Raw genomic sequence first — 114,536 nt, 5'->3', positions numbered from 1 at the left:
CTGTTATCCTGAAGTAATTGTATCATACTGGATAGTAATTCCCAAGGAACTAGCCTTTCTTTTCCTTAGTGTCTGTGTGTTCTAAAACTTCTACTGTTTATACAATTTAGAAAAGATGTTACATTATTCAGAATAGCAAGACTTATTCAAGTACTTACGTTTGTTTTCTTGTTAGTTTCTTTTTTCTATTTTTTTTAACAGTAGTAATTAAACCTATATTTTGTGATTGTTTCCTGGTCTGTGTTTTGAAATTCCTTCCCTTTTCCCTAAGTTCATTGGTGAAGATGTGTTTAGATACTGAATTTGTTTAGATACTGATTTCATTTAAGGCACAATTAATCACATTGGTTGTACTTTCAAGACAGACTTAAAAAAATAAACAGAATTGAAAACAATTAATGTGATTATAATTAATATAATATATAGACACCCTAAAGCTCAGTCACAAACATAACTCAAATCACAAATGTGCTTTTGACTAAAACATGACCTTTTTAATATTATCTAAGTAACTGCAAATAAATTTCTCTTTAAGGGCATCAGTGCAGCCTTTTTCTTTTTAAAACTATTTTACCTGGAATTACTTAAATTTTTACCACTCTAAAAATATAAATACACTACCCTAAGTTTAGAATACAGGAAATGCTAAAAGTATAAATATTTTGGTTGGTATTTTTTTCATGTATCTTGAGTAGAAAATACAGTTCCAAGTATATGGCATTATGTATGATGAGTGAGGGGGGAAATGTTTAAAATACTAATTCCCTGACTTACTATAGGAATAAGTTAAGGATTAATTAGAGGTAAAAAGTTTTATCTAAGTTCTTTTGAACTTTATAGTGTAGTATGCCTTCTCATATAAAGTATTTTCATTAAAATGCTGTGTTAATGCTACATTTCTTAGGATTAATAATCTACAGTGAGGAGGAGGAGACCTCAGGTAAGGTCTTAGATGTGACAAAAAGTTTCGTGGCCCATTCCTCACAGTTAAGTGTGCACAAACCTTTGATAAAATGTGTTTTCGACTGCACTGGCTTTTCTAATGATGACAGATCTACACTGCTTAGTACCACTTATTAATGCAGACACTGATGAAGTAGGATATTTCTATAATTGATTTTTTAATCATGCAATTTTATGAACATCTAAACGCTAAACAGACGCAAAAGCCCAATTTGTAAAACTAGGCCATTTTAATCTTTTTTAAACAATAGAATAAATAGTTTTCTCGATGACTGCAGACATGTAAGGCTGATTGGTAGTATTCAGAAATATCAGAGTAATGGTTTCCTGATTGGTGTGTAGTCTTCAATAATTATAAGGAGTTATTTGTATGTATCTGCTGTCAAACCAGTAAGACTGCATTTATGCATCCGTCATTTTCAGGATTGTTGGTAACCTGGGCATATTTTCCTAAGGAAAACAAAACAAAAAGGAGGGATGTTAGCTAATAAAAATTACCTTTGAAGAATACATATAATCTTTGCCCAAATTATTTACAATTACCACTTTTAAGAAAGAAAAAATGGATGACAGTAGTATAAATGAGATTTTATAAAATGAAATCACTCAAGACCAAGCTTGAGTTCTTCATACAATTTTTATATAAATATTGTTTTTATAAATGGTGGCTAGCTCCATTCTGTTACTATGTTATATTAACAAGCCTTTATGGATTGACCTGAGCATTGCTCCTTTTCCACAGAATCCTTACTGGAAAAAGCATCAAGTATTAACTAAGTTTCAAATCAATTTAACCTATTTTAAAACCGAGGTCAAGGGACTTACCTGATGGCGCAGTGGTTGAGATTCGCCTACCAATGCAGGGGACACGGGTTTGAGCCCTGGTCCAGGAAGATCCCACATGCCGCAGAGCAACTAAGCCTGTGCACTACAACTGCTGATCCCGCGTGCCCCAACTACTGAAGCCCGCGCGCCTGGAGCCCGTGCTCCGCAACAGGAGAAGCCACCACAGTGAGTAGCCCCGGCTAACCACAACTAGAGAAAGCCCGCCCACAGCATCAAAGACCCAACGCAGCCCAAAAATAAATAAATTTATTTTTTTAAAAAACTAACAATCGAGGTCAACTAACATGAAGTATGTGCCAATGACTCATTGAAGATTCAATCAAGAAACTATACAGTTTCAAACTGTTTCAAAGAACATTAAAGTTTAGAAATATCTGGGTACTGAAAGCAGAAAACTAAGAAAATGAAGAAAAGAATTTAAAATTGTTGCATGACATATTTCAGGTTTTAATTATTACTGAAATAGTGTGGCTACAATGTTTGCTGTCTGCCTCCCTTCCCCCATTTGTGGTCAATGTATTTTCTTCCAATATTTTTCAGTTACAATTACAATTTCCCATCTGCTTTTCTCATATCTTTTTAAATAAAAAGCATCAAAAATTATCTAGCGATGTAGTAAACCTTATGTAACTGAAACCAGTAAACTAAAGAAGAACTGCATTCATAACTCTCTACAGTGTTCTTCCTAAAGATTTAAATCTGATTCACATCAAGTTTAACTGCATTAAAATTTGCTCTGCATTTTATGTCAACTTAAAAACTTCTATCTTAGGATAACGTTAGCAGCCCCATATTCAAAACTGTACTTACCCCAAATGACCTTGCCTCCTTGTGTCACTAGGCCCAACTCGCTCACGTTCACCTCAATAACAGTACCTTTGGTAATAACACCCAAAGTTGTATATAGTGGGGATGAGGGATTCTTCTTCACACCAAGTATTGGCAGGCAGAAGGTGGCTTTCAGTTCAGGATGTGTTACGTGGGCCTTCTTAAAACGTAATCCCTAGTAAGTCAAACACAAGAATGTTTTGAGTCGAAAATGTTAGTGATGAATATTGATCCGTCTTGCTTATCTTTTCCAATTGTCTCCCCACCCCACCCCAAAAGGATTGAACGTCTAATCTTAAGGCATCGAAGAAAATACTTAGAATTAATTCTACAGACTAAAAACCTGATAGGTAACAAGAAAAGTATGTGGGGGAAAAACCCAAACACATACTTCTGAAAAGTTTTAACCACGGAACAGCTACCTAGCGTCATATTCAGATTTTCTCCTGTCCAGTTATCTATACTTCCTGAGGACTTGCTACATGCCAGGCACTATGCTAGAGCTCACAAACAGCACCATTTAAACATGATAGCCTTACAACTCTCCCTATTTTTTTTTAAACGATAAAAACAAGGATCAGCAGGTTAAATAACTTGTTCCCAGGCTACATAGTGTGAGGATGGAATAAAACTTAAGTATCTTGATTCCAAGTCTGTATACTTAAGCCACCTTCCATGATGAAAGATTGTCAGCTTTCTCTGAGTTAATGGATACTACTGGTCAAAAACTGGAGAGAGCCCAGAGAGATCTCTGTTACAGAGACCAGGTTCACCCAGTCACCTAGATACGGTCTTCTGGGGTGAAGGCACTTTAGAAGCCACAACACTTTTGCAATCTCTTAAATTTGATTTTTCCCTGTACGGGGGGAAGGGGGCAAATGACAGTAAATCAAATTCTTAGTAACAGACTCATTAGTCAAGCTTACATAACATTCAGAATGCCATATGATTAATTCACAATAAGAAATGTACCTGCCAAACTACAGAAAGCCTAGAACAGCCTGACTAGTATATTCTCTCCCTGTAGGACTTGTTAAGATTACCAAAATATATTTAGAAGATTATGAATATACAATCAAAATAAGGGGAGTCCATGATGGAATCCAGGGATGGGTGAACATTTTCTGTAAATAACCATATAGTGAAGCTCTTATTTTAGACTTTGCAGGCCACATGGTCTCTGTTACAAATACTGTACTCAAACTCTGTAGAAAAAAATAGCCATAGACAATATGTAAATGAACAGGCACAGCTGTGTTCCAGTAGAACTTTTTTTTTTTTAATAGAAGCAGGCTGTTTGACAACATTTTAATTCATTGAAAATTATTCAGGTTGAGAGCTAGAGTAACACTGCCAACTTTCCCCTCTTTGTTTTTGTAAGCAGGCTGGTATCCAGTGGGCAGATTAATTCATTCTGTTTAAAGGGATTCTGCAGAAATATATCTTCAATTGTATTTGGGGAGGTGGAGAGGAGACTGGTTTTGGCCATCACTGCTGGCAACAGAAATTAAAGTCCCATTTTAATATTCTCTTTTGTCAATGACTGCATACTAAGTATTTTCAAAAGCATTAAGATACTTCCCTTACTAAACTGGAATTAACTCTTGAAAAAAACAATTGTACTCATTTTCTAACTGTTCTCAAAGACAAGTGTCAGGCACACAGTAGATCACTTGCTCAATGAGTAAAATGACTGGAAAACGAAGATTCTAATATGTCATATTTAAAAGTCAAGATTCACTGACAATCCCTGTAATGAAAATTCTTTTTCATCTCAAATCTCCTATGAAGCTGAAGACAAGATTCTTGACAGTAGTGGAAGAGTGCTAACCAATTCCATCAATAACTTAAAATAACAAAAATAGCCTAAAAACATCTTTCAACCTGTTCTTTTCTATCAGTTTTAGGAATTTCAGGAAACTGTCAAGTACTTTATCCAGTTTAACATAGAAACTGATATTTAAGCCACTGCACTCTAGCAGGGTCTTACCATTGGCCTAATGAATCTTTCATATTTAGGTGGTTTTCGAGTAAAGCCATCTCCAACAAAGCAAACTTTAGTAACCATCCTCTTCCAGGCTTTCTTCTTTCTCTTTCCCGTTCGAATAACTTTTAATACTTCTGTTTCTCCCTGGGCACGAACTTTGGGCAGAGGGACTTCCCATTTTCCCTAAAACAGACCACAGTTAAAATTTATATTGTTAGTAAAAGACAATGAGAATAAAAAGTCAAATATTTTTTAGTTGTACAAAGTAGTAGATTCACTTTTTTGTTTAACCAACAACATTTTGGCTCAACTTTTTTCTAGAGATCTGCACTGTCTCCTCACAAGCCTGAAATTAATTGGAACTAGTTAAGTTTACTACTAAATAGTTAATAGGGTAAAACTGGAAGACTGTCTCCACCTTTTTCTTGTTTTTAACATCTTTATTGGAGTATAATTGCTCTACAGTGGTGCATTAGCTTCTGCTATATAACAAAGTGAATCAGCCATAGGTATATACACATATCCCCATATCCCCTCCCTGTTGCGTCTCCCTCCCTACCCTACCCCTCTAGGTGGTCACAAAGCACCGAGCTGATCTCCCTGTGCTATGCGGCTGCTTCCCACCAGCCAGCCATTCTACATTTGGTAGCGTATATATGTCCATGACACTCTCACTTCATCCCAGCTTACCCTTCCCCCATCCTGTGTCCTCAAGTCCACTCTCCACGTCTGCATCTTTATCCCTGTCCTGTCCCTAGGTTCTTCAGAGCCATTTTTTTTTTAGATTGCATATATATGTGTTAGCATACGGTATTTGTTTTTCTCCTTCTGACTTACTTCACTCTGTATGACAGTCTCTATGTCCATCCACCTCACTACAAATAACTCAATTTCATTTCTTTTTATGGCTGAGTAATATTCCATTGTATATATGTGCCACATCTTCTTTATCCATTCATTGGTCGATGGACACTTAGGTTGCTTCCATGTCCTGACTATTGTAAACTGTCTCCACCTCTTAACATATCTTTATATTTCTACCTTGAATGGATTTTTAGATTACTAGTAAGACAAAATCATCACCCCATATTTTGTACCTCCCTAGAATGCAGATTCTATGAAAAAATGGAAGCAGTGCAAGGCAGCAGAAAGAATTCTGGACCTATCACTAAGGGCACAGGTTCTAGAAGCAACTCTACCATTTCACAGATAAGCGCCTGTGAAGAGTGATTTACAACCTCCTAGATTCCAGTCTCTTCATCTGTAAAATGAAGAGGGGTTAAGTAGATAATCTCTAAAGTTTCTTTTGGTGCTAAAGTTCTACCATTCTAATTTTGATACTTACATATCAAAAAATAAGCAATAAGATTTTAAAAATCCAGTCTGGAGACTAAGTTCTTTAAATGCAGACACTGCATATTCTGCTGATACCCAGATTTCTGTCAATCTATCCACAGGTGTTTAAAAATAGTATCTATGTCTTTTTCTCTGCTTTTAGCAGAATTTAACTTAATTTGACACCAAGTGCAACGCAGAAGTATTTATTTTTTTTAATTGCTCAATTTTTATCTAAGTCAAATCACTTAGGATGCTTTCCACTATTCTACTTTTTAACCAGTTTTGGCACTGCAGGGCAGCAAAAACAAGAAGCAGTTGTATCCTTCTCCACAACTGCACAACATTAGGAGTTGTCAAGTATAAGAAGCTGTTTTAAATAATTTTTTAAAACTAAAGACGCATGGCATTCTAAAAAAAATTTTAAATCCTGTTGAATGTTCTCATGGTGAGAAAGCACATTTTTTATTACTTAAACATTTTATATAAAGTGAAATTTACAAAGACTTCAACATCTAAATAATGGGAATAGTTGGACTTCATTTTTCCATTTAACTGAAGAAACAAAACTAAGAACCTCAAATATGTATTTAAGTAATTCTCCTGAACAACGGCAACAAAAATAAAGACTTCAATTTTTATTGCTTACCGCTTTCTCTTTTCGTTTTTGTTTGATCATATTGGAAAGTACTTTAGCTCGAGACTGTCCCTCTCTGTCCAGTAGATATGCAGGTACTGCTCCTTGCGGAGTCTTTTCATCATTCTTCTGTTTGGTGTTTCTTTTTTCATGCATCTTAATACTACCAAAAATGAAAAAGATTCAGGATTATTGGTTTTAATAATTATTACTCAAAAGACTAACTTGGTACAACAAATAAATGATCACTTACGTCTTTTTCATTTGTATTTTCTCAGCATGGCGCTGTTTATGGTAGAGCTTAGCTTTCAGACCAATCATTTTTTTTGCCTTCTTTGAACGTTCATGAGCCTCTCGACCTTCCTTCTTTCTCTTTTTCTCATGGTAATCCAAACGATATCCATAGCGCTTACGGTGTAACTCGATGTATTCATTTTGTGGCTATAACGATGCAAGAAGTGTTACTTTAATTTAAAAAAAATCACTGACAGAATTATTCTAAAATGCTTTCTTTTGAGTAGCACATAAAGTATAGAAGGTCCTAGGTCATCCACTGCTCACTTGATTAAATAACTCTTGCACTATTAAGCCTAATCACATGATGTAAGTTAAATAAATTTTGATCCTGAATGATATGAGGCATCAGGATTTACATCTGTGATAAACTCAGTGAAAGTTACTGTTCATTGAAGCGAACTGTCCAAAATCCACTGGACCACAAAAGGGACGATCTGATTCTAGGATCTCTCTCTTCTGAACATCGATAATCTGGTCTTTCAATATCATCATCATACTTTTTAAAAATTTAACATTTTACTCAGTTTTATTGAAGTATAATTTACATACATACAATGAAATGTGCCCTTCTTAGGTGTAGATATAGAGTTGTAAGTTTTGACAAGCTACACAGCTCTGTAACCACAATCAAAACTGAGAATATTTCCAACACCCCAGAAAGTTCCCCTTTGAAGTCAATCCTCTTTTTCCATCTCCAATCTGGTATCTATTGTTCTACTTTTGCCTTTCCCAGAATGAAGTGTAAATGGAATCTACAGTATGTAGCCTTTTGCATTTAGCTTCTTTCACTTAGCATAAGGCTTTTGAGATTCTCCTATGTTGTTGCACGTATCCATACTTCATTTCTTTTGACAAGTAGTCATTTTATGGATATACCACCGTTTGTTTATTCGTTTACCAGTTGATGGATATTTGGGTTGTTTCCAGTTCTTAGTGAATAAACATTTGCATATAAGTCTTTGTGTGGACATATGCCCAACTGTTTTCAAGGTGGCTGTACTATTTTGCGTTTCATGAGCAATGTATGGGATCCCCTTTTGCTTTTTAAGTGCCTGTTTTATCTTACACGCCAGTATTGTTTTATTTTAAACACTCGGCCCCAGTCTATTTGTACTTTAAGACTACAAAAATAAAACAACGGTGTAAAGCCAACTCCAGCACGAAGAATAACGCTATGTAACAATCAACAAGGTACTAGGTATCATGTGTGGTGTTTTCAACTGCTATCACATACACCTGGCAGCAACCATGAAAAAGGTATGTGGAATGCCACTTTGCAGAGAAACAGAGATTAGACATGTAGTAGAAAGACAAAGGGTCTGGCAGTCAGATCTGGGCTATAAGCCCGGCTCTGCAATTCATTAGCTGCTTGGCCGGTGGCAGGGCATACCTTCGGTTTCCTCGGCAGAGATGAGGACTGATGCGGGATTAAAGCCTACGGTATGGAGTTATCACTAGGCTCTGGCACTGACAGTCACACAACTTTGGGCGAAGCCAGGAATTCAACAGAGTGAAACCTGTCTGGCTCCAAAAGCCTGTGCTCGGGCAAATACCCCACTCTATGGCCCAAGACTGAAGTTGTTTTCACTCCTCGAAGCGCACCCCACTCTCATTCCCTCAACTGCACCTCACTTCCGCCTACCACCCCTCACCGCTAACCCCAGCGCCCCTGGGCCCCCAGGCCCCGCCACCTCTGACGCCCTAAGTGGCGAGCTCCCGAGGCGACCTCCTCACCATGGTGACGGCCGCCGAGCCACCGGGTGCAGCCGCCGGGGCGTGAAGAAGCTCTCAATTTTCCGGTCTTAGAGACCCACGAGCCGACTCCGCGCCGCCAGCTACAGGAAAGGGACGCTTGTAACTCGACCGACTCCAGAGAAACCGCCACACAGCCGTTCCGAGCCTCCGTTCTCCACTTTCAGCTAGAAGGACGGAAGTTGCCGGCCGGCGGCTTTTGAGTGGGGCACCGCCGGAAGTGGTGAAAAGCGGCGTCGCCGGAGGCAGAGGGAAGAAAACGTAAGTTCCGCTCACGGGTAGGGCGTTCTCCGAGGTAGGGCGTCGCGACGTGAGGCCTTTGCACTGTAGGGTGCAGCCCGCACCTCGGCTCTCACCAGCCCGGCGGAGAAAAAGCCGGCCTCCGGAATGCGACCAAGTGCCAGGTGGGTACGGGGCTGCGCCGTGTGACTCCCGCGTGCCTAGGCCCACGATGGCCACTGGCGACCTTACAGGATGCTACAGCCAGGCAAGCGCGAGGAGTGCAGGGCCTCCCGCCCCCTCACCTCGGTGTCCGCCCACGTGTGGGCCTTTCTCTCTCGCCTTTGGCGAGAGCGACTGGTCTTGGTTCCTGTCACCGTGTGTTATGTGTGCACGACTGAGAAGGATGCAGAGGAATGAAAACTTACTATAGAGGAAAGTAAATTACTGGGCCTTCATAGCTGTCAGAAAAGAAAGACAACGTCCTGTTTTTCCGGACTAATTCCTGAAATTCCTGAGGCCTTTTGGTGCCCAGGACGGTGCCGAGTGGATTTGCATCTAGTGGTCCTCTAGTGGTACTGAGGAAAGCTGTCGGTTTTACATTTTAATGTACGGTCGTTGAAGTTCCCTTAATTACCCTCACGGTCTGGAACGTCATTGTTATTCGTCTCCCTAAGTCTTAGAGCTTGGATTTGAGGCAGTTTTTTTTGAAGGCTTCATCTTCTAACGGGACTTATTTCCTTTAAAACCCGAACTAATTCTAACTAGCGTTTGTATATTTTCAAGTACAGTAAATTATGTAATCTCTCTTCCTGGGATACACTTCCCCCTGGTATTGCCTTCCTCACCTGATTCAGGTCACTGTTTTATTGAGACCTTCCATGAGCTCCTTTTTTATAGTTACTACTGCCCCAGTTCCCCTTCCCTGCTTAATTCTTCTCTGTAGCACCTGTCACCATAGCAGATGCTATGTATTTTATTTAGTTATTTTGTTTATTGTTTGTATCCACTGATTAGGATAGGGACAGGATGAGGGAAGGGATTGTTGGATTGTTTTTTGTTCACTACTTTTAACCCCATTACTTAGAAGGTAGTGGTAGACACAAAAAATTCTTGTTGATGATTGAATTTACTTCTCATGTGGATCCTGTGATGTGATAGATGAAAAGACAGGCTCAGATTTGAAGTGACTTGTCAGAGATCACAGAAGACTTGGGGCTCCAGCAAGTCCTCTGACTGTAAAGCCTAGTCTGGCGTTTTCCACCACAAGTAAAGGGCCCACTTGACATTTCTGGTATAATTAAAAGTTTATGGAGAGTTTTAAAAAGACTTTATTGATGTGTTATAATTATGACAGGCAGACAAATGCATATTGTAGATGAACGTTCTTAGTGGATTCTTCAAAACCTGAATATACCTGTATAAGCAGCACCCAAATCAAGAAATTACCTGCACCTGAGAAGCCCTCCTCGTGCCTTTTTCTAGTAACTGTCATTCCCAAGGGTACACACTATCCTGACTTCTAACAGAATGGATTAGTTTTGCCTGTTTTAAGCTTGACATAATTGGAATCATATAGTATGAACTTTTTGTGTTGGTTTCTTTTGCTTAACATTGTGAGATTTACCCTGTTTCCTGTCAGTTTATAGAAAGTTTTAATAGGTTTGTTTAAATTGTGAACTCATGTTTTTTCATTTACAACTCTCAAAGCCATAACGCCCTTTTCCCTTCTGAATCAGAAATAGAAAATAAATGTTTTAGAGGTTAAGCAATAGTCACATTTTGATTTGTGTGAAATAGACGAGGCAAAGTCATCGCTATGTTGGTTATCATTTGTTCTTTCAGCTGTGATTGTGGGATAAAAATGGCCTAAACTGATCAATGTCAGCAAAAAGGTCTCTTAAAAAATTTCTTCCTATGTAACTGGCAGTAGCCAAGTTGGGTATCATCACTATTTTGGTACATCTACAAGTATATACTAGATACTCAGTCTTTGCATTTTGGCAGTCAGAATCATAAAAATGTATTCCTTTGATCTGTATGAAACTTTGACAGTATTTATTGGTATAGTTTAGAAGAATAAGCCAGGAGATGTGAGAGCTGCTTTATAAATTGCATGGTGTTAAAAAATTAAGCTTATTTGTGTTAAAGAGGAAGAACAGGTACAGTAGTAAGAGCCATGCAGAAAGTATTATGAATGAAATGTTTGTTATTGTGATATGCAGGATTGTTAAACCTAATGTTTTTCTTGAGGATAGGGATCATGTGTTACTCATTTTCATGTTTCCAATAATCAACTCCTTGTGTTGCTCCAATGAATGTTAGATGAACAGGGAATTGGAAGGGGCTTTTTCAGTCCAGTTGACCTCAATTTAAGAGTATCTTTACTGAGCATTTGTTTTTAGCAAGTAAAAGTTGATTTGCCAAGCTTTTCTCTTGAATGAAGTTAAAGGCTAGAACTAATTTTTAAAATTTAGATAAATAGCTTGTTTTAGAACTTGTGACATAAATTCTGTAGTGAAAATAAATGTTTACATAGATAGCTTGAGATGATCTATTCAATATAAAGAGAAAAAGAGCAAAGATGACATTAGGGATTGACATTAATCAATAATGAACATATTGGCTTAATTCATATTTGATACTTTTTTAAGAAACAGTGGGGCCTCCCTGGTGGCGCAAGTGGTTGAGAGTCCGCCTGCCGATGCAGGGGATACGGGTTCGTGCCCCGGTCTGGGAGGATCCCATATGCCGCGGAGCGGCTTGGCCCGTGAGCCATGGCCGCTGAGCCTGCGCGTCCGGAGCCTGCGCGTCCGGAGCCTGTGCTCCGCAACGGGGGAGGCCACAACAGTGAGAGGCCCGCATACCGAAAAAAAAAAAAAAAGAAAGAAACAGTGAATATGACACAAATCTAAGTTGAAGTTTCTAATTTAGGAAAAATTACTAAGTACGGTAACAAACACCATATGCAAACAGACTATTTTAACTTGATGCTTTAGAATCTCTTTTCCTACATTACTTTATCCTCAGCAACATCATCTTCATTTGTGCTTTTATGCTAATGTATGTTGTGATTGTACTTTAGTGTCCCATGATTCCTGTTTTTGTGTATTAAGCCTTACAGGCGTGATAGTCTACTGATTTTTTTTAAATAGTCCATGGATTCTTTTGTTTATTTGTTGTGTAACTTGTTGATAATGTAGAATGGGTATTTACCTGTTTTTTCTCATTACTTGCCATTTTTATACCATCAGGTGTCACAGTTTTTAGTGAGTACTTATGTTACCAAACCAGGCTTGGGTCCACTTGCCTGAGCGCAATAAAGCCAGTCTACTGACACCAGGTTGTGGTGAAGGAAACTGCAGTGCTTATTGCAGGGCACCAAGCAAGGAGCCTAGGTAGCTAGTGCTTAAAAGACCCAAACTCCCCAAAGGCTTTCAGGGAAAGGTTTTAAAGATAGGGAGAGGGAGGGGGATTGTGGGGTGTGTGATCATCTCATGGACACTCTTCTGACTGGTTGGTGGTGAGATAGTCGGGAGTCAACATCATCAACCTTTTGGTTCCAACGGTTCTGGGGTCTACATGCTTGCGGGCAGCATATAGTTAACTTCTTCCACCTGGTGGGGGTTTCAGTATCTGCAAAATAACTCAAAGGACATAGCTTAGAATATTATCTGTAGCCCTTTAGGAGGCACTAAAGGTCCTTGACTTTGTTTAATGGCTAAACTATTATTATTTTGTCTTGTTTGACTGTTTTATTTCTGCACTTTCTCACTTCTCTTATTAAATTTATTCTTTGGAACTTGGGGAAGCCCTAGGAGACTAAAGTTTTTCTACAGACAAGAGGCAAACAGAGGACATGGGAGAGGAGTCTGTTCTGGGAAGGGCCCATAGGGCCCTGCTTGGTTATGCTTATGTGTTGTCCAAGGCCTAAGGAGGTCTGGGCCTTGTAGAATAACTCACTTGATAGTACCAGTAGGAAACCATTTTTGTTGAAAATCATTGAGCCATGGGGAAGAAGAAAATCAGTGGTGGGCCCTAAATGACTTTATAGGTCAAAAGGATGTTTGAGGAATTGTGCTAGGCTGCTGGTAGAAAATCCCACCTTTTGGGGAGCTCCCAGTAGTGGAGATAATGTGGAAATACCATATTTGTCATGAGTAAATATAAGTTCCAAGTGTTATGAAAACACAGACAAGGTAGTGTTAAAACTTTGTAGGAGATTAGGAAAAGCTTCCAAGTTGGGGCTTGAATACGGAATAGAAATTTGCCAGGTGTATGGCTTTGGGAATTTGAGGACTGCTTTCAGACAGTGGCACCATCACATGCAAAGGTGTTAGAGCGCAGTGTTTTAGAGGAATTTTGGCTAGAGCTCCTGGAATAGAGTAGGGAGTAGGAGAGTACAAGGCTGTGAAGGTAGTTAGGGACAGAAATTGTTGTATTAAGAACTTTTACAGGTTTTTAAGTAGGGAATTGACAAGATGAGGTTGTTTACTTGAAAGGTATGTGTTAAGAATGGATTCAAGCAGTGTTTCCCACTTAAGTGATCTGAGTACTACTTTTTTAAGACTGACAACTGAATTACCTGAGCTATTAATTACTTAATATTTTTCCTTAAATTCACATTTTTATGTAAATAATTTCATCATAAGCAACACTACAAGATCACAGATTTTGTTGGCTATTGTTTCTAACATTTGTTTAGTTTTTGTTTTTTGTTTTTTGTTTTTTTACTTATAACGTAAAATAATCATGGGCAGTCACCTAAGAAACACAGTGCTGGAATAAGTTTAAAAATTTTTTGGTCTAGGGCTTCCCTGGTGGTGCAGTGGTTGAGAGTCCGCCTGCCGATGCAGGGGACACGGGTTCGTGCCCCAGTCCGGGAAGATCCCACATGCCGCGGAGCGGCTGGGTCCGTGAGCCATGGCCGCTGGGCCTGCGCATCCGGAGCCTGTGCTCCGCAACGGGAGAGGCCAGAACAGTGAGGGGCCGGCATACTGCAAAAAAAAAAAAAAAAAAAAAAAATTGTTTTGGTCTATAGGAACCCTTCACACTCTTAAAAACGAGTCAGAATGAGCAGTTTTGTTTGTATGGGTTGTAATTGATATTCAAATACCAGAAATGAAAACAAATCTTTAAAATGTTTTAATAATTCATTAAAAATAATAAACCATTAAATATCAAATGTAATTAATATACTTTTATGAAAAAAATCTATATTTTCAAAAACAAAAATGATTTTGTTTGAAGAGTGTTTTATATTTATAATTTTGCAAGTCTTTTTAATGCCTGGCTTAACAGAAAACAGTTTACATCTGCTTCTGTATTTATTATGTTACTGTATATATATTTGTAAAATGTTTGGTTGAAGTGTCTGAAGAATATCTAGCAGCATACATATATGTGGCTGGGAAAAGGAGGAGTATTTTAATAGTCTTTTCAGAAAATTGTGGACCGTCTTAGATGTTATACCAGGTTTTGACAAGTGATGGTTTCTCAAAGGTTAGTTGCAGTGTGGGATCAAACCATATTAGTGAGCTTTTTGTATTCTGTTATGGTAGAATCCATTGTTCTGTTTTAGAATGGATCTAACATGCATGATTTTGCAAACATTCTGAACTTTGGCATTGGAAATGAAGAAGGGGGAATGGATTCAAGATATATTTAGGAAATAAAATCAAAAGGACTTGGTGACTTCCTAAATAAGGGTAGTGAATGTTTCTGTCTTAAGATACAGAAAGGAGCAGATTTAGGAGGAATAATAATAAGTTTTGACATGCCTTCTTACATAACATGGTGCACAGTGGTTTAACCTTTTCTGTTTACTTGTTGCCCACCCCCCTGTCTCATATACCTCCATGCATTTCTCATAGCTTTGAGAGTGTCCTTGATGCATCGTGAATATTTAGTAAACGTTTTTAAACTAAAGATGCTTAGTTTCCGTGATTATAGAAGAAGAGGATTTACTTCTGTATATTTTTTACATGGTAGAAATACATATTTACGTATTTATGGTAAATCAATATACAAATATGGTAAATCAATATATTAGGAAAATCAATATACAAATAAACCAAAAACTTACACTATCAGTGAGAAATTACCAAGTTAACATGTAGATGCTTACCTTTCTATACTTAATTCTGTTTTTTATTTTTACATAAAAGTGCTTTTTGTTTGGTATGATATATTTTTGTAATTTCAGTGTATCTTTTTCTACAGTATCTTCATATCTTTCTTTTTTCTTTTTTTTTTTTTTTAAAGATTTTTTTGATGTGGACCTTTTTTTTTTCTTTTCTGGCGGTACGTGGCCTTTCCCGTTGCAGAGCACAGGCTCCGGACGCACAGGCTCAGGGGCCTAGCCGCTTTGCGGCATGTGGGATCTTCCCGGACCGGGGCACGAACCCGTGTCCCCTGCATCGGCAGGTGGACTCTCAACCACTGTGCCACCAGGGAAGCCCTGATGTGGACCATTTTTAAAGTCTTTATTGAATTTGTTAAGATGTTGCTTCTGTTTTATGTTTGGTTTTTTGGCCTCCAGGCATGTGGGATCTTAGCTCCCCCAACCAGGGATTGAACCTGCACCCCCTGCATTGGAAGGCGAAGTCTTAACCACTGGATTGCCAGAGCAGTCCCTCTTCATATCTTTCTTGAAGAGTTAAAGGATATTGAAAAAATAAGGGACCATATTCTCATGTTTAGTTTGAGCTTTCATTTTCTGAATTACGTATTTTCTTTTTGATAGCTACAAATATTATTCCTACTTTTTAAAAGTAATACATTTTTACCTAATATATTACATTTGCCTTACTTACATATGTCTTACAGTAATACGTAAATTTAGTTTTGTAATTTTGTATATTTCTTTTTCAGAGAATAACAGTTTGGAGGTCCAAGATGTCCAATCTGAGGATATTTGCAGTGAATCATAAGAAAATATCCAGCTTGCACATTAACGTAAGTTTTTCTTGTAAAATTAAATGTATTTCAACAACTTCAGTTACTTGACTTCCCCAAAGGTCTAGTGTATCTCATATACTAGTATATCAACAGTTTCTTAACAGGAGGTATGGGGGAACCTGTAATCAACAAGAAGTATGCCTTATCATTAGTCTATAAATTCATTTTGCTACTTTAAAACCACCTGTGCAGCATTTTGAGACTATCTGTATTCCATTTTTGAGGTCATTAGCAGCCCAAGGAGTTGCACAGTTTTTCTTCAGCGTTTTCATTTCTGATGCTTTCAGACTGTACACCCTGTGACAGGTGATGCTGTCTTACCCTGGCCATTATGAAGTAGAAATTTAAATAGTTTGAGTCTCTTCTCTACTTTTAATATATTTGCTTAGAATAATAGTGTTTTATTGCCAGAAACTTGTTAACTAATGTAGAAATAATACAGAAGGCCCAGGTATGCATTCCGTGACATCATGAAAGGCAGATTGTGGCAGCCCAAAATCACTACATACACTAACTACAATTCCAAATATATTGACAGCCATTAAATGTGTATTTAGCGGTCCAGGGATAAATCGATGGAGAACATTCAACCTCTATGTGGGAATATTAGGAGAAGATACCTGGGGAGCTTTTAAAAATGCTATAGTTCCTCCAACTTCCCTTCCTTTTTAAAAGCTCTCCAGGTGATTCTGATATGTAGCCGCTGTTATAAATCTAGGTGAAAACACCTAATGGTTTCAGAGTTCATGACTCCCACCAGCTCTTAATAGGCTTAAAGGAGAACCAAGGGGTATCCAGGGTTAGCAACCTTATTTAACCTTTCTGGCTCTCTGGAAACTTTAGGGTCGTTCTCAAACTGCAGCTATCAGAATCACCTGGAGGGCTTGTTAAAACACATTGTTGGACGCTATCCCTAGAGTTTCTGATTCTCTTCTCTGGAGTGGGTCCTGAGAACTTGTCTTTCAAATAAGATCCCTGTGATGCTAATGCTGCATGTCTAGGAGAGCCATCATCTAAGGTCAGCTCAAAAGAGCAAGCAGTATTAATTGTATCCTTATTTTTTATTGTAGTGTAATTTTGTGTTGTCACTTTTTAAAAGAATTGGAGTTAATAAATTGAGACTACTATATGGAGATTCAAAGCATAATTATGATGTTAAAACTACAGTAGTAAGTTATGCTAAAATAAAATTAACGTTGTTTCTTTTTCCCCTCACTAGAATATGTGTTCCTCAAAAATAAGAGCAAGTCTAAAAAGATTAAGGCTACATGTGCTTCTTGGAAGAAATTACAGTTCCCTACCAGGTACAAATGTTAGATTCTTCTCATTTTACTTAAACTGCTTGCTTGCTTTCTCCCTTTTCTCTCTGTCTCTCTCTCTCTTTCTCTCTGTCTCTCATTTGCAAGCTTCTCCCTTATTAGGGGTCTCCAACCATTTTGGAAACAGTGGCTCCCTTTTACTTCTTGGCTCTTTCCTTGAGATGATTAGGAGCTGGAGTGTTCTGATAGATGCTAGGAGGTAGTACCAGTAAGTAGACTTATGTTCCTCATCTGCTGTCCATCCTCATGAGCTGAGCAAAGGGAAGGGTCGGCTCAGAGGTTTAGCAGGTGAGTCTGCTTGTAGAGTGCTCTTGCTGTGAAATGTTGATTTTCCTAGTTCATTTCTGGTTTTTATACAAAAGTATTTTCTGTTAATAGAGGTTTAACAGGATAATTTATTTTGAGGGTTCTTAAGAGTAGTTTGGTTTAATATTTATCTGGGATAGATTAGGTTAGGTAATATGGCTATTAAAAGCCTGAAGGCTGAGGAACTGGCTACAGTTGCCCCTTGAACACAGATTTGAACTCCGATATAAGTTCAACCATGTAAGAGTCCACTTATATTTTTTCACTAAATGGGTACTGCAGTACTACATGATCCACGGTTGCTTGAATCTGCCCGTGTGGAACTGAGGATACAGAGGAACGATGTATGCACAGGGTAGGCTGTGAAGTTACACTTGGATTTTTGACTGCACAGGTGTTGGCACTTCTAACCTTCGGATTGTTCAAAGGTCAATTGTGCTGTAATTCTGAATGTGCTTCTTGTGTTTGAAGTAAGCAAGCATGTGGGAGACTTAGTGAAACTACAGTTGACCCTTGAACAATGAGGGGGTTACAGGTGCTGACCCCTCAGACAGTTGAAAATCACATATAACTGCAGTCAGCCCACCGCATCTGCAGTTCCATGTGCAGATTCAACCAGCTGCAAATCGTGTACTGTAGCATGCATGTATTGAAAAAGATCCTTGGATAAGTGGGCCCACACACTTCACACCTGTGTTGTTCAAGGGTCACCTGTAGCTTCATTCTGTAGCTGTTCTCATTACCATCTTTGTCATGTGAGAATAATGGAGTAAAAATACCAGTTGGCTGTGTGACTTGTAAAGGCATGTGAATTTAATGTTCTGCATTATTGGTGTATATCTGGGTTTCTATATTTTGCCTGTACAAATTTATCTATAGCAGTACAGATTATCTTTCAGTCTTCAAACTGCCATCAGGTTTTCAAAATGTAACAGAAGTCATCATAATTTATTATAGAAATTTGGGAGAACTGGTTTAAATAGCAGGAAGGTATAAATTAAATTTATAAATGTAACTTAATTGTTTCTTTAGTATTAATAGAATAAATGGTAAGCATGGAGTAAGTCATTATGCACTTTTTTTTTTTCCAGAAGTACTGTTAGTTTTTACAAGTTGGCCTTTTACAAGTATTAGATTATTATAGCTTCTATTCAGTGATACCTCCCAGGCTGTCTTTATAGGTATCATGTCCTTGGAATTGCTGAGGGAAGGTAGGTCTCAAGCTGTACAAAAACTCATTATCAGCTGATATGAGTATCACTCTTTGCTCTTCAAGCCTTGACAATGTAGGTTTACAGGACTGTGCTTTTTTTTTTTTTTTTTTTGATTCAAGATCTACTAGTGCCTGAAGATGATTGTTATGAACATTAATTGTACTTTTAAAATTCTATTTATTATAGAATTCTATTATAGAATTGTAGCAGGTGGCAGAGATTGGGGTAAATCTATATTTTTCTAAGGATATAATCTAGAAATTGATGTTTAAAAACTTTATCTTGTTTTATTGTCATCCACAGGTTTTTTTTAGAGATGGCAAGAAAATAAATTTTAGGTAAATGAGTGTTATATTTAGCTTGAATTTTACTTTAATTGGATTTACTTTAATAGTAATTTTACTATTTGCTTAAAATTCTTTTAATTTCTTTCATTTATAAATTAAAGGAAATTTTCTTTAAATTTAACAGTTCAATTTTAACACTCTTTCCATTAGGTTTAATAGGAAATGATATCAAGTCCCTTCATTCCATCATCAATCCTCCTATTGCTAAGTAAGTACTGTCATTGATATTGTCTTTTCCATAGGCTGCCATGAAAAGTTACAGGTTTTTCACACAGGCTTAATTCAGCATTTAGTGAATGCTCTAATTTCTGTAACTTCCTGCCCTAGCTAATTAACTATAAATAGATATTGGTATGTATCTTAAAAGCTATTTTCTTGTCTCAATTCAATGCTTAAAAATTTTAATGTAGCAACAGCACACTTTTCATAGAAATAAATATAAGATAGTCACAAAATTGTAGTTAGCTCTTCTGTTACTTAGCTGTTTTGTCAGAGTAATGTGATAGTGATATGTTTTCCATTTTTCTAGTTTTTACACCATTATATAAATTGTTGAAATACCAACCAGCTTTGAAATTTGTGCAGCATAGATATTTTGGTTTTACAATTTTAGTAATGTCCACCTTATAATACACGTCTTTTTTTTATTTTTCCCCTTTTAAACAGAATCCGTAATATTGGAATTATGGCTCATATTGATGCAGGAAAAACTACCACCACAGAAAGAATATTGTATTATTCTGGATACACAAGATCACTGGGAGGTTAGAATGGATTCCTCCTCTCACCCTGCCCCCCCCCATTAGAAAAAACAATGGAAAATATTTTGATTAAGAAGTCAACCTAGAGACCTTGAGTATGGCTTGGAGGCACTGCTGTCTAAACCACAGCATAAAGTTAAGGTAGTTACAGTACTCACCAAAGGGTCTTTTTAGGTTCAATTAAACAATCAGACTCACAAGACTATCTTGGGCTATAGTTGGCACTGGTCTACTCAGAAGGCTGTGAGACAGGAAACATAGCTTACCAGCAGACCAGCAATAGATGTGTCTTTCTATAGAAGTTCTTATAGCAGTCCACATAGCTATGTGGGAACTGTCTTCTTTGGCCACCCAAAGCGATAGCTTAGTTGCAAGGTAACAAGATTCACAGGAGCCACCCTAGCTTAGAAGGCTCATGCCCCGTAGGAACGAGCATCTCTTGTTACAGCTCCATGGGTCATCTTCCTGGTTTCCCACAAGGGGCATGCCATACCCCACTCAGGGAAGCCTAAAGCTATGTATCTTCAGTAGGTATTTATAATTCATTATTAATTCTTCCCAGGTCAGATGTAGTTTACCAGTCAGAAATTATTTTTTCTATAAGTGTGTTGCCTAGCAATGCAGTTGGCATACTTGTTTTCTGAGCTGTAGGAGAAGAGAGACAGAAAGTTAACCAGAAGTCAAATTCCCATGCAGAACAAGAAAGAATTTCATTAATCCTTAACCCCCAGTAATAGTATAATTTACCTAAGTTTTGAATTTACTTTTTTATTATAGCATGTCAAAAAGTGTGGTTCTTTTTTTTTTTTAATTTTATTTATTTTATTATTTATTTGGTTGTGCTGGGTCTTAGTTGCGGTAGGCGGGCTCTGTAGTTGAAGCTTGAGGGCTCCTTAGTTGCGGCTCACCGGCTCCTTTAGTTGTGGCATGCAAACTCTTAGTTGCAGCATGCATGTGGGATCTAGTTCCCTGACCAGGGTTTGAACCCGGGCCCCCTGCATTGGGAGCATGGAGTCTTAACCACTGCACCACCAGGGAAGTCCCAAAACTGTGGTTCTTGACCAGGCATGCACATTTAATGCCCATGTATCTTTTAAAGATTTTGTTTTGTTTTGTTTTGTTTTGTTTTTAAATAACAGTGCCCTAGCTCCACTCTGAAAATTAAGATTCAGCATGTCTGGGTATGGCCTGGATGTCTGTATTTTTGCATCACATATTTTGAAACTTGTATTTGACTCACACACACTTATGATTGTTATATTTCTCTGATGAATCAACCCTTTTATCATTATGAAGTGCCTTTCTTTATCTCTGGTGAAACAGTTTGTTTTGAAATGTGACATGGAGGTCATCAGGTCCATAATACCAGAAGTAGAAATTACTGTCTTTTTCAAAAGCTCCGCAGTGATTTTGAAATGCACTCTATCGAGACCCATTTCTCTAGACCCTTGGAATTGGCTGAGACTTAATATTTATAGAGGAGAAAACCACTCACGATTAGAATCTTCATGATGATAGTTTCCTAAATGTATACGCACATGAATTTCTCATAGAATTTATTGCTGTGTAAATGGGGAAATAACAGACAGCAAAACACTGAACATTGTTAGGCTTCCTCTTTTGTATCACGAATCTGATTAGAATCCTTCCCTCAAATCCCCTGAGTGTATCCTTGAGTCAAGGGTCCAGATGAGGTGGACGCAGGCAATTTTCAAGTAAACAGTTATTTTTTAATTGTGGTAAAAAAACACATAACATAAAATTTACCATCTTAACCGTCTCTAAGTGTACAGTTCAATAGTGTTGAGTATATTCACATTGTTTGCAACTATTCTACAGAACTTTTTCATCTTGCAAAGCCCAAACTATATGCCCATCGAACAATAACTCCCCATTGCCCCCTCTGCCCAGCCCCTGGAAACCACCCTCATACTTTCTTTTTCTATGAATCTGACTAGTCTAGGAATATATATATATATTAGATACATATATACACACACACACACACACACACACACATAAACTAGATATGTTTTGAGGTTCTTTTTCTGGTTCAGGCCAGAGGCCTAGAAACTATCCAAATTGTGGCAGAATTTGTTGATTCAAGGTTGATTTTATTAGCCATATGTGTAATCATAAAGAAATAATAGGACTTCCCTGGTGGCACAGTGGTTGGGAATCTGCCTGCCAATGCAGGGAACACGGGTTCGAGCCCTGGTCCGGGAAGATCCCACATGCCGCAGGGAACTATGCCTTTATGCTGCAACAACTGAGCCTGTGCTCTAGAGCCCGCAAGCCACAACTACTGAGCCCGCATGACCAGAGCCCATTCTCCGCAACAAAGAGAAGCCACTGCAGTGAGAAGCCCGTGCACCACAACGAAGAGTAGCCCCCGCTCACCGCAACTAGAGAAAGCCCGTGCGCAGCTACGAAGACCCAACACAGCCAATAAATAAATAAATAATTTATATTTTAAGATAATAGTAATAGGAAATAAAGTTCTTTATCTTTGTGCAAATTTTTATTTTTTGAGTGTCTTAGAAACTTACTGCCTTATGTAGAACCTCTGGTTAGTTATTTGGTCTTTGTCTTCTTAATGATGCTTGTTTTCTCGGTTAGTTATATTGTGAATAACTGGCAATACTGCTACAATTCTTTAACATTGATATTTGGAGTTGCTGACAGATACATTTTTCTTGCTATTTTACCCTCTGTTGGTGCATTTGTGTGTGTATGTATATTTATACACGTATACACACACAAAAATGATATGGAGTAACTAGTTAGCATTTTAGAGGTTTAATGCTGACATAAGCAGTGGTAGTATAAGGCCATGATAACTTGAATTTTGATTGGTAAAGATCAGCTCTTTGTCATTTCTTTTACTGAATGAGAGTAAGAGTAAAATGCATAATTCAAGAATTTTACTGCAGAGTAATTTGAGTGACCTTTTTGGTAGTCAGGATAAATTTTATCCATGACTTTATACTATAGAAGACTTTATATTTGTATAAATAAATCCTAAAAGGAAAATTTAGTAATGAGAAAAGTTTGTAAAAGATGATTTAACTTGGGAGGAATTTTTTCTCTACCTTATTCCATGTAGCTACCATTTACTGAGCTAGGTACTTTATATACATAGTCTCATTTCATTCTTATAACAATCCAGCAAGGTTGGCTTTATTAGCCATATTTTAAAAACTAGGTTACGTAACTTGCTCAAGATTGTAGGGAAGTGATAAAGTTGGGATTTAAATTTGGTCTGTCTGCTCTGACGGCATTACTCTGCCTCCTGTCAAGGGATCAGGTGTGAGGAACGTCAGATAAGGACGGGATAATGAAAGTTAAACTAGGAAAAAAATGGAAGAAGTATATGGTTCAGTAAAATTAAAATATTAAAAGAGTTTAATCTTAGTTATTACAGAAAAATTATTTTTATGGAAAAATTACTCATCTGCTGAAAAATCTTTTTCTAGAATGATGATTTATTTAGAGAATGATTACAGGCTCTAAATATTAAACCAAATATTTTATGAACAGTTTTTCTTAAAGCAAATTAAACTATGTCAGGTAGATATCAGAGACCTATAAAATATACTTTTAAGCCTAACTGTCATTTTTTTTCCTGGTTAGATGTTGATGATGGAGACACGGTGACAGATTTCATGGCTCAAGAGCGAGAACGAGGCATAACTATTCAATCAGCTGCTGTTACATTCGATTGGAAGGGGTATAGAATCAATCTGATTGATACACCAGGTATAGTGCTGTTTCAGCAATGCAGAGGTGCTGCATTATTTTGAGGCTTTTCTGTTTGTGTATGTGTGGGGTTTTTTTAATTGTGGTAAAAAATATATATATATCATAAAATTTACTGTCTTAACCATTTTTAAGTGTACTGTTCAGTAGTGTTAAGTATGTTCGCATTATTGTGAAATAGATCTCCAGAACTTTTTCATTTTGTTGAACTGAAACTCTACACCCATAAAACGACTTTTCTTCTTTGTCCTCTCCCCTAAATCCTGGTAACCACCATTCTACTTTGTAGATCTATGAGACTGACTACTTTAGATACCTCTTATAAGTAGAGTCGTACTCTATTTGTCCTTTTGTGACTGGCTTATTTCACTTAGCAGAATTTTTCAGGGTTCATCCATGTTGTAGCCTGTGACAGGATTTCCTTCCTTTTAAGGCTGCATAGTATTCCATTGCCCATAAGTAACACATTTTGTATATATACAAAATTTTATACACACACACACACACACACACACACACATTCATCCATTGATGGATATTTGGGTTGCTTCTGCCTCTTGGCTATTGTGAATAGTGCTGTTCTGAACATGGGGGCGTAAAGATCTCTTTGAGATTATCCTTTCATTTATTCTGGGTATGTACCCAAACTGGGATTGCTAGATCACATGGTGGTGGTGGTGGTGATGGTGGTGATGGTTTAAAGATTTTAGGTGTTACATTTCTCATCCTTTTCTTAGGTCATGTGGACTTTACCTTGGAAGTTGAGCGCTGCCTAAGAGTGTTAGATGGTGCAGTGGCTGTGTTTGATGCCTCTGCTGGTGTAGAGGTAAAAAATATTGTCAAAGTAAAGTGAAGATAGAACAGCATGATTTTTTTAAAAAAGTAGAATGCATCAGATTGATTTAACTATAACCCTTTATTTGGTAAGCTCATATAAATCCAATTATGGTTAAAGGAATTTGGAATTTAATATTGAGATGTGATTTATATATGATCTCATATACTTCATAGTAAAAGGGAAGGTAAAGTTTGCTTTTCTGTAGGAAATATGAAAGTTTTGAGAACTCTGAAGAGTCTGAGATTCTTACTTTAAAGCTAACAAGTTCGTCTGCCATAGTTTTATGGATTCTGGCAGAAGACACAAGGTTTCTGAGTCAGGGATGAAGGACTTTATTAATCACCAAAATAGCAATATCCAGAGTATCAGCATTTCCTTGTGTTGGTTCCTCAAGCCCTAATTCCCATAGGGTGACAAAGGGAAGTCAGGTGACAGCTGCAGTGGAACCCTGTGCTTAGAGAATGCAAGTATTTTATAATGGGCAGTAAACATGCCTGCTTCTTGTAAGCCAACCTACCTTTTGCTCTGAAGGGAGATACAATACCTTTCTAAACTGTTCGCTATACAAACATTTTTGAAAAGATAGTCCAGAATAAAGGCAGTCAGTGCCTCTCCTGACAAAACATGCAGAAATGTGAGCGACCCATGAAGGATTTTCTCCCAAAACTTAATATAAAACTCCTTGAATAAATCCTGCAAGTGGGTTTATAATAAAATTGTTGCTACTGGGGTCAGTTATGCTCTCTTTAGCTGGTACTCCATTTGTTTTATAATCTCAAGATTGGCTTTATCTTGAATATAGAACCCACATTAGTTCTTCTAATCTTAAAATTACTAAAAACGATACCTTAATTAAGGGATCAAAATCAATATCCCCCCAAATTTGACAGATTGATACCATGGGCCTCCTGATATGATGTACTAAGAAGGATACAACATTACCTATGTTGTATTCCTGGCAAAAATGTTTGGCCCAAATCATGAGAAAACAAACAAATCTAAATTGAAAGACATTGTGCAAAACAACTGGCCAAGACTTTTCAGAAATTCAAAAAAAATGTTTTAACATAAGGAAAATGAACAATTGGGGTTGGGGGGAAGCTGTGGAATTGTTCTAGATTAAAGGATTCTAAAGAGACAAGAAAACTAAATGTAATATATCCTCTTTGGCTGAATCCTGGATCAAAAAGAAAAAGTTACAAAGGACATCACTGGCAAAATCAGAAATTTGAATATGTAATATATAAAAGTATTGTGTCAACTTAAATTTTCCTGAATGTGGTCTTTGTAACTGATTATGTAGGAAAATGTCCTTATTCTTAGGAAATGCATGCTGAAGTATTTAGGATTAAAGTCTCATGGTGTCTGCAACTTGCTCTCATGGTTCAGCTCCCATCCACCCACACATACACACATGGTGTTAGTTTGGGTACTTTGATCAGTAGATGCCAAGATGGGATTAGATGTATAGGAGGTTTATCGGGGGGAAATGCCTGCGAAGAATAAGGGAGAAAAGAGGGAAGTGGGAGAGCGTGTTCAGACCACAGGGCAGGCTGACACCTGTGAAGGAGAGGGGGAAGGATGGGGGGTTAGGCAGGAAGAGTCTCAGGCTATAGTACAGTTCCAAAAGGGTTTGGCTACGCTCATGGGGAGTCCCCAAGCTAATGTTACCTGTTAGAGGAGCCCATGTCTTGTGGGAATAGGCCTCCATTAGTCCTCTGCTGAGCTCAGTCATTAGCTGGAAATAGCCCCCAAGAAGGTGCGCCTTGAGAATACGTGGTGGTAGATCTAGAAGGGTAACAGTTGGAACCATCAGTTAATCATGCTCTTTATAGTAGTTCCAAGTGGCACATTTTCCCAGCCACCAGACACATAATGTTTTATAGAGAGAGAAAAAAAGGCAAGTGTAACATGTTAATATTTGGTGAATCTAGGTGAAGAGTACATGGATACTTAATTGTACTAGTTCGAGGGGAAATAATACAGTTATTGAAAGCCCCACCTGAGGACCCCTGACAGACAGTTATATTTGCTGGATATAAAGCCTGACACTGATGTCTGAGGTTGATTATACACCTATTATTTCTATTTCTTTGAGTCATTTCATTTCCTAATGGTTGCATCCTTCCTGTCATTATAACTTCTTTACATAAATTTGACACTTAATCATTCAGATTGCATTATTTACAAGATTGAAATATGCTGTAATAGGAAGTTTCTGAATTTGTGATACAGGAGGCTGTTGTTTGCTAAAACAGTAGATGGACTTTTAGCTGGCAGGTGGGGTGATGGGAATTTTTGTTTTATTTTTTAATATGTTTAGTTCTTGGGAAATTTATAGTATATATCCCCCCACCCCCACATAAAAATTAGTTTGGAGTGGATCACAGTGTTAAGCTAAATCCGTACACCTTCTAGAGGGAAAATAAAGTATTATCTTAACAACTTTGGTGTGGGTGGAGGGGGTGGTAGGTAACAATTTCTTGGAGAAGACACAAGAAGCATAAAACAAAAACAAGTTGATTAATTGGACCTCTTCAAAATTATGTGCTTGAAACTTAAAAACAAAGAGGCAAGCCTTAGACTGTGGGAAAATTTATAATGTTAGATAAAATATTATATGAATGTTGAACTTCCAGAGTGCAATAACAGTTGATTATGTAGAGAATATTATTGTCTTAGGTAGTATGTACTGAAATTTTCACAGTACATGTGTATGACCAAAGACTTGTATCCAGAATATATGAAGAACTGCATATCAATAATAAAAACTAACAACCCAATTTAAAAAAAAGACAAAGGACTTGAATGGGTACTTTACCAAAGAAGACATGTGAATGACCAGTAAGCACATGAAAAGATGCTCAGTCTCATTGGTCGTTAGGGAAATGCAAATTAAAATTACAAAGAGACCATTTCATACCCACAAGAATGGCTACAATTAAAAAGAATGATAGCAAATCGTGGTTGAGGATGTGGAGTAACTGGAACTCTTATACATTGTTGGTGGGACTGTAAAATATTATAACCATTTTGGAAGACTATTTGGCAGTTTCTTATAAAGGTAAATATACACTTGTCCTATAACCCAGCAGTTTTACTCCTCCATCTTTATCCAAGGGAATGAAAACATTTGTTCACCAAAGATTTGTTCAGAATGTTTATAGCAGCTAAATTCATAATAGTCCCAAATTAGAAACAACACAAGTGCACATCCACATGTGGATAGAAAAACTGGTACATTTATACAAAGGAATTTAGCAGTAAAACTGAACCAGTGTGCCCAACAACATGAATGAATGTCAAAAACATTATGTTGGGTGAAAGAAGCCATGCTATTTATATGAGGTTCAATAATAGGCAGAATGAATCTATGGTGGCAGAAATCAGAACAGATTGCTATGGGGGGAGGGACATAAAAATCTCTAATGTTCTATATGTTCTTTCTCTTTATTGGGGTAATAGTTATACAAGTATATGCATTTATTAAAATTCATTGAACTATAAACTGAAAATCTATATTGACCCTCGAACAACATGGGTTTAAACTTCATGGGTTCACTTATATGTGGATTTTTTCCACTAAATACGGGCTTCAGAACTATATAATCCATGGTTGGTTGAATCCGCAGTTGCGGAACAGCACATAGGGAGGGCCAACTGTAAAGTTATAAGTGGTTTTTGACTTTGCAGAGGTTGGCGCCCCTAATCCCTATATTGTTCAAGGGTCAACTATTTTATTGTATATCAATTTTACCTAATAAAACAAATGACAAACTGGCTTCTGTTTTAACAGTGTCAGCACATTAGGCTTTCAATGCTCTGCTTCAGGGCTATTAGACTCTACTAGGCAAACTGTTTATATTTAACATGTACAGAAAGTGGAATTAAAAGAAGCCAAATATTAAAAATTACTTGTTTAACAACAACAAAAAAGCCGAGTAGAAAAGCATATGAGAATTGTAACTTAGAAATACAGGTATTGGCTTCCTTTTCCCCCCTTAAATCCTCTTCAGTTTATATGAACGTTCAAACATTCACAGTAAAAATACACGATTTTTATCATAGTAGTGTTTTATAGTACGTTCCTATTCTTTTTACATCACAACTGTCTGAATTAATTAAGGCAAAAGTCCATATTTCACAGATCAGAAAACTGATGAGTTCAGTATTGTGTGACGTTACTAAGTAAGGTGAAGGCAAACAAAAAGTAGGTCTTGTAATTCTTGGTTAAGTCCTCTTTCTGTGACTCCCAGTACTTCCCAGTTGTTAATTCCCTTTGTGTTGCAACCTAGTTCACCCGAAGTATTCTCAGTTTGAAGCATAATCTTCAGTCATGCTTGATCATTTTCTTAACTGTTTTAACCTGATAGCATAAGAGTGGGTCTAGAGGTATGTGTGCAACAGCGCTAATTCTACGCTAGAATAGGGCCCAATTCTATGTTATAATAGAGTCTTAGGTCTGCTTATTCCATGTGTAGTAACATAGTTATTTTTGTCAAATATGGGTTTTTTTTCTTATCTTTGCTCTAGGCACAAACTCTTACAGTATGGAGGCAAGCTGATAAACACAAGATACCTCGAATCTGTTTTTTAAACAAGATGGACAAAATTGGAGCAAGGTATTTCATGTGTGTTTCTTTGGCTTATCAAAGTAAGAATATGATTTGAGCTTTTAATGCACTATAACTTAAATTTATAAACAGCTGTTCCCTATAAAGTATAAATATTCCATGGAATCCCAATTCAATCCCATTTTTAAAAAATTTCAGAGCAGTTGATTCATAGGTAAAGTAACAATGTGGGATTAATAGAGAGCTGCTAGATGATGAATCGTTCTGATTCTAATTTAGAGAGGCTTTATCCTGTTTTCTAGGCTCCTGACAGAGTGATGTCTTGCTGATTCCATTGCTTCTATTTAGAGCTGTATGGTCAAGTCCTTGTATTGCTGAATGTTACGGTGCTCCGTCATTGCTAATGGGGGAGGGAAGAGAATTGTTTCTTGTAGTTGCTTCACAGAATGATGTTCTTCCTTGTCCCCAATTTTCTTTAATGGGTAAAATGCTCTCAATGAAAGGAAACTAGGAGAGGAGAATGTAGATGTTTTGAGACCTGCATATAGGGCAAAAGAGTTAATGCTGAGATGTAGTGGTAGTACGGCAGACTTACAGAGTGGTAATCCAAAATGGATACGTTGTTCTGAGAACAGAATTCAGACAATCAAGAATATATGAAGGATTTGGAGAAAATGTGAAAGGGCAAGAATTAAGAATCAAAGGATACTGGGGAAATGTGAAAGGGAGAGATCCTTATCTGTGGTATGAGAGTGGCAATAAGAAAACATAAACCGTGTCTCTCCTGATATCACACAGTATGCTTTGTATTTCTGTAACTCTACAGTAATTCTAAGGCTGCTGGTTTAGAGGACTTTTGTCTTGATTAGTAAAAGCACAGCAACCTTCAAAATGTGCTAGGCTTAGGTTCTGACCCTTTTCTGTTTGGAGTTCCTTGAGGCTGAGGGAAATACTGCCTATACTGACTGACAGCACCTGTGATGATGGGGAGGGAGATGACTGGATACTAGGCTGCTTCTTAAAGACATGGGGACCAGAATGATCTGCATGTATGAATCAGCCCACGTGCCAAAGATGTGTCATGTGTTCCATAGGTAGCCAACCCTAGTGTTAGCACAGAAATGAACAGCATAGCATATGATACGAACAATGCCTAAGATAAAAGTGTAGAAAAATTAGTCAGGCTGGCTCTTGGAAGAAAGTGGGTAGTTGTGTGATAACAAATATAGTTGTTAGAAGAAAGAATTTTTGACTTGTAATCACAAATCTTGCATTTGAATCTTAACTCCAGTTTATTATGTGTGACCTTGATCAAGTCACTTAACCTCAAACTTTAGTTAAATGAAGAAGCTCACAATAATAATAATACCCTAAATACGTGTGTGGCAGAATTATGGTAGATACTCAATCACTATTATCTGAAATTAATGTTAAAAGATTACAAGATGTTGTCCTGTGGAAAACTGTTAAATGGTAAACGTTAGGAACAATTCAGGGTTATAATTTGAGAGTACATTCTTAAATCCTGTTTTAAGTATCTTAACATTTTAAATGATTTTACTTTCTACAGTTTTAACTATGCTGTTGAAAGCATCAGAGAGAAGTTGAAGGCAAAGCCTTTGCTTTTACAGGTTGGTTGATTAGTATTTGGTTTATTAATATAAACAGATCCTTCTCAGTTTCCTCATCAGCATATCTTATTGTAGCATATTATATACATTTTTGAAGCTATCGCAAATCCTTTTGGAAGAAGTTAGGATATGAATAAAAATAGGTATAGATTATGGCAATAATGATAAGAGACATTTGGGGGGGAGTGGGGAGAGATAAATTCTGTCACCAGTGCAGTTCTAATTGAGTTCTAAGGATCATTTAATAAAATGTTAATCTCACTCTGACTTACAGTTACCAATTGGTGAAGGCAAAACTTTCAAAGGAGTGGTGGATGTAGTAAGTAAAGAAAAACTTCTTTGGAATCCCAATTCAGATGATGGAAAAGACTTTGAGAGAAAACCCCTCTTGGAAATGAGTGATCCTGAATTGCTGAAGGAGATAACGGAAGCAAGGAATGCCTTAATTGAACAAGTAAAATAAATACTTTGAGCTTAAAATTGTGTAAATATTTAGAAACTTTAAAAAATACTCATTGTGAAATTTCATCTAAAATTACATATGGAATATGTAAAGTATAATACAGTGCACACCCGTGTAACCACCACCCAGCTTAAGAAATAGAATATGAGCAATACTCTTGAATCTCCCTGTGCTACTCCCTGCTCTTCTCTCTCCCTTCCACTAATCATCTACCCCAGCCATCACCACTGTCTTGATTGCAGTGTTTATCTTTCATTTGCTTTACTTTATAGTTTACAGATATATGAAGTATTTAGAGTCCTCAACTTTATAGAGACAGGAAGTAGAATGGTAGTTACCAGGAGCTGTGGGGAGGGGAGAAGGAGGAAGGGTTGCTTCATGGGTACAGAGTTGTAGTTTTGTGACATGAAGAAGTTCTAGAGATTAGTTTTACAACAGTGTGGAATATACTTACCACTTCCTAACTATTCACTTAGAAATGGTTAAGGAGGTACTTTTATGTTTGTTATATTTTATCAAAGTTAAAAATTTTTTTTTCAATTAGAGAATAAGATTAGTGTGGGCTAGAATCGACTTCCTGTGTTCTAAAGGTGAACAGCGATGAAAACAATGCTTATTATATACTTACTATATGTTCTGGAAGCATAATTGGAATTGGTTATTTAAACTTCACAGTAGCACCATAGGATAAGTACTAGTATTATCTCCATGAGTAACCAAGACAAAGAGAGGTGATGTAACTTGACCAAAGTTTTTTTGAACAAGTTTGTAAGTAGTGGAGCCGTTTCCAGACAGTTTGATTCCAGAAGCTATGCTTAACCATCATATTTGCTGCTTTTTGGAAAGATGGTTGGGTACATTTCTGCTATAGGTAGCTGTTAAAAATATGTTTTTCTCACCAAGTTTGAATGTTTTGCTCCCTTTTACTATTATAAACTTTTGAAACTCTTTTGTCAATTTTATTGTCCGTTGAATTCTCCTGTCATATAAGCAGATGATTATGAAATGAACATGAATTAGATAATTACATTTTTATTATTGAAATTATACCACTTACCCCCTCAACTTAAATTTATTCCCTCAGTGAAGGATTATAAACAAGTTCAGTCATTTTACTTTGTCTTGGAGATCTGGTGAACATTCAAAATATTAGAGGATTACCAAATGAAACTTCTTTTTATGAACTAAGACCCCCCCCCCAAATCTATTTAAAAACAGCAATTCATTGTATATATTATCAATGGTTATCAGCTGTGGATTTTTTTTATTTCTTTTGAGCACTCTGAGTAGGTAGCACACTTTATTGAGGTGCTCTGTCTGGATCTGGCTTCCCATGAGTTTAGGAAACTCATGAGAGCGTATCTTCAATTTTCAATCTCCTTTCCTTTGAAAGAAAAACTCTTTCTCTTTAGAAGATGTGAAGAGTTCCTTGGCCTGGATAAGTTAGAAGCTGTCTTGAAATATTTGGGTAATGAATACTTACAGTGTATAGACTTAATAGTTGTGATGATGAATGCAAGTTACAGAACTAAAGCCTTTCTTTACAGGTTGCAGATTTGGATGATGAATTTGCTGACTTGGTTTTAGGAGAATTTAGTGAGAATTTTGATTTACTACCAGCTGAAAAGGTAAATTTTATTATTCATTTACTTTGACCAAGTTTTACTAATTGGATGTGGTTTGATTACTCTATTGTAGGTGGGTTTTTTTTCAACTTTGCATATCATTAGAAAATGCGGACTTAAAAATTAGTAGAACGCTGTTAAAAATTAGAAGACATTGTTCATTTACTGCAGCCTTTTCCCTTCATTGTGATCATTTCACTAAGTAGTATTAGGGAAATCACAGAATTTTTTTTTTGATCTACTGCTCTTTCGGACTACTGTAATGGTCATTTTTCTCAGAACATTTTTTCTGAATCTGTTTTAATTGTTAGTGGAAACTTATTCCAGGTCTTCCCCTTTTTTGGTTTTCTTTTTAAATATATTAAACCAGAGAATAGGCCAGTAAAATACTGGTAGTATTTGAATTATGACAGATTTATTCAAGGCATTTTTTATTTTTTCTGCCAGGAACCTTCCCCCATGAAAAGTGTTTTTAAGTGGTAGTGTTTTCAGTGGGCTCCAAGATGAGCCCAGCAAATTCACTTGGTTATTTTTCATGAAAAGAAGTAAAGAAAAACACAAGATCTGTAGATTAATTTTGAGCCATTTGAAGTTAGAGGTGGAAAAAATTACTTCTTTTCTTTTGAATGAAATGCTGTAAGTTTGAATTTTTTTCTTGTTTAGTATTCGAATGCTTAAATGTGATGTTTATTGTGCCCTGTAGTCACATAACATGGTTTCTGTTTTCAAAGAGCTTACAATCTAAAATTAAATTGACCCACCGTTTCTCTTATCAATAGCTTGCAAGCACACCTAAGCTTTTCTTGGTTTTTGAGGTCTTTTAAAAATTGTTTCTACTTTGATACCTCATTTTCCTTTGGATTTTATTTAATGTGGATTTAATTTATTTGAAGAAATTGTAACTCATTTATATTTCTAATTTCTAACCAATTCCTCTAGTAGACTATCGAGGTTAAATCACAAGTATATTAATACACTTATTCAAGAAATATTTTTATGCATCTACTTTATTTTAAGCACTTTTCCAGTTTCTTGTGATTTACAGTATCTTTAGGGGACTTACTATAATGCTTATATAGATTTTACATTCTAGTGACTGGGGGGACAGATAATAAAGTAATAAATATATATCTAAGATACCAGGTAGTGATTTATGTTATTTACAATGAAAAATAAAGAAGAATGAGGCCATAAAGAATGATGGAAGTGTGCTGAGGAGTGATATTTTACATGGTTGGTTAGGGAAGGCATCTAATTCTGGGATATTTTGGTCGAGACCAGAATACTACACATAAAACATTTATATCTCTGCTTTACAGCTACAAGCTGCGGTACACAGAGTAACACTGGCTCAGACAGCAGTGCCTGTGCTTTGTGGAAGTGCCCTGAAAAACAAAGGGGTCCAGCCCTTGTTAGATGCTATTACTATGTACTTGCCTTCACCTGAAGAACGCAACTATGAATTTCTGTAAGTATGCAAGTGCATAGATTAAAATCGTATAGCCTTGAAAAGACAGGTAGACAGATAGGTCATGTTTCACAGAGAGTAGTTGAATCACAGTTTTTGAATAACATTGGTGAAGAATATTATTCTAAATAATATAATATAGGGCTTCCCTGGTGGCGCAGTGGTTGAGAGTCCGCCTGCCGATGCAGGGGACATGGGTTCGTGCCCCGGTCCGGGAAGATCCCACATGTTGCCGAGCGGCTGGGTCCGTGAGCCATGGCCGCTGAGCCTGCGCGTCCGGAGCCTGTGCCCCGTCACGGGAGAGGCCACAACAGTGAGAGGCCTGCGTACCGCAAAAAAAATAAAAATAAAAATAAAAATAATAATATAATATAGAGCCATAGTAATTTTTACTTGAAAGGGATATTTGTCATCATCTCTTGTAACCTGCTGTGTTTACAGATGGAGCTAAATAAGAATTTATGGCTTTTTTGCTGTGTAAAAGTATAAGTTTTGACCCTGCCATCTTAGTTAAAAAAAAAAAACAAAGTAGTATACTGTAGGTGTTTGATAAACATTCTATAGATACATTTATATTTATTCTGGATTTCAAGATTTTTCATAATGTTTTGTGACTGTAAGGAAAGGTCCATTGTTTTATTCCTCTTGTCACTAACAGCTTTGTCCTTCGTAATAAATCCTCTAAAATCTGAGTGAGTTTTGTGCCAAATGGCAGACAGAGGTGAACTTTGATCCTGTTAACTAGGACCTGAGTCACTTTTCATATCTCTCAACTGGAGAGGCATTATGGTGATGTGATGATGAGCATAGACTGTGTACTGCCTGGATTTAAATCTCCGATCTTCCAAGTTGCTTTAACCTCTCATCTATAAGATGCAGAGAATAGGACTTATCTCATAGGATTGTTACAAGAATCAAATGAGCTAATATTTATAAAGCACATAAAACAGTGCCTAGTGTATGATCAACTCTCTATATAAGGATTTGTTAAATAAAATTAAAATTTGGAGGGAACAGGAATAAGATCAGAGAAATTCAATAATAGAAGTGTCTAACCTACTTTGAATCATGGACTCCTTTGAAACTAATGAAAATATGGAGAAATATTTCCATATTTCCTCAGAAAAATGTACCTATGTGCAAAGTTTGGCAATTTGAGAGGGATTCAAACTTTCTGAAACCTAGTAATGAACCCCAATTTAAGGACATCATTCTGTAAGTGTTCGCTGTGTAAACAAGTTCAAGTTTATAGTGTAGATTTATATGGCTGTGCAGCTGAAGACAAGTGGGAGGAGAGAGTGAAAGCAGTAATTGGAAAGTACCTATTTGTTTACCCTGTATGGGGTTTTAAGAAGTGGTATGATGTTCCTAGGTATATTTTTTGGGGAGGGAAATCTAGGCAAGAATTATTTGCTAATAGAGGTAATATTTGGAAGAGAATCCGTTGTTTTTGGTTTTGAGGAATTAATGGTAAGATCTCCAGTGAATAATTTAGTCCGGTGGAGGAAGAGAGGTACATAATACATTATTTAATTGGCCTTGGTAGCTAAACTAGAAGATATGAGGAATCTTTGGAGGACATCAGGGTTAGGCTTATGCAGTGATTCTGATCTGATCTGATCTGTATAGATATATAGGAAGTACATTTTAAAGTGGCTTTTCTGGAACTTCTCCTTAATTTTATAGGCAGTGGTATAAGGGTGACTTATGTGCCCTGGCATTTAAAGTTCTCCATGACAAGCAGCGAGGCCCACTGGTATTTTTGCGCATTTACTCAGGCATGATAAAACGCCAATTGGCCATCCATAATATTAATGGAAACTGCACGTAAGTAGAAGCCTAGGTTATTTTCTAAAACTTCACTCATTTCTTTAAATATACTTTTACTAATATAAATCATGGTTTTACAGGGAGAGAATAAGTCGTCTGCTTTTGCCATTTGCTGACCAGCATGTAGAAATCCCTTCACTGACTGCTGGTAACATTGCTTTGACTGTTGGGCTTAAACACGTAAGTGACCAAATCGTTTCTCTAGGAAATAACAGCTTAAATGTTTAATTAAAAGTAGGTATTTTGTAATAGCAAAAGCCCATAGACAATCCAAAAGCTATCAGTAGTGGAATAATGAATATTGTAGTATATTCATCAACGTGGTTGAATCTCAAACATTTAATAGAAAGAAAAGTAAATTACAGAAGACTATGAACAGTATGGATTGTATTCATATAAAGTTCAAATGCAAGTAAAATAAATACACTATGGATATATACTTATGTATTAAGTTTATGTAAAATAATGTTATTTGCATTGTTTTTTTCCTATCTTGATTATTGCAGACAATTAAATCTAACTTTATAACTGATCAGGTTAAAAAGTGAAGATATTTTGCCAATGAAGGCTCTGTAAGAGCAAGGATTTTTGTCTCTTTCGTTCTTTTGTCTCTTGTTCAAAGATAAATTTGTTTTACCAAATGAGTTTTAAATGTATTTTTTGTATGTATGAATGTTTTATTGTTAGAATTTATTACAGCAATATTTTGGACAGAATTCTTCTACAACTTAAATTAGCTTTACCGGGCCTCCCTGGTGGCGCAGTGGTTGAGAGTCCTCCTGCCGATGCGGGGGATACAGGTTCGTGCCCCGGTCTGGGAGGATCCCATATGCCGCGGAGCGGCTGGGCCCGTGAGCCATGGCCGCTGAGCCTGCGTGTCCGGAGCCTGTGCTCCGCAACGGGAGAGGCCACAACAGTGAGAGGCCTGCATACCGAAAAAAAAAAAAAAAAAATTAGCTTTACCAATGCAGAGTTATGATGAGCTTAATGAATTTGTCTCTCTTTTTTAAGTTCTGATGAAGAGGAAGTGCTACCTTAAAATTTTTCTTTGGTTTTCGTGGTCCTTGGTGGAAGCTGAGTGCTTGCCAATAGCCTGTTTTGTCCCAAGGCATCTTCTTTGCTCGCAGACTGCCACTGGGGACACCATTGTCTCATCCAAGTCCAGCGCATTAGCTGCATGTCGTCGAGCAGAAAGGGAGGGAGAAAAGAAGCACAGACAAAACAATGAAGCAGAGAGGCTTTTGTTGGCTGGGGTGGAGATTCCAGAACCTGTTTTCTTCTGTACCATAGAACCTCCATCAGTGGCTAAGCAGCCAGGTACATATAATCTTGGTGCATCAATTAATTAGTGCTCTGATAACTTAGATAAAATAGTTACATTTTAACCTCAGAAGGTTTCTTATGTCACTGAGTTCAATTTTATGAGCATTTATTGGTAAGTATTTCTTATGATTGGTCTAGTTTTTTAATTTGTTTTGATTTTTACAAACTCTTTTCATTTTTTTTCTTTCAGCTTTGCCATTTTTCTCTTACCATATTCTTCCTTATTCTTGTTCTTGTGGTGCTATCTATGGGATTCTAAGTAATGACCTCAGGACTGCCCTTCCAGTATATTAGATTAGATGGTAACCAATTCATAACCGATTCAGTTTCCCATCACCATTTATAAAAATCAACTTTTCCTTGTTTTCTGGCTTAACTTTTAGAACTCAGTGAAGATATTTATATACTATGTTTAATGTCATTTGACCTTTTTGAGTGATAAATAGTTTGTTCTTTAGCATATTGGCTTAGAATACTTCAGTGGCTTCTCATTACTTATAGCAGAAACCCAAACTCCTTAGTCAGTATATAGTAAACCTCATGGTTCCAGCTGTAACATTTCTTGTTAAATTTGGTTACATAGAGCATAAAACCCCCAAATAGCAGTTGCTTTAATGACAAAAGTTCACTTCTTTCTCTTGTAAAATATGCCTTGAATTGGTAGCCCAGGGGTTCAAGGATGACTCCACACGTCATCAGGCACCCAAGCTCCAGTCTTTCCATCCCGCTTCTTAAAATTTCCTTATAGCTACATTTAAAGAAAGTTAAAATGGCAAAATTAATTTAGTAATATATTTTACTTAACTCAGTATATCAAAATATTATCATTTCAACATAATCAATATAAAAATTATTGAGATACTTTACTTTCTTTTTTCTTTTCCATGTGAAATATTTGAAACCTGGTATGAATTTTACACTTACAGCTAACGTTAATTCAGACTAGTAATATCTTGTACAGATGGGTTGTGGCTACCATTTGGACAGTGCAGCTCTAAAGAGGGAGCATGTGCATATCAGTTAATTGATTGTATCAAAGTATCTCTTTACTTTAGATGGCATATTTAATGCAAATAACATACAGTTGACCCTTGAACAACAGGGGGGTTGGGGCCCCAGCCCTCCACACAGTTGAAAATCCCAGTATAACTTACAGTCAGCCCTCCCTATGCTTGGGTCCTCCGATTCTGCATCCGCGTGTAAGCAGACCTGCATCAGACTGATGTTGTGCAAGGGTCAGCTGTATTCTTACTTCCTCCTTGGTGTGATAATTCATCATAGAGTAATCACATTAGTATCTCTTTATTCATGATGTAATTTAGATTCCTTTTGCCAGTTTCTTATTGTATGTGTTTCTAAAGTCTTTTTTGCCAGTTCCTTAACCTTTGCAGAACATAATCAGATGATGTTACTGTCCCATTTAAACCCTTCAGTGGCTTCCCAGTGCACATCCAAACTCTTCACCATGGCCTTCAATACCTTACATGGTGTGCTCCCTGTCACACATCTCCCGCCTCATCTGATGCTACTCTTCCTTTTGTCCACCAATATCCAGCTACAGTAGCCTTCTTGTTTCTCCAATAGAAGCCATTCCTTGCACAGCCATTTCCTCTACCTGGAATTCTTTTTCTTTAGGATTCTACTTGCGATGTCATTCTTTTTGGTTTGTGTCTTTATCTGAATCATCCTGGACAGGTCTTCCCAGGTCACTCAATCTCAAGTAACCTCCCATCACTATCTCATCACCTTGTTTTATTCTCTACAGAACATTTCTGGCTGTTTGAAATTTTCTTTTTCAAAATTTGCTTGTTCATCTGTTTTCCCACTAGAATGTATAGTACCTTATCAAAAAAAATGAAACATAAAGATAACAGTTACTGTTTATCCTCTAGATTTGGATCATGCATTGAAATGCCTTCAGCGTGAAGATCCCAGTTTGAAAGTGAAGCTAGATCCTGACTCTGGACAAGTATGCATATTATTATTTAATCCCAAGAATCTTTCAATAAAAACATTTGTGTGTGTGAGAGAGAGTGTTTAAGTGCATATATCCAAAACATTGATTGGTCTATGCCCCTGAAAGAAAAAGCCTTCTTTTTTGGTTCTCTCATAATATAAATTTCTGATTATATTTTGACTGTCAAGCTAAATTCTCCTAATTCCTCAGTATGATTATACCTTACTTATATAAACTACTTTCCAACATTTCTACCTTCCAGAAGATAGCCTTTTCTGAAATTTTGAAATAAGGTTCAACCCCAAGACAAAACCTTGAGCCTCTTATGCTAAAACTTATAGAAGCAGCTTTCTAAAGGAAGGATGCATAGGTATACTTTTAATGATGATAACACACCTAAAATGGGTGAGAAGGAATAACCACTGTTGCTTTCTAAAAACAAAAACATGTTTTGATTGGTTTTGATGCAAATTTGACTGTTCTAACAAGGACCCAAAATAACATTGGTTCAAAGAAGATAAAAGTTTCTCTGTCACGTAAAGTTCCAAGCTACTTTGGAAGTTTCAGCTGCCCACAAGACTGTAAGGTGCCCAGGATGGTTGGAAATAGCCATGTGGTTGGGAGTGTTTGGGGGAGGGATTATTCCCCCCATTCACAAGATGTTGCCCTCGTTCACATGTCAAGATGGTTGTCTATATCTTCATTAAGAGAAGGGCTTTATTTACCCTTAAAGACGTAACCCAGAAGTTACCAACATCATTTATGCTTATATTTCACTGGCCAGAACTTACCTTTGTGGTTGGGAAGTATAGTTCTAATTAGATACCACTTACCCAACTGATAATTCAGCTATCAAAGAATAAGAGATTGGCCTAGTGATTCACTCTTAATTGATTTATTATTTCAATCAGAAAAGTTAAAGGCAGTGTTTTGATGTAAGAGCCAAAAAAAATTACAGAAGAAATTCATTTTGAAAAATAAAATATATTGATATACCTTTATTAGTATTTTGTGATAAACTTAATTTTTTCCTTGATCTTTGTTTTCTTCCTCTTTTAACCAGACTATCCTTTGTGGAATGGGGGAGTTACATATTGAGATAATTCATGACCGAATCAAGAGGGAATATGGACTGGAAACCTATCTAGGGCCCCTCCAGGTGGCATACCGAGAGACCATCCTAAATTCAGTTCGTGCCACAGGTAAAAAATACAACATTTCGAATTCACAACATTTAGAATTCGCTGGTTCTGTTGCTCTCTTTTTCTCCATGACCTGTTTTCTGAATCTCTTAGTTTAGTTGCATAAGGCAGGGTTCATAGTCACTAGTGTCTTCCATCAGTGGGGACAGGTTTTATGTGTGTGTGTTTTCTTGTTTTTTAGCATTTGTTTGTTTTAGACACAGCTCTATTTCATTACAACTCATTTATTACATATATTGGCTGAGCCACTCATCAAGCAAATGTGCAGTGGGATCAGCCATTGAAGTAGACAGCTCATCCCAGTCCTCACTACCAGAAGGAGTATAACAATTTGAAGTTGGTGTGTCAGTTTTACTCCCTAAATTGAGTGGAAATGGGGGGTGGGGAAGGTAGAATTAGATGAAGGTAGTCAAAGGGTACAAACTTCCAGTTATAAGATAAATATGTACTAGTGATATGATATATGACATGATAAAGATGATTAATACTGCTGTACGTTATAAATGGAAGTTAAGAGAGTAAATCCTAAGAGTTCTCATCACAAAGAAAAAATTTTTTTTCTATTTCTTTAATGTTGTGTCTATATGAGATGATGGATGTTCACTAAACTTTCTGTGGTAATCATTTCATGATCTGTGTAACTTAAATCATGTTGTATACCTTAAACTCCTGCAGTGCTGTATGTCAATTATATCTCAATAAAATAAGACATAAAATTTTAAAATTTAAAAAGAAAAAACAGGGCTTCCCTGGTGGTGCAGTGGTTGAAAGTCCGCCTGCCAATGCAGGGGACACGAGTTCGTGCCCTGGTCCGGGAAGATCCCACATGCCACTGAACGACTGGGCCCGTGAGCCATGGCCGCTGAGCCTGCGTGTCTGGAGTCTGTGCTCCACAATGGGAGAGGCCACAACAGTGAGAGGCCCACGTACTGCAAAAAAAAAAACCAAACAAACAAAAATAGAGTGGAAAATAATTTCCACTATTTAATAAGTATGGTAATCCTGTGCTGATGGTATTCTTAAGAAAGTGCACTTTTTATATTTCTGTCCCAAAATGTAAGAATTCATGATTTTTCTACATGTGATAATTTCAATTTGGTTCCCTTAAACAAAAGAACATGACAATCATTCCTGTCCCCCCCGCAAGGAGAAAACATGGGCAGGTTTGTGAAAAAATACAGAAGAGGTATCTTTAGGATAACTAGGAACTTTTAAGCAACTCAGTGATTTGTAAAAAGGCCAGGTGGTTATTTTTCATTGAAACTTGAAAAATTAAGCAGGATATAGGGGCAAATGACATGATGATTTCTCTTTCTGGACTTTATATCTGGAAAACCCAAAAATTCTGGGAAAATATAAATAACATCTTTTAAATTGATGTCTGAGATGGTTAGAATGTAATGGAAATTTCCAGAGGCCAAAAAGGAAACCAGAGCAGGAATCTTGGAAAATAAGCCAGCACCTAAGCCACTAGCTACCCTGGAGAAATCTGTGGTCATGTCTAACCTAGAACTTGAGGGCCACATCCTCATGGAAGTAATGAGGAAAATCTTCTCCATAAAAGAAGAGGACAGGGCTTCCCTGGTGGCGCAGTGGTTGAGAATCTGCCTGCTAATGCAGGGGACACGGGTTCAAGCCCTGGTCTGGGAGGATCCCACATGCCACGGAGCAACTGGGCCCATGAGCCACAACTACTGAGCCTGCGCGTCTGGAGCCTGTGCTCTGCAACAAGAGAGGCTGTGATAGTGAGAGGCCTGTGCACCGCAATGAAGAGTGGCCCCCGCTTGCCACAACTAGAGAAAGCCCTTGCACAGAAACGAAGACCCAACACAGCAATAATTAATTAATTAATTAACTCCTACCCCCAACATCTAAAAAAAAAGAAGAGGACAAGGAAACTTGTCTAACTGACTGGGGGGCAAAAAGGAAAAATTTCTGAGAATTTGTAACTGTAGGCTTCTGATAGCATTTTCAGCCTAAATTCATAGAACCAGTGTGACCTGAAAAACTCCAAACAGTAGAATTTAGTGTAAAGTGCTCATGGATTGGTAATATACCAAGGAACCTGGAGAAAACAAATGTAGGGCTTCTTTAGATAAATGTATCCTCAATCCAGGCCTCAAAGAAAATCCCACAAAGGAATATGAACTCACAATTTAAAAAAACTTTTTTAAATAAATTTACCTATGTATTTATTTATTTATTTTTGGCTCTGTTGGGTCTTCGTTGCTGCACGCGGGCTTTCTCTAGTTGCGGCGAGTGGGGGCTACTCTTCGTTGTGGTGCGCGGGCTTCTCATTGCTGTGGCTTCTCTTTGTTGCAGAGCACGGGCTCTAGGTGCATGAGCTTCAGTAGTTGTGGCATGCGGGCTCAGTAGTTGTGGCTCGAGTGCTCAGTAGTTGTGGCACACGGGCATAGTTGCTCCGCAGCATGTGGGATCTTCCCTGACCAGGGCTCGAACCCGTGTCCCCTGCATTGGCAAGCGGATTCTTAACCACTGTGCCACCCGGGAAGCCCCCCCCCCCAAAAAAAAATTTTTTTTAATCATAAAACCTTGAGCAAAGGCACAGGGAGCAAAAAAGGCAGCAGAAACAATAAACATCACAGGCAGACCAGCAAAGGCTTCTGATACTAGAATTATCATATGCTGAGTATAAAATAAGTATTATTTTTGAAGAAATAAGAAAGGGGATAGAAAGTATTAGTAAGAAATAGGAGACTATCAAAAATAAGCAAGCAACAGGACATCATGTTTTCTGAGAAAGAAAGGAAATGCTCAAAAAAATGATGGGGATGCGTCATAAGGACACAGGAACCAACCCGAAGAGGCTCCACTGGCTAAATCTGGGTTGATTTGAACTCCAAAATAATTACGAACAATAATCACAGACCACTGAGAAAAAGTTGGAATTCATGAGTCCATACTGATGATAGATCAACCAGAAGAAGAGACTCTTCTTCCTTACACTGAAGTGCCAAATGCTGACTGTTAGATGTTGAGGAGGAGGGCTGGAATAAGAAATCGTCATCTGTAATATGGTGAATGCTTAATATTGAGTACGTTGTTGAGCAGCATATTTGCGTGGTCTCCAAGCGTCTCGCTCTAGATTGCTTATTAGTTACAAGGTGAAAACTAGTAACCAGATGCTGCAGCAATCAGACCACACCCTGACTGGACAGTCAGATCACTAATGATCACATCACTGATGAGGAGCAGATTACATTTGTGTACATCTAGAAAATTATCAAAATGTACAGACATTAAAGAAGACCTAAGTTAAATGGAAAACCATACTATTCATAGATAAGAAGACTAAATATCATGAAGATACCAGTTCTACCCAAAGAAGTGTATCAGACATTAATACTTATTATAAAGCCATAGTCATTATGACACAAATCAAGCTAAGAATAGACAAATATACCAGTGGAACAAACCAGAAAGCCTAGAAACAGACTCATATCTATGTGGAAATTGGATTTACATCAGTGATATTGCAGCTCAGTGAGAAAGGGTGGACTGATATTCAATAAAGGGGCCTGGGATAATTATTCATATGGAAAAAGGTTTAGATTCCCACCTCATACTGTATACAAAAGTCAATTCCAGGTGAATTTAAAAGCCTAAATATGAAAGAAGAGTTGGAAATCTCCCTTTGAGCACAAAAGAATAAAGAGAATAAATGCTAATATATGCAAAAAAGAAAAAAAAGCAAGAAAACCCCAAAACTTTATGAAAGGAAAACCTTCGAATTTTTGGAAGACAATATAGGAGAATTGTTTTACTAACCAGATAAGGTTGAAACTATGAACTAAAAGATTACTAAAGTTGATATTATTGAAATTAAGAACTTATTCAAATACACTATAAAGAAAGCAAAAAGACAAGCCAAAAGCTGAGAGAAGATATTTGCCTCATATAAAACTGACAGCTTAGTATCCAGAATATATATAAAGAACTTCAAAAGATCATCAAAAACATGACAACCAACCAAGTAGAAAAGTGAGCAAAAAAGATTGAACAGACATTTCACAAAAGAGGATACCCCAAAGGCCCGTGAACATATTAAAAGATTCTCAATCTCAGTAATGATTAGGATCATGCAAGTTAAAAGGACAAGATGGCATTTTACACCAACAAAATTGGCAAGAATGCAAATCTGACAATGCCAAGTGTTGGTGAGATGTTGAGCAATGGAAAGTTATACAGAAACTTCTGGTGGGAGTGTAAATTATAACCACTGTGAAAACAGTTCGGCAACTTTCTTATGAAGTTGACTATGTGCAGACCTTACTACTCAGCAGTTCCACTAGTAGGTATATGCCCTAGAGAAAATCTTACACATGTACATTGAGAGACAGATACAAGAACCTTCATAATAGCATTGTAATAAAACTTTAGGTGAAAAAAATCCAAATATTTGTGGACATAGTGGATAAATTGTACTCTGTTCATGTAATAGAATACTGTATAACAGTGAAAAAGAATGTACTACATCACCAGGTGTCAGCCCAGATGACCCACAAATGTGAAGCAGAAGAAAGCAAGTTGCTGAATACATGCAGTATAATAACATATTCAAAACAAAGCAGAAGTAAACTATATTGTTTAGGGATACCTGCATCTGTGATACAACTCTAAAGAAAATCATATGAATGTTTTTTTTGTTTTTTTTTTGTTTTTTTTTTTTTTTGCTGTACGCGGGCCTCTCACTGCTGTGGCCTCTCCCGTTGCGGAGCACAGGCTCCGGACACACAGGCTCCGCGGCCATGGCTCGCGGGCCCAGCCGCTCCGCGGCATGTGGGATCTTCCGGGATCGGGGCACGAACCCGTGTCCCCTGCATCGGCAGGCGGACTCTCAACCACTGCGCCACCAGGGAAGCCCCATATGAATGTTTAAATACAACATCATGATAGTGGTTGTTTCTTCAGAAGGCTTCTAGGTTACTGGTAATGTTCTGTTTCTTTAGTAATATTAGGTTTCATGAATGTTCATTTTGTTTTTAGGTTATAAATGTTCATTTTGGTTTTAGGTTATGCATGTATTTTTAAGTATAAAATATTTCATAATATAAAAGTAAGTTTTATATTTCATAATATAAAAGGAATTATGAAGAGGAATTACCGAGCATAATTAGTTCTCAGTTTTGAATTTGGGCCATGAGTCACTGTGTTCCATGGTCACTCACATAAATACAGCATAGTTTTGTCTTAGTAAAATCTTGGAGATTGGTGATGTTGCCGAAAGCTCAACTTCTCTGTATACTGGTGCCAAATCAAATCTCAGAGACAAAATAGAAAAGGATAGCCTTATTACTTTGCCAGGCAAAGGGGGACACAGCAGGCTCCTGCCTCGAAAAACTATGTGTCCCAACCTGGGAGGATTTGATGAGGGTTTTATAACAGTGGTTCAAAGGTGGGGTCTCTGACAACATCAGGGTGTACACAGGGCTTTCACTCCCTTCATCTCGTCTCAGGTGGTCTCCTAATCTTGAGGAGCTTCCCTGGTCCCTTTAATTTTGCCTCAGGTGGTTTCTTGGCTGCTTCCTCCCTTGATTAGCAACTGTTCGAATCTGCCCTTTGGAACTCAGGGAAGGTCATGGAGGCTGGAGTCTTGCCTTCAAGAAATGGGGGACAAAAGGGTCTCCATGCCTCGGAGCCCCACAGGGCCTCACTCGGTTTCACTGAAAGCTATTGGTTGTTAGCTAATGAGGGAGTCTATTTTCATTTTTACAAATAGATCACTAGTTTTTGGGGAAGAATCATAAACATTAAATATTGGGTTGGCCAAAAAGTTCATTCGGGGGACTTCCCTGGTGGTGCAAGTGGATAAGACTCTGCACTCCCAATGCAGGGGATGCAGGTTTGATCCCTGGTCAGGAAGCTAGATCCCACATGCATTGCACAGCTAAGAGTTTGCATGCCACAACTAAGGAGCCGGTGAGCCACAGCTAAGGAGCCTGCCTGCCACAACTAAGGCCCAGTGCAACCAAATAAATAAATTTTTTTAAAAAGTTCGTTGGGTTTTTCCGTACCAGCTTATGGAAAAACCCAAACGAACTTTTTGGCCAAACCCAATACATAAAATATTGCTGGAAGAGTGTATGAAATTTAAGTTTGTTGGTTGGCAGGGTGAAGCCTTTTAATTTTCATTAGATAACGGTTTGTACTCTGTTTTACTTTTAAATAAAAATTTCGGGGCTTCCCTGGTGGCGCAGTGGTTGAGAGTCCGCCTGCCGATGCAGGGGACACGGGTTCGTGCCCCGGTCTGGGAGGATCCCACATGCCGCGGAGCGACTGGGCCCGTGAGCCATGGCCGCTGAGCCTGCGCGTCCGGAGCCTGTGCTCCGCAATGGGAGAGGCCACAACAGTGAGAGGCCCGCGTACTGCAAAAAAAAAAAAAAAAAAAAAAAAAAAAAAAATTGTATTTAGAAGAATATCAGTCACATAAGAAATGTTTAAAAGTGTAATCTGCATAACAAAATTTGTGCGATCACCTGCCTCAACACACCCTAACACTGAAGTAATTTTTTAAAAAAATTTTTTGGCTGCACTAGGTCTTTGTTGCTGCACGCAGGCTTTCCCTAGTTGTGGCGAGCAGGGGCTACTCTTCGTTGTGGTGCACGGGCTTCTCATTGCGGTGGCTTCTCTTGTTGTAGAGCACGGGCTCTAGGCATGCAGGCTTCAGTAGTTGCAGCACGTGGGCTCAGTAGTTGAGGCACATGGGCCCTAGAATGCAAGGGCTTCAGTAGTTGTGGAGCATGGGCTCAGTAGTTATGGCTCACGGGCTCTAGAGCACAGGCTCAGTAGTTGTGGCACACAGGCTTAGTTGCTCTGCGGCATGTGGGATCTTCCCAGACTGTGGATCGAACCCATGTCCCTTGTGTTGGCAGGTGGATTCTTTTTTTTTTTAACATCTTTATTGGAGTATAATTGCTTTACAATGGCATGTTAGTTTCTGCTTTAAAACAAAGTGAGTCAGCTATACATATACATATATCCCCATATCTCCTCCCTCTTGCATCTCCCTCCCACTCTCCCTATCCCACCCCTGTAGGCGGTCACAAAGCACCGAGCTGATCTCCCTGTGCTATGCGACTGCTTCCCACTAGCTAGCTGTTTTACATTTGGTAGTGTATATATGTCAGTGCTACTCTCTCCCTTTGTCCCACCTTATCCTTCCCCCTCACCATGTCCTCAAGTCCATTCTCTATGTCTGCGTCTTTATTCCCCTCCTACCCCTAGGTTCTTCAGAACCCTTTTTTTTGTTTAGATTCCATATATATGTTAGCATACGGTATTTGTTTTTCTTTCTGACTTACTTCACTTTGTATGACAGTCTCTAGGTCCATCCACCTCACTACAAATAACTCAATTTTGTTTCTTTTTATGGCTGAGTAATATTCCATTGTATATATGTGGGCAGGCAGATTCTTAACCACTGCACCACCAGGGAAGTCCTAAAGCAATATTAATAGGTGATTCAGAGCAGGTTTTTAATGTTGGTAAACACAGAAGCAGATGCTTTCTTTTTTTTTTTTTTTAATTACTTTTTGCTGCATCTGGTCTTAGTTGCGGCACACTGGGATATTTGTTGTGGCATACGGGCTCCAGAGTGCATGGGCTCTGTAGTTGCAGCACATGGGCTTGGGTTTTGTTGCCCCACCACATGTGGGATCTTGGTTCCCCGACCAAGGATCGAGCACGCATCCCCTGCATTGGAAGGTGGATTCTTAACCACTGGACAACCAGGAAAGTCCCAGCAGATGCTTTCTTGGTAGAACTGTTTACTCTGATATTTTTACACTGTATTTAGTGTCACTGTTGATATTTTCTTCCGCTTTACCTTCCATGAGACCTTGAACTTGCTGATTGTAATTTTGCCAGTTGTGGTACCTTGACATCTTTCTGGAACAAATCTTTGAGGTACTATATTCGATTTGTTTACAGATACCTTAGATAGAACTTTAGGAGACAGACGGCATCTTGTGACTGTAGAACTGGAAGCAAAATCACTGGAAACATCATCTCTTCTGCCAGTCATCGAGTATGCAGCAAGTGTTGCTGAAGACCTTTCTCAGGCCTCACGAGAGGCCATTGAAAATGGCCTTTACAGCGCGTGCCTCCAAGGTAAGGTACTCCAATCAGAGTGCACATTAGTATCACACTCAACCATTTAATCCCTCCTAATGTTAGAAACTGTTTCATTCTTCTCTTCTAACTTTGGTGGTGTTTTCTCCATATCTCTTCCCATCACGCATATGTCATACCTTTATAGTTGTCCCACAGCCTTGGATATTGTTTTGGGTTTTTTTCAGTCTTCTGTTCACTTTGCTTTTCAGTTTTGGAGGTTTCTACTGATATATTTTCTAACTCAGACTGTTTCCTCAGCTGTTTCCCATCTAAGACTATCAGTGGGCTTCTTCCTTTCTGTTACAGTGTTTTTCATCTGAAGCATTTCTTTTTGGTTCTTTCTTAGGACTTCTGTCTCTCTGCTCTCATGCCCATCTGTTCTTGCATGCCCTTTACTTTACCTATTAAGCCCTTAGCATATTAGTCATAGTTGTTTATATTCTCAGTCTGATCATTCAGCGTCCCTGCCACATCTGGTTCTGATGCTTGCTCTCTATTCAAATTCAAATTGTGCTCTTTGCCTTTCAATATGCCTTATAAGTTTTTCCTTTTTTTCTTTTATTTATTTTTTATATAGCATGTTCTTTTTTTTTTTTTTTTTTTTTGCGGTACGCGGGCCTCTCACTGTTGTGGCCTCTCCCGTTGCGGAGCACAGGCTCCGGACGCACAGGCTCCGGACGCACAGGCTCAGCAGCCATGGCTCACGGGCACAGCCGCTCCGCGGCATGTGAGATCTTCCCGGACCGGGGCACGAACCCGTGTCCCCTGCATCGGCAGGTGGACTCTCAACCACTGCGCCACCAGGGAAGCCCTATAGCAGGTTCTTATTAGTTGTCTATTTTATACATATTAGTGCATATATGTCAATCCCAATCTCCCAATTCATCCCATAATTTTTTCTTGATAGCCACATGTGATGTACTGGGTAAGGGACTGCTATAAACCGGCCTTTAGTAATGTGGTGGTGAAGTAAAGGGGAGGGGAAGCATCTGTAGTCCCAGGATTAGGTCTCAGTCTTCTAGTCAGCCTGTGCCTTTGGACTCTGAGCTACACAAGTGTTTCTCAGTTTTCTTCACCCCCCTTAGGTGGGACAGGATGGCTAGAGTAGATTGGAATTGGGTACTTCCCTCAAGTCAGTTAGTCTCTGATAATATCCCTGCAGGTTTTGCTCTAATTAAGTAGTTTCCCCTGAGGGCAGGCCTTGTTAAGAATGGAGTGCCTTGGAGTATTTCAGGATGGATTCTTTTCCCCTCCCCCTGAATCTCTGATATTTACTGTGAGAACCTGCTTGAGCTCACAAAATTATGCCCCTCTCCACCCCCAAGACTGGGTCCCCCTGGAGTTTTTTTTTTTTTTTTTTTTTTTTTTTTTGCGGCATGCGGGCCTCTCACTGTTGTGGCCTCCCCCGCTGCGGAGCACAGGCTCCGGACGCGCAGGCTCTGGACGCGCAGGCTCAGCGGCCATGGCCCACGGGCCCAGCCGCTCCGCGGCATATGGGATCCTCCCAGACCGGGGCACGAACCCGTATCCCCTGCATCGGCAGGCGGACTCTCAACCACTTGCGCCACCAGGGAGGCCCCCCCCTGGAGTTTTTAACTCTGACTTGGCCACACCGAGCCTCAAGCAGTTCAATTACAGTTCAGGTGTGACTGCCTGCACTCACCTGTCTCTCCAGTCTTGGGGACAGTGGTTTGCCCTTTGTCCTCCCATCTCTTGCCAATTCAAAAAGAATTGTTGCTTTTTACTTATTATTTACAACAAAGTGATGACTTCAGAGCTCCTTTACATGCAGAACTGGAAACTAGAAGTTCTCTGCCTATCTCTTTACACATTTCATTTACCTCTCACTGTATACTGAGTCCTAATAAAATCTTTTCCCCCTTACCTAGGACCACTGCTTGGATCGCCAATTCAAGATATAGCAATTACTTTACATTCATTGGTAATTCATCCCGGTACCTCCACAGCTATGATTTCTGCCTGTGCCTCAAGATGCCTACAAAAGGTATGGAAGTGTCCTAATCCTTTTTGCTTTAAGGTGACTCTCCGGACAGTAGTGAACCACTAGTCCACAGACAGCTGTGCTCACAGTGCCTGACCTTGTGTCTTTGTATCCTGAGCCTTATAGTCAAGAGTTTTTACCATGGAGAATCTTTGATTTCTTAATCACCAGGGTTTTATTCAAAAGAGGATCTAAGAAATTACTGTTTGACACAGATAGTTATTAAATATCCTCTGATTTTGGCAAAGAGGCAAGTTTTTTTAAGTGGTGTCTCTGCTTTCCCCATCCCAGATACACAGCCATAAGAGGCAAGCTTGGTAGATTTGAGTAAAAGACATATCTGGGGTCAGCTTGGCCCAAAATGGATTATAATCTAAAGGACATTGAAGGTCTAATATTGGTTCCAATGTTGGAGTTCATGTTTGTTCTAATAAAATTAATTAAGGATCACTGAAATCAGGTAAGTCCTGTTGAATAACAGATCAAATAAGCATTTTTCCTTCTCAGAGCATAAAGCAGTCTGGTCTTCTCTGGTTACCTGAGGGTATGTCCTTGAGTGTCTTGCCCCAGTAATCTACCAGAGCTGGATTAACCCCCAGGGCCTTAGTGTGCTGAATGCTGATTCCATGCATTCTTCTCAGTATGGGAATACTATAGTTTTGTTGGTGACTGATTTTGCATTAAAACGCTTGCTTTTATAATCATTTTCTAATGTTTTGGACTGTGGTTGAGACCTGATTTTCTGTAGTCTTATTTGAATCCATAATTATAAAGTTAAATACCCTAAGCCCCTGACTTAGGAAGGCTGAACTTTAACGGCTCTTTCATATAAGTTCAAATTCATACTTCTTAAAAAGTTTTTGGGAAAAAAAAAGTTTTTGATTACAAAGAAAAAACACTACACTTTCAAAAATAAAATTGTTTAAATATTGTTTGCCTAAGCATATAGTTAGAAATATTACCTGTAAAGTGGTCATGATTAAATTGTTGAGAACATTTACCTTCCAGTAATTCTTAGTTTTTCCTGACATTGGTTTTAGTTTTGAAATAATGGTAACCTGAAAGATACAATGTTTCTAAATTAACCCCAAGCCCCAGTATATAGGCCAGTCCTTCAAAATCTAATATGCCTTGGTTAGCCTTTTTATTAAGATCATAGTAGAGAATAAGAATTAACTTTATGGTGCTTACACTTAATCTTTTGTTTTAATTCATTACTTTAAATACTACTAATGGAAATACTCTGGCCCTTGTTAAACTTCATCTAGTGGGGAAGCTCCTCCTCTGCTATGAGAAGTTAATGACGCTTCATATATTTATTGAGCCATTGGTGGTGTGCTTATAGTATAGTGCACTGGGCACTGAGAGGGGCACAAATAGGATGCATACGTTTTTCTTGACCTAAAGGAGCTTATGATTTAAAAGGGAAATAAATAACCAAATAGCCAGAATATCAGATAGAATGGACTGAGATCCATAAAAGCTGAGACGTGGGGAATTGGGGCAGGGTTCTTGGAAAGAAGTTTATGTTGCCAAAACTCGGCCTCCACCAGTGCCGAACAGAAACGCGGAGACAGAGTTTTGGGTGAAGTAGAAAAGAGTAGCTTTTATTGCTTTGCCAGGCAAAGGGGGCCACAGAGGGCTAATGCCCTCAAGACTGTGTGATCCACCCTGGAGGGGTTATGAGGAGTTTTATAGTGTTCAAAGAGCAGGATGTGATCAGCTTGTGGACAATTCTGGGATTGGCTGGCATCAAGGTGAAGTTTCAAGCATCATCAATCAGCCTTCTGGTTTCAACCAGTCTAGGGTCTATGTGCTTGTGGTCAGCAGTTTTCCTCTGGCAGGCGGTCTGCTTCCTGTGCAAACAACTTAGGAGTGTGTGTCAGGCCTCTATACCTTTCAGGGAACTGGGAGTTCGGTGATTCTGCCATGTGGCAGCATTATAGTCTAAATTGTTACCAGTTCCCTAGCCCAACAGCTGTTCTTTGTTTCTGCATCTTCACATTTCCCAATCATTAACTCTGGAGTCAGCATTTTATTTCAAAACACAACAGGGGCTTGTACATGGTTTCATTAATTGTTGAGCTGTGATGTTTTGGAAGATTTGGGCACAGTGGGCAGCATTCCAGACAAGGGGAGATTAAAGAAGGCAGGGGAGTAGTGAAATTAGGGTTGGAAAAGTAAAATAGAGTCAGACTGTAGAGAAACCTTTAAAAACTACATCTAGAAGTTTGAGATTTGTTTTGAGAACAGTGGTGAATAATTTAAAGTTTTTTGAAGAGAGCAGTATAATCATTAGAATACAGAAGGGACTGGAGTAGGGAAAAGAGTCTAGGACAGGGAATGGACTAGGTCTGAACCAGGATACCAGCAACAGGAGTGGAAATCTTACAGCTTACTTGTGGAAAAAGGGAAATCAAAGATGCATGTCCCGGTGAACTGAAGAGTAGTGATGCCATCAACAGAAAGAGGAAAAAGCAGACAGGAGTGTTTGGAAAAGAAAATGATGAGTTCCGTTTGGGGCATATTGGGTTGCTATAAGATATTTAGACAGTATCCCAGAGCAGACCAGTGGAGTACAAGGCTGGAGCACTCAGAGACCGTGGCTTGGATAAAGTTTAGAATTTTTGAGGAAGCTAATGTAGAAGCTGTTCTTTTTTTTTTTTTTTTTTTTTTTTTTTTTTTTTGCGGTATGCGGGCCTCTCACTGCCGTGGCCTCTCCCGTTGCGGAGCACAGGCTCCGGACGCGCAGGCCCAGCGGCCATGGCTCACGGGCCCAGCCGCTCCGCGGCACACGGGATCCTCCCAGACCGGGGCACGAACCCGTATCCCCTGCATCGGCAGGCGGACTCTCAACCACTGCGCCACCAGGGAGGCCCTAGAAGCTGTTCTTGATGCTCTGTAACTATGTTGCCAAGGAAAAGGCTGTGAAAAGAAAAGAGGACTAAGGACAGACCCACAAGCACAGTACTTCCTGTTCAGTTACATAGAACTCAGTCCTTTCCTTAGTTGTAGCATTTTTTTCTCTTTAATTTTTAACCTTTTCCCACTCCATTATGTTGTTCTAAAAGACACTGCATGAAGTGGCACAAAGCTTTTGGTAAGAATTGCAAAAATACGGAGGATATATTTAGTTGTTGACTGTCATTATTTTTTAGTAATGTTTTCATTCAAAGACTATTACTTTTTCTATAGTTATTTCAGTTGATAGTGATTTTAAAGGCTTAATCTGCTGTGAAGAACTGAGATTATGTTTTTACTATATATGTGTGCTACGTTTTTTGAAATTTCTATGATATAGAGAATTATACTGCTGGCCATTTTTCATGGTCGTGAAAGTAGGAGGCGGGGGTGGGGGGAGGGAGTAGGTGGTGAGGTATCAGGGACAGAAGAGCATTACTTGACAATATAGGCGAAGATACTGCCTGGTCCTAAGTGAGTGGTGGCAGGTGAGCAAAGAGATGATCAGCCATAGCCAAATAAAGGTGAGGGGTACATTTCAGAGCCCTAGCTCTTTTATCTGGTTTCTGCTGCTAAGTCTAAGTTTATTACATCCCACCTGACAGCCAGAGGCTTAGAATTTATAGAAATTGTTTTGTTTTGTTTTGTTTTTAAACTCTGGCAGGCTGGAGAAGTAAGTTAGCTTTTAAAATCAAACCCATCAGTAGTTATGGTGCTCCTAAACGCCCTCCAAAATCCGTTTACCAATTTGCCTGATGAATGATGCTCTAAAGACAGCGTCTGACTAGGACCCCAGTAAGTCTTTATACCTCTGCTTTCGTCCACTTCCTATTTGCCCTATGCTGTTTTAGCTTTTTATAGTTTCCATGCTCTTTTCTTTCCATGTGCTTGTTCTTCTTGGCCTTTGTTATCTGTTCAGAATTTTAGATTTCAGTCTGTTTCAAATAGAGAATGTGTTTCTATTAACTTACTGTGTTTTTAGCTCTCTCCTTTATTTCCCTCCTTGATTGCCCTGACTTGTAGTATGCACTATAACTATAGGTATCAAAAACAAAAGAAGAGGTTTAAATATGAAGAAATCTTTGAAGGGGGAAAACCATTTTCTTTCCCTCTGTCTCTGGGCACATGTTCACAGGTACTCTACATAATGAGACTTTGCCAAGCATTCCCTTGCAACACACCATACAAGAGGTCTCAGACATGCTACTGTCATGCATGTACAAGCAAGTATTGAAATTTTGGACTTCTTATAGAGTGTTAAAGCAGGCTTATGTCTTTTTGCTAGAGGCTCTAGGCTAAGAGTATGGACAGTATTTAAATTTTTATGAGTCTTCCCTTCAAAACAGAAATTTGATCTGCAGTTTAAGGAAGAGGAGTTAATATTCTTTAATTTCTTTAGGCTCTGAAGAAAGCTGATAAGCAAATTTTGGAGCCCCTGATGAATCTTGAGGTTACAGTGACTAGAGATTACCTCAGTCCTGTCCTAGCAGATCTGGCACAAAGAAGAGGGAACGTTCAGGAAATCCAGACTCGTCAGGACAACAAAGTTGTTATTGGATTTGTTCCCTTAGCAGAAATTATGGTAGGTACTTTGTGACTAAATGTACATACTTTTTTACGTAAATTGCTGGAGAAATCCAGGGGATTATGGCAGCCTGGGGGGGCGGGTGTCCCTTTCCATTCCTCTACAGAGGCTGAGGTGTGCTGTACCAAAATGCATCACCAGCCTAAATAAGCACTTATCTTACTTCTTCTGTTGCCGGCTTTGAGGCAAGTTTCATTCTCCTCCCCACCAGCCTGTCCTGCTAGGACAGGCACCTGAGTGCCAGCAGACTTTTTACCAAATGTTGGGACCAAGGAATACTTCTGAAGCATACCCACACTACTGGTTTTCTGTCATCCACAATACTTACCAAATTTTTCCTGATAATGGTCAAAGGTTCTGCAGGAAGAGACTTGAGGCTTAACTTTGCAGAGATAACTGACTTAAAATTATTTTAACTAGGGTTATTCAACTGTGCTTCGAACGTTAACATCAGGCTCAGCTACCTTTGCCTTAGAGCTCTCTAATTATCAAGCCATGAATCCTCAAGACCAAAGTACACTGCTCAGCCAGAGAAGTGGCTTGTCCTAAGTCCTTGGAGAGAAACTCAGGAGCACCTACCTACTTCATTTTCAGTAAGAACAACTGAAAAGGTAGAACTTGAAACAGACAGTGGCACTTGGTGCTGCCCATTCTATTTTATAGAATGAGAAACGTGCTTTGATGTTGAAGGTTAATGTACCTGAACTGTATTGTGTATCTAGGATGTTATTACTGTCGGTAGTCAAGGTTCAGTCTTTTGCAATATACTGAATGATAGATATCACGAGGTTTTTGGTTGGTTGATTTTAAGCTGCTCTCACAGGAAAGATGTCAGTCTTCTATGTATAACGTATAATAAGATGGAGGTTCAATCAATAAAAAGATTTTATTCAAAAACATGATTTTTAAAATCAAGCTGATCGTGGTACAGATGATTGTGGGCATTTTCCCCTATTTTTCTTTTGTTTCAGCTCATTTTTACATTGTGTCCTCGTGGTCACAATATCCCGTAAAGACAGGTTCTGCAGCTATTCCTCGTCTGTACGACAGGTAAAGTACAAACAAAAGATGTTTTAGATTGATATAACTCATCTCCATCTTAAGGAACTTAATAGCTCAAATCAGAATCACTAAACCATCACTAATTATTGAAAAAAGAGATTCATAATGGAGTTCTAAGTTACAGCAAAATTTATCTATAAAACAGTTTAAAGTCCAAGATATCTTCTCCTTATAGGTACTGGAAATAGTTCCCAATTTCTCCTAATTAAATCACAGCCTCTTAGGTGACATACATTTCTATTTATAGGAAAAAAAACCCAATAAGCCATCTAACACTAAATAAGGTTAAAACTCACCCTGTACTTAATAGTATCCTAGCTTGAAAAATAAATCTGTCTTACCTGAGCATTCTGCAGCGGTGAATTGTTAGTCTCCTGTAGGCATCCTCTAGGCTTCTGACATCTTTGTGACTCCAGAGTCTCTCACCAACAGCACTTGCCCGAGGCCTAAAATTTAAACCACATGTGCCCCAATGTAGTTTTCTGTTTTCTTAAATAAGCAAACCACATGCTTGGGGAAGTTCCTAGTGGTTTCCTACTTGGGTACAGAAGGAAAACTCAGGCACCTTAATTCAAATGTTATCCCTTAAATTCCATACCATAATCTTGGAGTAAGGTTAGTTGCATCCACATACTCTCCCCATAGACAAGCTTCTCCACCAATGACAAGTTTTTTCTGTTCCTGAGAACCTAGATTAAAATCATTGATGTAAGTTAGGTAGTTGCAACTGGAGGCCTATATACAGAGGCAATGCTGATTTCTATTGTTATCTTAGGGCAACATTTCTCTCCTGTTAAGCAGGACCTTGGGAGACGTTCGTGGCTGTGGCACAAGGTGGCCAACTTTATTGCCATGGCTGACCCCATGGTTCACATAGTATTTGTTAGCATGTTAACTAATGTGGCAGTCTGGTAGTAAAGATACCATTTTATTAAAGGGACTATCTCTAGTAATTATGACTTTCTGATTCTCAGAAAATGCTTTTTAGATTAACAGTTATGTCAATTCCTAATAGACCTACAGTTTTGAAACTCTTTTAAACAGCAAAATACTTTTCCTCAAAGGAAATTTTATATTAAAGTCTGATATACAAAAATGGACAAAGTAGAACTGTTCTTAATGAAGGGGGTTTGAGAGTCTGGAGCCCCACCACTTGACATGCCCACCCCCAAGGACGCCTCCTCCTCAGAACCCGGAAGCCACTGAACAGGACGGGATCCCTGCTTAGGTGGCTTGCATTGGAGAGGCAGCTCAGAGTAGGAGATACAAGGTTAATGCAGTCAGGCATCTTTAAATGCATAGTGATAACAAGTCTTATCAGTGAAAATGGAGAGAAAAATCTAAGGGAATCTACTTTTGAAGTTCTTTCATTTAGGGAAGAATGTGGTTTCTTTCACAGAGTTTAAAATGATATTGTAGTTGGTCTGTTTAAGTACACACAAACAAAATCAAGGGTCAAACATAAAAGGGAGGATAGTTGGTAGATGCTACCTAGGTAAGGGTTCCCTGGAGGGAGGGTAGGGAAAAAAACCTAACAAATCAAGTAATGATGGTTGCTTCACTTACCCTCAAAACTAAGAGGGTCCACAGCATAGTATTTTTTCCAGTCTTGTCCATAACTGATCCAGTCTAAGTACCAAGGAGCAGAAAGGATCACAGGGAAGCCAGCTTCTGTAACTTTACTTTGTTCCTGAGTATAGTCCTCCATTTTCCACACTTGAATTACTGTGCCTGGCATGAGCTATTAAAGTCACAAATCACAATATATATTATTAGGTCTCCCAACTACAGTAGATGAAACTAAAAGTCCAAGGCATTGTAGCTAAGAAAATAACTTTTAAGATCCTTGAAAAAAGCAACATTTCCTTTTTTCCCTTTCTCCTTAGAATATCAAATACTATTTGTTGTAGGGACTTAGAAGTTTCATCAACCTTAAGGTTGGATATTTAACCTTTGTCTACATATGATACCATATAGGTGTAATGAATTAAAGGTTTTCATCCCATTGCTACCACACTATTGCACTTACTTTGGAACTCTGAGGATGCCACCAACCCTTCTGGAAAGATAATACTAGTAGCTGGACTTGCAAATTCTCAGTTGCCCCCAAAGGAAAATAAAGAATTCTGAGTATGTCAGAGAAATGCCATTTAAAATAAAAAGTGTACATTGACAATTTTACTTAAAACAAAACTATCTTAACAGCAATATAGACTTATTTATCTGTTTGTTCTGCCCTTCTGAAAAAAGGAACGGTCTTCAAAGTACTTCAATTTGTGATTAAAAATGAGATGGCGGGGGAGGTGGGGAGATGGGGGAGAAGGGGAGATGGGGAGATGAGGAGGAGGTGGCGCTGAAGAATGAAGTAAATGGAAGAAATCAGATCAATACCATTATCATTGGTCTCAGTGTTACAGCTCAAATGGAAAGGTAAACTCATTTCCCCAGCATTACAGGGAAGCTTCATTAGGGTTCCTTCCATCCAAGCAAGTATTAAGTCTCTCATATTAAAACCAAATGCAGTCTTAATACTTCTCACCTTGCTTGCATCATCAAAAACTTCTTGCCAGACTATGGAGTTCTTGTTCATGGCTGAAATCATATCCAAAACCCTACCATTGAAAAAATTACAAAGTTATTTCAGATCACAAGCTTACCAATATGTGTAAAGAATGCACATTTTTATCCCAAGAACTCCAACACTGAGAGGTGCCTCTCAGTTTACAGCAGAACTAGCTAAAGCTGGGTGGCGACCCATGTGGTTCCTTATTTCTAGCGCATGGCTCAGAACCTGACACAGCAGAGGGGTTCAACAGTCAATTGCAGAATGAATGAGCTAAGCATACCCCAAAGATAGGAAGATGGGGCAACTCAGGGAAGTGTATAAACAGCAATCTTTGTAATTTCATGGGTATCAACTAGCCTGTGACATCACCTAAATAACTTCCAACAGTGTTGACAATCAATCCACAAATATTTCCTGATGTTCAGAAAATGGCAGGTGCTCTGCAGGATAAAAAATTAGACTGTATCACACAAAAAGCTGAACAGGAAAAGGCTAGAATCTGGGCTTGCTCAATGCAGGAGTTGGCAAGCTATAGCCTGCAGCCTATTTTTGTATGGCTCTTGAGCTGAGAATGGTTTTTACATTTGTAAAGCATTGTTTAAAAAATAAGAGTATGCAAAAAAAAAAAAAAAGTGGGCAACCATATGTGCCCCATGAAGTCTCCCATGTTTATTGTCTGGCCCTTCAGAGAACAAGTTTACTGCTCCCTAGCATGGAGCAGCACTGTCTACTAGAACTTTATGCAGTGATGGAAATGTTCTATGTATGCACTTTCCAGGATGGTAGCCACTAGCCTCATCTAGCTGTTGAACACCTGAAATGTGGCTAATGTGACTGAGGAACTGAATTTTTAATTTTCTTCAATTCTGATTTAAATACAAACAGCCACATATGGCTGTGGCTACCACACGAGACAGCACAGATAGAAAGTAAAAGAAATGCTCCAGCGTTGTTGACAAAAGGGACTGAATTCCAGGGGATGGATGGTGACGAAGACTTCGCAGGGCAGCCAGGGCTCTGAGCTGAGTTCTCAGAACAGATGACTGTTATCCTGTGTTTCAACAGTTACTGCAAAAGGATCAGAGTCACTATGTTATTGATTTAAAGAAAATAGTGGCTATTGCTCCCTCCTTTATGATTTTCATCTATACTTTGTGTAACAAAGAACATAACATCTATACTTTGGCAAGGAGTGGAGAGAAAATGAAAAATAAAGTAGTACTAAATAACAGCTTAAGCTTTTACAAAAGGCATTGATGAAATAAAAACAGAAGTAGGCTTTAAAGTAACTTACGCTTGCATATAGAAAGATTCTAGTTCCTTAAAATTTCTGCCGAAGCCTTTGTCCCTCATGAAATCCTGGATTTCTGGATTGGATGCCCTTAAACAAAAAGTGATCAAAATTTTATTAAAAGTTCAATATGCCCAATCTTTTTTTTTTTTTTTTTTGGCTGCGTGGCACATGGAATCTTAGTTCCCCGAACAGAGATTGAGGCCACGCCGCTTGCACTGGAAGTGCAGAGTCTTAACCCCTGGACTGCCAGGGAAGTCCCTGCCCAATCTTTTTAAAGCAGCATATATCCCTAACATCTTATACACATGTAAAACTATTAAATTTTGTAGAGTAAAATAAACCTAAAAACTTACTTATGAGTTATCTTAGCTTTCCACTGCAAATAATTTTTTTCTAGAAGCTGATTTCCTATAAAAATGGTTTTCCCTAACCTCCCACCTCTCTCCTCCATCTGAGGCTATTTGCAAAGAGGACTTTTACTTGAAAAATCTCTCCCACTTAATCATTACCCTCTTTCACTAAAGCTCTTCTTGTTCACTCTTTAGTCTTTTTTTTAAAATTCCCATTTCCTTCTGCATCTCAATTCTCCTTACTAAAAGCTTTTACTTTGTCATACCACCCATATGGACATTCTACCGAAATCCACCATCTCACGAGTTGTGTTGCCAAGTTAAAACCGTATAGAGATGTTACCCCAAATCTTCCCTTTTCATGTGGAGACCTCTACACCTACTTCAGATGAAAGTTTTTAGAAATAGGGGGTTTTTAACAAATTTTCATACCAACAATCAAAATCTACTTCATCTCCTCCCAAATGAATGAATTCATCCGGAAACACGGTACTAATTTCTTTGAAAAATTTAGACAGGAAGCTGTAAGTTGTATTCCAAATAGGGTTTATAGGTCCAAAAGCCCCAGATGGCTCTTTTCCATTATAACATGGAGTCAGGAGGTCTTTCTGGCCTGGAAGGAAACATGGAGAATCTTTTCTAAAGAAGTATTTCAGTCACAAAGAGACGGCTTTGCACATGATTATATTACTTTATTTTGTTGAAGCCAAAGGAGATTTTATACAGAAAAAGATAAATGTGTTTACTAAGAGTTACTATGATAATTTCTTCCAAATAAGAAAAGAATTGTTTCCTGAATACTATCCCTGTACACCTCTTTTGTTTCCCTTTCCATCAGCCTCTGAAATATTACCCATTTCAAGTATCTCAAATATTAATGACTCCCAAATCTAAACCTTGCCCCAATCCTTTTGTCTCGAGCTTCAAACCATATTTCAAAGTCTCTGCTGAACACAATTAGATATCCTAGCTTCACTTCAAATATAATCAAACAAAAACCAAATGGTCTTCCCCAAACTCCTTCTGTAGCTTCTCCTGATTTTCACATTCTGGTAAGCGAGACACCATCCTCCTACGTCTCTTGTCCCTCTCCTGGAGTCAGTCAGTTGCCCAAGTTCTATGGGTTGTATTTCCAGGATGTCTCTCAGTTCTATATATTATTTTCCATCCCTGCTATCACCATTCTGGTCTAGGACCTTCAATCTCCTCCCCCTTCCCATCTGTCACTTTCACATAGGATTCCCTGAAGTGTGGCTCCCATCATGTCACTCTTCTACTCTGTAACTTTCACTGGCTTCCATGTGTCCTGATGAATCCCACATCCTCACCCAAGGCCCTCTACACTACTTTTTCAGACTCATTTCCCACTGTACTCCATGTCTATTCTAATAATACTTATTGCACAATTATAAATGCTAGGTGTGGTGCTATGTGCTTTACATTCATTCTGTAATCTTCAAAAAAAAAATACATGATAGCTACTGCTAATACTCCCATTTTAGAGATGGGTAAACTGAGGATGAGATGTTCTGACTTGCCCAAGGTCACTCAGTTTATAAACGCCAGAAGCAGGATTCAAATCCAGGCAATCTAGCTCCAGAGCCAGTTCTTAAGCACCCGACAGTACAACTACTCTCTGCTGCACTGTACTCCAGCTAAATTGCCTTTCTTGTTATTCCCTCTACCAGAAACATGAATATATTCTTTGATCTCTCAAAAGCATTTTAAGTGTTACTTCATTCATGTAATGTTTAATTCACTTATGCATTCTACTTGTTGTAATCATTTCTTGTTTTCCTTTATCCCTTGTGTTTATACTTTAGGCAATGCCTATAGTGACTTGCTCACAAAAGACACATAATAGTTACTGAATTACAACTATCAATAGTTTGCACAACCTTTGTGCAAATCACAAGAACAAAATGAGCAAACACCAAGTCAGGAGATGCAGGACCTCAAATGTTCATTTTCTGCAACTCATAAAACACACTCCTTACCTTCTCCCCAAGACTGCGTATGTCCAGGGCTATCAAATTCTGGCAGGATCCGAATCCCTCGTAATCGGGCATATTCAATCACCATACGGACATCGTTTGGAGTATAAACATGAGACGAAGAATAGCTTCCCTGTAAAAGCCATATTTCTTAAAATGTATGAACTGTTTACAGCTCTGTACTTCAGTATCTGCTGGCAGATTGTTCAAGTATTACAAAGTATAAAATAATCTTATGTGATGTTGGATGACTCATTTAAATTATTTGTTTACTGTATCTTATCAATAAGCTCTCAGCACACTTTGGGTTAATTCCAGATTTACTGATAGGACTGTCTATCTCTACCAGCACCTCGTTTCAGCAATGTCTACCGTCAGGCTGTTTCAACCTCATGTAACTGTACGACAAAACAGAAATGTTTCACTCCGAAGTGAAAATTCTGAATACACTGCCCTTGTCAGTTTTAGAATAAAAATTCACACATTATTACAAAGCATAGCTGTTGTCTTTCAAAGTCACTTTAATTAGTGTCAGCTTTAAAAATTCCCGAGGGGCTTTCCTGGTGGCGCAGTGGTTGAGAGTCCGCCTGCCGATGCAGGGGACACGGGTTCGTGCCCCGGTCCGGGAAGATCCCACACGCCGCGGAGCGGCTGGGCCCGTGAGCCATGGCCGCTGAGTGTGCGCGTCCGGAGCCTGTGCTCCGCAACGGGAGAGGCCACAACAGTGAGAGGCCCGCGTACCGCAAAAAAAAAAAAAAAAAAAAAAAAAAAAATTCCCCGAGATGCTCTGATAAGTGACCTGTTTTTGTTTTTTGTCTTTTTTTTAAAGATTACCCTTGGTCCTGCTGTAGGTCCTTGAAAAATTAGAACTCAATATTGGTGGTAACTAAAGATAAAGGTCCATTAAAGGTGTTACCATGGCACATTTCTCAAGGTATAAATATATAAATATAAATAAATGCTCAACCTCTAAAAAGTAGTCTTGCCCTACCCCATCCTCAACATCAAATCTGTATTGAATCAAGACTAGATCTAACCACCAGTTTACAGTAAATACAGGAGACAGAAGAACATATTGACACTGGGAATGCAACCAGCAAAACCCAGACTGTGGGAAACTATAAGACAAACTGAGCTTAGTTTCCTCAATGAAAATAATAAATTATAAGAAAAAAAAAAGATGGGCAGGGATGGGCAGCTACATATAAGAGAGAACAGACATATTAACTGACCACAATGTATGGACCTTATTTGCATCCGAATGCAAATAAATTTTTTTTAAAAAGAAAAAGGCACTTGGGGAAACATGAATAATGACTGGCTATCTGGATTATTGCTATTTTTTTTAGCTGTGATAACGAACTATAACTTTTTAAACAGGCCTTTTTACCAATAAGATATGATGTCTGGGAAACCTTCAAAATAATGGAGGGGGTATAGGTGATACAAGACTGGCCATTACTTGATCACTGAGGCTGACTGATAAGGAAATAGGAATGCATTAAATTCTACTTCTGTATATGTTTGAAGTTTTCCATATTAAAAGCACGCAACAGGAGTGCTGCTAGGATTTCAATCCAAACTACATCAACACCTTGGAGAGAGTTCTGGAATTGTGGCCAGAGGACAAAATGTAGGGTCTTGGCTCTGCCTCTTGCTAACTACAACTCTGGATGAGACAGGCAGCTTCTCCTGGCTGTCAGTGACTGGCCTTGTACTAGAGGGGGAGTCACCTAGATGGTATCGAGGCTCACTCCCAGCTTCACTGGTCTATAATACAGTGAATCTGAACACTCCTAAGACAACCATTATTTTCCAAGAAGGAGCCGTTATCTGTAAGATTCCCTGTTTCATATAGTTTATCAGAGAGAAAAGAAGTCGTCATTTATAGAATTCAAAACAATTCTGTTTAAAACAACTATACAGGGGCTTCCCTGGTGGCGCAGTGGTTGAGAGTCCGCCTGCCGATGCAGGGGACACGGGTTCGTGCCCCGATCCCGGAAGATCCCACATGCCGCGGAGCGGCTGGGCCCGCGAGCCATGGCCCCGGAGCCTGTGCTCCGCAACGGGAGAGGCCACAGCAGTGAGAGGCCCGCGTACAGCAAAAAAATAAAAAATAATAAATAAATAAATAAATAAAACAACTATACAGTTGGACTACTTGGTAAATATAATTACTTGACCTTATGTTAATCACGAATGCTTCAGGTCTCCTACATTCATTAAGGTTTTAAAATTTTTATTTGTATAGCCCCTAGAGATTGTTTACATTTACGATAACATAACAATTACAAAACCACAAGTTTTGTGGATCTAAAATGCTCAGCCGCAGCCTATTAAAAACATCTAAAACCACAAATCCACAAATATCTTTTTTTTTTTTTTTTTTTTTTTGGCCGCACTGACCAGGAATCTAACCCACACCCCCTGCAGTGGAAGCATGGAGTCTTAACCACTGGACCGCCAGGGAGGTCCCACAAATATCTAACTTTTATACTTCAATTCTATCCATAAGAAGAAACATTTAAGTTGCAAACTTCTAATGAAACTATACCAAAAATTTTTTTTTGTATACGAACAACAATAACGTGATTTACTCACTTTTTTGCTTAATCCAGGAAAAGTGACACTCTGATAAGGGAAAGACGGGTCATCTACTATGTGCCAGTGGAGAACATTAAACTTATTAAAAGCCATAGCATCCTGCAAGCAAACATGTTAAAAATTTATATACCTTAAAACCATAATGAGATTATCAGCTCACGCTGTCAGAATGGCTGTCATCAAAAAGGACACAACAAATGTTGGTGAGGGTGTGGAGAAAAGGGAACCCTTGTACACTGTTAGTGGGAATATAAATTGCTGTAGCCACTGTGGAAAACAGCCTGGAGGTTTCTCAAAAAACTAAAAATAAAGCTACCATATGACCCAGCAATCCCCATTCACTCCTGGGTATACATACCTGAAAAAAACACTAATTTGAAAAGATACATGCACCCCAATGTTCATAGCGGCATGATTTACAATTGCCAAGATATGGAAGCAAGCTACGTATCCATCAACAGATGAATGGATAAAGATGTGGTGTATATATATACAATAGAATACTACTCAGCAATAAAAAAAAGAAATTTTGCTGTGTGCAACAAGATGGATGGACTTGGAGGGCATTATGCTAAGTAAAGTAAGTCAGACAGAAAGATATGTATAATATCACTTATATGTGGAATCTAAAAAATACAACTAGTGAATATAACAAAAAAGGAAGCAGATTCACAGATAAAGAGAACAAACCCAGTGGGGAGAGAGAAGGAAAAAAAAATTACATACCACAGGTATATTATACAATCCAATTTACTTACCTGCATGCAGGATTGTTTCCAATGTGTCTTGTTTCCTTTTAAAATTTACTTTTTCAACAAGGGAAGAATGTGAAGAAGTATAAATTCCTTATATTCTTTACATGGCATGTTGCTTTTCAAAAAGCCTATACAGAATTCTTATTTATTCTAAACAGTAAGCTATAACTTTGCCCTATGGGAAGGGAGCAAGCTTATAAATTTCCAGTAAGTATTTAGGGGTTAGCCAAGAATGGAGAATAGTTCTTGGCTACCACTACTACTGTGTTTGGGAATGCAGCAGAGGAAAAATGGGACTTGTAATTCCCACAGTTCTGAGATTTGAGTGCCAACCCTTCCTTACAGATGAAAGAAACTCAGTACAAACACAGTACAATTCTAATTAAAATCCTCAAATTTGGGGGGAAATTGACATTGATTTTATGTACACTCTGGATGAATAAACAATATGTATATAAAATATAAAAGACTATATGAAGATGAAAAATGCTAAGAGGAGAGATTTGCCCTATCAGAGAATCAAAACTTACAGCCTCCCTTCTCCTTATGATGTGGCCAAGACGGCAGAGCAGGAAGACCCTCCTGCTCACCTCCTGCCACAGACACACCAAAATTACAGCTATTAACAGAGCAATTATTGATGAGAATGACCTGAAAACTAGCAGAAAAGATTCTTCCACAACTAACAGTATAAAGAAGAAACCACAAGGAGACAGGTAGGTGGGTCAAGACCCACACCCTAGACTACGTGACCCACAAATGGGAGGATATCACAGTTGCAGAGGTTCTCGCCAAGGGGTGAGGAATCCGAGCCCACATCAGGCTCTGTAGCCTGGGGTCCAACACCGGGAAAACAAGCCCCCCAAATATCTGGCTTTGAAGGCCAGCAGGGCTTACATATGGATGAGCTGGCAGGCTGTAGGAAACAGACTGTGCTCTTAAAAAGCGTATGTAGATTCCTCCTCCAGTGTGGGAGGACAGGAGTTCGCACCTCCCCACAACTAGGGCACCTGGCAGATGTTGGTGGGGGACCTCGATACCCAAGGAGATGGGAGGAACCCCCGAGCAACCGGGTAGGACATGTGGGGGAGTGAGGGGGGAAGAGAAGCGGAGGCCGGACAGGACAGGCACCCTTGAGGGGTGGGTGGGAGAGGGGAGGGGTCCCCACACCTGAAGGGACCCTCGGGGGCTTGGAGGATCAGTAGGGAGCACGCCTAGTGTTTCCCTGCCCAATCAGGCCTGGGGAAGCCTGCTGGGCTCCCAGGCCAGGGCCTCCACTCTCTGAGGCCCCCTCCAGGCCGCGTGGTTCCTAGGGGTGTAGGACAGAGGCGGGGAGGGGCCCTCTGGGATCGGAGGATCAGGGGAGATGCAGAAGGCGTTTCCCCCGCCCACTCAGGCCCCGGGAAGCCTGCTGGGCTCCTGGGCCTGGTCCTCTGTTCTCCAGGGCCCCCTCGGGCCTTACAGGTCCTAGGGATGTGGGAGGGAGGGAGGAGCGGGGAAGAGGAGGCAGATGGTGGCGGGGGAACCCCCAGGACCGGAGGCCTGGCAGGCATTTCCCTGACCACTCAGGCCCAGGGAGCCTGCTGGAGTCCCAGACCTGGTCCTCCGCCCTCAAGGCCAGAGGCACTCCTGGGCCTCTCCTGCTGCATTGAACCTAAGCCCCACCTCCGAAGGGGCTTTTCAGCCCCGTGGGTCCTAAGCATAGGCCCTGCCCACCACCTAAACCCCGCCTCCCACAGCCAAGGCCTTTTACAGCTATTTTTCCCTCCTCTTTTTTTGCTTTTTTACCTTCCAGTTGTTGTTTCATCTATATATTTTTTTCTAACATATCTGTTAGTTTTCTAATCTTATTTTCTTTTTTACTCTTCGTTATTCTTCAGCTCTTTTTTTTTTTTGCCGCCCTGCATGGCTTGCAGGATCTTGGTTCATGAGCTGGGGGTCGTGGCTGAGCTCCCGTGGTGGGAGCTCCAAGTCTGAACCACTGGACTAACAGAGGACCTCAGACCCCAGGGAATAACTCACTGGAGTGAGGTCTCTCAGAGGTCCTCATCTTGACACCAGGACTCAGCTCTACCCAACAGCCTACAAACTCCAGTGCTGGAAGCCTCAGGCTAAACAACCAGTAACACAGGAACACAATCCCACCCCAGAAAAGAAAAATGAGATGACAAAAAAAAATATGTCACAGATGAAGAAGCAAGGTAAAAACCTACAAGACCAAATAAATGAAGAGGAAATAGGCAACCGACCTAAAAAAGAATTCAGAGTAATGACAGTAAAGATGATCCAGAATCTCGGAAACAGAATGGAGGCATGGATTGAGAAAGTACAAGAAATGTTTAACAAAGATCTAGAAAAACTAAAGAACAAATAAACAGAGATGAACAACACAATAACTGAAATGAAAAATACATTAGAAGGCATCAATAACAATATAACTGAGGCAAAAGAACGAATAAGTGAACTGGAAGATAGAATGTGGAAATAACTGCCAAGGAGCAGAATAAAGAAAAAGGAATGAAAAGAATTGAAGACAATCTCAGAGACCTCTGGAACAACACTGAACACACCAACATTTGAATTATAGGGGTCCCAGAAAAAGAAGAGAAAAAGAAAGGGTCTGAGAAAATATTCTAAGAGATTATAGTGGAAAACTTTCCTAACATGGGAAAGGAAATAATCATCCAAGTCCAGGAAGCACAGAGAGTCCCATACAGGATAAACACTAGGAAAAACACACCAAGACACACATAATCAAATAAACAAATTAAATTCAAAGAAAAAATATTAAAAGCAGCAACGGAAAAACAAAAAATAACGTACAAAGGAATCCCCATAGTTGCGCGCCTCAGGCTGGTGCAACGTCATGCTGGCCTCTGCCGCTGCAGGCTCGCCCTGCACTCCGTGCCCCTCCCTCCCGCCGGCCTGAGTGAGCCAGAGTCCCCGAAGCAGCTGCTCCTTTAACCCTGTCCTGTCTGAGCGAAGAACAGACGCCCTCCGGCGACCTACACGCAGAGGCGGGGTAAAATCCAAAGCTGAGACTCAGGAGCTGTGAGAATAAAGAAGAGAAAGGGAAATCTCTCCCAGCAGCCTCAGAAGAAGCGGATTAAAGCTCCACAATCAACTTGATGTACTCTGCATCTGTGGAATACATGAATAGACAACAAATCATCCCAAATTGAGGAGGTGGACTTTGAGAACAAGATTTACGATTTTTTCCGTTTCCTCTTTTTGTGAGTGTGTATCTGTATGTGTATGCTTCTGTGTGAGATTTTGTCTGTACAGCTTTGCTTCCACCATTTCTCCTAGGGATCTACCCGTCCGTTTTTTGTTTTTTTTTTTTTTTTTTTTTTTTTTTTTTTTCGGTATGCGGGCCTCTCACTGTTGTGGCCTCCCCCGTCGCGGAGCACAGGCTCCGGACACGCAGGCTCCGGACGCGCAGGCTCAGCGGCCATGGCTCACGGGCCCAGCCGCTCCGCGGCATATGGGATCCTCCCAGACCGGGGCACGAACCCGTATCCCCTGCATCGGCAGGCGGACTCTCAACCACTTGCGCCACCAGGGAGGCCCCCGTCCGTTTTTTTTTAATTTTTTAAAAATTTTTAAATAATTATCTATTTTAATAACTTTATTATATTTTATCATACTATATTCTATTTTACTTTATCTTCTTTCTTTTTTTCTTACCTTCCCTCCTTCCTCCCTCCCTCCTTTCTTTCCTTCCTTCCTTTCCTTCTTCTTCTTCTACTAATGCTTTCTTTCTACTTTTTCTCCCTTTTATTCTGAGCCGTGTGGGGGAAAGGCTCTTGGTGCTGCAGCCAGGAGTCGGTGCTGTGCCTCTGAGGTGGGAGAGCCAACTTCAGGACACTGGTCCACAAGAGACCTCCCAGCTCCACATAATGTCAAATGGCAAAAATCTCCCAGAGATCTCCATCTCAACACCAGCACACAGCTTCACTCAACGACCAGCAAGCTACAGTGCTGGACACCCTATGCCAAACAACTAGCAAGACAGGAACACGAACACACACATTAGCAGAGAGGCTGCCTAAAATCATAATAAGGTCACAGACACCCCAAAATGCACCACCAGATGCAGTTCTGCCCATCAGAAAGGCAAGATCCAGCCTCATGCACCAGAACACAGGCACTAGTCCCCTCCACCAGGAAGTCAACACAACCCACTGAACCAACAATAGCCTCTGGGGACAGACACCAAAAACAAAAGGAACTATGAATCTGCAGCCTGCGGAAAGGAGACCCCCAAACACAGTAAGTTAAGCAAAATGAGAAGACAAAGAAACACACAGCAGGTGAAGGAGCAAGATAAAAACCCACCAGACCTAACAAATGAAGAGGAAATAGGCAGTCTACCTGAAAAAGAATTCAGAATAATGATAGTAAAGATGATCCAAAATCTTGGAAATAGAATAGACAAAATGCAAGGAACAGTTAACAAGGACCTAGAAGAACTAAAGATGAATCAAGCAACAATGAGCAACACAATAAATGAAATTAAAAATACTCTAGATGGGATCAATAGCAGAATAACTGAGGCAGAAAAACGGATAAGTGACGTGGAAGATAAAATAGTGGAAATAACTACTGCAGAGCAGAAGAAAGAAAAAAGAATGAAAAGAACAGAGGACAGTCTCAGACACCTCTGGGACAACATTAAACGCACCAACATTCGAATTATAGGGGTTCCAGAAGAAGAAGAGAAAAAGAAAGGGACTGAGAAAATATTTGAAGAGATTATAGTTGAAAACTTCCCTAATATGGGAAAGGAAATAGTTAATCAAGTCCAGGAGGCACAGAGAGTCCCATACAGAATAAATCCAAGGAGAAATACACCAAGACACATATTAATCAAACTGTCACAAATTAAACACAAAGAAATCATATTAAAAGCAGAAAGGGAAAAACAACAAATAACACACAAGGGAATCCCCATAAGGTTAACCGCTGATCTTTCCAGCAGAAACTCTACAAGCCAGAAGGGACTGGCAGGACATATTTAAAGTGATGAAGGAGAAAAACCTGCAACCAAGGTTACTCTACCCAGCAAGGATCTCATTCAGATTTGATGGAGAAACTAAAACCTTTACAGACAAGCAAAAGCTGAGAGAGTTCAGCACCACCAAACCAGCTTTACAATAAATGCTAAAGGAACTTCTCTAGGCAAGAAACACAACAGAAGGAAAAGAACTACAATAACGAACCCAAAACAATTAAGAAAATGGGAATAGGAACATACATATCGATAATTACCTTAAATGTAAATGGACTAAATGCTCCCACCAAAAGACACAGATTGACTGAATGGATACAAAAACAAGACCCATGTATATGCTATCTACAAGAGACCCACTTCAGACCTAGAGACACATACAGACTGAAAGTAAGGGGATGGAAAAAGATATTCCATGCAAATGGAAACCAAAAGAAAGCTGGAGTAGCAATTCTCATATCAGACAAAATAGACTTTAAAATAAAGACTATTAGAAGAGACAAAGCAGGACACTACATAATGATCAAGGGATCGATCCAACAAGAAGATATAACAGTTGTAAACATTTATGCACCCAACATAGGAGCACCTCAATACATAAGGCAAATACTAACAGCCATAAAAGGGGAAATAGACAGTAACACACTCACAGTAGGGGACTTCAACACCCCACTTTTTCACTAATGGACAGATCATCCAAAATGAAAATAAATAAGGAAACACAAACTTCAAATGACACATTAAACAAGATGGACTTATTTGATATTTATAGGACATCCAAAAACAACAGAATACACATTTCATTTTCCATCCAAAAACAACAGATACACATTTTTCTCAAGTACTCATGGAACATTCTCCAGGATAGATCATATCTTGGTCACAAATCAAGCCTTGGTAAATTTAAGAAAATTGAAATTGTATCAAGTATCTTTTCCGACCACAATGCTATGAGACTAGATATCAATTACAGGAAAAGATCTGTAAAAAATACAAACACATGGAAGCTAAACAATACACTACTTAATAATGAAGTGATCACTGAAGAAATCAAAGGAGAAATTTAAAAATACCTAGCAACAGGGCCTCCCTGGTGGCGCAGTGGTTAAGAGTCCGCCTGCCAATGCAGGGGATACGGGTTCGTGCCCCGGTCTGGGAGGATCCCATATGCCGCGGAGCGGCTGGGCCCGTGAGCCATGGCCGCTGGGCCTGCGCATCCGGAGCCTGTGCTCCGCAACGGGAGAGGCCACAACAGTGAGAGGCCCACATACCGCAAAAAAAAAAAAAAAAAAAAAAACCTAGCAACAAATGACAATGGAGACACGATGACCCAAAACCTATGGGATGCAGCAAAAGCAGTTCTAAGAGGGAAGTTTATAGCAATTCAATCTCACCTCAAGAAACAAGAAAAATCCCAAATAAACCATCTAAACTTACACCTAAAGCAACTAGAGAAAGAACAAAGAAAACCCAAAGTCAGGAGAAGGAAAGAAATCATAAAGATCAGATCAGAAATAAATGAAAAAGAAATGAAGGAAACGATAGCAAAGATCAATAAAACTAAAAGCTGGTTCTTTGAGAAGGTAAACAAAATTGATAAACCATTAGCCTGACTCATCAAGAAAAAAAGGGAGAAGACTCGAATAGAATTAGAAATGATAAAGGAGAAGTAACAACTGACACTGCAGAAATACAAAAGATCATGAGAGATTATTACAAGCAACTCTATGCCAATAAAATGGACAACCTGGAAGAAATGGACAAATTCTTAGAAAGGCACAACCTGCCAAGACTGAATCAGGAAGAAATAGAAAATATGAACAGACCAATCACAAGCACTGAAATTGAAACTGTGATTAAAAATCTTCCAACAAACAAAAGCCCAGGACCAGATGGCTTCACAGGCGAATTCTATCAAACATTTAGAGAAGAGCTAACACCTATCCTTCTCAAACTCTTCCAAAACATAGCAGAGGGAGGAACACTGCTAAACTCATTCTACGAGGCCACCATCACCTTGATACCAAAACCAGACAAGGATGTCACAACGAAAGAAAACTACAGGCCAATATCACTGGTGAACATAGACGCAAAAATCCTCAACAAAATACTAGCAAACAGATTCCAACAGCACATTAAAAGGATCATACACCATGATCAAGTGGGGTTTATTCCAGGAGTGTAAGGATTCTTCAATATATGCAAATCAATCAACGTGATACACCATATTAACAAATTGAAGGAGAAAAACCATATGATCATCTCAACAGATTCAGAGAAAGCTTTCGACAAAATTCAACACCCATGGGCTTCCATGGTGGCGCAGTGGTTGAGAGTCCGCCTGCCGATGCAGGGGACATGGGTTCGTGCCCCGATCCGGGAAGATCCCACATGCTGCGGAGAGGCTGGGCCCGTGAGCCATGGCCGCTGAGCCTGCACGTCCGGAGCCTGTGCTCCGCAACGAGAGAGGCCACAACAGTGAGAGGCCCGCGTACCGCAAAAAAAAAAATTCAACACCCATTTATGATAAAAACCCTGCAGAAAGTAGGCATAGAGGGAACTTTCCTCAACATAATAAAGGCCATATATGACAAACCCACAGCCAACATAGTCCTCAATGGTGAAAAACTGAAACCATTTCCACTAAGATCAGGAACAAGACAAGGTTGCCCACTCTCACCACTCTTATTTAACATAGTTTTGGAAGTTTTAACCACAGCAATCAGAGAAGAAAAGGAAAGAAAAGGAATCCAAATCGGAAAAGAAGAAGTAAAGCTGTCACTGTTTGCAGATGACATGGTACTATACAAAGAGAATCCTAAAGATGCTACCAGAAAACTACTAGAGCTAATCAATGAATTTGGTAAAGTAGCAGGATACAAAATTAATGCACAGAAATCTCTGGCATTCCTATATACTAATGATGAAAAATCTGAAAGTGAAATCAAGAAAACACTCCCATTTACCACTGCAACAAAAAGAATAAAATATCTAGGAATAAACCTACCTAAGGAGACAAAAGACGTGTATGCAGAAAATTATAAGACACTGATGAAAGAAATTAAAGATGATACAAATAGATGGAGAGATATACCATGTTCCTGGATTGGAAGAATCAATGTTGTGCTACTACCCAAAGCAATCTACAGATTCGATGCAATCCCTATCAAACTACCACTGGCATTTTTCACAGAACTAGAACAAAAAATTTCACAATTTGTATGGAAACACAAAAGACCCTGAATAGCCAAAGCGATCTTGAGAACGAAAAACGGAGCTGGAGGAAATCAGTCTCCATGACTTCAGACTATACTACAAAGCTACAGTTATCAAGACAGTATGGTACTGGCACAAAAACAGAAAGATAGATCAATGGAACAGGATAGAAAGCCCAGAGATAAACCCACGCACATATGGTCAACTTATCTTTGATAAAGGAGGCAGGAATGTACAGTGGAGAAAGGACAGCCTCTTCAATAAGTGGTGCTGGGAAAACTGGAGAGGTACATTTAAATGTATGAGATTAGATCACTCCCTAACACCATAAACAAAAATAAGCTCAAAATGGATTAAAGACCTAAATGTAAGGCCAGAAACTATCAAACTCTTAGAGGAAAACATAGGCAGAACACTCTATGACATAAATCACAGCAAGATCCTTTTTGACCCACCTCCTAGAGAAATGGAAATAAAAACAAAAATAAACACATGGGACCTAATGAAACTTCAAAGCTTTTGCACAGCAAAGGAAACCATAAACAAGACCAAAAGACAACCCTCAGAATGGGAGAAAATATTTGCCAATGAAGCAACTGACAAAGGATTAATCTCCAAAATTTATAAGCAGCTCATGCAGCTCAATAGCAAAAAAACAAACAACCCAATCCAAAAATGGGCAGAAGACCTAAATAGACGTTTCTCCAAAGAAGATATACAGACTGCCAAAAAACACATGAAAGAATGATCAACATCATTAATCATTAGAGAAATGCAAATCAAAACTACAATGAGATATCATCTCACACCAGTCAGAATGGCCATCATCAAAAAATCTAGAAACAATAAATGCTGGAGAGGGTGTGGAGAAAAGGGAACACTCTTGCACTGCTGGTGGGAATGTGAATTGGTACAGCCACTATGGAGAACAGTATGGAGGTTCCTTAAAAAACTAAAAATAGAACTACCATATGACCCAGCAATCCCACTACTGGGCATATACCCTGAGAAAACCATAATTCAAAAAGAGACATGTACCAAAATGTTCATAGCAGCCCTATTTACAATAGCCCGGAGATGGAAACAACCTAAGTGTCCATCATCGGATGAATGGGTAAAGAAGATGTGGCACATATATACAATGGAATATTACTCAGCCATAAAAAGAAACTAAATTGAGCTATTTGTAATGAGGTGGATACACCTAGAGTCTGTCATACAGAGTGAAGTAAGTCAGAAAGAGAAAGACAAATACCGTATGCTAACACATATATATATGGAATTTAAGAAAAAAAATGTCATGAAGAACCTAGGGGTAAAACAGGAATAAAGACACAGACCTACAAGAGAATGGACTTGAGGATATGGGGAGGGGGAAGGGTAAGCTGTGACAAAGTGCGAGAGAGGCATGGACATATATACACTACCAAACGTAAGGTAGATAGCTAGTGGGAAGCAGCCGCATAGCACAGGGAGATCAGCTCGGTGCTTTGTGACCGCCTGGAGGGGTGGTAAAGGGAGGGTGGGAGGGCGGGAGACACAAGAGGGAAGGGATATGGGACCATATGTATATGTATGACTGATTCACTTTGTTATAAAGCAGAAACTACAAAAAAAAAAAAATGTTCATAGCAGCACTACTTGTAAGAGCCAAAAGGTGAAACAATACACGTCCATCAGCTGATGAATGGACAAACAAATATGGTATATCCAAACAACAGACAATTATTTAACCATTAAAAATAATGAGGTGGGGCTTCCCTGGTGGTGTAGTGGTTTCGAGTCCACCTGCCGATGCAGGGGACACAGGTTCGCACCCCAGTCGGGAGGATCCCACATGCCACGGAGCAGCTGGGCCCGTGCGTCCGGAGCCTGTGCTCCACAACGGGAGAGGTCACAACAGTGAGAGGCCCGTGCACCGCAAAAACAAACAAATAAATAAATAAATACTGAGGTGTTGACACATGCTACAACATGGATGAACCTTGAAAACATTCTGCTGAGCAAGAAGCCATACAGCAAAGGCCACATACTATATGATTCCATTTACATGAAATGTCCAGAAGAGGAAACAGAAAGCAGATTAATAGTTGTCAGGGGCTGGATGTGAGGGAGGAATGAGGAATGGTTGATAACGGGTATGGGGTCTCCTTTTTGGAGTGACAGAAATGTTCTGGAACTAGATAGTGGTGATGGTTGCACAACACTGTGAATGTACTAAATGCCACTAGATTGCACACTTTTATTATTTTTTTTTATTGAAGTATAGTTGCTTTACAATATTGTGTTAGTTTCAGATACACAGCAAAGTGATTCAGTTATACATAGATATGTATATATCTATATTCTTTTTTTAATTCTTTTCCATTGAAGGTTATTACAAGATATTGAATATAGTTCCCTGAGTTATACAGTAAGTCCTTTTTGTTTATCTAGATTGTACACTTTTTAAATGTACACATTTTTTTAAATGGCAAATATGTTAAATTCTGTTGTGTGTATTTTACCACAATAAAAACCCCATAATCAAAAAAAAAAAAAAACTAAACTAAATATGAAAAAGGAGAAATCACAACTGACACCGCAGAAATACAAAGGGTTATAAGAGATTACTACAAACAACTACATGCTAATAAAATGGACAACCACGAAGAAATGGACAAATTCTTGGAAAGGTACAATTTTCCAAGACTAAACCAGGAAGAATTAGAAAATATAAACAGACCTATCACAAGTAATGAAATTGAAACTGTGATTAAAAATCTTCCAACAAAGTCCAGGACCAGATGGATTCACACGTGAATTCTATCAAACATTTACAGAAGAGCTAACACCTATCCTACTCAAAGTCTTCAAAAAACTGCAGAGGGAGGAACACTCTATGAGGCCACCATCACCCTCATTCATTCTACGAGGCCACCATCACCCTCATACCAAAACCAGACAACGATACTATCAAAAAAGAAAATTACATACCAACATCACTGATGAACACAGATGCAAAAATCCTCAACAAAATACTAGCAAACAGGGCTTCCCTGGTGGCGCAGTGGTTGAGAGTCCGCCTGCCGATGCAGGGGACACGGGTTCGTGCCCCGATCCCGGAAGATCCCACATGCCGCGGAGCGGCTGGGCCCGCGAGCCATGGCCGCGGAGCCTGTGTGTCCGGAGCCTGTGCTCCGCAACAGGAGAGGCCACAGCAGTGAGAGGCCCGCGTACAGCAAAAAAAAAAAATTAAAAAAAAAAAAAATAATAAATAAATAAATAAAAAATAAAAAATAAAAATTAAAAAAAAAAATACTAGCAAACAGAATCCAACAACACATTAAAAGTATCACACACCATGATCAAGTGGGATTTATCCCAGGAATGCAAGGATTCTTCAATATACACAAACCAATCCACGTGACAGAACATATTAGTAAATTAAAGAATAAAAACCATATGATCATCTCAATAAATGCAGAAAAAGCTTTTGACAAAATTTAACACCCATTTATGATAAACACTCTCCAGAAAATGGGCATAGAGGCAACCTACCTCAACATAATAAAAGCCATATATGACAAACCCACAGCAAACATCTTTCTTAATGCTGGAAAACTGAAAGCATTTCCACTACAATCAGGAACAAGACAAGGATGTCCACTCTCGCCACTCTTATTCAATGTAGTTTTGGAAGTCCTAGCCACGGCACTCAGAGAAGAAAAGAAATTAAAGGGATAGAAATTGGAAAAGAAGTAAAACTCTCACTGTTTGCAGATGACATGATACTATACATAGAAAATCCTAAAGATGCCATCAGAAAACTACTAGAACTAATCAATGATTTTGGTAAGGGTGCAGGATACAAAATTAATGCACAGAAATCTCTTGCATTCCTATACACTAACAACAAAAAAATCAGAAAAAGAAATTAAGGAAACAATCCCATTTAGCATCATGACAAAAAGAACAAAATACCTAGGAATAAACCTACCTAAGGAGGCAAAAGACTTATACTCAGAAAATGATAAAACACTGATGAAAGAAATAAAAGATGACATAAACAGATAGAGAAACATACCATGTTCTTGGATTGGAAGAATATTATGAAAATGACTATACTACCCAAAGAAATCTGCAGGTTCAATTCAATCCCCATCAAACAACCAATGGCATTCTTCATAGAATTAGAACAAAATTTTACAATCTGTATGGAAACACAAAAGACACCAAATAGCCAGAGCAATCTTTTTTTTTTTTTTTTTTTTTTTTTGGTGGTACGCAGGCCTCTCACTGTTGTGGCCTGTCTCCTTGCGGAGCACAGGCTCCGGACGCGCACGCTCAGCGGCCATGGCTCACGGGCCTAGCCGCTCCGTGGCATGTGGGATCTTCCCGGACTTGGGCACGAACCCGTGTCCCCTGCATCGGCAGGCGGACTCTCAACCACTGCGCCACCAAGGAAGCCCCAGAGCAATCTTGAGAAAGAAAAATGGAGTTGGAGGAATCAGGCTCCCCGATTTCAAAGTATACTACAAAGCTACAGTAATCAAGACAGTGTGGTACTGGCACAAAATCAGACATACAGATCAATGGAACAGGATAGAAAGCCCAGAGATAAACCCATGGACATACGGCCACCTTATTTATGACAAAGGAGGCAAGAACATATATGATGGAGAAAAGACAGCCTCTTGAATAAGTGGTGCTGGGAAAGGACAGCTACATGTAAAAGAATGAAATTAAAACTCTACCTAACACCATACACAAAAATAAACTCAAAACGGATTAAAGGGCTTCCCTGGTGGCGCAGTGGTTGAGAGTCCGCCTGCCGATGCAGGGGACACGGGTTCGTGCCCCGGTCCGGGAAGATCCCACATGCTGTGGAGCGGCTAGGCCCGTGAGCCATGGCCGCTGAGCCTGCATGTCCGGAGCCTGTGCTCCGCGACGAGAGGCCACAACAGTGAGAGGCCCGTGTACCACACACACACAAAAAAAAACTCTTAGAGGACAACATAGGAAAAACACTCTTTGATATAAATCATAGCAAGATCTTTTTTGACCCACCTCCTAAAGTAATGAAAGTAAAAACAAAAATAAACAAATGGTACCTAATGAAACTTAAAAGCTTTTACACAGCAAAGGAAACCATAAAAAAGACGAAAAGACAACCCTCAGAATGGGAGAAAATATTTGCAAATGAAGCAACTGACAAAGGATTAATCTCCAAAATATAGAAACAGCTCATGGAGCTCAACAGCAAAAAAACAAACAACCCAATTAAAAAATGGGCACAAGACCTAAATAGACATTTCTCCAAAGAAGATATACAGATGGCCAAGAGGCACATGAAAAGATGCTCAACATCACTAATTATTAGAGAAATGCAAATCAAACCTACAATGAGGTATCACCTCACACCAGTCAGAATGGCCATCATCAAATGCTGGAGAGGGTGTGGAGAAAAGGGAACCCTTTTGCACACTGGTGGGAATGCAAATTGATATAGCCACTATGGAGAAGATTATGGAGGTTCCGTAAAAAACTAAAAATAGAACTACCATATGACCCAGCAATCCCACTACTGGGCATATACCCTGAGAAAACCATAATTCAAAAGGACACATGTACCCCAATGTTCATTGCAGCACTATTTACAATAGCCAGGACATGGAAACAACCTAAATGTCTAACAACAGATGAACAGATAAAGAAAATGTGGTACATATATACAATGGAATATTACTCAGCCATTAAAAGTAACGAAATTGGGTCATCTGTAGAGACGTGAATGGACCTAGAGTCTGTGAAACAGTGAAGTAAGCCAGAAAGAGAAAACCAAATATCATATATTAACACACATATGTGGAATCTAGAAAAAGTGGTACAGATGAACCTATTTGTAGGGCAGGAATAGAGTCATAGACGTAGAGAACAGACATGTGGACATAGGAAGGAGAAAGGGAGGGTGCGACAAATTGGGAGATTAGATTTCACATAAATACACTACCATGTGTAAAACAGATAGCTAGTGGGAACCTGCTGTATAGCATAGGGAGCTCAGCTCAGCGCTCTGTGATGTCCTAGATGGGTGGGATGGGGAGGGCAGGAGGGAGATCCAAGGGGAAGGGGATATGGGTATATATGTGGCTTATTTGCTTCCTTGCACAGCAGAAGCTAACACAACACTGTAAAATAATTATCCTCCAATTAAAAAACAAAACAAAACAAAACACATTTAAAATCTTACAGGCTCTGAGTCCCAAGTCAGAGGCAGTAGTTTCTAAGGAGCCTGGGTCAGACCCACTTGCTGATCTTAGCCTCTCAGAGAGGCAGGAGACAACTGGGACTCCCCCTGGCAACAAACACATTGGAGGGAACCACTTCAGGGAGCTGTTGTACCACGAGGATAGTGGTGCTGTCAAGTGCTATTCTGTAGTCCTCCCTCTAGACTATCAGCACCAGGGGCTTACTTGCCCACCAACAGGCCAGCACCATTCCAGGAACCCTGGTCCCCAGAGCCAGCTGCCCCAAGACCCAGCTCTGCCCACCCACAGGGCAGCAGCCACCATAGGAGGCGGGGCCTGGCAGCCAGCTGGTCCAGGGGCCAGCCCTGCCTACCAGTGTACTCACAGTAGTCAGCCATACCACAACACAAGGGCCCACACAGCCCACATAGGGGACACCCCTAGAGGTGGCTCTGGTGACCACAGAGGAGTGCACTGCTGGGCCCCATAGGACATCTCCTACATAAGGCCACTTCTGCAATATTGAGAAATGTAGCTGACCTACCTAATACATAGAAATAAACAGAGAATTAGGCAAAACGTGAACACAGAGGAATATGTTCTAAACAAAGGAACAAGACAAAACTCCAGAAAAGGAACTAAACAAAGTAGAGATAAGCAATCTACCCAAAAAAGAGTTCAAGGTAATGATCATAAAGATGCTCACTGGGGCTTCCCTGGTGGCGCAGTGGTTGAGAGTCCGCCTGCCGATGCAGGGGACATGGGTTTGTGCCCCGGTCTGGGAAGATCCCATGTGCCGCGGAGCGGCTAGGCCCGTGAGCCATGGCCGCTGAGCCTGTGCGTCCAGAGCCTGTGCTCCACAGCGGGAGAGGCCACAACAGTGAGAGGCCCGCGTACCGCAAAAAAAAAAAAAAAAAAAAAATGATGCTCACTGAACCTAAGAATGGATGAACACAGAATTTTAATAGACAGTTGGAAAATATAAAGATGAACCAAAAAGCTGCAGAATATAGTAAATGAAATTCAAAATACACTAGAAGGAATCAATAATAGATTTGTAGATAGAAAGGAACAGATCAGCAAACTAGAAGACAGAGTAGTGGAAATCGGCCAAGTTGAACAGAAAAAATTTTTAAATGAGGATAGTGTAAGAGACCTCTGAGACAACATCAAGGACAATAACATACACACTATAGCAGTCCCAGAAGGAGAAGACAGACAGGGGCAGAGAATGTATTTCAAGAAATAATAGCTGAAAACTTCCCTAATCTGGGAAAAAAAACCAGACATCCAGTCCAGGAAGACAGAGAATCTCAAACAGGGTCACCCAAAGACAACCACACTGAGATACACTGCAATTAAAATGGCAAAAATTAAAGACAGAGAATCTGAAAAACAGCCAGAGAAAAGCAACTAGTACTTCCCAGGGAATTCCCATAAGACTGTCAGCTGACTTTTCAGCAGAAGTTGTGCAGGCCAGAAGGAGTGGCATAACATATTCAAAGTGATGAAAGGTAAAAAACTTACATCCAAGAATATTCTACCCAGCAAGACTATCATTCAGAGTTGAAGGAGAGAGAGAGTTCTACAGACAAGTGAAAACTAAGAGTTCAGCACCACAAAACCAACTTTACAAGAAATGTTAAAAAGATTTTTCTAAGCAGAAAAGACCACAACTAGAAATATGAAAATTACAAAAGGAAAAATATCATTGCTGAAGGCAAACATACAGTAAAGGTAGTAGGTCAATCATCTAAAAAGCTAGTAGGAAGGTTAAAAAACAAAAGTAATAAAAATCATCTATATCCACAATAAGTAGCATAGGGATACAGAAAACAAAAAGATGTAAAATATGATGTCAAAAACATTAAATGTGAGAGGTGGAGTAAAAACGTAGGGTTGTTAGAATGTTTGAACTTAAGAGATCGTCAACTTACAATAATCATGTATATATAACCTAATCATGTATATAAAACTATACATATATATATATGTATGTATGTGTGTGTATCTATCTATATAGATAGATACACACACACACACACACACACACACACACAGAGTTAACTACAAACCAAAAACCTATTAATAGGTACACACACAAAGAAAGGAATCTGAACATAACACTAAAGATAGTCATCACATGGCAAGGGAAGAGAGCAAAAGATGATGAAAGGAACAAAAAAGAACTATGTAAACAACCCCAAACAATTAACAAAATGGCAGTAAGTACATATCCATCAATAATTACTTTAAATGTAATTGGACTAAATTCTCCAATCAAAACACACAGAGAAGACTCAGCCATAAAAAAATGAAATCTTGCCTTTGTGACAACATGGATAAATCTAGAGGATATTATGTTAAATGAAATACATCAGATAGAGAAAGACAAATATCAATGATCTCACTTATATGTGTAATCTAAAAAACAAAACAAAACGAAACAAAAGTAGACTCATAAATACAGAGAGTGGTTGACAGGAGGGAGGAAGGTAAGGGGGTGGGTGAAAATAGGTGAAGGGGATTAAAAGGAACAAACCTCCAGCTATACAATAAATAAGTCATGGGGATGTAATAATATCGTAATAACCCTGTATGGGGAGAGATGGATACTAGACTTATCATGATGATCGTTTCATAATGTATACTAATGTCAAATCATGATTTAGTACACCTGAAACTAACATAATGTTGTATGTCAACTATATTTCAGTAAAAAACAAGTCATATTATACGTTAAGATATTCATGTTTTAAGTTTAAAATGAGATAAATGGGACATAAAAATTTATGTCAATCTTTGGTAAATGAAATTATGGGATCGCTACTTATTTTATGCATATCTATGTTCAAACTTTTTACACTAAGCATATATTTCTTTCAGGAAAATTACAATAATGTCTTTTGGAGAAAGAAATTCAGGGTTTTAATGTAAACATAAAAATAATTTTTTTATAACATAGTGTGTTCATAAATGATCAGGTGAAGGTGCAGAAAAACATGTCAAGAAAACTTCCCGATCCCTACAAACTGGCAGTGATGGTGGGGATGAACCAATGAAAAGGGAAAATAGTTAATGTCCACCTTGCCCCCAAGCTCCCACCACCTGAAGTTCCATATTCCTTTGGAACACTTCCTTAGGTATGAAGCTGCTCTCAGATTCCTTTCTAGGCCACTTTAAAAAAAGTAAGTGGAGATCACAAAACTAAAGCCAACTAGAGGTACAATGACCATATATTCCTAACCAGAAGTCTAGACCCATGATTTGACAAATGATTCACAGAGGGCCAGTGGGCACTATTAAAACTGAGTCTTTCTCTTAACAATGCTGACTGAATACTGGCTAAGCCCCTCTCCCACCCCAATGAAAACAAGAGAGTGATTCCCTAGGGGAGCCTCCACTTCTCAGCAGAGGAAATATACTTCCCAGGGGAGGGAGGGAAGAAAGCCCAGTGCTTATACTTAGTATATGGAAAATGAATCCCCTGTTCCAACCTGCACAACAGCATATGTAACCAATGTAAAGTAACAACATTAAAGAACACATCTTCAGAATAGACAGTGGATTAAAATAAAATAATTACCTACCAGAGTTTTAAAAATACTCTTAATGGACAGAAAGTGTCTGGATGTATCAATTAAAATTCCTCTGTGAGGAAACCTTGGAGAATCTACAATGTTGGATTCATTGACAGTGAACTAAAAGACAAAAGAAAATTTTTATTTATTTTGTCTTAGATAAAATGTGTACTCATTTTATTTATGTAATAAATAAATTATACCTATCTATGCAAGTATTGGATAAAAGATTAATTTAAAACCAAAAAAAAAGTGTGAAATATACATTTACCAGATAAGATACGCACTTGGGGAGAAAAAACATTCAAGAAGCAATAAATAACTAAAAAGTTTTTATTTTTCCTATAGTATTATATCTACCCAATAATGTTAGTAACATATAATAATCATACTTACGGTCCCATAAAAATCTTGATAAATTAACTGGCTAAAGGTCTCTAAACCTAGGGAAAGTAAAATTTATAATTTATTGCATTAATTTATAAAAGAGACAATAAAAGATGTATTATCCATACACAGAACCATAACCAGAAAAGGCAAATAAAATTAAATGTTATACATATACCCTGTAACATATTTTTTAAAATCAAAGCTCAATTTTAAAAAATCCCTGTGCCATCTAATAAAACTGCTTTACTTCATTGTACACCCTTAGCCTTGGTTTTGTCTGAATGATAAACACAAAATAGTGATTTAATAAAACAAAATCCAGTTCCTTAATAAATTTATAGCACTGTAAGAAAGAATTTATATCATAAAATATTATAGGCACTTTAGAAGGTACCTAAACTTAACAGAGGGCAAAAAGGTTCAGAAAACACCATGAAACTATAGATAAAGGCCCAACTTACAGTGTTTTATTTATACCTGCAAAGACTATCTCCTGACCATTTTTTATTCAAGTGGACTGTTCTCTATATTACAGGTCAACTCCTCTATCTGGCCTTGACTTTACCAAAATTCATCATTCTAGTTGACAACTATATTGCCAAGGAAAATTTTAACCTAAGAATACAGGCATAGGGACTTGCTCGGTGGTCCAGTGGTAAAGAATCCACTGGACCAATGCAGGGGATGCAGGTTCAATGCCTGGTCAGAGAACTAAGATCCCACATGCCGCGGGACAACTAAGCCTGTGCACCACAACTACTGAGCCCGCGTGCCTCAACTAGAGACAGAAAACCTGCAAGCCACAACTAGAGAGAAACCCATGCACCTCAACGAAAGATCCCGCATGCGGCAACGAAGATCCCGTGTGCCATAACTAAGACCCGATGCAGCCATAAATTTAAAAATATATAAATAAATTTTTAAAAAAAGAATACAGGCATACCTCATTTTATTGCACTTCACAGATACTGCATTTTTTACAAATCAAACATTTGTGGCAACTCCGCATTGTCAGATGATGATCAATATTTTTTAGCATAAAGTATTTTTAAATTAAGGTATGTTACCTTGTTTTTTTTAGACAAAATACTATATTGCACACTTAAAAGCCTACAGTATAGTGTAAACATAACCTCGATATCCACTGGGAAACCAAAAAATTTGTGTGACTCCCTTTATTGAGACAGACACTTTACTGCAGTGGTCTGGAACCAAACCCACAATATCTCCAAGATTTGCCTGTAGTTCAAAGTCAAATAAAAGAGAGGATGTGACAACATACCACAGAAATATGAAAGATCACAGGAGACTACTATGACAAACTATATGCCAACAAATCGACAACTTAGAAGAAACGAATATATTCTGAGAGAGAGAAAACTTACCAAGACTGAATTATGAAGAAACAGAAAATCTGAGCAAACTGACTACTAGGAGATTGTATCAGTAATCAAAAATCTCCCAACAAACAAAAGTCTAGGACCAGAAGGCTTCACTGGTGAATTCTACCAAACATTTAAAAAAGATTTGGGCTTCCCTGGTGGCGCAGTGGTTGAGAGTCTGCCCGCCGATGCAGGAGACACGGGTTCATGCCCCGGTCCGGGAAGATACCACATGCCGCGGAGTGCCTGGGCCCGAGAGCCATGGCCACTGAGCCTGCGTGTCCGAAAAAGATTTAATTTTTTGGATGTGACACCAAAAGCAAAGGAAACAAAAGCAAAAATAAACAAGTGGGACTACACCAACGTAAAAAGCTTCTGCACAGCAAAGGAAATCATCAACAAAATGAAAAGGCAATCTGGGACTTCCCTAGTAGTCCAGTGGGTAACACTCCACGCTCCCAATGCAGGGGGCCCAGGTTCGATCCCTGGTCGGGGAACTAGATCCCACAAGCATGCCACAACTAAGAGTTTGCATGCCGCAACTAAGGATCCCACGTGCTGCAACTAAGACCCAGTGCAGACGGAATGAATGAATGAATGAATGAATGACAGCCCTTTATCTCCCCCCTCCAAGAAAAATAAAAAGGCAATCTACCAAAGGATGAGGATACCTGCAAATTATATACCTGTTAAGGGGTTCCTATATAAAAAACTCATACAACTCAATAGCAAAAAAACCAAACAATCCAATTAAAAAATGGGTAGAAGATGTGAACAGATATTTTTTCAAGGAAGACCTATAAATAGCCAACAGATATATGAAAAGGTGTTGCACATCACTAACCATCAGGGAAATGCAAATCAAAACCACAGTAGGGCTTCCCTGGTGGCGCAGTGGTTGAGAGTCCGCCTGCCAATGCAGGGGACACAGGTTCGTGTCCCGGTCCAGGAAGATCCCACATGCCACGGAGTGCCTGGGCCCGAGAGCCATGGCCGCTGAGCCTGCGCATCCGGAGCCTGTGCTCCGCAACGGGAGAGGCCGCGAACAGTAAGAGGCCCACGTACCACAAAAAAAAAAAAAAAAACACAGTAACATATCACCTCACACCTGTTAGAATGACTGTTCTCAAACACACAAGAAATAACAAGGGTGGTGAGGACATGGAGTAAAAGGATCCCTCCTGCACTGTTCATGGGAATGTAAATTGGTGCAGCCACTACAGAAAACAGTATGGAGGTTCCTCAAAAAACTAAAAATAGAACTACCACATGATCCAGCAATCCCACTTCTGGGTATTTATCCAAAGAAAACAAAACACTAACCCCCCAAATATGTGCACCTCTATGTTCACTGCCGCATTACCATAGCCGAGATATGGAAACAACCTGTCCATCAATGGATGTATGGATAAAGATGTGGTATATATATACAATGGAATATTATTCAGCCATAGAAAGAAGGAAATCCTGCTATTTGGGACAACATGGATGGAACTTGAGGACATTATGCTAAATGAAATTAAGTCAGAGAAAGACAAATACTGAATGATCTCACTTAGATGTGGAATCTTAAACAAACAAACAAAAACCAAGCTCATAAATATAAAGAACAGATTTGTGGTTACTAGAGACGGGGGTAGGGGGTAGGCAAAATGGGTGATGGGGGTCAAAAAGTACAATCTTTCGCTTATAAATAAGTCCTAAGGATGTAAGGTACAGCATGGTGACTATAGTTAATACATACTGTGTTGCCTATTTGCAAGTTGCTAAAAAGAGTAAAATCTTAGAAGTTCTCATCATAAGAAAAACAATATTTTTCTAACTATGTGTGGTGACGATGTTAACTTACTGTGGTGATAATTTTGCATTATATACAAATATCAAATCATTGTGTTGTATACCTGAAATTAATATGTTATGTCAATTATACATCAAAAAAAAAAGGAAATAGGAAAGAATAAAAAGTTCAAAGTCATTTTTGCTACGCCTCCCTCCCACCCCCAATACAGGCCCATACCAGGAGGAATAACTTTGAAATTTTCTGTTAAGTGGCAATACACTCAATTATCATTTAGAGCACGTTTGTTACTTTCAAAGTCTGACAGTAAGCAGAAAATAAGGTCTTCCTGGACTAGATTCACAAAATGCTCTCAAAAGTTCTATTATTTTGATGTGGATCAGGGCAAACATCAATAAAGCTCTGTTTTCCCTAACAGGCCCCAGACAAGACAGGCACATCAGACCGACAAAAGCTTAAAATCACATAACATTATATGTAAATGATCTACATGATAATGTTTGTAGTTACATTTGCGGTAAACATCTATAGCTGTTTTCATGTCATATTTTGAAATAAGATCATAATCATACCATTATTATTATGACTATAATACATATAGCAGTAACACTGATCATTTTATTCTAGATAACACTCAACCTGAGTCAAATCCAAAGCCGCCTTTATTTTTAACAACTTTGGTTGGCTTGCTCACATTAAAGAAAATTACTCCTTTCTCAAAACTATACTAATTTGGAAGCCAGTACAGCAAAATCTTATCTACTTAAAAGAAGAGGTCAGGGCTTCCCTGGTGGCACAGTGGTTGAGAGTCTGCCTGCCGATGCAGGAGACGCGGGTTCGTGCCCCGGTCCAGGAGGATCCCACATGCCGCGGAGTGGCTGGGCCCGTGACCCATGGCCTCTGAGCCTGTGCGTCCGGAGCCTGTGCTCCGCAACGGGAGAGGCCACAACAGTGGGAGGCCCACGTACCGCAAAAAAAAAAAAAAAAAAAAAAGAAGAGGTCATAGCAGCTTCTGAACAGCAAGAGTAACTTTCCCACTGCCCGAGCTTTGAAGTTGACTGAAAGTCACAGGGAAAGCTTTTAAGGTTCCTCTCTGCCCACGACCTCCAAGCACTCTAGAGTATATTTTTATCTTTTCATGCTATTCCTGCAAACTTTGTTATATTTCTAAATCCACAGGAATTTAAAATGGGGGAAGGGTTCTCTTCTTTTCTTGGCCATCATGGTGTGTATGGTTGACTCTGTTCCTGACCTTGTCTTCCCACAAGACTCCCAGGATCAAATGATTCCTGGCCAAGAAACAGAAGCAGAAGCGTCCCATTCCCCACTGTATTCAGATGAAAGCGGGTGATGAGATCAAGTACAATTCCCATGAGGAGACGGTGGAGAAGAACCAAGTTGAGCTGATACGGACTCTCACATGCAATGGCACATGCATTTATGCTGCATCTACATCACTAGCATCTTACCATATCACGCTGACAACATCACCACTACATGGACAGTTGGACATGTTTTATTGGGAAAATGATTATTCTCTTTGTTTTTATGCTTCTGCACTAATACGTTGGTTCAGAAAAAGATATGTGGGTATACTTTTGTTTGAATGTATAAACAAATGCAGAAGGGAAATGCTTGCTACTGAAGGCAGCAAGAAGTGATGATAAAACAAAATTCCTTAATCAGAGCAGGTCAGAGCCATTTACAACTCTATAAACATTATGGTCCCGGGGCTTCCCTGGTGGCACAGTGGTTAAGAATCCACCTACCAGCCCTGGTCCGGGAAGATCCCACATGCCGTGGAGCAACTAAGCCCGTGTGCCACAACTACGGAGCCTGCACTCTAGAGCCCACGAGCCACAACTACTGAGCCTGAGTGCCACAACTACTGAGCCTGCGTGCCACAACTACTGAAGCCCGCGCACCTAGAGCCCGTGGTCCGCAACAAGAGAAGCCACCACAATGAGAAACCCACGTACCGCAATGAAGAATAGCCCCCGCTCACCGCAACTAGAGAAAGCCCACACACAGCAACGAAGACCCAATGCATCCAAAAATAAATGAATAAAATAAATAAATTTAAAAAAATTATAGTCCCAAGAACATCAATGAATTACAGCATTATGAATTTAATAACCTTCAAGCATCTTTAAAAAGTCAAATGATCTTTCTCCCATCCTTTAAGTGGTATATATTTAATGGAAATTGTTTTGGAAATACCCAACAAATCATTCTGTAAAGGGTCGAAGGAAGCAAAGTTTTGCTGTGCTTCATTTCCCAAAGTGGCAACTGAAAATATTTCCTTACTAGAAAATAACAATGAAACCACATAGAACTTACCTCGTAATACTCCCCAAACTCTGTTGGCAGTGAGCGAGGCCACTGGTCCTTTCACAAGTAAAGTATCTGTATTGGGAAAAAAAAAAAGTTTCTTGTATGCTGACAGATGGTAACTAGACTTATCATGGTGATCATTTCGAAATGTGTAGAAATATCGAATTACCATGTCGTGTGACAGGAGCTAACATGGTGTTGTAAGTCAATTATACTTCAAAAGCAAACAAACTCATAGAAAAAGAGATCAGGTTTGTGGTTAAAAGAGGCGGGTTGTAGGGGGAGAGGGAATTGGATGAAGGCGGTCAAAAGGTTCAAACTCCCAGTTATAAGATAAATAAGTACTAGGGCTGTAATGCACAACATGATGAATATAGTAAACAGGGCTGGATGCAGTATATGACAGCTGTTAAGAGAGTAAATCCTAAGAGTTCTCATCACAAGGAAAACAATTTTCTTTTCTTTAACTTTGTATCTATATGAGGTGACAGATGCTCACTAAATTTACTGTGATAATCATTTCATGATGTAAGTCAAATCATGATGCTGTACACCTTAAACAGTGCTGTCGATTATATCTCAATAAAACTGGAAGAAAAAAAATGTTTGTTTTTAATCCCTCAATAACACACATTTCCCTAAACATATAATTGGTATTTCTGGATCATTCTTTTCTCCTGAGCTCCAGACCTGTTTCTCCAACTGCCTCCTGTACATCCTCACTTAGAAGTCCTATAGGTTCCTTTAACTCCACATACCCCACTCTGAACTCTTCCCTCTTTCACCTGTCGGGATCTGGGCTCATCGCGCACCACACTCCGACCAGCTGATTTGCTCAAGTCAGGAACTTGGGTGTCACCTCCATGATTCCTCATTTTCCCCTGCAGGAGAGTTATTCTATCCAACTATCCCTCTACAGAGTAGGGTCCTACTTAAGCTAAGAATTTAAGTCAAAAGTGCAAACTCCTGGGCTTCCCTGGTGGGGCAGTGGTTGAGAGTCCGCCTGCCGATGCAGGGGACACGGGTTCGTGCCCCGGTCCGGGAAGATCCCACATGCCGCGGAGCGGCTGGGCCCTGAGCCATGGCCGCTGAGCCTGCGCGTCTGGAGCCTGTACTCCGCAACGGGAGAGGCCACAACAGTGAGAGGCCCGCGTACCACAAAAAAAAAAAAAAAGTGCAAATTCCTCAGTGCCCAAAATTCCTTGGTGAAGCCTCCAGTATCACTCAATCTTCCACTCCGTCTAAGGCCACAGAGTCTTCTCTACTCTGTCCCTTATCTCCCTGTGCTCCCCTACTTGCCCTGTACCTACCTTCCCCCAACATTATCCTAAATCTTAAGACTCACTTCTTTTTTTTTCAAATATTTATTTTTTAATTTAATTTGATTTGATTTGATTTATTTTTGCCTGCTTTGGGTCTTCGTTGCTGCGCGTGGGCTTTCTCTAGTTGCAGGGAGCGGGGTCTACTCTTCCGCTGTGGTGCGCGGGCTCCTCATTGTGGTGGCTTCTCTTGTTGCAGAGCACGGGCTCTAGGCACACAGGCTCAGCAGTTGTGGCTCACGGGCTCTAGAGCACAGGTTCAGCAGTTGTGACGCACGGGCTTAGTTGCTCTGAGGCATGTAGGATCTTCCTGCACCAGGGCTCAAACCCGCATCCCCTGCATTGGCAGGCGGATTCTTAACCACTGCGCCACCAGGGAAGCCCCAAGACTCACTTCTTAACTCACTATAGCTTAATTCAGCTTTGTCCCACTCAGTAAGAAGTTCACAGCCATCTAAAATGGGGCTCCAGTTGGCTGCTTCTGGGCAAAGGGGGCACTAATCTCTCAATCCTTGAAATCATACTCTGCCTGAGGTTGCCCCAATAGTCATCTTAGTCTTTGGAGAGGTTTGGGATGGAATCATCCACAGATAAAGGAAAGCACCAGAAAGCACAGAGAGATCTAAAGGGGTGTGACAGATGCAGACTTTGCCACAGTAGACACTCAAGGGCTGCAGGTTAATGATTTAATAGCGTATCTGGGTTGCATCCTCCTCCTCCACCACCCTGACCGCCCCAGGCTGTCCCACGGTAGTTGGCTATAGGTAGGGAAAACAGTTCTATCAACAGCCAGTAATCAGGTGACAGTCTTCTGACAAGGTAGCCTTTGCCAACAGAAGAACAGAGTCATGAGTTAGCTAAGGGCCAGGCTAAGAATGCTATAGCTGTTATGACCACAATCTAACCACGATTCTCCCCCTCTATACCCAATTCTTAGTTAGCTACCTAGATAGAGCTCACCGTTCCACCGGTCACTGTTTAAAGGCCAGTTTTTGCCACATTACAGTTTTGAGATCTCCTGGAATTAGTCAGCCTAAAGAGTTATCTAAAAACATTAACATGTGGCATGTACCTGATGCCAATTATTTTCCAGTAGCTGAGGACGGGCTGATATTAAAAAAGGATTCTGATTCAACTCAACGCAAAAACCACAGATATAAAGCAGTGAGAAGAAGATTTTGGTTTCTAAATATATGGACAAATAAGTTATAGAATTTCAATTTTTATTTCAAAGCCAAATTCTTAGCGTTAACAGTGATTACCTCCCTGACGGGGGATAGGAGGCATCTTTTTTTTTTTCAGTTATCCCTTTCTGTACTTCTTGCACCACACTGTGGTTTTGAAGGGTATACATACAAATAACAGTAATGGATTCCTCTTTTTAAAATAAAAAAATGTGGGCTTCCCTGGTGGCGCAGTGGTTGAGAGTCCGCCTGCTGATGCAGGGGACATGGGTTTGTGCCCCGGTCCGGGAAGATCCCGCAAAATACCGCAAAAAAATAAAAATAAAAATAAAATGTTATAGATAAGGCTAAAATCCCCTTTGAGATGCCCACTCAACTCCCCCTATTTTCCTCAGAGGAAATATCAGGACTTTTCTTAGGCATTTTCATACACATACGTGTAACAAAAAAATACACTATTGCTTTATGTGTGCCTTCTTTTGTATGTTGGTATATAAACGGTATCCTCCTGTACACATTATATAAATTTCTTTGTCCAACTCAGCAATTTATCTTCGCAAGTTCTCCACATCTGTTCTTTATAACTCCACTTCTTTATTCTTAATTGTTGTATAGTATTCTCTAGTGTCAACTGACAAGATATATTTAGCCATTCTTCCAGTGATGAACATTTAGTTTTGCTTATAAATCTTCATCATTGCAGGCAAACTGCATGGAACATTCTTGATGTATGTAATTATTTCTCTACGGTAGAAATTAGTCTATTTCTGGTTCTGAGGGTATGCATATTTTTATTTTAATTGATGATGCTGTAACACTTGTCACTTTCTCCAAGATTTCCTCATACTCTTGGACAATGGTTGATATCTTGTTATTTCCATTTGTGTGTGTTACTTTTATCATCATCATCATCAACTAGTTTAAAACTAGTTTATCCTTTAACCAGAAAATTTCACAGGCAGCTTGTCTCCAGAAGCTTCCCTTTCAGAATAAAGAGGGCTTGCAAAGCTGAATGGAAGATAGGCTATAACTCCCCAGCCTTGATATGATCCATTTTTTGGAATTTACAATATGTCACTGTATTGCCTGTCAGCAAAGATTCCTTAGTAATTTAATGACCATTTCTCAATTTTGCAAAACCTAATTAATAAAGTGTCTGAGTGCTGTCAAGTAAAATCACATGGCTGATGTTGGCAAATCATCCTGTTTCTCTTCTAATAACAGCTACAGAATTGAAGAGAAATTAAGTTATTTTTCAGAGATGTATTAAGAAATCTCACCTCTACTGAGAGGATGAAGAGATGTACTTAATTGTCTGTGAGGCAGTCTGAGAACAAAGGAGTCACTCTCTTCTCTGATATGCATTTTCCTTTCTATTTTTACCCCTGACTCACCAGTCTGCTCTTTCTGCACTAGTCTTATATCACCCATTGCTCTTTGATTCCTTGATACAATTCCACATTATTCCCAGTCAGTACACTCTGGAAAAGGGCTGCCCATTTGTTTATTCCTTCTAGAACAATTTAGGAAAAGCCTTAGAGAATAATGTTTTAGGCAAACAAAAAGAATCATGTAGCTAAATGTTGATTACATTGTCAATCAATATAAATGAAGATGAAACATATATAATACAACATAAATATAAAAGAAAATGAAACGCTTCACCCCTCCCAGTTCTGCATTATCTTTGTGTCAAATTAAATTATAAATAGAGATCATGCCAGGACTTCCCTGGCGGTCCAGTGGTTAAGACTCTGTGCTTCCACTACAGGGGGCAGGGGTTCAGCTCCTGGTCAGGGAACTAAGATCCCGCATGCCACACAGCAAAGACCAAAAAAAAAAAAAAAAAAAAAAGAGAGCATGCCTATCAGCACAGACTTGTCTTCAAAATAAACTACCTAGATGCCCAAAAATCAGGGATAAGCCAAGTAAGTTTTGACACATCCATACAGTTGGCAGAACATTATTCAGATGCTAAAAATGCTGTCATAGAAAAATATTTAGTGAAATACATGTTTATAATGGATTGTTATGCAAAACAGAAAAACCACAGGTACAGAACTACACCTTTTTCATGCCATTGTTTATCATATGCTTCTATTTATATCTATGTAAAATATTTAAATGTATCACTCTGCAAAAAAAAAAAATCTGAACTAACAGTGGTTAACTCTGAGTGCTGGGGGTTATGAGTAATTTATTTCCTCCTCTTCACTTACTGTACTTAAAGATTTCCTACAACAATTATGTATTCGTTTTGCCATCAGACTTTAATGGTAATTTTCTCTTTTTTTTTTGCGCCACACCTCACGGCACGTGGGATCTTAGTTCGCCTGTGCCCCCTGCAGTGGAGGCACAGAGTCTTAACCACTGGACCACCAGGGATGTCCCCTAATGGTAATTTTAAAAATAGGAATTATAAACTCACTGGTCAAGAGCTCACAATAGTTCATGGCATGGAGCCAGCTTCTAGCACTCGAGTCTGTAACAGGCAGCTTTGTTTACAATACATTCACATGACATAGGTACTCACAGGACTCATCCGAAGAGATCTTGGGGAAAGTGTCACACTCTGGGTCCATGACAACTGAGACTTGAAGTTGCTGCAACTCCACTTCAACACGAAGATCAGCAGAGCCATGATGCCACTTGTAGAAACCAAAAATATAGTCATAATATCTGTGTGAGAGAGAAATTCAAACAAAATTTTAAAGCACTGTAGCCAAGTTTTAAATACATATGTGGTAGCAGACACTGTTTGTGACTCCGCAAATCCCTGCTACCCCGTATCAGGCTAACTAGAGGCTCTCACCCCAAGCTGCACATTAGAATCACATGGAGGGCTTTTTGCAAACAAGTACTGATGTCCAGACCTTCAGAATCAGAATCTCTGAGAGCATGATCCAGGCACAAAGATTTTAAAAGTCCCCCTGCCACAATCCCAAGTGACTCCTATGAAGTCCCCATTAAGAACCAATAATCATAAATCAAAAAAAAAAGAACAAATAATCAAACTAATAATCCTGGGTGTGCAAGTCCATTCTGACCAGTGATGGGGCAGGGGTGGGAGGACGGGGGGAGGGATGCTTCCTCTCCTAAGTGAGCCACAAGAAGAAAACTTTCTCTGTACGTGATACCTAGACCAGTTGCAGCCACACCAAAGATGGCAGAGCAGAGGTGGAAAGAATCCGGATTTCCTAATTACATTGTTGAGCCACTTAGCCAACTAGCCCTGAAATTCTGCCTGCTTTTTTATTTCCATAATGCATGAGTTAATAGGTTTTCTTTTTGCTCAAGCCAGACTGAGTCAGGGTTCCTGTTACCTTCCAACAAAAGTATCCTAGCTAATACACAAACACCACAGAATTCTCACTAGGGCCTTGAAAATTTACCTTCTGCTGGTACCCGAATAGCAGAGAAAGTGGATATTAAATAAACATTTGAAGGTGCTAGAAGATAAAAGATCACACAGGCTTCAAAGCCTATGATATTTAATAGATTTTGATAAGCCAGAAGGTTGTGCATGCTACTTATATGTAAGACCATCTTGTGTTTTTCCAGGGATGTAAGGAGAGCTGGGAGAGTTCTGATGAACTTGGAAGTGAGCGTATGGAAGTTAACCAGTGAGACAGTGGAACAGATGAAGGTGCTGAGGACCTTTTTCGTAGGAAAACCTTGACAGATTCAAAAGGAAATGAAGATCGCTAAACTGTATACTTAAAAATGGTTAAGAGAGTGATCTTACGTATATTTTACCACAATTTAAAAAAAAATTTTTAAGGGAAATTAAAGCTGCCAGCGGCTTTGAGATTTGAGTTAGGTGCTGGCTTGTCCCAAATAAGGAAAATCTTGGCTCTGGATATTAAAACTCTAACAGGAAACTCAAAGGGTTCTGGCGCAGTGGTGTGCAAGGTCTGTGGGTTAATTTAGCTTTTCAGGAACTGAGGGAGCAAAGCTATTTGTTCTTTAAAAAAATGAGTAACGAGCATGTGATCGATCTTGTTCTAGAAGCTGAGGAAGCAGCCATGTACCAAACAGACAGAACCCTGCCTGCAAAATGCACAGTGTTTCAAAGCAGGGTTTGAGATAGAAATTGGGCTCTTCAGGAGACAGGAGCCACAAGAATCTGAACAAACTTGTGTGTTCCCCACAGCCTAGAGCTTCTGGAACAACCCCATCATGCTTTTACCCTGAAGTAGATACTGCCCCTCCTGAGTTCCTAGAATGCTCACCTGAATGCTTTCAAGTCTTAGCCATAAGGGTTAATGTTTTATTTTTTTTAACATCTTTATTGGAGTATAATTGCTTTACAATGATGTGTTAGTTTCTGCTTTATAACATAGTGAATCAGCTATACATATACATATATCCCCCTATAGGGTTAATGTTTTATAACCTGCTTCCTAACAATGCAGGGTATAATTAATAGCTGCTTCAGACACATGGCATGAATTAGTTAGGCAATCCTCAGATAATTACCTGCACTGCCTTGAGATGCCAAGATTTGTTTTTAAACCATCTCACAGCTGATTCAAGTTCTGGTTATCTAACCATGGTTAACTTAAGTCTTCCAAACTTTCTTGCCATACTCATATCACTTCAGCTTATTACCGAGTCCTTATTTTACTAGCAGGATGGCACAGAAGGAAAATCCAATTTTATGAATTAAGTCCCGAAGCAAATATGGTGTGTTTGTTTTTAAAAGATTTCCTAGTCATGATCTTCCATTAGATGGCCTGCAGGTACTTTTTCCTTCTCAATATCCCAAGGCAACCAACCACCCTGATTTTACTTCTTCATCCAGACTCTAGCCATTCTGACCTGTTAGCAGATTCAACACAAAAGGCTCATTGGAGTATGCATCTAAACTGAGGGTAACAATGTCCCTTTAATTGTACACAACCGAAGGAGAAGAAAACATTTCTGCCATCAACTTCTTGAGCCTCTTCAGCCTAAGCCTAAGCTCCAGGCCTACCTGGGGCCAGGCCAGCAGGTGTTATTAAACTAGTTTTGCATCTTTCCACCAGCTGCTTGGTGTCCTGCAGGCACAATTAAACTATAATTACCTCTAGGAACAGACCAAAATCTGAGGGAGAAAAGGGGTAGTACTGTCAGAACCAAATTACAGTCCTTCGGGGCACTGAACACCTTCAGGACAGTCCTGCCCACACAGGTCGCAGAGTAAGTCTTACTGAAACATCTCCCCAAGTGCAATCTGTCTTGTACATGGTGCAGTTAGCAAAGCTAGCGTTGTGACACTACAGTGTAAATCAACTTTACATCAATTTAAAAATAAAAAAAACCCCAAAAAGCCAGCACTGTGGGCTCCCTCCTCACTACACAATTCACCCTGTGGCCAACGGGTTTACAGTCATGAGGGCTGTGGAAACGTGAGGTGCTAAAGATCTAAAGAAGCTGGAAGAGCAAGCACATAAGTGTTTCTGGGAAACAAAAGGAGAAGCAGATACTGCGGCGCAGCGACCATATCAAAGCAGTTAGGTGAAAATATCCAGCATTTTGCATGGAATAGAGATTTGGGAAGGGAAGGGGCGGTTTGGGCAGTGCTCCAACCTACGGACTTTCTGCCATCTGAATTGTAACCAGACTTGGGGAGGGGGAGAGATGGCCTATAAATGACAAGCAACTTTGGGGAACCCCTGGTCCCCAAGCTTTAAGCACTCATCTTCCTCTCAGAACTCCCGTCAAATAAGCTGCCATTTCCCTCAGCCTCCTCTTCGTCTACCCCATTCTCCCCTCCGAGGCGAACACGGCCACTGACCCTGAGCAACGTACTCCGTCCACTCAGTATCCCGCACTCAAGCAGGGTTCCAGAGCACCCAGGAAGTTCCTTAGGAGGCAGGAGGGGAAGGCGAAGAGCTTGGGTTTCAGTTCGTGTTGGTTCGAGCCGGCTCTGCCATGTTCTAGACCTGTGACTTTGGTGGGGTCACTGGCCGACTCGGAGACTGTTTCCTCCCCTGTCGAGTGGAGATTAGAGCACCGGCACGGCTGGATAGCTGTGCAGGTGGTAAGAAGCGCTCAGGTGTTCCTCCTCTCGCCCCCCACCGCCGCGCCTGCACTGCGTCCCACGGTGGTCTGTACCTCCCCGTCCCGGCGTCTCCGGGTCCCCTTCCCGCCCGGCCGCCCGTCGGGAGCACTCACCGCCGAAACGCCTCCTGCAGCAGTGAGCAGGAGGGGCCGGCCTTGGAAGTGGAGCTGTGGCCGAAGAAGAAGTTGTCGGGAGAGAGGTGCAGCACGCGCGGGGTGGTCTGCACGGAGAGAGGCATGGGCCAAAGACGCAGGTCCGGCGAGGCGGCGGCGACGGCGGAGGCGCGCACTGCCTGCACCGCCAGCGCCGCCAGCAGCTCCAGCAGCCTGGGGAGCCTCGGCCACCCCAGCCCGCGATGTTCCATGGCTGCTCAACTGCCCTCTTCCGCGGTCGGCCGGGTATTGCCCGAGCCGCCGCCCCGGTACCAGACTTCTCTTCCCCCGCCGAGGAGCAGGGAGCGCGGCGCACGCGCGCGCGCGCGCGAGTCACAGAGTCAGCTGACTGTGTGTTCCGCCCCGGCTCCGCCTCCAGAGCGACCACCGCCCCGCCCCGCCCCAGCTGCCTTCCCCGCCCAGCCCAACCCCGGACTCTTCCAGCCGCTGAGCGGGACGCTGGCTTAGTGCTCGCAGCGCTCGCGGTCTCCTCCCGGCCTCTGGACTTAGAGAAACTGCACAACGCACGCCACGAACACCTAACTTCCCCCACCCCTAACACCAGATAACCGGGTGCTTATTTGCCCCTCAGTCTGGACTTTTATATAACTGCAGTAAAGCTTTAATTATTAAAGCCTCCCATCAGAACCCCTCAGGACAGAGTTTTGAACAGATGGGAGGTTAAAAGTTAGGCAGAGGATAGGGACTTCCCTGGTGGTCCAGTGGTTAGGACTCCCCGCTCCCAATGCAGGGGGCCCGGTTATATCCCTTGTAGGGGAACTAGATCGCACACCCGGCAACTAAGATCGCGCACGCCGCAACTTAAGACCTGGCGCAGCCAAATAAATAAATAAGTAAATATTAAAAAAAAAAAAAAAGTTAGGCCGAAGATATTCCGTGAGAGAATGTGCAATATTGAATCTTTCCACTTAGACATAATCTCTGAATTTATAAAGTTGTTTTATACCTGTCGCCAAAGTCCCATAGTCTACCTGGGCTTTCTTATTTCTCGTTAGGCATGTTCCTAGACCTTTCATTCCTTTGTTGTTGGTGTTAATATTATCCCTCCTGACCCCTAGTTTCCCCCCAGAAATTAAAAAAGAATGAGGTAGACCTTTAGATATTGGCCTGGAAAGATCTTTCCACCTGCTGCTTATACCACTGATCTCACCCCTACCTCAACCAGTGTGGAAACACAGCTAGCTGCCAAAGTCTTTCTTGTAAAAGGTAAACTAAGTCATGTCACTTCCTTACTCAATACATGTCAATGGCTTGTTTCCCATTGTCCCTAGAATAAAATTTATCTCCTACCCCTCTTTTTTTTTTTTTTTTTTTTTTTGCAGTACGCGGGCCTCTCACTGTTGTGGCCTCTCCTGTTGCGGAGCACAGGCTCCGGACGCGCAGGCTCAGTGGCCACGGCTCACGGGCCCAGCCGCTCCGCGGCATGTGAGATCTTCCCGGACCGGGACGCGAACCCGTGTCCCCTGCATCAGCAGGCGGACTCTCAACCACTGCGCCACCAGGGAAGCCCACCTACCCCTCCTTCTTACCCTCCTCCCACCATCCCCAATTTGTCATGGAATGTGAGATGTTATGATGGAGGAATCTGAACTGGGGGGAAATGAGAAATGTAATGACCGAAGGACTTGATTTGATGTGTGGAGATGAACCAGGGCCTGTCAGAGAACATCTCTTACGTGAGAAGAGATGGCACTAGCTACCCAGGGCAGGGTTTACTAGGAGGGCACTGCCGCCAGACCTGAATGTTAACCTGCCCTGCTCTCCACATGAAGAGGTCTAGAGAGAGGTAAGGAGTTTGTTTCCTAGGGAAGAGCCACGTTCTTGGGAGTTACGGACTAGCATTTGGTTTGTTCCCTGCCAGAGTCATCCAGTCTGGTCTGCAGCTTCGGAGGCTGAGAGATTGCAAGAGAACCACACATGAAATGTGAAGTTGACACTGAGTGAGGCTTCACTTCTCACTAGGACTTGCAGGCAGCTGGCGCTCATGGAAATGCTCTGGGAAGTGTGGTGTGGTGTGTGGAGGACCAGAAAATTCAGCTAGAAGCCTTCAGAAGAGCGCTAAACAGGAACTGCTTCCTTTTGTTGAAAATGTGCTGGTTAGAAGAAGGAACCATGGGCTGCCCTGGAGAACTGCCCCATCTGAGCAAGGGGGCACGTACCTGAAATGGCCTGCACAGGCATGGGGATGAGGGGAGACATGGTGACCCCTTTTGACACTTCATCGTGTCATGGGACCAGAGTGGGTTGGGGTAGAGTATACGGCCTGAGAACAAGCATCACATACGTTGGGACAGCAGAAGGAACTCAGACAGGAACCTCCAGGAGAACAAACCACATAGATCTCATCAGCCCCGAGTCCCAGCATGTGAAGAGAGGCAGGAGTAACCAGCAGCAAAGGAGGGGCTCCTTCCTGGTTTTACCAAGGTGCCAGACTCCACACGGGCAAGAAGATACTTTCCTAGTATCCACCAAGGAATTCTCCCATTCCAAAGAGACAGAATCTGAGAACCAGGAAGCAGCTCAGATATCCAGCGGGCCTGAACCTCACTACGCCTCAGGCTCACCTAGGAGCTTAGGAAAAACACTGATGCTGGAGTTCAGCCCCAGATCTATTAATTAAGAATCAGCAGGTAGGGGCTTCCCTGGTGGAGCAGTGGTTAAGAATCCACCTGCCAATGCAGGGGACATGGGTTCGATCCCTGGTCCGGGAAGATCCCACATGCCACGGAGCAACTAAGTCCGTGTGCCATGACTACTGAGCCTGCGCTCTAGAGCCCACAAGCCACAACTACTGAGCCCACGTGCCACAACTACTGAAGCCCGCGTGCCTAGAGCTGAAGCCGCGCGCCTAGAGCCTGTGCTCTGCAATAAGACAAGCCACCAAAATGAGAAGCCTGTGCACCACAAAGAAGAGTAGCCCCTGCTCGCTGCAACTAGAGAAAGCCCACGTCCAGCAACGAAGACCCAACACAGCCAAAAATAAATAAATAAAATAAATAAATTTTAAAAAAATAATAAAAAATAAAAATAAAAAAAATAAAAAAATAAAAAAAATAAGAATCAGCAGGTAGAAGATGAGGGTGATTCTTTTTCTTTTTTTTTCTTCTACAACTTTCTTGAGTATAATTGACATCCAATAGACTGCATATATTCAAAGTGTACAGTTTGGTAAGTTTTATGTATGTAACAGTGGAGCCATCACCACAATCAAGATAATGGACATATCCATCACCCCCGAAAGTTTCTTCATGCCTTCCGCAGTCCCTGCCCCCTGCCCCTGACCTCTCTACCCTCAGCCCACTCCCACCTCACCTCCTGTCCAGACAACTGCTGATCTGCTTTTGTAAACAAACATTAGTTTGCATTCTCTAAAATTTTAAAGAAATAGAACCATACAGTATGTTCTCTTCTTTGGTCCTGTTTTTTTACTCAGCATAATTTTTTTAAGATTCATACATGTTATAGTATTGTTACCAAACCAAATGTGGGTTCACTCGCCCTCACACAGTAAAGCCAATCTACTGACACTGGACTGTGGTGAAGAAAAGTGCAGCATTTATTGCAGGGCACCAAGCAAGGAGTTCAGGACAGCTAGTGCTCAAAAAACCCGAGCTCTCCAAAGGGTTTCAGCAAAGCATTTTTAAAGGCAAGCTGAGGGAGGGTCGCAGGGTATGTTATCGACTCTTGCACACTTCTCTGATTGGATGATGGGGAGGTAACAGGGCAGTGTCACAGGGGTTAACACGATGAATCCTCAGGCTCCAGGAGGTCTAGGGGCTACGTGCTCACGGTCATTAAATAGTTAACATCTTCCATTTGGTGGGGGGTTTCGTATCTGTAAAACAACTCAGGAAATGTGCATCAGATACTATTATCTAGGTAATTCAGAGAGGAGCTAAAGCAGAGGATGTGAGGGGGAAGGGTCTGTCCCGGAAAGGCCCCATAGGGTCCTGCTTCATTTCAGTATTTCTCACAGCAGGAGGCTCCTGGGGGCTCAGAGAAGCTATCATTTTAAAAGCCCTCCTTGGGCTTCCCTGGTGGCACAATGGTTAAGAATCCACCTGCCAATGCAGGGGACAAGGGTTCGAGCCCTGGTCCAGGAAGATCCCACATGCCACAGAGCAACTAAGCCGATGTGCCACAGCTACTGAGCCTGCACTCTAGAGCCCGTGAGCGACAACTACTGAAGCCCACGCACCTAGAGCCTGTGCTCTGCGACAATAGAAGCCACCACAATGAGAAGTCCCTACACCACAACGAAGAGTAGCCCCCGCTCGCCACAACCACAGAAAAGCCTGCACACAGCAACGAAGACTCAGTGCAGCCAAAAATAAACATAAATTAATTAATTTTTTTAAAAAAGAAGCTCATGGGCAAGGATGTTAAAAAAAAAAATGGATTAAAGACCTAAATGTAAGACCGGACACTATAAAACTCTTAGAGGAAAACATAGGAAGAACACTCTTGGACATAAATCGCAGCAAGATCTTTTTTGACCCACCTACTAGAGTAATGGAAATAAAAACAAAATAACAAATGGGACCTAATGAAACTTAAAAGCTTTTGCACAGCAAAGGAAACCATAAACAAGACAAAAAGACAACCCTCAGAATGGGAGAAAATATTTGCAAACGAATCAATGGACAAAGGATTAATCTCCAAAATATACAAACAGCCCATGCAGCTCAATATCAAAAAAACAAACAACCCAATCCAAAAATGGGCATAAGACCTAAATAGACATTTCTCCATAGAAGACATACAGATGGCCAAGAGGCACATGAAAAAGATGCTCAACATCACTAATTATTAGAGAAGTGCAAATCAAAACTACAATGAGGTATCCCTCACACTGGTTAGAATGGGCATCATCAGAAAATTTACAAACAATAAATGCTGGAGAGGGTGTGGAGAAAAGGGAATCCTCTTGCACTGTTGGTGGGAATGTAAACTGATACAGCCACTATGGAGAACAGTATGGAGGTTCCTTAAAAAACTAAAAATAGAACTACCCTATGACCCAGCAATCCCACTACTGGGCATATACCCAGAGAAAGCCATAATTCAAAAAGACACATGCACCCCAATGTTCATTGCAGCACTATTTACAATAGCCAGGATGTGGAAGCAACCTAAATGTCCATCAACAGATGAATGGATAAAGAAGATGTGATACATATATACAATGGAATATTACTCAGCCATAAAAAGGAATGAAATTGGGTCATTTGTAGAGATGTGGATGGACCTAGAGACTGTTATACAGAGTGAAATGAGTCAGAAACAGAAAACCAAATATCGTGTATTAACGCAGATTTGTGGAATCTAGAAAAATAGTAGAGATGAACCGGTTTGCAATGCAGAAATAGAGACACAGATGTAGAGAACAAATGTATGGACACCAAGGGGGGAAGCGGGGGTGGGATGAGCTGGGAGATTGGGATTAACATATATACACTAATATGTATCAAATAGATAACTAATAAGAACCTGCTGTATAGCACAGGGAACTCAGCTGTACAGTAGAAACTAGCACAACATTGTAAAACAACAATACCCCAATTAAAAAAAAAAAGATACACCATGTAAAAAGTAAAAACAAAACAAAAACAACAAAAAACAAACAAACAAAAAAGACAAGCTGCTGGATGAGGCACACTGCTACAGCTCTTGGGATTCCCCTTCCCCCACCCCTGCACCTGTTTCCTATCTCCATCAGGTAACCCTGCCTGGGCTGGGTCCAGCCTCCGTACAAATCACAATCAAGGCATTTTATGGCTGAATATCAAAGAGCCAGGCTCCGTCCCTTTGTGGAGCAACAGAACAAGTTGTCCATTCTCTGGGAGCCTTTGTCCCTTCCCAACCCACTCCTTATGGACTGTGGATGTCATATAACCTGAGATCATTTAGTTTAATATTATCCACTGTAAACAGTGTGATGCATGAGGGGCCAGTTAGCATTTGAGGCCCCCTTATCAGGAATCCACACTTCGGGGATGATTAGTGAGCATCTAAATCACCCTAATCAAGAAGATACACTCCAGAATTATGGATTTGAATATTGCTTTTGAAATCTAACAATAGAGCGTTGGTTAACTAGTGGAAGTAATGACTGGAATGATTCCCCAGTGAAATGCAGAGTTGAAATCTGTGGCTGACTAGAAAGACTGTCCTGGGCCCTACTGCCCTCACCTGAGCAAGTATGAGTGTAACAGGAAAGAGCCAGTTTTGACTCCATGTTGGATCTGTTTCTTTGACTTTAACCTTTGCTTTTCTTGCTTTTGTTATTATAATCATACATAATGGCCTGCCTCAGGGAACCCGGCCCACCTGTGAATGGCTGCAGAAAAGAAGAAAATAACACATCCCCTCCCTGATGCAGGCCATGTGTGAGGAGATGTTTTGCAAGATAAATGGCCTTTTCACTTTACTTCCTCACCTCCTCCCCCTCTCTGTTCTATAAAAGAAACTGGCATCCAGACCCCATAAGATGTTTTTTTGGAGACATTAGTATGCCATCGTCTCAGTCTGCTGGCTTAAAGCCAAATAAAGTATTCTTTGCCTCAACACCTTGTCTCCCGATTTATTGGCCTGCCATGCGGCAAGCAGAGCGAGCTTGGACTCGGTAACATGAGGATCTGGCCAGCCCAGCCCAAGCCTTTGGAGCGGTACTTGACCCTCAGACCTTTGCTTGACTCTGCTCTTTTCCTCATCCCTGTGACCTCATCCCCTGACCCAACCAGTAAATTGGCTAATCCTGCTCTAAAAAATATCGTTCCTCCTTGAACTGAATCTCTCAAGCAAAGAGCTAGTTGGAATGCCTGAAGACAGAGGGGACATTTCCCCCACTCACAAGAGAGCACAATATGATCATTTTTATACCTGCTTGTTAATAAACACCGACATACTTAGCAGAATTTGGTCTCAGATTCCATTTCATTGCAATAAACAACCTGGTAGCAAAATTGTCAAGAAGACGTACAGTCTCCACTCTCTTGAATGCCAGAGGTGACCGGCATTTACAAGAATACCAAAAACAACAACAAATAAATTGCCCAATACTTACTTGCTCGTGAATGCTTTGGCTTAGGGCAATTTGCAACACGGCCCTTTTAGCCTGAAAACATACCTACAAGAGGCCCTGAGATCTCCTACATCTGTATGTGAAGCAAAGACACAGAGTGACTGTGTCTGGCTGTGATTTCAGAGACACAAAGCTAAAAAAGATTTTGCTCCCTGCTCAGATCCCTACTTTGATAGACGTGTGGAGAGAATTGACCCCAGTGAGATGCCTTCTAATTAGCTGCAATGACTGTGGCTGCCAGGACCAGCTCCACTGATGTCCCAAGGCTAGCGCTCTGAAGGTTCTGATTGTGTGGGGTGTTGGGGAGGGATGGGGGAGGCGCAAGCAGGGACACCCGGCTGCTGAAGGGCTGGGGGAAGCCACACCTGCTCCGTGGAACCTGATCCTGTTGTCTTTATGAGGACAAGACTTCCAACTGGTCCGAGTGAGTATTTTGTTGCTGGTAGACAATGAGAACCAGGCCTCCAATCACAGCTAAACTGTCACAGCTAACTTGACCTACTATTATGGAAATTGCTCCAATTATGTGCATCACATTTGCATGTGAAATGACAACTAAGTGCTGGCCTAAGAGGCAAATTTTGCAAATGAAGCTGGGTGTTAACAAAATAGGGTAGTTTGTCCTTTGTTGGGATTATTTGTGACCCAGTGAGACGACAGCAGCCCTCCTCAAGCATTGCCTTGTGGCCTGTCGTTAATTACTTGTCCCTCAAGCGCTTCCTATGGCTTGCAGACGAACCCCTTGAAATAAATGGGCTTCAATAACCAGTTTCAACAATTGTCCTGTGTCCAAGTAGTAAAACATCTGGAAAACTGGGCTAAATGGATAAAACAGTTCTCTGTAATAAGTATCTGGCATCCTTGCAACTCTGTACAATGCATTTTTTTTTAATGACCAGATGTGGTACTTTTGTGTTATGAAGAACAGAGGCATGTTTAGTCATGCTTTTTATTACCTTTAAATGCAAGGTATCTTTTCATAGCTCCCTGGGGAAATGCTATCCCACTGATTGGGAATTGTTGATGTGTTGGTTTACAAACTTGAAAAGTAAGTGAATCGCTAAGAAAATTGCAGATATAATTTAAACCATCATTAAACTGGACACTCACAGGGAACTGGCTTAAGAAGAAGAATTCAGTCTATAAATTTTACCTTCTCTCCTAGTGGATTTGTTCCAGAGGGTCTTTGATCTTGCCGTCGTTTATGTTCTTATCTGTATTCTGGAATATTTACAGCTTTATGAAAAAAATGATTTCATCAAACTTGCTGTTCACTTCTTTCCAGTTTCTCATTAAGAAAGCTTATCTGGTAACCCACCTGTGTAGTCTCCATTTTATAGGCCTTTGTGGGGTTCCAACAAGATGTTTTTAACATGTGTGTGTGTATGGGGGGAGGGAAACGAAGATATTTAGAGCACTGTCCACTGGGCTACTATTCCAAAGATCTCCTGTACACCACACCACCAAAGACACACACAGACAGAAACACACACACAAACTTATTTTAGACAGTTTGGAAAACACAGAAAAGTACAAGAAGACATTTTGCTGTACACCTGAAACTAACACAACATTGTAAATCAACTACACCTCAATTTAAAAAAATAAAAATTTTTAAAAAGTATAAGAAGAAAACTAAAAAATCATCTGTAACCATATCCAGTTATCACCACAGTGTAGATACGTAGTATTTTTCATTTTATAAAATTACAGTGATGCTCTATATACTGTTTTGTCACTTCAAATACCACAAACATTTTTCCTTGTATTAAATGTTCTTTTAAAATATGAGTCTTGTTGGAAAAACCATTCTTATCAAACTAGTTTACTTGGGGACATTTAGAATTTTTAGAAATGTTCACTACTATAAACAGTCTATGATATTGTGGTTGCCAAGGAGGAGGGGGAGAGGGAGAGGGATGGACGGGGAGTCTGGCGTTGGTAGATGCAAACTATTACATGTAAAATGGATAAACAACAAGTCCTAATATACAGCACAGGGAACTATATTCAGTATCCTGTGATAAGCCATCATGGAAAAGAATATGAAAAAAGAATGTCTCTATGGGTATAACTGAGTCACTCTGCTGTACAGCAGAGATTGCCACAGCATTGTAAATCAACTAGACTTCAATTTTTAAAAAAGTCTATGATAAATATCTTTATATAAAAATCTTTTCACAGATCTCTGATTCCTTCCTAGAAGTAGAATTGCTGGATCAAAGGGTATGAGCTTTTCTTTTTAAGACTTTATTTGAGACATACTGTCCCACGTGTTCTTCAGAAAGGGTGTAATGACGTGTGTCATACACGCCCACTATGAGAATAAGGGTGTTCTACTTTCCATGCTCTCTGGGTCCTCCCGTTAGTAACAGTTCCACAGTAAAGATATTAACCCTGTGTCTGCTGTTTAAGTTGCTACTGTTTCCCTAGTTTGATATTTGCCTTTTAACTTGGATGGTGAGCTGGAAAATGTTTATTTGTTTTGCCAAGTCTTCTTCCCTCCCTCTCCCTTGTTGAGAAGTTTGAAACTTCTTTCCTCTGTCTCTTCCTTTCTGGAGGCTTCCTTGGCTTTTAAGCTTTCCCACCTTGAAATCAGAACCTAGATTTAGGCTTTTCTTAAATTTGCACTTTTCTAGTTCTTTAATGGCTTCATTTTTATATGTAACACCAATCTATCCAGAACTAATGGGCATATTACATGAAGTAGGGAATAATTTTTTCTTTTCTAAGTGGTTAACGGATTGTATCAGCACCACTGATTCAATATTCCATTTAAAAACAATCCATTTTTTAAAAATTAAAAGCAGAATTTGTGTTATTTCTCTATCTGGGTCTTTCTTAAATGTATTTACTCTCACAGATAATTCACCAATATGTAATTTTTTCCTTAGGCAATCGATCTCTCTGAAAATAGGATTTACCTATTTTCACTATTTTACCTATTAAACCACAACTCTCTGCCTGACTTTGAAACCCTTAACTCCTAAGAGTTTTGTTTAGAAATGAATTCTTCTCAGTTTTGCTCCTAGCTTGCCCATTACATTTCACCATAATATATACATTTCTGTTGTGTAAGCATCTAAAGCCTTAAGAGAAGTCACACAGTACACAACTAGAAACAGGTCCTCTTTCCAGTTGAAGAGCCGACTCTAGGTCTGCAACAGATGCCCACGTGAGTCTGTGGGCTTCAGGTTACTCAATGATAAACCTGCAGAGACGCTACGAGCTTGAAGTGTGTGCTTTAAAGGAACTAATTTTTTTTTATATATTTATTTATTTTTGGCTGCGTTGGGTCTTCGTTGCTGCGCGTGGGCTTTTCTCTAGTTGTGGCCAGCGGGGGCTACTCTTTTGTGTGTGTGTGGTATGTGGGCCTCTCACTGTTGTGGCCTCTCCCGTTGCAGAGCACAGGCTCCGGACGCGCAGGCTCAACGGCCATGGCTCACGGGCCCAGCTGCTCCGCGGCATGTGGGATCTTCCCGGACCGGGACACGAACCCGTGTCCCCTGCATCGGCAGGCAGACTCTCAATCACTGCGCCACCAGGGAAGCCCTGGGGGCTACTCTTCGTTGCGGTGCACGGGCTTCTCACTGCGGCGGCTTCTCTTGTTGTGGTGGAGCACGGGCTCTAGGTGCGCGGGCTTCATTAGTTGCGGCTCGCGGGCTCAATAGTGCTCAATAGTTGTGCTCGCAGGCTCTAGAGTGTAGACTCAGTAGTTGTGGCGCATGGGCTTAGTTGATCCGCGGCATGTGGGATCTTCCCGGAGCAGGGCTCAAACCCGTGTCCCCTGCACTGACAGGCGGATTCTTAACCACTGCGCCACCAGGGAAGTCCCGAAATGTGTGCTTTAAAATGTACTTATCTTGCTAATATTTGCAAGTAGGCTTGAGGTATTAAAAAAAACCTGGTGGTGGTAGGAGGGGCAATTACTTAAGCAGGCGTCTAAATGCTTGAACCGGATCCCTCACTTAATCATTTTATTAACTGTGTAGTCTTGGGGAAATGGTTTAACTTCTGCTAGCTTTTTTTCCCCGTTTCTGACCTAGGACCAAATCCTTCACAAAAGAGAAAATAGAGCTAGTTAATAAATTTCTGGAAAGATGTACCAACTTCGGTGGTAATCAAAGATGAGGTAAATTAATATAATAATGAGATATGACTTTTTACTGATAAAGAATTTTTTTTAAACACCTGCTTAGTGCTGTGAGGGTGTGGTTAAATGGAAACTTTGGCGTATAGATGGCTATAATACTTTTGGGAAGCAATTTTTACAATCAAGCTCCTTAAAACATCTTTTTCCTTTGGGACCAGTAGTTCCATCTCTAGTAATTTAGCCTAAAAGAAATTCATCTAAGATATATAAAAAGATTTGCACATAATGATGTTCGTCGGAGAGCGAGTGAAACCAGGAAAATCTCAATAGTAGGGAGAATGATTAGTTTGGAAGATCTTATAATGACATAATTCATTTAGATTTTTGCTTAAATGACACTGACGGGGTAATTCAAAACAAAGCAAGTATTTATTTTAGTAAAGTATTTCATTATCAGAAATACGTAAGTAAATTATAGTGTGCAATCATTAAAAAATGATATTTAGTAAGAGTAACAGTATCCTGAGAAAATGTTCATGTTATAATGTTAGGTGAAAAAAAAGCAGAAAATAAAATTGTCTAATCAATATTATTATGCCTATGGAAAAATAACATGCACAGCACAAAGACTAAAAGAAAAACTTATGGGGATATAATGTGCAGCATGGTGACAGTGGTTAACAACGCTGTATTGTATATTTGAAAGTTGCTAAGAGAGTAGACCTTAAAAGTTTCCATCACAAGGAAAAAATTGTAAAAATGTATGGCGATGGAGTTTAACTAGACTTAGTGTGGCGATCATTTTGCAATACATACAAGTACTGAATCATTATGTTGTACACCTGAAACTAATATGATGTTATCTGTCTATAATATTTTAATTAAAAAATTATTTAAAAAGAAAGAAAAGTTTAAAATCATGGAGGTTTTCTTTGGGGTATGGTAAATTTTTCCCCTTCTACTTTTCTGTATTTTCCAATTTCATGCAATGAACACATATAAATGTTATACTCAGCTAAAAGTAAACCCACTTTTAAAATGAATATGTCTTCTTTGAACAAAAACATAATTATGAAAGGAAAATATGTTCCTTTCATAATCATAGGGTTATCATAAGTTTTAAATGGAATTGTCATGAGGGCAAACAAGTTGTGGACACGTTTTGTAAAGTATGAAGTGCTTTACACACAGGTAAGATGTTATGATTGTACATGGACATGATACTGAAGAATTCTGCTGAATTTGGATCTTGGAGTAAAGGTATTATGAGAGTGCATTTTATGAACAACCTCTGCAGTATGTACAATGAACTCTCCATCCACAATGTGAATGATCTTGTTTCACCATTTTTTAATGTATTGAATTTCCTTTAAGTAGAACTCAGTTTCAACATATAGTCAGAACTAAAAAAGAAAAGCCTTCTTAAACTAGAGGAAGACATGAGCCCTCAGCTGGTTTGTCTAGCATCTGCTCCCTTTCTGGCTTTTCTTTTCCACCCCTCTGTCTCCCTGTTGGTTTTCCCCTATTCTCATGCTTCTTCAGAGGATAACTCTTGGGGGTCAAGGACTGTAAACTTCACTTTACGTTCAGCTTCCAGAATGCTCTGGGGATCTAATGAATGCTCGGTACAAGCGCAATTGGCCTCTGCTCCAGCTCTGGGCTTGTCGTGCTGGGAGACAGAGGGGTGCTGTTTGCTCCTCGACCCCCAATCAACACCAACAGACAAGGCTCCCTGGCTCCTGGCGGTTCAGTCCACTGCTGTCTGGCCTGAAGGGTAGAGGCCGAGCCAAAAGGGATTTCTTACTGTCATTTTCCTTCTGCCAGAGGGATGGTGGGCCGGCCCATGTTCCAGTTCCCATGTTCTCAGTTTCCTGAGCTGACCCTTTTCTTCCAGTCAATGCCCTTTCTTACCCTCGCTGTAATGGCGTCTCTGGCCTAGTTCAGTTCTCAAACTGGAGTGTGTGAAGCCCTGAGAATCAGAGGCCTCTTTGATGGATTCCATGAGCTCCAAAACAAATTTCTTTTTTCCTTTTTTTCTTTTGCAGGATTTCTCCTGTGATCATCTAAACTGTGGTTTTACCAGTTATAAAGGCTATCAAGATTGAAAGATGTCTTCTTGGAGTAAGACTTTTGTATTGAGGCTGCACTCAGCGGCGGCTGGGAAGAGCAGACACAACCAAGGGTAGCTTAAGAAAACAAGTTCTGGTTTTTCTTACCCCCATGACGTCCGCAGGTGGGCAACTGCTGGCTCAATTCAGTGGCTTAACGTCGTCAGGGCTGGTGTCTCTGTGACTCTCCTGTCTCGTCCCTTGCGGCTGCATGTTGGCTGCTGCAGCTTCCATATTGCATATCCAACCAGCCATATTGATTTGCTTTAACAAAAAAGCAAAACATTTCCCAGAAACTTCGTAGCAGGCTTCCTTTTATATTTTATTGGCACCAACTGAGTCACACAGCTACCCTAGCTAAAGAGGGAAGCTGGGCAACCAGCACTTGGTAAGAGGAAGAGGGTTGCTATGATTGGCTTAGACCCATCACCATTCATTACTTAGGGCTGGGCACACTGTATGGCATAACATCCGTGTTTGGGGTTGCTGTCGGGCCTGATAGTGGGCTCTGCCAGGCTGAGGGTCTCTGTACCACACATGCCCTATCCTCTTGCTTCTTTCCCAAATGACCCTTTGCTCCTTGACGAAGGTCAGAGCCTCTCTTCTCCCTTTGCTTCCTGCTCAGGTAATGTGGCGACTGCCTCTCTGCCTTTGGGCTCCCCTTCTTCTCCACCAGTTATAGACGGGGTGGAGAGAGGGTTATTCCCCTCTCGCCCTTCACCCTCAGGGTGGAAAAGCATGTGATTTCTAAGGCAAGAGCCTTCTTTGACTTCTGAGGCATGGCACTAAATTCCAGCTATTCGTCAAGATTTTAAGGTTTGAATTCCATTTATTCTCATCAAAATGTGATTTCCTGGGTTGAGGAAGAACACTCATGTTCAGCTGACCATAAGGCAATGCTAGGTTCTGCTCAAAGCCCCTAGTGTTACATGTTGGCTGACTGAAAAGATAAAAGGAGAAAGCATTGAGCGCAATCCTTGCTTTTTCCTAGAACAGGGATGAGTTGGGCTTATTCCCCAGCTCTATGATCTCCTCCCCGCTTTCTCTCTGTGTTCACATCTACCAAGTGCCTCTGGGTCTTTCTTCACCCCCTCCTTTTTTCCTTCTGCTTTCTTATCGCCTGCTGGTGGGAACTTCCTGTATCACCTTGTGATCTCTGAGTTCAGAACTGCCTGCGGCTCCCCCTTCAGCATTTCTGTGTTTTTCCCTCATCTCTTGCTGGCTCGGCCCCTTCACCTGCTCTGCACTGGGGCTGGTGTCCTTTCCAGTGTGTTCTAAGGTTAGTGTGTCCCTGGTCTTGACCATGGTCTGCTGGGCAGAGGGACATCAGGCATTTCATGTTCCATTCTCAGTTTTGCTCTGAGTGTTATGAGGCCTTAGGCAGGTGATCGAATTATGCTGAAAAATGAATACTGTGCTGGGAAATCATTTTGAAATTTTATATTTTTAGAGTATCTTGGGACTTACTGATGCGAATATTACATAAAGACCAGACATGTTTCTCTCCTGTTTTAGAAGTCCCTTTCCTCTATGAAAGCTTTGAAACATGATATAAAGAAATATAAAAGTTACAGCTAAATGGAAAAAGAGAGGATGCATGTTGTATTGAATTGAAACACCTTGGAGCAGAAGCATCAGTCTCCTTATGGCACGGAGACGGACCCACAGTTAGCCAAATTGCAAGGTTTGGAGGCACAGTCCTCAAGACTGCCCTCTCTTTTGACACCAACTGCCGTTTGTGGGAGGAGGTTCCCCAAACCACCCTCAGTTTTGGTAATTCACTAGAAGGAAGGACTTACAGAATCCACTGAAAGCTATTATACTCACAGTTATGGAACACCACAGGAAAAGCATACAGATTAAAATTAGCTGAAGAAAAAAAAATAATAAATAAAATAAAATAAAATAAAATTAGCTGAAGGAAGAGACACGTAAAGCAGAGTCTGAGAGGGTGCCAAGAGCAAAGTTTCTGTCTTTAAGACACATTACCACCCTGACATCTATGTGCAACAAAACACAAGGAATATTACCAACCAGGGAAGCTCCCCTGAGCCTCGATGTTTGGAGGTTTTATGGAGGCCCTATTCTGTAGGCATGGTTGACTGACCAACTGCCCATGAGTTGATCCCAGCTTCCAGGTCCACGGATACCGTGCGACCTAAAGCTCCTATCCTAAGTCACAAGGTTGGTCTTTCCGGCCTGGCCAGCTCCCACCCTAAAACTATGGGGTGTGGCTGCCCCCCCACAACCCCTCAAGATCTGCTGTGTCCAGGCTCTGCCCTAAACAAAGACACTTCTATCAGGAATGACACAGACTCCCTTCCAGAAGCTGGGGCACGGGCCAGACCTCTCTTCGGGCGAAGCCAGATTCTTTACCAGCAGGATGCTTTGCTCCTTGCTGGTCTGACGTCATGGTGCTGTCTCCAGGACAGTGTGCAGTGAGAGACGCGTGGGGCCATCCTGCAGGCAGCAGTTTGTCAGTGGTCCTGGTGACCACACACAGCTGCCCTGAGCCATTTTCTTTCTCACCAGAAATGCCCTAACGTCGCTGGGGGCCACACATACCAGAGCCCCCAGCTACCACTCCCCGCGGCTCACAGACATCAGAGATGCTGAGAAGCCAGGGCTCCGGAGTCTTCTGTGTTTCAAGACACCAGTGCCCTGGGGACTCACAGATAGTTGACGCTTCTGGAGGCAAATGACCAGCTCTAACTAGTTCAGAGTCTGTGAACACCTGAACTGGAGATCTGGGGGCACGAAGGCTTCGGGGATTCAACGAGACCAAGCAGCTTGACTTGGAAACTGGACAGGAAAACTTGGACCTTATATACAACAGGTGG

At 40.1% G+C, this 114,536-nt stretch overlaps 3 protein-coding genes across 6 annotated transcripts; 1 reads left to right on the top strand and 2 right to left on the bottom strand.

Annotated features, from left to right (window-relative positions):
• Positions 1 to 1,174: 1,174 nt before the first annotated feature.
• On the bottom strand, positions 1,175 to 8,803 carry NSA2 (NSA2 ribosome biogenesis factor). Its single transcript, XM_060093051.1, has 6 exons — positions 8,628 to 8,803; positions 6,850 to 7,037; positions 6,609 to 6,759; positions 4,628 to 4,807; positions 2,620 to 2,812; positions 1,175 to 1,413 (listed from the first exon to the last, which is right to left on the bottom strand). Exons 1-6 carry the CDS (start codon positions 8,628 to 8,630, stop codon positions 1,346 to 1,348), a joined length of 783 nt encoding a protein of 260 aa, XP_059949034.1. The 5' UTR covers positions 8,631 to 8,803; the 3' UTR covers positions 1,175 to 1,345.
• A 92-nt stretch (positions 8,804 to 8,895) lies between these two features.
• GFM2 (GTP dependent ribosome recycling factor mitochondrial 2) lies at positions 8,896 to 57,681 on the top strand. Of its 2 annotated transcripts, XM_060093045.1 has the most exons (21): positions 8,896 to 9,049; positions 15,738 to 15,821; positions 17,044 to 17,128; positions 19,161 to 19,218; positions 19,677 to 19,774; positions 23,405 to 23,530; positions 24,268 to 24,356; positions 28,902 to 28,990; positions 30,513 to 30,573; positions 30,848 to 31,027; positions 32,584 to 32,664; positions 33,981 to 34,129; positions 35,816 to 35,956; positions 36,040 to 36,139; positions 37,087 to 37,276; positions 39,175 to 39,251; positions 40,303 to 40,441; positions 48,392 to 48,571; positions 50,464 to 50,579; positions 54,937 to 55,119; positions 55,543 to 57,681. In XM_060093045.1, exons 2-21 carry the CDS (start codon positions 15,762 to 15,764, stop codon positions 55,669 to 55,671), a joined length of 2,331 nt encoding a protein of 776 aa, XP_059949028.1. In that variant the 5' UTR covers positions 8,896 to 9,049; positions 15,738 to 15,761; the 3' UTR covers positions 55,672 to 57,681. The 2 variants fall into 2 exon arrangements, with proteins under 2 accessions (XP_059949028.1, XP_059949029.1); XM_060093046.1 differs by lacking the exon at positions 35,816 to 35,956.
• HEXB (hexosaminidase subunit beta) lies at positions 36,943 to 98,714 on the bottom strand. Of its 3 annotated transcripts, none has more exons than XM_060093050.1 (14): positions 98,352 to 98,714; positions 94,726 to 94,871; positions 89,696 to 89,761; positions 84,182 to 84,228; positions 83,795 to 83,905; positions 64,990 to 65,091; positions 62,392 to 62,521; positions 60,827 to 61,007; positions 60,045 to 60,131; positions 58,724 to 58,796; positions 57,751 to 57,925; positions 56,783 to 56,873; positions 56,526 to 56,630; positions 36,943 to 37,132 (listed from the first exon to the last, which is right to left on the bottom strand). In XM_060093050.1, exons 1-14 carry the CDS (start codon positions 98,600 to 98,602, stop codon positions 37,129 to 37,131), a joined length of 1,569 nt encoding a protein of 522 aa, XP_059949033.1. In that variant the 5' UTR covers positions 98,603 to 98,714; the 3' UTR covers positions 36,943 to 37,128. The 3 variants fall into 3 exon arrangements, with proteins under 3 accessions (XP_059949033.1, XP_059949031.1, XP_059949032.1); XM_060093048.1 differs by lacking the exon at positions 36,943 to 37,132 and adding an exon at positions 52,166 to 53,501; XM_060093049.1 differs by lacking the exon at positions 36,943 to 37,132 and adding an exon at positions 55,990 to 56,161 and having other exon boundaries at positions 98,352 to 98,713.
• Positions 98,715 to 114,536: the final 15,822 nt, after the last annotated feature.

Source organism: Mesoplodon densirostris, chromosome 3, assembly GCF_025265405.1.
Source record: "Mesoplodon densirostris isolate mMesDen1 chromosome 3, mMesDen1 primary haplotype, whole genome shotgun sequence".
Taxonomy (NCBI): Eukaryota; Metazoa; Chordata; class Mammalia; order Artiodactyla; family Ziphiidae; genus Mesoplodon; species Mesoplodon densirostris.
This window is presented reverse-complemented; position numbering and strand designations above follow the sequence as displayed.

Coding starts and splice junctions, on each gene's coding strand:
- HEXB (XM_060093048.1), bottom strand. CDS start 98,602: ATGGAACATCGCGGGCTGGGGTGGCCGAGGCTCCCCAGGCTGCTGGAG. Junction 65,092..83,794: donor AGAGTATTTTTAAAACTCTG/GTAGGTAATTAT, acceptor GTTTGCTTGCAG/GATGCTATGGCTTTTAATAA. Junction 56,631..56,782: donor AACCTTACTCCAAGATTATG/GTATGGAATTTA, acceptor TTTAAATTTTAG/GCCTCGGGCAAGTGCTGTTG.
- GFM2 (XM_060093045.1), top strand. CDS start 15,762: ATGTCCAATCTGAGGATATTTGCAGTGAATCATAAGAAAATATCCAGC. Junction 15,822..17,043: donor TATCCAGCTTGCACATTAAC/GTAAGTTTTTCT, acceptor TCCCCTCACTAG/AATATGTGTTCCTCAAAAAT. Junction 23,531..24,267: donor CAATCTGATTGATACACCAG/GTATAGTGCTGT, acceptor TCCTTTTCTTAG/GTCATGTGGACTTTACCTTG.
- NSA2 (XM_060093051.1), bottom strand. Junction 6,760..6,849: donor AAAATACAAATGAAAAAGAC/GTAAGTGATCAT, acceptor CATTTTTGGTAG/TATTAAGATGCATGAAAAAA. Junction 2,813..4,627: donor AAAGATTCATTAGGCCAATG/GTAAGACCCTGC, acceptor TTGACTTACTAG/GGATTACGTTTTAAGAAGGC.